This window comes from Eleutherodactylus coqui, chromosome 7 (assembly GCF_035609145.1).
Source record: "Eleutherodactylus coqui strain aEleCoq1 chromosome 7, aEleCoq1.hap1, whole genome shotgun sequence".
Taxonomy (NCBI): Eukaryota; Metazoa; Chordata; class Amphibia; order Anura; family Eleutherodactylidae; genus Eleutherodactylus; species Eleutherodactylus coqui.
The window spans coordinates 30,259,872-30,404,050 of record NC_089843.1 but is presented as its reverse complement, the minus strand read 5'-3'; the positions used below and the strand labels follow the sequence as shown (position 1 = coordinate 30,404,050).

Genomic DNA, 144,179 nt, shown 5'->3' with positions numbered 1-144,179 from the left:
GCCATTTGAAACAGTTAAAAGTAGACATCGCCCTACTGCAAGAAACACACTTAACTGAGGCCGATTACTATCACATGCACAGGTTATGGGTGGGGCAAGTTTATGGGTCACCTTTAATGCACTTAAAGGCAGGAGTGTTAATACTCATTAAAAGAGGATTGGGGTTGACGGTTTTGGAAAAATGGCATGACTCTAACAGGAGGATTCTTCACATACATATTAAAAATAGTCTGGAGGAATTTAGCATTTGTAACATTTATGGTCCTAATAGCCGTAATAAGAAATTTTTTACGGAATTGTCTGCTGGATACTGACAGACACTGGGGCACTGAAACTGGTGGGTGGAGATTTCAATTCTGTTCTAAACAACACTGAAGATAGCTGTAGTCAGGCAGTGAGTGGTAGCACTCCTAGATACCTAGACAGGACATTCCAAAACTTTTTTGACACACAACAACTTAGTGATGTATGGCGAGACCATAATCCAGAGGGACACACATGTAGCAAAATAGGTGGCAGCATATAATGATGCAAGATGAACTCCTTGTCCAAAGGAACATGCTTTACTGTTTCATAGTTTAAAATTTAGGCGACGTTTCGACCTACAAAAGGTCTTTTTTAAGCCTACAAAGACAATAACAAAAATGTGTAACACTGGATATAAATCTACACATACATATCTAAAATATTTACATAGAAATAAAACCACAGGAGACAGACTAAAAACAGAATGATATGCACCAAAAAACTGATGAAACACAGTGTGGGATCCATGTTCCGTATGCCCACTGGGTGCAGCAGCTAGCTCTTAAATAGCATAGTGGTGAAAAGGTAATGGACATAGCTCCACCCATATGATGTCATATCCGGTTTGCATTAAACAAGGAGTTGCTTAGTAACCAACAAACAAAGGGCACCACCCATATGATGTCCTATCCGGTTTGCATTAAATAAGGAGTTGCTTAGTATCCAACAAACAAAGAGCAAAGCCTAACCACAAAACTGTCAATGTATACAAAAATATTAATTCATACTACTGTGTCACATAATGCAATTATCGTTATTAACCAGACACTACCAAAGAGTGAATATATATATAGCTACCGAGGTGATCAGCACTGGATAGCGTGGAAGGGCCGGCATATATAGATAGGCATATATGAGTGTAAAAACAAAATGGAGGATGTTAATGCGCAAAGCAGTAAGGGGGCATGTCAACACATGACAAATCAAGCCTAGATCCGCTCAGCATAACAGCGCAAGTCGAGGAGTGACGTAAGCACGAGCGCCACATGGGGGCGTAATGCCACATAATAAAGGGCATTAGTGTGTGATGCCGCATGGGGCGTGTCACTAAGTGACAACTCACGTCTGGATACACCCAGCGCAACAGCGGACGTCAAGAAATGACGTCAACGCGTACGCTGGATGGGGGATACGTAGCGTCTAACATCACTGCGTTCCGCAAGGCAGCGAGCGTCAAGGAGTGACGTAAACGCGTCCAGCGCAAGGCCCATATGGATCCAGCATCAATACTAATGAAGCCTAACAATGGCATAGCCGTGCTGCGCATGTCAAGTGTCTGACATCACTGCGCTCAGCAAGGCAGCGAGCGTCAAGGTGTGACGTAAACATGTCCAGTGCAAGGCCCGTGTGGACTCAGCGTCAATACTAATGAAGCCTAACAGTGCCAAAGCCGTGCTGCGCATGTCAAACAAGAAAACTATTAATGGCATATCGCCGCAGTAAAGCGCTGAATATATTGCAGCTCCCACATATTAGAAGATAATATTAAACCACTATAGAAAGACACCTATGTATAGAGAGTAGTATAATGGAGTGAACAAATTGGAAATAAGATAAAACAATAACCATAAAAAGTGATATTTTATTATGTGGTTATAATATGAGAACAAAATCTTATCAGGTGCAAATGAATAATATTGGAAAAGTAAAAAGGGGAAAGAAAAAAGAAGAAAGAAAAACAAGAAGAACAAAAATAAGAAAAAAGGGAAAAAAGACAAAACTAGGGGAAAAAAATAAAAAATAAAAAAATAAAAACACGAAAAGAAGAGAAAAATGGGAAAAAAGGGGGAACAAAAGAGGGAAAGAAAAAGGAAAAAGGAAAAAAAGAAAGAAGAAAAGAAAAAAATAAAAACAAAAATAGGAAAAAAACGTATAAGAAAAAAATATTAGGAGAAACAAAAAGAAACATAAGTAAACTAATGAAAAACCGCGAAAAAAGGTGTGAAAAGTACATGGTGATCAAAAAAAATGTATCCAAAGTGCTGTATGATGGAAATATAGGTAGGCATAACCGGAACATGGAGGATGCGCATCATCTGAAAAAAGAAAAAACAAATTGACTTGTAGAAAAATAAATGGTTGTATATTGTCAATAATCACCTTCAACACATAAGATAAAAAAGAGAGAGAGCATATTAAATAAATGGCATAAAGTAATACTCAGCATTGAGGCCTTTAGGGGCCAATGTGTCAAGGTCGTGAATCCATTTTAGTTTCCTTTTTTTTAATAATGATTGACGATCTCCTCCTCTAGCCAAAGGTGCGATAGGTCAAAGACCTGAAAACGTAATTGGCTCACAGTATGTTTTTTGTCAGTGAAGTGTTTAGAGACTGGTAAATCCATACGTTTATTTAAATTTACGTCCTGTGTAAGGATAACGGAAGCTTGAACCCTTAACCAAGTTCCCGCAGCAAGAGCAGTTAAGACAAGGGAAATTGCCATTTTTTAGGGGTGCGAGTAGCGTTTGTGAGGTCAACGAGATTGGTTTAAACAGAGGTTTCATCAATTTGTCCCTTATATTAGGGGGACGTCTATACGCCATGAGTGGTCGTTTCTTGAATTCAACCACTTTCTCACACCCATTTGATAATAATGGCCAATGTTTGTTAATGATTCCAGATAATTTACGTGGACACAAAAGGAATTCTATTGATGTTCTTTTTGGTGGTGTTTGGAATCAATAGGCTACTGCGCTCAACATCCTGCACCCTTCATTTGGTTATGCCAATCAATGAGGCGGGATAACCTCTTGTGATGAATTTGCGACACATCTCACTGAGTCTCAAATCAAAGTGGGAGTCATCAGTCACACGGCGTACCCGTAGCATCTGACTGAGTGGTAACGAAAAGCTGTCAAAATGTAAAACACTGTTTCTGTCTGTTATTTTCATGAATAGATCAGTGGATAGTCTCAAAGAGTCCTTATACACTAATGTATCCAAAAATTGTATTTTTTCTGTTGACAATAGAACCGTGAATTGAAGTTTTGGATAAATTGAGTTTAGTAAGCTCTGAAATTCCAAGAAAGATATCGTTTATATATCTCAGCCATTTGCGAACATGGGACCAAAAATGGTATATATGCCGGCCCTTCCACGCTATTCCGCGCTGATCACCTCGGTAGCTATATATATTCACTCCTTGGTAGCGTCTGGTTAATAACGATAATTGCATTATGTGACACAGTAGTATGAATTAATATTTTTGTATACATTGACAGTTTTGTGGTTAAGCTTTGCTCTTCGTTTGTTGGTTACTAAGCAACTCCTTATTTAATGCAAACCGGATACGACATCATATGGGTGGTGCCCTTTGTTTGTTGGTTACCAAGCAACTCCTTGTTTAATGCAAACCGGATATGACATCATATGGGTCGTGCCCTTTGTTTGTTGGTTACTAAACAACTTCTTGTTTAATGCAAACCGGATATGACATCATATGGGTGGAGCTATGTCTATTACCTTTTCACCACTATGCTATTTAAGAGCTAGCTGCTGCACCCAGTGGGCATACGGAACATGGATCCCACACCGTGTTTCATCAATTTTTTGGTGCGTATCATTCTGTTTTTAGTCTGTCTCCTGTGGTTTTATTTCTATGTAAATATTTTAGATATGTATGTGTAGATTTATATCCAGTGTTATACATTTTTGTTATTGTCTTTGTAGGCTTGAAAAAGACCTTTTGTAGGTCGAAACGTCACCTAAATTTTAAACTATGAAACAATAAAGCATGTTCCTTTAGACAAGGAGTTCATCTTGCATCATTATATGCTGCCACCTTTTTTGCTACATGTGTTTCCCTAAGAGGCTTATGCCCATAGCCCTGTTGGTGGCTTTGCATCAATCCAAAAAAAAATTTTTTTTGCTACTGATAAGAAAATCCTTTATTCATTTTTTTTCTAAATTTGCCTCCCCCGGAATATCTTTTTCCAGTGGGTTTAGAGTCATTGCCGTGGTTTTCTGTTTACTATTTATAATCCAGAGGGACGAGAGTTCATCAACTTTTCCCATGCACGTAATTTCTGGTCCAGAATCAACTATATCTTGGTTTCACTTAACTTGCTCTCTAGAGTAGCCAAAGTTGAAATTGGTGATTTGGTGATTTCCAGTCATGCCCCAGTGGTGCTGTCAGTATGTGATAAGGTCCCCAGGGGCACAGATTACATATGGAGATTTCCTTCATACCTAGTAGAAGATGAAACCTTCCAATCACTGTTTCGGAAATGGTGGCTGGAATTTATGCCAGATAACGAGGCACACTCTGATAATCCCCAGCTTCTATGGAATACAGCCAAAGCAGTCCTTAGGGCAGACTTATTTCCTATGTATTCTCACTAAAAAGGAATATTAATGAAAAAATAGAACATTTTGGTACACTCTTATGGGAATCATATAACCAATTCCAATCAAAGCCAAATCTGCAAAGCAAGCAAAAATAGGTGGAAACAAAAGAAACGTACAAACACTGGCTACAAAAGGAGAACAATTGTTACACTTATGTAAGGAGGCACAGTTGTTCAAATTTGGGAATAAGGCTGGTAAACGTATGGCCCATTTGGCAAGAGGTACATAAAATATCTCAAGGCTGAAAAGACCAATGCGGTAAATTTCACTTACTTTAAAGAAGATAAATGATATATTCTTTGAATTTTACCCACAGCTATACACACAAAAGCCAATGCCATCTGAAACCCCAATAGAGATTCCTTCCGACATTTTGCTACCTTCTCTGTCCACAGAACAAGGCAAAGTTCTAAATTCCCCTATTTCTCAGTTAGAAATAAAAGAAGCCAATTCAAATTTAAAAAAACAGCAAGGCCCCGGGTCCAGGTGGATATATGGGAGAGTTTTTACAAATTCTTAAAGATCAGACAACCCCATTGTTGGAAACCTTATTTAAAGGGGTTGTCCCGCGCCGAAACGGTTTTTTTTTTTTCAACCCCCCCCCCCCCCGTTCGGCGCGAGACAACCCCGATGCAGGGACCTAAAGAAAAATCCGCACAGCGCTTACCTGAATCCCCACGCTCCGGTGACTTCTTACTTACCGGCTGAAGATGGCCGCCGGCATCTTTTCCCTCGGTGGACCGCAGGGCTTCTGTGCGGTCCATTGCCGATTCCAGCCTCCTGATTGGCTGGAATCGGCACGTGACGGGGCGGAGCTACACGGAGCTACACGGAGCCCCATTGAGAAGATAAGAAGACCCGGACTGCGCAAGCGCGTCTAATTTGGCCATTAGACGGCGAAAATTAGACGGCAACCATGGAGACGAGGACGCTAGCAACGGAACAGGTAAGTGAATAACTTTTGATAACTTCTGTATGGCTCATAATTAATGCACAATGTACATTACAAAGTGCATTAATATGGCCATACAGAAGTGTATAGACCCACTTGCTGCCGCGGGACAACCCCTTTAATGGATATATGCAAAATTCCCCCATATCAACTAAAACTAATATGGCCCACATCAAATTACTCCCTAAACCAAGGAAAGATCCCAGCAGTGCAAAGGCATATAGACCAATTTCCTTGACAAATATTGATCTGAAACTCATAGTGAAAATCATGGCAGATCGACTCGCTGTCATGTTGCCACAGTTGATCTCTGCTATCAGGATTTGTGAAGGGTAAATCGGCTATTACAAATATATGGAAAATTTTGACCCTCCTTGGTGAGATTAAAATTAACCCAACCGACCACTGCTCTGCGGCTCTGCTCACAATTGATGCAGAGAAAGCATTTGATAACGTTTCATGGAAATGGTTGGAGGCAGTGATGGATAGAATGGGGTTTAAAGGCCCTTTCTGTTCTTATCTATGGAACTTATATGCATCTCCACAGGCACAAATATACACACCAGGATTTATTTCCTTGAGATCCTGCACTGAGCAGGGGGTTGGACCAAATGACCCTGGAGGTCCCTTCCAACTCTACCATTCTAGGGTTCTATGAGATTTCCTCTGCAGAAAGGTACCAGGCAGGGGTGCCCCCTCTCCCCACTGTTATTCAATATCACTATTAAACCATTCGCTTGTATGCTGGAGGGGAGTAGAGAGATAGAAGGTATCAGGACTGTTAAAACTATGTTGTTTGTGGACAATATTTTATTAGCACTCGCACAACCACATAGGGGTTTGTCAAAGATATTTGATTTACTCAAGTCATGTGGGGACAATCAGGCTTCAGGGTTAACACCACAAAGTGCTAGGTACTGGACATTTCCCCCCGGGTTAAAATAAACATTTTAGACACTAAAAGAGTTCCTGTGACCGCAGCAAAGAACTCTATGAAATATTTAGGGATTAACATAGGTAAGAGCCCCGAAAGCTTATATAGTTTGAATTATCCTCCAATTATATGCAAAATTACAAGTGAACTCAATAGATGGAATAACCTCCCACTATCATTTTTGGGTTGCTGGCATTTGATCAAGATGATCAGTTTCCCAAAGCTTCTCTACCCGTTACAAACTATCACACTTTTGCTACATAGGCAAGATTTGGGAAAGATATACTCCAAATTCTCATCATTTATTTGGGGCCACAAACACCCACGTATCGCTTTGAAAAAGCTCATGCTTTCCAAAAATAGGAGGGGGCTTAGTTTCCCAGATATATGCACATACAATGTGGCGAGTCTTATGCGACACTCTTTAGACTGGCTGCAGAAGGCTGATAACTTTTCAAATTATGACCTTAAAACAGAATTATTGCATCTGTGGAGCCCAAACGCCCTCTTACATACGGGATTCTCTAGTCTCCCACCGGGGGTTAAACATTCTACTATGATAAAAAATACAATTGCTGCTTGGAAGATAGCTCATAAAGCCTATGGACTTTCACTTAAAGTGTCAAAACACATGGATCTATGGGGACATCCAGAGTTCAGGGAGGGGCAGGATAATAACATGTTTACAGTGTGGCACAGCAAAGGCATAGAGACGATCCAAAACCTTCTCCATTAAGTACAGCCTAGATATAGAACATTTAAAGAACTGTGCGACACATATGGCCTCCCTGCATCTCACTTGCTTCCTTACGCACAAATACGAAACTTTCTGCGTGCCAGACTTAGCAATATTTCCAAGGAGGCAATATTTAACCTCATGGATATAGTTATACGGGGCTCCCAGCAGATGCACTTAATTTCAGATATGTAATCTAGATTCAGGGATGGGTGGGTGCTACAGGATGATTCTATGCTGTTCAAGAGGTGGGAGTGTTACAGGACCAGGAGATATCTCAGGGGATAGTGGAAGGGTGGGCCTCTGTAAGAAAAGTTATGAGAGATGGCAGGACACATATTTTAAAATTATACATGGAGCAATCTATGGATTCAACATCCCTCAACATCCTAGGGGCCTGACAAGATTGCATGAGTGTCCTAGATGTTCCAAGCCCAAATCTGATTTTTTGCACGGTATCTAGCTCTGCCGCAGAATAAAACCAGGAGCAATATGATACAATGCTGTGACTTATGTTTGTGTTGTCAATATGGAAATGATATTAAAAAGAGTTTAAAATCTCTGCCATACTCAGCTACAGACCAGCTCATAACCTTCTCCACAGTGGAAAAATACAGTGTGTATCATGCAGCGCTTTACGCCTACAGTTGTGTGAGCCCGGCCTGAGGGTTCAGGATGATAAAACTAAAATCTGTTCTAATGGGAAAAAAATGCCTTTTAGATTCCATTGTCTCATTGGTCCTGTCATTTCCTTTGTGATAAAAAGTGTTTTCTATGTACAGTAAAATGTATGTTCTTTGTTTCTGTGTTTTTCAAATCAACTGAATTTCCAATCCCTCTTTATCTGATAGACTTCTCTATTCATATGTTTTTCAAATATTCCAAATAACCACATCCACAATATGGTAATCATCAAACTCTTGGAGGACTTTGGCAAAATTTGAGTTGCGATTTTAGCATTGGATGATGAAACTTGGGAGAATGAGCTGCAAATGCTAACAAAGTATATGACAGAGCACGGGATCTGTGCCGCCTTCACTGTAACAGTTATACAGCAGGGTTCTAATAATGAGCAGAAATTGCATATTGTAAACAAGTTAATATCATTTTAGTGTGTGGGGTATTTGGCTTTGATTTAACTTTTTTATGAATGAATTATCATTCTGTTTAATTGCACAAAGCTCTCATCCTTCCACCATCCTGTATCTCTGGTTCTATCATTATAGAGCACTCAATATTTAATGGAAGTCTAGCCATGGACTTCTCATCACAACTTATTCCTGGAATATTTTGTAAAAAACTCAAGAAAATGCCCAAATTCCTACCACGATATGCTTTTGTGGAAAAGCTCAGATTTCAAACCAGAAGATAGTGATAAAGATTCTTTCATTTCGTTCAATGCCATTGATGAAGAGAAGCAAATCAATATGTATCTTAAGCCAAATGTGAGATATTTCCTATTGTCAGGAGGCTCTCCAAGATTGTACTCTGCAGTTGAGGTTCTGGCGAAAGCTGTACATGAAATATTCCTTTTCACAAAAAAACAAATATCAGGTAAACTGGATTTATACACCACAGATGGACGTTACATACAAATGATGGAGTCCTCACTGAATCCAATGAGACCTTCATATTACTTTAGTGAGCAGGGGAAGCGATAGATCCATATAAGATAAAACATTTATATATAGATAAGGATGTACGTAAGGCTGAATTTTACTTCATAAGATGTCAGTGGTGCAAAGCTTTATATTGTTAGGGCAGTAAAAATGAATCCATCTTGCATTTTGTATGCTTCTGCCTATGTCATATGAGAGTCATTTTCCTTTAACAAGAATTTTGCAGATATGCACTAAACAGTAAAAAAACATTGATCAAACAGAATGTCCTAAATATTCCATACTGATTGTATTGTCTCAACACAACTTATTTGGTGGCTTGAAGCTATATCTTGTTGTTTATACATATTTGTACATTTTGTTTAGAGAAATCCATTACACATAGTTACAATCTGTTTGAGAGAAGGCTGCTAACAACTAAGATTTTATAATTCTTGTTTAAGTTTACTAACTATTAATCATAACTGAATAATAATATAAAAAATATAATTATTACAAGTGAAGCATGCTCTAGCCTTATAGCAAGTGTATTTTGTATATATACTGCTATTTGTTGTTGGAATAAATAGATGACTTCTAATCCCATCCAAGATGTGTGTGGTTTGCTTCAAGCTCGAATATAAACAATTAATTTGGAAACTACAGACATATTTTTTTAGCAATCTTTATGGCTACACTAAAGGCCCATTTACACTGGACAATGCAGCATAAAAGATGAGTTTTTGAAGATCATCGCTCATCGTGCAGTTTAAACAGCCGTCGTTTCATAGTGAACGACCACTGTGTATCTCAATGGAGAGAGGCGGGGCAGCGAGGAAGAGAAATCTCCTGCACTGCCCTGCCCCTCTGCTGGCTGCTGCATGTGCAAGCCAGCTGTGCTAGCTACCGTGCAGGAGCATGGGAGTGCAGAGACACAGGGATAAGTTTCGGGCATCGTTTGCCTGACACTCGTCCAGTATAAATAGGCCTTAATGTTTGGTGCCCAACTGGGGCAGATACTTACCTCAGATACCAGCAAAAATTGCAGTAATTTTCTCCTCTCCAGGAAAGATAGATAGAGAGCTGTATTAAAAAAAAAAATTAGGAACCTTATTTCTTACAACATTATCTGTATTCCCCAGAGGCTAAGATTATCCTCTTCTCTGGGGATGGAGGGCACTACTGTCATGCTTTGGTATCTGACAGATTGTATGTTTTGGGGTAAGAAATCTACTTATAAATCTACAAAATGGTTAACTTCTGCTGTCTGGAGTGTGTGTGTGTAGTGGAAGCCTGTGAATGTGTATGATTTTTACACCAAGGAAAAATTAAGAAACTTAGTTAGGAGAGTGTATGTACCCTTGTGTTAAAATATGTGTATACAGTGGTGCCTTGGGTAAATAGTTTAATTCATTCCATGATGGAGCTCTTAACCCAAAACACCCATAAGTCATATCAATTTTCCCCATTAAAATGAATCAAAAAGCCTTTAATCCATTCCAATTCGTGAGGCTCTCCCACTCATTTCAATAGGCATGGCATTGCCCCATTGAAAGCAATAGGACGCCGGCACCCCCACAGTGATTTTTGAGGAAGGGTTTTAAATATAAGCCCTTCCCTGCAAATCATCCCTAGCTGTAGTAAATAAATAAAAAATATATATACTCACCTGTCTGCTGGGGCTCAGGCGCATCTAGCCTCTGCTCGTTCTCCCTGCACTGCTCTAAAGCTTTTCAGCAGGAGGAAGTTGTGGTGGAAGCCCAGTATATATCTATATGGATCGGTGGGCCTTGGCAGTAGACAGTTGTCAATTTAACATTCTGTATACATATTTGCTTTCTGTCTTGCTACAAATATAACGTTCTTACAGTTATGCAGTAGGTACTTCCGCTTATATGAAATATCTGTTTTATAAACTCTGCTGGATGGAATTTAGCACGCAACCAAGATATAAATATATCTGTTTGTCCGGTTGCATGGGTGATTAAAGGAACTAGGAAGTAGACAATGAACCGAATCTGAGACAAGCTTCCGCTTTCAAGTTACCGCGAAAATTTCCCCAGCGACTTTACTGGAAACGTATGCAAATAACATGGGAGGTTTGTGCAATTTATAGTTCATGATGTAACATCCAATCATATCAAAGGAACCACACGTGGGTCCAAGACAACCCACTCATTTCATCCACCACCTGATGGCCAATCACAGATGATCGGAGGATGGAAGAATTGCAAGATGCTTATCCAATAATTAAACAATATGTTGTATCTATGTAATCTTTGACCTGCCCAGATGGGCGGAAATGTTAAACTCTTAAAATAGGCTACACGCCGATCATTAAAGTTAGAATTGAGGAAGCTATGCATGCTGAACCTTGTGTCAGTGTGAAAACTTCTTATGCGCATTATCAATTCAGAATTAATATGGAAGGGTGTAAACATTCCAAATTAAGTAAGCCGTGGTTCCGCAAAGGAAGGTTCCTCGACAAAGTTAGAAATGCAGGGAGAACAAACGGTGGCTAGACACGCCTGAGCCCTGGCGGCAGTGGAAAGGTGAGTATATGTTTTTTACTACAGCTAGGGATGATTTTCAGAGAAGGGTTTATATTTAAAGCCCTTCCCCGAAAATCACTGTAGGGGTTGCTGGCAGGCCATTGCTTTCAATGGGGCCACTGGCAGCAGTGGCGGCCCCATAGAGATCAAGACTCTTAACCCAAGATTTTGCTGTTAACTCAGAGCACAAATTCGGGAGAGAGCCTGCTGTCAAGTCAAAAAGCTTGTAAGATGAGTCATTCTTAACCCAAGGTATCACTGCATATTGTTATATATTGTACTGGGATAAAAAAATTAACGGTTGGTCTTAAAATTGTTAGAAACCCTGTTTTCTTTGGAATGCATGGGTATTTATTGATGTTTCACTGCCCTTTTTACTCATCTGACATTCCTGTTTTTAAAAGACATTGTGAATTGAATTTGGCAAACATAAATAATAGTAGAACATTAAATTATTTTGCTAATTATTAGAGATGAGCGAGCACCAAAATGCTCGGGTGCTCGTTGCTCGAGTCGAGCTTTCCGCGATGCTCGAGAGTTCGTTTCGAGTAATGAACCCCATTGAAGTCAATGGGCGACCCGAGCATTTTTGTATATGACCGATGCTCACTAAGGTTTTCATTTGTGAAAATCTGCAACACCTACGAAAGTGATGGAAACTACACAAAAAATGGATAGGGCAGGCGAGGAGCAACATGCATGGCTGCCTCTCAGGTTCCCAGATCTCACTATTAAGCCACAATAGTGGCAAGAGTGCCCCCCCCCCCCTAACAATTTTTACTTTGGACAAACCCTCATTAGCAAGGCACACCTTAACTAAGCACCACACTACCTCCAACCAAACACAATCACTGCCTGCGGGACACACCGCTGCCTCTTCTCCTGGATTACATGCTGCCCAACCCTTCCCCCCCCCCCCGCACGACCCTGCGTCCGCAGCGCACACAAAAGTGTCCATGCGCAGCCTTCAACTGCCCTCATGCCACACGCTGGCCTCATAGCTACACCACCCTTATGTTTATTTCCACGTGCGTCTGCGATGAGGAGGAACCAGAGACACACACTGCAAAGGGTTGACAGGGCCAGGTAGCGACCCTCTTTGAAGAGGGGGGGGGGCGATAGCCCACAATGATGTTGAGAATTGATAATAGATTGACGTTCGATCTTCATTCCAATCCTTTGACACCTCCGTCAGGAGCTGCAAATGTGGGCATAAAGGGGACTCTGCTGCCAGCCCAGCACTTCTACACATCTCCACAATGCAGCAATACTCGGTGTGGGAAGTATGTGAGCGGGCCCTGGGTAAGCCTCTATCCCAGCAAACACTTGGGTGGCCCAAGGTGCTGCAAATGACATAGCAATGGGGACTCCATGTGTCCACACACTACTCATTCTGTTTGGATGTTGGATACCTCATTGAAAACGCAAGGGGTAAACCATCTGCACCCTGCACCCTACTCAAGTCTGTCAGTGTTTTGGGGACAGACAGGTAAAACACCTCAATGGGTAGTCTGTGTGCACCCACAGCACGGCTGGCTAGCAGGAACCGACAGACGGTACATAAGAAAATCCTAACGCAGTGCCCCGGATAGCTGAGGTAACGTGAGAGGAAATACATGTTGGCTGCGGCCCACAGTCCATGCCCTAGACATTCATGTTTTTTTAAAAGTGCCAGGCAGGTACAACTTCGCTGTGGCAAGTTTGTGTGCACCCACAGCATAGGTGGCTAGCAGGAACACAGACGGTACATAAAGAAATCCCATTGCAGTACCCCGGATAGCTGAGGTTACGTGAGAGGAAATACATGTTGGCTGCGGCCCACAGCTATATCCTAGACATTTGTGTTTTTTTTTTAAAGTGCCAGGCAGGTACAACTCCACTGTGGCAAGTCTGTGTGCACCCACATCATGGGTGGCTAGCAGGAACCCATAGACGGTACATAAAGAAATCCCATTGCAGTGCCCCGGATAGCTGAGGTTACGTGAGAAAAAATACATGTTGGCTGCGGCCCACAATCCATGCCCTAGTCGGTCGGGTTTTTTGGGGGGGCCAGATAGGTAGAACACCGTGATGGGAAGACTTAGTGCACCCATAGTATAGACAGACCACTGTAATATTCCTGTAGCAAAGGTATAAGCTGACCCCAGTGACAGTTATTTTGCAGAAGTCTAGGGAGACCCCCATTAACAATTCTGTAGTAACAGTATAGACAGACCCAGTAACATTTCATTAGCAGAAGTATAGGCAGACCCCTGTAACATTTATTTTACAGCAGTATTGGCAGCCCCTTGTAACATTTGTGTAGCAGCGGTATATGCAGACCCCTGAAACATTTCAGTAGCAGCAGTACAGGCAGAGCCCAGTATTTGTAACATTTCAGTAGTATCAGTATAGACAGACCCCAGTAACATTTCTGTTGTAACAGTATAGACAGAGCTGAGTAACATTTCTGTAGTAACAGTATAGGCAAACCCCAGTAACATTTATGTAGCAGCAGTATAAGCAGACCCCTGAAACATTTTTGTTGCAGAAGCATAGGCAGACCCCTGTAACATGTCTGTAGTAGAAGTATAAGCAGACCCCTGTAACATTTACGTGGCAGAAGTATAGGCAGAGCCCAGTAACATTCTTGTATTAGAAGTATAGGCAGACTCCTGTAACATTTGTGTGGCAGAAGTATAGGCAGACCCCAGTAACAGTTATGTAGCCGCAGTATCGGCAGACCCCAGTAAAATTTCTGTAGTAATAGTATAGGCCAACCTATGAAACATTGGTGTACCATGAGCGTAGGCGAAGGCTGGAGAAATTAATTGGATAAGAGTGTAGGCGTGGGCCCCAAAAATAAGTGTACCAAGAGTACAAGTGTACCTCTGAAAAATGTATCAACCGAGAGGGCAGGTGAAACCCATAAACATTTTTTTAAAGATACAGCTCACTGTTGCCTAATTTGTAACAGAGCCTGGAGGCAGACATGTTGAAAAATTGGTTTATGTTACAGTCTCAATATTTTTGAAACTTAGAAAAATTGTAAAAACATTGGTAGATGTAGATGAGCCTTTTGGGCAGCAGAAAAATTGGCCGTTCAGCGCGATGACATGTTGTTTCTGGAGGAGGAGTAGCAGGAGAAGGACTAATGTCAGAGACAGATTGACAAAGATAAATGCTCCATTTTACCGGTTATAGAGAAGAGTGCTTTTATCTGCGGTTGCAGCGAAAAGAATCTTTAGGTCCCGCTGCTCTCCACCGGTGGAGAAGAGAAGTCTGGGGGAAATCCAGGCTTTGTTCAACTTTAAGTGTAAGCATGTCTGCACTGGCAGTTGACAGGCGGGTACGCTTGTCCGTGATGATTCCCCCAGCTGCACTAAACACCCCCTCTGACAAGACGCTAGCAGCAGGGCAAGCAAGCACCTCCAGGGCATACAGCACAAGTTTGTGCCACGTGTCCAGCTTTGACACCCAATAGTTGTATGGAGTAGAGGCATCACGGAGGACGGTGGTATGATCGGCTATGTACTCCCTCACCATCTTTTTTCAGTGCTCCCTCTGACTCAGCCTTGACAGGGGAGTGGTGACGCAGTCTTGCTGGGGAGCCATAAAGCTGGCAAAGTCCTTGGAGAGTGTTCCCCTGCCTGCGCTGAACATGCTGCCTGATCTCTGTGCCTCCCCTGCTACTTGGCCCTCGGAACTGTGCCTTCTGCCGCTAGCGCTGTCAGATGGGAAGTTTACCATCACTTTGTCTACCAGGGCCCTGTGGTATAGCATCACTCTCAAACCCCTTTCCTCTTCAAGAATGAGAGTGGAAAGGTTCTCCTTATACCGTGGGTCGAGAAGGGTGTACACCCAGTTATCCGTAGTGGCCAGAATGCGTCTAACGCGATGGGCACGAGAAAGGCAGCCTAACATGAAGTCGGCCCAGGGTGCCTGTACGCAAGACATGGCTGCCCTCACTAGGAAGATGACTTTCAGGCTCCTCCTCTACCTCCACAGGCCATACACGCTGAACAGATGAGAGGCAAGCAGCATGGAAACCCTCTGCAGTGTGCCCAGCTGTCTCTTCCCCCCCCCCCCCTCATCCTCCTGCTCCTTCCCCTCCTCCTCCTCCTCCAAAACGCGCTGAGATATAGACATGAGGGTGGTCTGGCTATCAAGCGACATACTGTCATCCCCCGTCTCCTGTTCTAACCGCAAAGCGTCAGCCTTTATGCCTTGCAGCGAACTCCTCAGCAGGCATAGCAGCGGGATGGTTACGCTAATGATTGCAGCATCGCCGCTCACCATCTGGGTAGACTCCTCAAAGCTTCCAAGGACCTGGCAGATGTCTGCCAACCAGGCCCACTCCTCGGTAAAGAATTGGGGAGGCTGACTACCACTACAACACCCATGTTGGAGTTGGTATTCCACTATTGCTCTACGCTGCTCATAGAGCCTGGCCAATATGTGCAGCGTAGAATTCCACCGTGTGGGCACATCGCACAGCAGTTGGTGCTCTTGCAGATTAAAGCGATGTTGCAGGGTCCTCAGGGTGGCAGCGTCCGTGGTGAACTGCAACAGTTTGGGGGCCGTGTGCCTCTTGTCACCTAGGCTGAGTAGTTTCAGCACGGCCTGCTGACGCTTGCCCACCGCTGTGCTGCCGCGCCACACTGACTGCTGGCGACGTGCTGCTCACATTTCTTAATTGAGAGGTAGAGGTTGCGTACGAGAAGGAGGAGGGGGAGGGTTTAGAGGAGGTGGCATAGACCGCCGCAGATACCAGAACAGAGGAAGGACCCGCTATTCTGGGTGCGAGTAGGACGTGTGTGGTCCCAGGCTCTGACTCGGTCCCAGCCTCCACCAAATTCACCGAATGTGCCATCAAGGAGATATAGTGGCCCTGCCCGCCAGTACTTTTCCATGTGTCCGTGGTTAAGTGGACCTTCCCAGTAACCACGTTGGTGAGGGCACGATTGATGTTGCAGGAGACGTGCTGGTGTAGGTCTGGGACGGCACACTTGGAAAAATAGTGGCGACTGGGGACCAAGTAGCGTGGGACTGCCGCCGCCATCATGTTTTTGAAAGCCTCCGTTTCCACAAGCCTGTACGGCAGCATCTCCAGGCTGATCAATTTGGCAATGTGCACGTTTAAAGTTTGAGCGTGCGTGTGCGTGGCGGCGTATTTGCGCTTTCGCTCCAACGTTTGCGCTAGCGACAGCTGGACGCTGCGCTGTGAGACATTGCTGGATAGGGTCGAGGACAGCCGAGGTGAGGGTGTGGGTGCTGATCGGGAGGCGCTCGTGCCTGTGTCCTGAGAGGGGGGTTGGATCTGAGTGGCAGGTTGGGGCACAGAGGGAGAGGCAGTGGTACGACCCGGCGGCGGTAAATGGCCTTCGTCCCACCTTGTGGGGTGCTTGGCCATCATATAACTGCGCATGCTGGTGGTGGTGAGGCTGGTAGTGGTGGCTCCCCGGCTGATCTTGGCGCGACACAGGTTGTACACCACTGTTCGTCGGTCGTCCGTGCTCTCATTGAAAAACATCCACACCTTTGAACACCTAGGCCTCTGCTTGGTGGCTTGCTGCGAGGGGGTGCTTTGGGAAACATTTGGGGGATTCTTCGCTCTGGTCCTGCCTCTACCCCTGCCCCCCCCCCCTCTGCCACTTCCAACCTGTCCTGCTGCTGCACTTGCCTCCCCCTCTGAAGACCTGTCTTCAGTTGGCTTAGCAAACCAGGTGGGGTCAGTCACCTCATCGTCCAGCAGCTCTTCCTCCGAATCCTCTGTGCGCTCCTCCCTCGGACTTACTGCCCTTACTACTACCTCACTGATACACAGCTGTGTCTCATCATCATCGTCCTTCTCACCCACTGAAAGCTCTTGAGACAGTTGCCGGAAGTCCCCAGCCTCATCACCCGGACCCTGGGAACTTTCCAAAGGTTGCGCATCGGTCACGACAAACTCCTCCGGTGAGAGAGGAACCATTTTTTCCCAATCAAGGCAGGGGCCCGAGAACAGTTCCTGGGAGTCTGTCTGCTCCTCAGAATGTGTCATTTTCATGGAGTGAGGAGGCTGGGGTGAAAGAGGAGCAGCAGCGAGAGGATTCAGAGTTGCAGCAGTGGATGGCGTAGAAGACTGGGTTGTCGATACATTGCTGGATACATTTTCTGCCATCCATGACAGGACCTGCTCACACTGCCCTGTTTGTAATAAAGGTCTACCTCGTGAACCCATAAATTGTAATATGAAGCTGGGGACCCCAGAAGCCTGCCTCTCTCCTAATCCCGCAGCAGCTGGCTGCGATTCACCTGGACCAGGAACTCGGGCTGTGCCCACACCCTCACTTGGACCTCCGCGTCCTCGCCCCCGTCCACATCCACATCCTCCTGCCCTACCCCTCAGCATGGTGGATTACGAATAGAGCAGACACAAAGCAGTGTAAATAATTATGGAACTATTTGCGTACAGTTGGAGGTTGACAGCATATTGTAACGTTAACTCCAGGCAGAAACAAAGAATACGGAAGGCTGCAAACAGGCCTAGCTGTGCAATACTGATGCACTACAACTCCCCCCAGACAACCTGTAAAATGCACACGGTCAGAGGTAGCCATAAGAAGGAGCTTTTTAAAAATTTTTTTTAAAAAGAATACCGGCTATATAGCGTGTATATGACTTTCCCTGTATCAGTGGCTGTGGCCGTACGCTGTGCTTGAAGTTCACGGCAGACACAAACTGGTGTAAGAAATTATGGAATTATTGGCGGACAGTTGGAGGCTGACAGCGGTAATGTAACGCAAACTGTAGCCAGAAAAAAATTATACAGAAGGCTGCAAAAAGGTCTGGCTCTGCAATAGTGATGCACTACAACTCCCACCAGACAACCTGTAAAATGCAGACGGACAGAGGTAGCTGTAAGAAGGAGCTCTTTTAGAAAACATTTTTGAAAAAGAATACAGGCTATATAGCGTGTATATGATTTTCCCTCTAGCAGTGGCTGTGGCTGTATGCTGTGTGTGAAGTTCACGGCAGACCCAGACCGGTGTAAAAAATTATGGAATTATTGGCGGACAGTTGGAGGCTGACAGCAGTAATCTAACGCAAGCTGCAGCCTGAAAAAATTTATACGGAAGGCTGCAAAAAGGTCTGGCTCTGCAATAGTGATGCACTACAACTCCCACCAGACAACCTGTAAAAAGCACACAGTCAGAGGTAGCCGTAAGAAGGACCGTTGGGTTTTTGTAGACAGGATTCTACACTACTACTGTCCCTGTCTCACCAGCACTGTCCCTATACTCTGTCTAATTGACTGCTGTAATAGCCTGCACAGCCCGAGATGAAAAAAAAATAATTTGGTGCAAAACTGCTCCCAGCAGCCACAACAGTAATGCACACGGTCAGATGTGGCCCTAAGAAGGACCATTGGAGTTCTTGAAGACAGGAACCTACAATACCACTTTCCCTATAGCAGCAGCAGCACTCTCCCTGATCTCTCCCGGTGTGTGTCTGAGGCGAGCCCGCTTTAAGTACTCAGAGGTCACTTGATCTTACCAGCCACTCACTGCAGGGGGGTGGGATAGGGCTGTAACGTCACAGGAGGAAGTTGTAATGCCTTCCCTGCATTTCTATTGGCCGGTAAATGGTGCTAAACATGCAGGGAAGGAAATGGAATTTGCCCGAGTACCATGTGGTTCTCGTCTCGAGTAACGAGCATCTCGAGTACCCTAATACTCGAATGAGCATCAAGCTCGGACAAGTATGCTCGCTCATCTCTAGAGGCCCGTTATCTGGGGTACGTTATAGGCAGAGGTGTCATAAAGCCTCAGGTGAATAAAGTGGAGGCCATCCAAAACTGCCCCTAGCCAGTGACCAAGAAGCAAGTGAGAGCGTTTCTGGGTATTGTGGGATACTACCGCAGATTCCTACTTAACTTTGCCACTATTGCAGCGCCCCTGACAGATCTAACCAAGGGAGGTAGATCCGTCATAGTAAAGTGGGATGAAGAGGCCGAATAGGCATTCCAGAAGCTGAAGTCAGTACTTTGCAGAGAGCCAGTCCTAATTACTCCTGACTTCACCAAACTGTTTGTAGTACAGACAGATGCTTCCAATGTGGGTTTAGGGGCTGTCCTTTCCCAAGAGGTTGGAGGTGAGGAGCACCCAGTCCTATGTGAGTAGGACGCTTACACCTGCAGAGAAAGAAACTACAGCATCGTGCAATATGAGTGACTGGCAGTAAAGCGGGCTCTTGAGTCACTGAGGTACTACCTGTGTGATCATCACTTCAGGTTAATGACGGACCACTCCCCTCTCACCTGGATGAGCCAGGCTAAGGAGTGAAATGCACGGGTAACAATGTGGTTTCTAACTCTACAGAACTACAAGTTCTCCATAGAGCACAGAGCTGGCAAGCTACAGGGGAATGGTGACATGTTGTCCAGAATCCACTATTTGGTGACTAAAAGTGTTCGCCCCCACAGGTTCGAACTGAGGGGGAGGGTATGTGAGACACTGAAGGGGTTAATTGTGGATGGTCGCTATATTTCACCGGGGTTCAGGTATTGCACCCATTAAGTCTCAGGTGTCAAACACAAGGCCCGCGGGCCGAATCCGGCCCGCCACCTCATTTTCTGTGGCCCGCCGGCTGTGCAGTGAGTTCCCTCACCTCCTTGCTGCTGTCAGTAGGCGATCTGCTATCGGCTTGTACTGTCTAGTGCAGACAGTTATAGAGGAGTGCGACCCAGACTGACAACGGCCGCGAGGAGAGAAAAAGACTGCAGAGAACATGAGAGTGACGCTGAGGAGGAGCAGCTGCAGAGTGAGAGCGCTCAACGCTGACCTCCCCTAACCGGCCCTTCCTCTGTTCATGGCTGCAGGCCTGGGAGACATCAGAGCCCCAAGAAGGACTGAGAGCAGCCAGTACACCTGCCATTGGGACCATATTGCATGCAGGTGAGTATAAAAATGCAGAAGTGTCCCTGTGTATATGTATAATATATATCTTTATATAATGTGTGCGTCTGTGTTATACGTGTGCGTGATGGTGTGCGTCTGTGTTATACGTGTGCGTCTGTGTTATACGTGTGCGTGACGGTGTGCGTCTGTGTTATACGTGTGCGTCTGTGTTATACGTGTGCATGACGGTGTGCGTCTGTGTTATACGTGTGCGTGACGGTGTGCGTCTGTGTTATACGTGTGCGTGACAGTGTGCATCTGTGTTATACGTGTGCATGACAGTGTGCATCTGTGTTATACGTGTGCGTGACGGTGTGCGTCTGTGTTATACGTGTGCGTGATGGTGTGCGTCTGTGTTATACGTGTGCGTGATGGTGTGCGTCTGTGTTATACGTGTGCGTGACGGTGTGCGTCTGTGTTGTGTGTCTGTGTGTGATAGCGTGTGTCTGTGTTATATGTGTGCGGCTGTGTTATGTGTGTGCGTGATAGTGTGCGTCTGTGTTATGTGTGTGCGTGATAGCGTGCGTCTGTGTTATGTGTGTGCGTGATAGCGTGCGTCTGTGTTATGTGTGTGCGTGATAGCGTGCGTCTGTGTTATGTGTGTGCGTGATAGCGTGCGTCTGTGTTATGTGTGTGCGTGATAGCGTGCGTCTGTGTTATGTGTGTGCGTGATAGCGTGCGTCTGTGTTATGTGTGTGCGTGATAGCGTGCGTCTGTGTTATGTGTGTGCGTGATAGCGTGCGTCTGTGTTATGTGTGTGCGTGATAGCGTGCGTCTGTATTATGTGTGTGCGTGATAGCGTGCGTCTGTGTTATGTGTTTGTGTGATAGCGTGCGTCTGTGTTATGTGTGTGTGTGATAGCGTGCGTCTGTGTTATGTGTGTGCGTGATAGCGTGTCATTAGCAATTTATAGTGATCAAGACATAGATATTAGATCTTGATCCTATAGAACTAGGACCTGTGCTTTTTAGGGACCTTGCTTCAGCTACCAGGGCTCAGCCACGTCTTCTACTGCTGTCCCCTGCACTGTAATGCTGATCTATCAGCCTGCTGAAAGAACTGAATGTGATTGGCTGAGGTGCTCAGCTAATCACAAGCAGCTCTACCCAAATAAATGATGGGTGAGAGCTGCCTGTGATTGGCTGAGCAGCTCAGCCAATCACATTCAGCTCTTTCAGCAAGCGGGGATTTTAAATCCCTGCTGCTAATAGATCAGCACCACAGTGCAGGGGACAGCAGGGGAAGACGCCCTGGCAGCTGAAGCAAGGTTAGGATCATTTTTTTTGTTTTTTAAACCACTATTACTTGATTTTCAGGGAAGAGATTATATATTTAAAGCCCTTCCCTGAAATCAATTGTTGGCAGCAGAATCCTCTACCGCAGCTGACATGTGTGACAGCTGCAGTGCAAAATTGAAGAATTCCTCTGCTGCACCTGTCACAGATGTAGCAGCAGAGCATTCTTTTAACTAGCGGGGATGAAGGAAACATATGCCGCATGCAGCAGATGTGTTCTTCATCCCAGCGGGGGTCACGGCAGCGACGGACAGGTAAGTATATATATATATATTTTTTTTTTTACACTAAAATTTTTCTATTTCAGGGAGGGGCTTATATGTAAAGCCCTTCTCTGAAAAAGAATGCAGGGGTGCCAGCAGACCATTGTTTTGAAAACAATGTGTGCATTCCCTATGGTGCACGCATGTCATATCTTTGCAGGCACACGCCTGTAAAGCACGGACATGTGAACACACCATAGGGAATGCATTGTTGCAAATAAAAGCTTGTTTTTGTGCGTGCGTATGCACGCAAAAAAAAAACACACTCGTGTGAAGCCACCCTTAATGAGAATTTTCTCGCAAATTCTGCATTAACTTGCTTCATGTCATAGATACATGAACAGACTGCAGACTGCATGAATGATAAAGTAGAAAGATTATCCCTCCCCTCTATGGAGCAGACAAAGTCCTCCAGATTTTTCCAGCAACAACCATATGTGCCAGCAATTTGGGCACAATGCTAGGCAAACGGCATGGGGTTGGTAATATAACAGGTCGTGGGGCAGATAGTCTGAGGTTAGGTTGGAATGAATGGATTCTGAATATTCCTCATCAATTTAGAGAAGGGACTCATCAATTGGTGCTGTTGTGCTGCCTACAGTGTGGATGTGTCAGACACTACTACTGGGGCAAGCATTGGAATGCCAGGTAAAAGTACATCTACGGGAGGTGAGAAACCAGACTGTGCTGACGAGCTAAAATGGCCACTATTGTTACAGCAGTTTCAAATAGGCCGCGGGGGGCATAGCATGACTGGGCGCTGGTAAGGATGGGGGTGTCTAGGAGCAATCCCCGATCCTCGCGGGGATGAAAGAAACTCCTGCCACAGCTGTCACAGCTGTGGCAGAAGTCCCCGGCATTTTCCATCTCTTTTCAATGGGGCTAGTGCTGCTGCCGCTGGCCCCATTGATAGGACTGGCGATATGTCGGCGTGATGCTGATTTTTTTTTTCTCACACTGCGATGCGAGACTTTAACCTTAAAATCGCATCACAGTGGAGAAAATATCGCCAGTGGGTGGGAGCCCTTAATCTCAACTCACTTTCCCTTTGTCACCTGCCTAGACATTCTCCACCAAGCCTCTGCAGATTTGAGCAGTCCTTCATTGGATAAAGTCCTTGTACTATCATCGGACACGTTTTTCCAAAACTGCTCATCTAAATGATTGGTGTGACATTATGTAATTTCCATCAGTCTTTTAATTTTCTTGCCTTCTACATACTTTTTGCCTTCTACATGTTGCCCTACCTCTAATGCTGTGAACATTCTATCTTCATCATGTGAGGGATTAGTGTTTAGGATTGGTAGCAACCTGGGCATCAGCAGTCAGAGACAGTGACACATAGGATAAAGTCTTTAGTCCAGGCTTTGCCTGGGTTTATTTCCAAGCAAACAAAGCAAAATACAGGCCTTTACATCAGGCAAACATAAAGTAAATCCTGCTCGTCTGAGCACTTACTATACATGGAGTGTCCCTGTCTACACTCTGGTAACCAAAAGGGCTCCTGCCCACAGCCAGCCAGGACTCTCAGACCTGCAGAGGTCTCAGCTCTTCCTGTCTGGCCCGGTAGGCCCAGGCTTTATAATGCCTGGTACCAGCCCCACCTGGTACGTGGGAGTGACCATCCCACCCTTCACTTTGGTCACTCCAGGAAAAGCCGGCCCGGATTAAGCGGCTTGGAGCCACCTACTCACAACAACGTGTTAGTAGCTTAATGCCACCAACACTAAACTGCCGGCTTCCTCCACCGAGCCCAGGCCGCTCGGTGGCACGCATCTGCCCAAGCGCTCCCCAACGCCTCATAGGAGAGCATCCTAGGCGAAATGTAACGGCCCTCCAGCACTTTGCCGGTCACTGTCTCACAATCATCATTCCTACTGTTGATACACAATTTGTAAATACCTATAAGCAGGCTTTTTCATCAATTATTTAGCAAGGACGTAAACCAATCCTTGAAATAGTTAATACAACATTGAGATCAGATGTCCATACAGACATTATGCCAGAAGCAAACTGTCTCTATTTCTCAAATATAACATTGAGAGGACAAGTCTCTATTTCTCAAATATCCATAAAGTCCCTGTTGCAACTTGGAACCAGGGCACATTACTGATGATGATAAAAGCTATTTGATGTCTAACAACAATTTAAAAGCACATAGCAACACAGTACAGTGAAATCCCAGACAGGGTTCTACAATAGACAAGAAGATCAATAAAAAAAAACCTGAACCCTTTTAGGGGAACTTACCCAACGCTTGGCACAATGTGGGAGAAAATGTGTATAGCTGGGTAAAAAACTGGCTCGTGGATAGAAAGCAGAGGGTGGCAATTAATGGTTCATACTCTGATTGGGCCACCGTTGCTTATACTCTTATAACCCGCCCCCAAAGTTTTCCTATGTACCACAGACCTTGCTTAACATGTAGGTTCACGGCATAAATGCGTCTGTACTTTCTAGTCTGTTGTCGACCTGATGGATTTGTGGCAACTGGCTCATTAATTTGCTTTAAAGAGTAGTAACCATACAATCCTCTACTGATCACCACACTACACACACAATATCCACAGTGCGGCATTCAAGCTCACTCAATTACAACTACCTCACTCATCTGCCACTTCTAGTTCTGAAGAATAAAACAGACTCTAACACAAACTATCACACAGTTCTCCGACAACCACCTGCTTTTGAATTATTTTAATCCTTGAGGAAAGTGAAGAATCATTAACCCTCTCTAGTAATAGAACCACTCAACAGGTTTTACTGTCCAAACATTAAAGGGGTTGTCCCGCGCCGAAACGGGTTTTTTTTTTTTCAACCCCCCCACCCCCCCCCCCGTTCGGCGCGAGACAACCCCGATGCAGGGGTTAAAAAAGAACACCGCACAGCGCTTACCTGAATCCCCGCGCTCCGGTGACTTCTTACTTACCGGCTGAAGATGGCCGCCGGAATCTTCTCCCTCGGTGGACCGCAGGGCTTCTGTGCGGTCCATTGCCGATTCCAGCCTCCTGATTGGCTGGAATTGGCACGTGACGGGGCGGAGCTACACGGAGCCGGCATCCTGCACGAGCGGCCCCATTGAGAAAAGAAGAAGAGCCGGACTGCGCAAGCCCGTCTAATTTGGCCATTAGACGCCGAAAATTAGACGGGCTCCATGGAAACGAGGACGCTAGCAACGGAGCAGGTAAGTGAAAAACTTCTTATAACTTCTGTATGGCTCATAATTAATGCACAATGTACATTACAAAGTGCATTAATATGGCCATACAGAAGTGTATAGACCCACTTGCTGCCGTGGGACAACCCCTTTAACTTATTTATAGAGATGAGCGAGCACCAAAATGCTCGGGTGCTCGTTACTCGGGACGAAATTATCGCGATGCTCGAGGGTTCGTTTCGAGTAACGAACCCCATTGAAGTCATTGGGCGACTCGAGCATTTTTGTATATCGCCGATGCTCGCTAAGGTTTCCATTTGTGAAAATCGGGGTAATTCAAGAAAGTTACGGGAACGACACAGCAACGGATAGGGCAGGCGAGGGGCTACATGTTGGGCTGCATCTCAAGTTCCCAGGTCCCACTATTAAGCCACAATAGCGGCAAGAGTGGGCCCCCCCCCAACAACTTTTACTTCTGAAAAGCCCTCCTTAGCAATGCATACCTTAGCTAAGCACTACACTACCTCCAACAAAGCACAATCACTGCCTGCATGACACTCCGCTGCCACTTCTCCTGGGTTACATGCTGCCCAACCCCTCCCCCGCACGACCCAGTGTCCACAGTGCACACCAAACTGTCCCTGCACAGCCTTCAGCTGCCCTCATGCCACGCCACACTCATGTCTATTTATAAGTGCGTCTGCCATGAGGAGGAACCACAGGCACACACTGCAGAGGGTTGGCATAGCTAGGCAGCGACCCTCTTTAAAAGGGGTGGGGCGATAGCCCACAATGCTGTACAGAAGCAATGAGAAATATAATCCTGTGCCACCGCCATCAGGAGCTGCACACGTGGGCATAACAATTGGGAACCTATGTGCCACACACTATTCATTCTGTCAAGGTGTCTGCATGCCCCAGTCAGACCGCGGTTTTTTATAAATAGTCACAGGCAGGTAAAACTCCGCAATGGGAATTCCGTGTGGACCCACGGCATGGGTGGCTCCCCGGAACCCACCGGCGGTACATAAATATATCCCATTGCAGTGCCCAACACAGCTGATGTAACGTCAGCTTTTATGCAGGTGGGCAAAAAATTTATTGGATTACACTGTAGGCGAGGGCCCCAAAAAATTGGTGTACCAACAGTACTAATGTACGTCAGAAAAATTGCCCATGCCCAATCAAGAGGGCAGGTGAAACCCATTAATCACTTTGGTTAATGTGGCTTAATTTGTAACTAGGCCTGGAGGCAGCCCAGTTAAAATAAAAATTGGTTCAGGTGAAAGCTTTAATGAGCATTGAAACGTATAAAAATTGTTTACAAAAATTATATGACTGAGCCTTGTGGACCTAAGAAAAATTGCCCGTTCAGCGAGATTTCGTCAGGTTTCAGGAGGAGGAGCAGGAGGAGGAGGATGAATATTATACACAGATTGATGAAGCTAAAAGGTCCACGTTTTTGATGGTGATAGAGAACAATGCTTCCATCCGCGGGTGCAGCCTACGTATTGTTTAGGTATCGCTGCTGTCCGCTGGTGGAGAAGAGAAGTCTGGGGAAATCCAGGCTTTGTTCATCTTGATGAGTGTAAGCCTGTCGGCACTGTCGGTTGACAGGCGGGTACGCTTATCTGTGATGATTCCCCCAGCCGCACTAAACACCCTCTCCGACAAGACGCTAGCCGCAGGACAAGCAAGCACCTCCAGGGCATACAGCGCGAGTTCAGGCCACGTGTCCAGCTTCGACACCCAGTAGTTGTAGGGGGCAGAGGCGTCACGGAGGACGGTCGTGCGATCGGCTACATACTCCCTCACCATCCTTTTACAGTGCTCCCGTCGACTCAGCCTTGACTGGGGAGCCGTGACACAGTCTTGCTGGGGAGCCAGAAAGCTGTCAAAGGCCTTAGAGAGTGTTCCCCTGCCTGTGCTGTACATGCTGCCTGATCTCTGCGCCTCCCCTGCTACCTGGCCCTCGGAACTGCGCCTTCGGCCACTAGCACTGTCGGATGGGAATTTTACCATCAACTTGTCCGCCAGGGTCCTGTGGTATAGCATCACCCTCGAACCCCTTTCCTCTTCGGGTATGAGAGTGGAAAGGTTCTCCTTATACCGTGGGTCGAGCAGTGTGTACACCCAGTAATCCGTAGTGGCCAGAATGCGTGTAACGCGAGGGTCACGAGAAAGGCATCCTAACATGAAGTCAGCCATGTGTGCCAGGGTACCTGTACGCAACACATGGCTGTCCTCACTAGGAAGATCACTTTCAGGATCCTCCTCCTCCACCTCCTCCTCCTCAGGCCGTACACGCTGAAAGGATGACAGGCAAGCAGCATGGGTACCCTCAGCAGTGGGCCAAGCTGTCTCTTCCCACTCCTCCTCCTCCTCCTCCTCCTCAACGCGCTGAGATATAGACAGGAGGGTGCTCTGACTATCCAGCGACATACTGTCTTACCCCGGCTCTGTTTCCGAGCGCAAAGCGTCTGCCTTTATGCTTTGCAGGGAACTTCTCAAGAGGCATAGCAGAGGAATTGTGACGCTAATGATTGCAGCATCCCCGCTCACCATCTGGGTAGACTCCTTAAAGTTTCCAAGGACCTGGCAGATGTCTGCCAACTAGGCCCACTCTTCTGTAAAGAATTGAGGAGGCTGACTCCCACTGCGCCGCTCATGTTGGAGTTGGTATTCCACTATAGCTCTACGCTGCTCATAGAGCCTGGCCAACATGTGGAGCGTAGAGTTCCACCGTGTGGGCACGTCGCACAGCAGTCGGTGCACTGGCAGATGAAACCGATGTTGCAGGGTGCGCAGGGTGGCAGCGTCTGTGTGGGACATGCGGAAATGTGCGCTTACCCGGCGCACCTTTCCGAGCAGGTCTGACAAGCGTGGGTAGCTTTTCAGAAAGCGCTGAACCACCAAATTAAAGACGTGGGCCAGGCATGGCACGTGCGTAAGGCTGCCGAGCTGCAGTGCCGCCACCAGGTTACGGCCGTTGTCACACACGACCATGCCCGGTTGGAGGCTCAGCGGCGCAAGCCAGCGGTCGATCTGCTCTGTCAGACTCTGCAGCAGTCCGTGGGCCATGTGCCTCTTCTCTCCTAAGCTGAGTAGTTTCAGCACGGCCTGCTGACGCTTGCCCACCGCTGTGCTGCCACGACGCGCGACACCGACTGCTGCCGATGTGCTGCTGCTGACACATCTTGATTGCGAGACAGAGGTTGCGGAGGAGGAGGAGGAGGGTGGTTTAGTGGAGGAAGCATACACCACCGCAGATACCACCACCGAGCTGGGGCCCGCAATTCTGGGGGTGGGTAGGACATGTGCGGTCCCAGGCTCTGACTCTGTCCCAGCCTCCACTAAATTGACCCAGTGTGCCATCAGGGAGATATAGTAGCCCTGCGTGCCTGTGCTTGTCCACGTTTCCGTTGTTAAGTGGACCTTGGCAGTAACCGCGTTGGTGAGGGAGTGTACAATGTTGCGGGAGACGTGGTCGTGCAGGGCTGGGACGGCACATCGGGAAAAGTAGTCGCGACTGGGAACTGAGTAGCGCGGGGCCGCCGCCGCCATCATACCTTTGAAAGCCTCCGTTTCCACAACCCTATACGGCAGCATCTCCAGGCTGATAAATTTGGCTATGTGCACGTTTAACGCTTGAGCGTGCGGGTGCGTGGCGTCGTACTTGCGCTTGCGCTCCAACACTTGCGCTAGCGACGGCTGGACGGTGCACTGAGAGACATTGGTGGATGGGGCCGAGCACAGCGGAGGTGAGGGTGTGGGTGCAGGCCAGGAGACGGTAGTGCCTGTGTCCTGAGAGGGGGGTTGGATCTCAGTGGCAGGTTGGGGCACAGGGGGAGAGGCAGCGGTGCAAACCGGAGGCGGTGAACGGCCTTCGTCCCACCTTGTGGGGTGCTTGGCCATCATATGTCTGCGCATGCTGGTGGTGGTGGCTCCCCGGCTGATCTTGGCGCGACACAGGTTGCACACCACTGTCCGTCGGTCGTCTGCACTCTCAGTGAAAAACTGCCAGACCTTTGAGCACCTCGGCCTCTGCAGGGTGGCATGGCGCGAGGGGGCGCTTTGGGAAACAGTTGGTGGATTATTCGGTCTGGCCCTGCCTCTACCCCTGGCCACCGCACTGCCTCTTGCAACCTGCCCTGCTGCTGCCCTTGCCTCCCCCTCTGAAGACCTGTCCTCAGGAGACGTAGCAAACCAGGTGGGGTCAGTCACCTCATCGTCCTGCTGCTCTTCCTCTGAATCCTCTGTGCGCTCCTCCCTCGGACTTACTGCCCTTACTACTACCTCACTGATAGACAACTGTGTCTCATTGTCATTGTCCTCCTCACCCACTGAAAGGTCTTGAGACAGTTGCCGGAAGTCCCCAGCCTCATCCCCGGACCCCGGGAACTTTCCAAAGGTTGGGCATCGGTCACGACAAACTCCTCCAGTGAGAGAGGATTCTGAACCATTGCTGCCCATTCTGGGCAGGGGCCCGGGAACAGTCCCTGGGAGTCTGCCTGCTCCTCAGAATGTGTCATTGTAGTGGAGTGAGGAGGCTGGGAGGAAGGAGGAGCAGCAGCCAGAGGATTCAGAGTTGCAGCAGTGGACGGCGCAGAACTCTGGGTGTTCGATAGATTGCTGGATGCACTTTCTGCCATCCACGACAGGACCTGCTCACACTGCTCATTTTCTAATAAAGGTCTACCGCGTGGACCCATTAATTGTGAGATGAATGTGGGGACGCTAGAAACGTGCCTCTCTCCTAATCCCGCAGCAGTCGGCTGCGATACACCTGGATCAGGAGCTCGGCCTGTGCCCACACCCTGACTTGGGCCTCCGTGTCCTCGCCCGCGTCCACGTCCTCTAGGCCTACCCCTACCCCTCAGCATGGTGTATTACCAGTAGTGCAGAAACAGAACGCTGTAATTAAATGTGCCGCTTATTGGCCTGTGGTTGGAGGCTGACTTCGCTTACGGAACGCCAGGAAATAATTTTGCGCAAGCCTGCTGTAACACCTAGCTGGCTGCATATGAATTAGGAGGACAACTACACCCAGCACAGACCCAGTACACTGAGGACAGTCACAGGCAGCCCAAATAGATTTTTTTCCCAAATGTTTTTGGAAAGGCCCACTGCCTATATACAATAAATATATGTCTTCTGTCCCTGCCTCACCGCTACTAGCCCTGGAGTATGTAAAATAACTGCAGACTGTTGCACTGTGGACAGGAATACAGCGGTGATGTAACAGCCAACACAGAGCCAGGAAATAATTTTGCGCAAGCCTGCTGTAACACTTAGCTGGCTGCGTATGAATTAGGAGGACAACTACACCCAGCACAGACCCAGTACACTGAGGACAGTCACAGGCAGCCCAAATAGATTTTTTTCCCCAAATGTTTTTGGAAAGGCCCACTGCCTATATACACTGTATATGTCTTCTCTCTCTGCGTCACTGTCTTACTCGCTCAAGTTTTGGCGATTCTTTAACCTCATTAGCATACCAACTAAGCATACTTGTCTGAGACAGTTTTCAAGGCAAGACAAATATAAAACACGAGTTTATTTACTCTTTAGTATATGTAAGTGAAATAGTTAATTAACATATAGGGATTGAGATCACATGGGTAACAAAGATAAGCATCAATACGTCACCGGATATTGTAGCATCACTCCGCAATCGGGGGATCTCCAGGTACGATTGGTAGGAGGAATCCGGGAATACGCCGATACGTCTACCGGCCACAACAACGAGTCCCAAAGCTCTGCTAAGGATTGTGTTCTTTTATACTACTTTTACATTACGTGGCATATCTGCTTCTGCGCAGTTATGGGTATATACGTCATTCTAATATGGCTAATCAGGTTCTAGGCATGCTCGGATAGATGCTTGGCAACAAAATATATTAAATATTTTGTCCATGAAGTTATCGACATCTGCATTCTATTAGTTAGTCATTCTTGCTGTACCATACCATATATGTCCAAAATATTCTGCTTTTGAACAAATGTTAGCAGAACATTCGGACGGGTCATTAGTTCATTGAAGTTCTGGTTAACTCATACGGCAACTAGTTATTTGATTACCTTAATTTCCCTGGCTCTGACACAATCATCCAGTTCAATCGTATCCCATACGTGTCACAATCGGTCCTTAATCATTCACTATTTGCCGTATGATACCATTAAAACTTTTGGTCTTCTACAGAATACCTTATATGCCATGAAACAATTCCATAGCGATAAAAGTATTACAACTATGGCCAATACCAAAACAGGATGTATTAGCCAATTAAGGGTGGTTTGTGCAGATGATGAATAACCCATAAAGATGTCATACCAATGGTGTGACGTGGCATCAGCAATAGCCGATCCCATCTTAACAATTTTGCCAGCTATTACAGTTGTACTTACAATATGCGTTGCCAAAGATCTATTAAGCAATTTAATATGTTGTTGTACTTCTTCTGTGTCTTCTAACAACTTTTTGAATTTAGTCAAATTTAGATCCCAATTTGACACATTTAAAGGCAGTGGTTGCCAATTGACAGCCACTGTCTTGTCTTGTTCAGGTAATAACACAAAGGTCTCATTTTCCCAAACAAGTGCCGATACGTTTCGCAAGCATCCTGAAAATGGGACAACCATCCCAGGTACAACAGGATAATTACTTGCCAAACATACCTCCTGTGGGGCTATTTCAACCATCATCTTAAAAGTGAGTGGCAGCACAGTCCATTCACATACATTGATTGTATTTTGTAATAAGCATGGTTCATAAACAGCCGATTGGACCTTGCATATGGTCCCTTCTAATGTATCATCACACAATGATAAATCATGAGTTCTATTTTGGTCATCAATGTAAATCCCGTTAAATCTAGGTACCCAGAAATGCATATCTTCTGGAACACCTATAAGTAAGGGGAGAACTACAAACTTACACATCACATTCTTTTTAGTAACATTGTATATGAATATGGTCCCTTTACATAATATATCATTGCAAACCATTTTCTGCGCCTCCAACTGTATCCAATCAGTCTCAGTTATAGTCTGATTGAACACGGTCCTCCACACCTGCTCATTGCCAGTCATGAGCATAGTTTGAAGTGTGTTCTTTTGTTGTTGCTGATAAATGGTCTGCAAGGTACATATTGACCAATTAACATAGTTAGATATGTTAGAATTTATTTCATATGAAAACCTATTAGATGCATCTTGCAAATCAAGCATTATTGTGTCCACATCCGTTTGCATACTAAAAGGCTGCCATATAGTGGGCATCCAGTTAGCCTGCAATGTGAGCACATCTTTAATACCACTTCCCGCGTTATGCATTCGATTAGCTAAAGTCTCTATATCAAAACCATTAATAGTCCCAGAAAGCGCTCCGTAGCCTCCGAGTAAGGTATCATACCAAGCTCGACGGGAACGCTTGGTAGGACAAGTCCTTGAGGGTGGAAACTGCACAGAGACTTGTATAACAATCTTTTGAGCATCTCGTCCCACCTGGCGACAGGTGGATGGAACCCTTTTTATATGTCCAGGATCTATTTTAGAAGCATTAATGTTCACGAATACCAGGAACTGGCCCCACATGGCCCGATTCTCGATCTCCGTTGCATTCCCACATGTAATTACTTCTGTCTCATTTAAAGGAAATGAAAACTGCACTCCCGTATTTGTACAATTCTGAACATATTGTATCACCAGGGAGTAATTGAGATATGGCAACTCTTTTGGTTTCTGACAGCAAGACACTTTCACAAGTGACGTAATGTTTATTTGTCCCGTTGCCTTATGCAGTGCATATGAAGGACGGTAGGTCGAACTTATATGCGATAATGGATTTCCACTCCAGATAGTCCCATCAAGGGTAATATTCACGATATGACATTTCTGGTTGGCTTCACAAGTGAAGTTGTCTTGCTTCCTGGTACGGGTTGAACTCCTCCAGCCCCACAAATAGTCATTCCTTCCGGTGTCATTGACGCGGATCCCTGGCGTCCACGCATCACCTACTGCGAACACCGAACACATGACGCCAAGGATTCCAAAAATGATTATGTGATTCTAGAGAAGGCAAGGAAACAAGCATTATTCCCGCAAATAGCACTTTTCTTGTGGGACATATTCCCATTTCTCTACTCCGGGTCGCATAATGAGCAAAGTTCGATCTTTCCCCACAGCAATAACCTCTGCCAGGGAGGGCGGTCCTTGGTGATTCTGAACCCATATTTTGGCCCCTACATTAGTAACATCAGTTGAGCCAAAGGCTTTATCTCCTCTTACTGTAAGTTCAGTGGGAGCCGCCCCTTCTTTCACTTGTGTCAGATACACTGGTATTAATAGCAGCTGTGCCATGCACTCCTTTTTCCCTATTATCAGAGGATCTGTTCCTAAATTTATCATGATTACTTTAATTTCCCCCTGATAATCCGCATCTATGACTCCCCCTAGGATCACCGCACCTCTCAGAGCAAAACTTGATCTAGTAGCTATCTGCCCGAAGTGATTCTCCGGGATCTTGCATCCTATGCCTGTGGGAATAGTACTCACCTTTCCTGGGGCTATCACCACCGTATCAAGAGCGTATAGATCCAACCCTGCAGCGGCAGGAGTGGCTCTATAAGGTGCCTGCGCATCTGGATTTATTTTCCAGTATAAGATTGTCTCTACCTTAGCTACATCTATACTGAGATTGGGTGTTAGCATGCGCATTAAGGGTGTCATGGAATCAGTGATGGGCCTGTTGTTGATAATCTGTAAAGCACCAGTGAGATTATCTCTCCATTGACCATATTTGTCAGTCTCGGTAAGCTTCTTCAGGGTAGATTGTGGATAGTAGGGCATATGATATACCCATTCTATGTTGTTTTTACTGGCATACTCTTTTACCTGATTACCGGTAAAATGTGAACCATTGTCTGTCTGGATCTGCAGGGGAGTCCCATAATACTGGGTAATAATTTCCAGAGTACGTAAAGTACTCCATTGTGTTGCTGTTTTACACGGGAATCCCACCATCAGACCTGAGAATGTATCTACTGCTGTACAAATATACTTACATCCTCTGCTCTCAGGGAGGGGCCCTACAAAATCCATCTGCCAAATCTGTGCTGGCAACTGGCCTCTCCCTATGTGTCCCATTACTGTATGAGGCACTTCTCGTTTTTGAACATGTTGACATACTGGACATTGCGCGATTACTTGTTTGATCATGTCCACCGTCAATGGGATACCTCTTTCTTGTGCCCACCTGTAAGTGGCCTTCTCTCCCAAGTGTCCACTTTTTTGGTGAGCCCAAACAGCTGTACCTTGAAGCCATGCTTCCTTTCCCTTGTCAGGTTCTTGTACGGCAACAGAGATCGATGCTGCCGCATCTGCTTGAGAATTAAATAAACGTTCCAATGAATCAAGAGGGACATGAGCATCAACATGAAACACAGTACTTTTAGTACTCCTAATGAATTCCTCTATGTCTTGCCAAAGCTCTTTCCCCCACAATTCCTTACCATGAATGTTCCAGTCGTTCTTCTTCCATCCCATCATCCAAGTGGCCAAACCATTGGCAACTGACCATGAGTCCGTATACAAATGACATTCTTGCCCTTGTTCCTGCTTCAGAGCTAAGAATACTGCACAAAGTTCTGCATATTGACTACTCTTACCTTCTCCTTCCATGACCAACGTCTTGTCTAATTTTGGATTAAAGGCTACACTTTTCCATCTACGTCTTCCACTGATATACTTGGCCGAACCATCTGTGAACCAAGCATGCTCTTTTTGGGAGTCTGTCAACTCAGAGTAAGGTATTCCCCACTTTACTGGGGATTCCTCCATTTGTGCTACTGGTGTAACCTGACCATCTGGAGAGATATCAGCTATCTTTTCATGCAGGGCAGCTATCCCCCCTTCGCCTTTTTTCGCTCTTTCTGAGATGTACCATTTCCACTTAATGATACTCTGCTCCTGGGCATGTCCTATCCGATTGGACTTTGGATTAGATAATACCCAGCTCATGATGGGTATTTGCGGCCTTAGAAGGACTATGTGTCCTGTTGTCAATTGTTCAGTATCCACCAGGGCCCAATAACATGCCAACAGCTGTTGCTCCAGTGGAGTGTATTTTTCTCCCGCATCTGGTAATTTTCGATTCCAGAAGCCCAGTGGCACTCTTTTGCCCCCTTGCTTCTGCCACAATGACCAGTTTGCATACATATGCTGAACTGATACATGAAGTTCTATCTCACCATCTTGTAAAGGCCATAAATCTATGGCCTGTTGTATGGCTTCTTTTACTGCCTCAAACGCAACCTGTTGCTCCTCTCCCCATGTGAACTCGTACTTCTTGCGAGTCACCTTGTAAAGAGGAGCAAGAAGCTGCCCCAGATGCGGAATGTGTTGTCTCCAGAATCCAAACAATCCTATGTAGGATTGTGTTTCCTTCTTGTCTTTCGGAGTGAGAAAATTTAAAATTTTCTGCCTTGCCTTAGGGAGAATCTCCCTATGGCCCTTATTCCATTGAATTCCTAAGAATTTCACCGTCTGAGAGGGGCCCTGCACCTTGCTATCATTTATTTCCCATCCTTTTTCTCGCAGATGATGTAACAATCTGTCCAATTGTTTCTTTACAGATTGTTCATCCGGTCACTGAATCATTATATCATCGATATAATGTGAAAACTGCATTTCTGATGGTAAATCAAACTCATCCAAATGTTCTGCCACCGTCCGGTGACAGATGGTTGGACTATGTATCCAACCTTGTGGCAATCGAGTGAACGTATATTGACGTCCTTGCCACGTAAAGGCAAACTGATCTTGTGCCTTTTCTTCTATTGGAATTGTGAAGAACGCTTGTACGATATCAATCACAGCGTACCATTGTCCACTGTGACTTTGGATCTGCTCCACAATTGTAATGGTGTCTGGGACAGCTGCCGTCAAGGGAGGTGTTTGTTTATTCAACTCCCTGTAATCGACAGTCATCCTCCAAGACCCATCACTTTTCTTCATAGGCCATACCGGATTGTTCCATGCTGTGGTTGCAGGCCTCACAACCCCAGCATCGACCAAATCCTTAATGGTTTCTCCTATTTCCTTATGACCTCCAGGAATTCTGTATTGCTTCATAGCAACCAGTTTTCCTGCAGGAGGGATATGTACGGGTGGCATTTTGACCTTTCCCACCGTAACTGGACAAGCTTTTATCCCTATTTTCCTTACGCCAAAGGCAAACTTACCATCTTCAAGGTGTAGTGTCAATCCTTTCAGAATATCTATGCCAATGATATATTCCGGAATAGGTACTACTAACACCGTGTATTTACGTAAAGGCAAATTGCCCAATTTCAAAGTTACCTGTGTCTGTACTCCTTCAGTAACTTTTCCTCCCAATCCTGAAATATTAACTTTTGGACCTTTTTTTTTTTTTTTTCAAATAGTTTTTATTGGGTTTTACAAAATACAGTTGTGTTACAGGTCAAATCTTTTCTTTGAATTATACATTGTTAAGGATCCATATATCTTAAAATGCAAGGTGTAAATTAGTTGTTTTTCCAGCAACAATGTAAATAGCAGGTAGTATGAGCATCAGATTCCATTGACTTTACATAAGTAGTGTTTATAACGCCGAACAAAATTATGAGGAAAAACTTTGAAACAGTTTTACATTTATCTCAAAACATTAAAACATTAAACGGTCTTGTACATCACGTCCTCAGTTAACATCAGTAAGGTTTCTTATATATATTCAATTAGTCAAGGGTTTTTTTTTTTGCATATATCTAATCCAGGGGTTCCAAGTGCTAAGGAAATTGGGCATAGAGTCCCCTGCCAAAGCGAGTATCTTTTCATATGAGCAGTGATCTGCCATAATATCTAGTACTTCAGATATTGTTGGAGGGGTTGTAGATTTCCATTTCCTGGTTATGGCCAATTTCGCCACCATCAGCAAGTGACACACCAACTTTCGGTTATGAGGAGGTATATTGCTGCAGTTCAGTAATAGTAGCGCAAGTTCCGGAGATTTAGGAATCATATGGCCCGAAACTCTCCAAACAATTTGGAAAATCTCTCTCCAGAAGGATTGTATAAATGTACAGTCCCAAAATAAGTGTATAAGGGAGCCCACTTGGCTGCAACCCCTCCAACAGTTTTTGTCGATGTTTGGAATGTATCTTGCTAATTTAGAGGGTGTATAATACCATCTGGTTAGGATTTTGTAATATACCTGGAGAAGATCTGCAGACAGGGTAGATTTGTTTGCCCAGGTAAAGGCTGTCAACCATTGGTCAATAGAAAATGATTTTCCCAGGTCTAATTCCCAGTTCAATAGATGCATCTTCTTTTTTGGGCCTAGATCTCCTGCAAGGACATTGTAGAGTCTTCCTGTCAGTGAAGACTTTAGTTGCTTTTGTCCGGAAAATAAAGAAATTAGTTTGATAGGTAGTGAACATTTTTCCAGATGAGATGCTGTTAAGCAAGACCGTATCCGATAATATGTGTATAGCTCATTGGAAGGAATATTATATTTGTCTTTTACTGTTTGGAAGGAGAGAATCCTTCCCTCGGAATGTAGGTCTGAGATACATGTTATTCCTGCTTTCGACCAAGCTAAAGTTGAAAGCCCTGGGATGAAATATGTAAGGGTCTCTATTGGAAGTTTGATTTCTTTTTTACTTAAGCTCGCTTTTAATTTAAGGTTGCAGATGTTCCATGCTTGTAAAGTGGCTAACATTGGAGGGGATAGGCCTTGTAGGTTCAGATCTAAGGGAGAATGAGAAATAGTTGCGGCTGATGTTGCTGCGAATAGAAGGGAGTTTAGCCCTCTGTTTTTATTGAATTGTTTTTCAATATAGAACCATGGGGGGGAGGGGTGCATCTCATCAAACCAGGACTTGGATATGTTTAGGTTTATGGCCTGGCAGTATGCCCATAGATCCGGTACTCCCAGGCCCCCCTGCCTGCGTTTGAGAGATAGAATCGTGGACGCAACTCTGGGTCTTTTGTTATTCCATATGAATTTAGATAGTTGCTTTTGGAATTCCATCACTTTGGTGTGTGGTATTGGGAGAGCCATTGTGCGATAGATGTACAAAAGTTTAGGTAATATTATCATTTTGTAAAGCGTGATTCTCCCAATCCACGAATATTCAAATTTGCTCAGAGAATTCAATTCCTCCTGAACTGAGAGGCATAGGGGGTCTAGGTTAGCCGAGATCATTTCTGAAAGTGGGTAGGATATGGTTATCCCTAAATATGGGATCGTGGTTTTCCATGTATACCTGAATTCGGATTGGATGGCTTGTTTCAACAAGGAGGGGATGTGTATTCCCAGGATTTGGGACTTATTTATGTTTAGCTTATAATAGGATGTGTTACTGAAATCTGCTATGATGTTTTGTGCTGCTCTTAAAGATTCTAGTGGGTTAGACAGCGTTAGAATTACATCGTCGGCATATAATCCGATCTTGTGTTGTCTGCCTCCACTAGGGAAGCCACTGATGAAAGGTGAGGTTCTGATGAGCTCTGCCATCGGTTCCATTACCATTATAAATAGCAATGGCGATAGGGGGCAGCCCTGTCTTGAGCCGTTCGTTATCAGGATGGGCTTGGACAAGGTCCCGTCTATTAATACTCTGGCAGATGGGGAGGAGTATAGAGCCTTGATTGCCCTCAGAAAACTACCTCCCACACCGAACTTCTCCAGAGTGGCGAACATGAAGTCCCAATGAAGTCTATCAAACGCCTTCTCTGCATCCAGGGCAAGGAGGAGAGAAGGCGCCCGACTCGACCCCACCCCGGCTAGGAGGTTAATAGGCCTCCTTGTGCCATCAGATGACTGTCTGCCCTTAACAAAGCCCACCTGATCGCTATGTATTAAATTTGGGAGTATTTGGAGTAGCCTTAACGCTAAGATTTTTGATAGTAGTTTTGTGTCAGAGTTGAGGAGGGAAATGGGTCTAAAGTTTGCGGGTGTATCTGCTGGCTTTCCGGGCTTAGGGATTGTGACAATAGTAGCTTGAAGCATCTCCGAGGGCATACCTCCTGAGTGCATGGCTTCATTAAAAATAGAGGCAAGGTAAGAAGATAGTGTTTGAGCATACGTTTTATAATATTCATTTGTAAAGCCATCAGGTCCGGGCGATTTATAGTTTTTTAGTAGATTTATCGCGGAGATGACTTCTTTTGTTGAAATGGGATCGTCTAGTGTATAGCACGAGGGGTCAATTTTGGGGAGGGACATTTTTTGTAGAAAGTTGTTGATAGTGTCTGAGTTCGGTTGGGGTGTTGCTATGTCATTTTTTAGGTTATATAAGTTGGCGTAGAATGAGCTAAATTCGTTAGCTATGTCTTGTGGATGAGTAAGTTTAGTTTTGGAGTTGTTTGATTTGATTAGAAAGGGGATTTTTGCTTTGATGTGCTTTGGCTTTACTTTATTTGGCATCAGTTTGGACGGCTTATTATGATGAGAGTAGTAGTTGGCTTTCATAAACATATGGTTTTTATTGTGTTCTTCTATAAGAATAGCCCGTAATTTTCTTCTAAGATTGCTCAATTCTATTTGATCTGTATTCAAAGGGGATGTTTGTAATCTCTTTTCAATTATTTGTATTTGACTTAGGAGTTCATCTATTGACTTTTGTTTATTTCTTCTGTGTTGGGAGTTTAGTTTGATTAGTATGCCCCGGATAAACGCTTTATGGGCGTTCCATAAGGTGAAGGGGCTTATCTCTGGGTCCTCATTTAAACTAAAGTATTCCTCTAAAGCTTTGGTTATTGTGTTTTTGTTCTTTGGAGATTTAATTAGAGGGACATTGATGCGCCAAATTTTTGTGTTTATTTTGGGGTGTCCTAAATTTATTTTTAATGTTATTGGGGCGTGGTCCGACCATGTGGCTGTACCTATTTCTGAGGAGGTGACTAATGGGAGGGTCCATCTATCTACTAGGAACAGGTCGATACGTGAGAATGATTTGTGTCTGTGGGAGAAATGGGTAAATTCTCTAGATGAGGAGTTTAGGCATCTGAATGAGTCATATAATGCCTCTTTGTGTAGCCAAGGAAAGAGTGTGGGGGAGGTCCTATGTTTGTTTGTTGAATCTAGATTTCTATCCGGGATGCTATTAAAATCGCCACAAATTATCAACTTTCCCATTTGTATTCTTTTTATTTTCTTTATTGTCCTGTTTAAAAAGAAGATTTGCGATTTGTTTGGAGCGTAGATATTAGCGATCGTGATGGGACACTCATTTATAGTGCCAGCCACAGCAAGGTATCTGCCCTTTGGGTCTACAAGGCTCGTTTTGTGAATAAAATTAATATTTGATTTGAAAGCAATCAGAACTCCCGCTTGCTTTTTAGGGGCACAGGACATATATATTAGAGGGAAGTTTTTGTTGGTGAATTTTGGACATGCTGAGAAAGAGAAGTGAGTTTCTTGTACGCATATCACTTCTGCCCCTGATTGTCTGGCATCTTTCCATATTGACGCTCTTTTAAAAGGTGAGTTTAACCCCCTTGCATTTTGGGATGTAAGTTTAAGTGACATGGCTATTAATTAAGTGACCGGTACTACACTGAGAATAGTAAAAGACCGTGTAAACAATAACAACAACAACATTAATGCTTATACATACTGCTGGAAAGGCATCATGTTCTTTAAGTCGAAGAGTTGTAGCACTTAAAGGGGTTGTCCCGCGGCAGCAAGTGGGTCTATACACTTCTGTATGGCCATATTAATGCACTTTGTAATATACATTGTGCATTAATTATGAGCCATACAGAAGTTATAAAAAGTTTTTTACTTACCTGCTCCGTTGCTGGCGTCCTCGTCTCCATGGTGCCGACTAATTTTCGCCCTCCGATGGCCAAATTAGCCGCGCTTGCGCAGTCCAGGTCTTCTCCTGTTCTCTATGGGGCTCCGTGTAGCTCCGTGTAGCTCCGCCCCGTCACGTGCCGATTCCAGCCAATCAGGAGGCTGGAATCGGCAATGGACCGCACAGAAGAGCTGCGGTCCACGGAGGCAGAGGATCCCGGCGGCCATCTTCACAGGTAAGTATAGAAGTCACCGGAGCGCGGGGATTAAGGTAAGCGCTCCGGTAAGCTTTCTGTACGTCCCTGCATCGGGGTTGTCTCGCGCCGAACGGGGGGGGGGGGGGGGGTTGAAAAAAAAAAAACCCGTTTCGGCGCGGGACAACCCCTTTAAATCTTGATTCCTGCAAAGATAAGGTAAGAGAGCAAAGCAGAAACATAGAACAGTGTGGAAAGCAGGGATTATTGCCTGCATACTTGTGGGGAACGGGTAAAAGTTCACCTAAAGTCAATCTCTTCCACTTGGAGTACTTTGGGAAAATTTACTCAGGGTAAGGAGAGTCGAGAGATGTGAGAGTATGGGATCCAACCGGGATTGGTTTTCAAGTGGTTGTTGCTCGGGCCCAGGAATTGGGGATTTTGTTTGATCTTGCAGCTGTGGTGTTTTGTGCATCCTTTGGTATGGAGATATTCCATGATGTTAGGACTGTGTTGCCTTCTTGAGGAGATGAAATCACATGGAGGGACCCCTCTTTGTGGATTAATAATTTCGTAGGAAAACCCCACTTGTATAGGATCTTATTCGCGCGTAGGGCTGCGGTAATCGGAGCGAAGGATTTCCTTGCTTGAATTGTTGCTTGAGATAAATCAGCAAACATCTGAATTTTTGTGAAAGGTTCTGGGAGAGTGCCCATTTTTCTGGATGCCTGCATCATAGCTTCTTTTACATGAAAGAAATGAATACGTGCTATGACATCTCTTGGGGTTTCAGCAGGGAGAAAGTTTGGTTTGGGGAGTCTGTGGGCTCTATCAATGATGCGTTCAGACTCTGGTATATCTGGGAGAATGGCGTTAATGAGCTGGGAAAGGTGTTTATTCAAGTTGGATTGGTTAATGTTCTCTGGTATCCCACGGAACTTTATGTTGTTACGCCTGTTCCTATCTTCTAAATCCGCTAGCTTATTTTTAATGGCGGTAACTTCGTCTTCTAAGGAATAATGAGAGTCAATCAAATTGTTATGAGAGGTGGTTAACTCCTCCATCTTGTTTTCTATATGCTCCGTACGCTCGCCCAGATCTTTGAGGGATGCGTTTACAGCAGATGATAGCAGATTAAAATCATTGTGCATTGATTTTCTCAGCGCAACCATTATATTTTTAATAAAGAGTTCTGAAGCAGGTTGGTCTGAGGAAGGGAGGGTTAGCATCGGATCTTCAGATAGGCACAGGTTAGGGGTTGAGGGGGATGGTGAGGTTATTCTTGGCCTTTGTTTTTCTGGGCTTGAGGAGGGGGAAGGGTTTCCCTCTCTCTGAGATTTAGCTGTGGGCGCCATTTTATCTGCTTTCCCGCCTGAATTATGGGGGAAGGTTTCTCCACTCACCCTTCTCTGACGCTGTTCTCGGGGTGCCTGTGGTAGTCTGCGCTGTGCAGAGCCTCCAGCGCTTCCTCCTGTCTCAGTGTCGGCAGTGTTAGCTTCTTCAGAGCAAGCAGCAGCAGCTGCAGGGCTCACATCTTCTCCCTCAGTGTTAGGAGGAGGGAGGGGGGGGGGCTATCAGTGACTGCTGCTCCGTCTCTGCCGGCAGTGCGGGCTGTGAAGAAATCCGACACTCTGTGTGGAGGGTGTTTGGATGTCCTCCTTTTAGACATCTCCGCTGTGTCTCTTATCTTTGCTGATGCTGATAAGCTGATTATTTCCTCTTTCTGTCGCTTGTGAGTCGCTAGGGAAGAGATTAAGCCGGGAGAGCTCAGTAAGGTGTGACTGGCTCGGTCGGCATTCAGGCCACGCCCCCAACTTTTGGACCTTTAAACCTTTTGGGGATTTCCATAAATCAGAGTAGCCTCCGCCCCTGTATCTACTAAAGCTGGGACCCTTTGGACATTACTCACTTACCAATGTATGGCTAGCGGGACGTAGGGTCTGTCATCCCGCCTAACCCAAACAGGGGCTTGGCTTGCTACCTATGCGGAATCAGAATCTGATTCCTCCAGGAGCGGAGCAGATGGCTTCATATGGTCCTGCACTTGGCTAGCTACCATTGCAGCCATCTCCTTCCATGGATAGATCTTTTGAAAGTCCTCCCATTCTAATTTCTTAGGTTCTGAATTAGTGACCTGCTTCTCTTTCTTTTTAGAAGTTTTTGGGGCCACTGAATCTTCCCTTTTATCCACCTTTTTGTTGGATAGTACCTTCTGTTTATAAAGACGCCACAAATCACCTGTATCTTTTCCATCAATGGCGTCCTTGGAGACTCCAGCTTTCAGGAGAGCCTGAAACATATCTCTACGAGATACCCTTGGCACTCCTGAATCACCAGTCCCCTGGGAACTAGGATTCCTAGATCTATCATGATCTGTTCGCTTTTCCTCTCTATCCCAGTTTCCCATATCTTGCAATTCCCGCATTCTAGCCACGACCGCAGATATTGGCTCATTAGTCATGGATAGAAGTAGGGTCATCTACACGGCTTTATAAGACGGAGGTGCAGTTTTAATTAAACGATTTCTAATTCCTGCTGTCAGCCGAGTCTCCAAATAATCTTCCATATGCTCGATGATAATTAGTGAGACCCTCATAGCTTCCTCCTTCAACCTTTCAATGCCATCCCTGATAGTGTACCAAGGTTTGTCATTGATTGGAATGTCTGCCTCTGTTGGGAATTTATTAAGAAACCCATTGGTTACTATATTAAACAGGGAAATAGCACTTTCTCCTTGATGATTAGGAAAATATTCTCTAAAATTTCTACTGATTACTGGATCTCTGGTTAGAGTAACAAATCTCATTGCATCTTTTGGATCCAACATTACCCCAGTCGCCCCGTGCTCAAATAGACGGACCAACCATGGTATGTCAGATTCCCCAGGCTTTTGCCTAAATCTACTCAGTATATCATCAACTTCTGACTGAGAAAAATCCTCTAGGGTAAGCCTGGTGCGCCTATGTGGCACCAATTCTTCTTGCACCAACAGTCTCCCATCGGCATCGTACATATAGTTTCCCTGATCGTCATACCTGGGCAACCTTTGCCCATCATGACCTAGGATAGGCTGGGTATCGGGTCCATATTCAGTAGTTTCCTTCCTTCTGCTAATGGGCTGGGCACGTTTTAAAGCGGGTGGATCAATTATTGGATTGGGTGGGTCCTCCCAATCCCACTTATGCCAATCCTCCTCCCCCGAAGAAGATGAGGAATCCCATAAGTCTCCATCCCACTTATTTGGGTCCCAGTTCACAGAAGCAGAAGCTATAACTTTCGATACCTTTCGTTTATCAACTTTACCTTTTACGTCCCTTATATTTATTCTGAGCAACTTTTACAACAGCCTTCTCTGCAATATTCTGATAATGTTCTATTTTTTCCTTTATCAGACTTTGGTAACATTCCAACACCATTCTCTTTCCTTCAGATTCTTTTAACTTTTGTTCCGCCTGATTAAGTTTTCTTATTAGTTGGGACTTCTTTTTATGGATATTCCTATAGGCTGAGGCCAATACCCAATTCCTCCTACCCAACTGAACTGCGTCACCTGCCTTGGCAGGGGTCTCCTCGAGTACCTTAACGACATCGAGGGGCTCTGAATCTTTTAGCTTACTATCCCATGATTCTGCAAGCCCACTATGCATCAACTCCTGAGCTAAAATATCATAGGGACCCTCGGACCAGCCGGGGATGTCTACTTTCTGAACGATTTTAGTTTTATCTTTCTTGGTTCTTTTTCTAAACCTATTGTTGTCTTATTGGCAAAATGCCAATTGGTGAATTTTTTTGCGCAGAGTTCCCCCTTACAGAACTCACAAAATTTTGGTGAAATTTTGCACAGAGGTCCCCCTTACTGCGAGACACCACTCTGCAAACTGGCACCGATTTCCTGAGTCCTGTCTCAAAGTTACAGAACTCCGAAAATTTTGGCAACGTGCCAATTGATGAAATTTTGCACAGAGGTCCCGCTTACTGCTAGACATTACCGTGCAAACTGGCACCAATCTCCTGAGTCCTGTCCCAAAGTTACAGAACTTATAAAATTTTGGCAGTATGCCAATGGGTTCAACAGGGACTAGTTACTGCGACTATCAATGTGTATTTACTATTTTTACTCTATCACTTATCAAAGCAAAGTTATAACCATTTGAACCCCTTGGCAATGGGCCAAAAATTCAATATGGCGACAGCAACACCCCCGTGCACTGAGAAGCACTGTCACAATACCAAATTATACAGTAATATAACCTTACCAAAGACAACAATATATATCCTGCCAGACTACGCCAATTTATGTCTTACCCGCTCAAGTTTTGGCGATTCTTTAACCTCATTAGCATACCAACTAAGCATACTTGTCTGAGACAGTTTTCAAGGCAAGACAAATATAAAACACGAGTTTATTTACTCTTTAGTATATGTAAGTGAAATAGTTAATTAACATATAGGCATTGAGATCACATGGGTAACAAAGATAAGCATCAATACGTCACCGGATATTGTAGCATCACTCCGCAATCGGGGGGATCTCCAGGTACGATTGGTAGGAGGAATCCGGGAATACGCCGATATGTCTACCGGCCACAACAACAAGTCCCAAAGCTCTGCTAAGGATTGTGTTATTTTATACTACTTTTACATTACGTGGCATATCTGCTTCTGCGCAGTTATGGGTATATACGTCATTCTAATATGGCTAATCAGGTTCTAGGCATGCTCGGATAGATGCTTTGCAACAAAATATATTAAATATTTTGTCCATGAAGTTATCGACATCTGCATTCTATTAGTTAGTCATTCTTGCTGTACCATACCATATATGTCAAAAATATTCTGCTTTTGAACAAATGTTAGCAAAACATTCGGACGGGTCATTAGTTCATTGAAGTTCTGGTTAACTCCTACGGCAACTAGTTATTTGATTACCTTAATTTCCCTGGCTCTGACACAATCATCCAGTTCAATCGTATCCCATACGTGTCACAGTCACCACTACTGGCCCTGGAGTATGTAAAATAACTGCAGACTGTTGCACTGTGGACAGGAATACAGCGGTGATATAACAGCCAACACAGAGCCAGGAAATAATTTTGTGCAAGCCTGCTGTAACACTTAGCTGGCTGCGTATGAATTGGGACAACTACCCCCAGCAGAGACCCAGTACACTGAGGACAGTCACAGGCAGCCCAAATAGATTTGTTTTCCCCAAATGTTTTTGGAAAGGCCCACTGCCTATATTCAATAAATATATGTCTTCTGTCCCTGCCTCACCAACCCTACTGGCCCTGGAGTATGTATAATTACTGCAGGGCGCAATGCTCTGCACGGCCGATATACAAAAAAAAAAAAAAGTGCAACACTGCAAAAAGCAGCCTCCACACTACTGCACACGGTTAGATGTGGCCCTAAGAAGGACCGTTGGGGTTCTTGAAGCCTAAAATACTCCTAACACTCTCCCTATAGCAGCTCCGGCACCAACAGCACTTTCCCTCCTCTATGTCAGAATGCATCTGTGGCGAGCCGCGGGAGGGGCCGATTTTTATACTCGGGTGACACCTGATCTCGCCAGCCACTCACTGCAGGGGGGTGGTATAGGGCTTGAACGTCACAGGGGGAAGTTGTAATGCCTTCCCTGTCTTTCTATTGGCCAGAAAAGCGCGCTAACGTCTCAGAGATGAAAGTGAAAGTAACTCGAACATCGCGTGGTGCTCGCCTCTAGTAACGAGCATCTCGAACACGCTAATACTCGAACGAGTATCAAGCTCGGATGAGTACGTTCGCTCATCTCTACTTATTTCCCTTTTTTGACACTATCACACGGTAAACAAAACAGTAACACTAATCCACAAATGACAATATGCACTCCAAACCAACTATAGAACTTACATTTACACAAAAGTAAAACAATAATATACCTCTGTCTGGTACTTTGGGCAAAGGCACAAAAACGCCGGTAGTGTCTTTCCCTGCCCACTGTCACTGACTAAGTAGGACAGATATAAGTTAATGGAATTAATGGAATGGAATTAATCTGTCAGTCTTGATGCAGTAGTGTGGATTCGAGATGAGCGAACGTACTCGTCCGAGCTTGATACTCGTTCGAGTATTAGCGTGTTCGAGATGCTTGTTACTCGTAACGAGTATCACGCGATGTTCGGGTTACTTTCACTTTAATCTCTGAGACGTTAGCGCGCTTTTCTGGCCAATTGAAAGACAGGGAAGGCATTACAACTTCCCCCTGTGACGTTCAAGCCCTAAACCACCCCCCTGCAGTGAGTGGCTGGTGAGATCAGGTGTCACCCGAGTATAAAAATCGGCCCCTCCCGCGGCTCGCCACAGATGCGTTCTGACATAGCTGAGGGAAAGTGCTATCGTGTTGGAGCTGCTATAGGGAGAGTGTTAGGAGTTATTGTAGGCTTCAAGAACCCCAACGGTCCTTCTTAGGGCCACATCTAACCGTGTGCAGTACTGTGGAGGCTGCTTTTTGCAGTGTTGCACATTTTTTTTTTTTTTTGGTATATCGGCTGTGCAGAGCATTGCGCCCTGCAGTACTACTCCAGGGACAGAAGTGCTTAGGCAGGGAGAGCGTTAGGAGTATTTTAGGCTTCAAGAACCCCAACGGTCCTTCTTAGGGCCACATCTAACCGTGTGCAGTACTGTGGAGGCTGCTTTTTGCAGTGTTGCGTATTTTTTTTTTTTGGTATATCGGCCATGCAGAGCATTGCGCCCTGCAGTAATACTCCAGGGACAGAAGTGTGGAGGCAGGGACAGAAGACATATTATTGATTGAATATAGGCAGTGGGCCTTTTCTAAAAAATATTGGGCAAAAATCTATTTGGCCTGCCTGTCAGTGTGCTCAGTGTTCTGGGTCTGTGTGTGCTGGGTGTAGTAGTTCTACAAAATCATACGCAGCCAGCTAAGTGTTACAGCAGGCTTGCGCCAAATTATTTCCTGGCGTTCCGTAAGCGAAGTCAGCCTCCAACCACAGGCCAATAAGCGGCACATTTAATTACAGCGTTCTGTTTCTGCATTACTGGTAATACAGCATGCTGAGGGGTAGGGGTAGGCCTAGAGGACGTGGACGCGGCCGAGGACGCGGAGGCCCAAGTCAGGGTGTGGGCACAGGCCGAGCCAGTGCGGTGGCCAGGGGTAGAGGCAGGGCCAGACTGAATAATCCACCAACTGTTTCCCAAAGCGCCCCCTCGCGCCATGCCACCCTGCAGAGGTCAAGGTGCTCTACAGTGTGGCAGTTTTTCACAGAGACGCCTGACGACCGACGAACAGTGGTGTGCAACCTTTGTCGCGCCAAGATCAGCTGGGGAACCACCACCACCAGCATGCGCAGGCATATGATGGCCAAGCACCCCACAAGGTGGGACGAAGGCCGTTCACTGCCTCCGGTTTGCACCACTGCCTCTCCCCCTGTGCCCCAACCTGCCACTGACATCCAACCCCCCTCTCAGGGCACAGGCACTACCGTCTCCTGGCCTGCACCCACACCCTCACCTCCGCTGTCCTCGGCCCCATCCAGCAATGTCTCTCAGCGCAGCGTCCAGACATCGCTAGCGCCACTGTTTAAGCGCGAGCGCAAGTACGCCGCCACGCACCCGCACGCTCAAGCGTTAAACGTGCACATTGCCAAATTGATCAGCCTGGAGATGCTGCCGTATAGGCTTGTGGAAACGGAGGCTTTCAAAAGCATGATGGCGGCGCCGGCCCCGCGCTACTCGGTTCCCAGTCGCCACTACTTTTCCCGATGTGCCGTCCCAGGCCTGCACGACCACGTCTCCAGCAACATTGTACGCGCCCTCACCAACGCGGTTACTGCCAAGGTCCACTTAACAACCGACACGTGGACAAGCACAGGCGGGCAGGGCCACTATATCTCCCTGACGGCACATTGGGTGAATTTAGTGGAGGCTGGGACAGAGTCAGAGCCTAGGACCGCTCACGTCCTACCCACCCCCCGAATTGCGTGCCCCAGGTCGGTGGTGGTATCTGTGGCGGTGTATGCTTCCTCCACTAAACCACCCTCCTCCTCCTCCTCCGCAACCTCTGTCTCGCAATCAAGATGTGTCAGCAGCAGCACGTCGCCAGCAGTCGCTGTCACGCGGCGTGGCAGCACAGCGGTGGGCAAGCGTCAGCAGGCCGTGCTGGAACTACTCAGCTTAGGAGAGAAGAGTCAGACGGCCCACGAACTGCTGCAGGGTGTGACAGAGCAGACCGACCGCTGGCTTGCGCCGCTGAGCCTCCAACCGGGCATGGTCGTGTGTGACAACGGCCGTAACCTGGTGGCGGCTCTGCAGCTCAGCAGACTCACGCACGTGCCATGCCTGGCCCATGTCTTTAATTTGGTGGTTCAGCGCTTTCTGAAAAGCTACCCACACTTGTCATACCTGCTCGGAAAGGTGCGCCAGCTCTGCGCACATTTTCGCAAGTCCCACACGCACGCTGCCACCCTGCGGACAATGCAACATCGGTTTCATCTGCCACTGCACCGATTGCTGTGCGACGTGCCCACACAGTGGAACTCTATGCTCCACATGTTGGCCAGGCTCTATGAGCAGCGTAGAGCTATTGTGGAATACCAACTCCAACATGGGCAGCGTAGTGGGAGTCTGCCTCCTCAATTATTTACAGAAGAGTGGGCCTGGTTGGCAGACATCTGCCATGTCCTTGGAAACTTTGAGGAGTCTACCCAGATGGTGAGCGGGGATGCTGCAATCATTAGCGTCACCATTCCTCTGCTGTGCCTCTTGAGAAGTTCCCTGCAAAGCATAAAGGCAGACGCTTTGGAATCGGAAACGGAGGCGGGGGAAGACAGTATGTCGCTGGATAGTCAGAGCAACCTCATGTCTATATCTCAGCGCGTTGACGAGGAGGGGGAGGAGCATGAGGAGGAGGGGGAAGAGACAGCTTGGCCCACTGCTGAGGGGACAGATGCTGCTTGCATGTCATCCTTTCAGCGTGTATGGCCAGAGGAGGAGGAGGGGGAGGAGCATGAGGAGGAGGGGGAAGAGACAGCTTGGCCCACTGCTGAGGGTACAGATGCAGCTTGCCTGTCATCCTTTCAGCGTGTATGGCCAGAGGAGGAGGAGGAGGAACCTGAAAGTGATCTTCCGAGTGAGGACAGCCATGTGTTGCGTACAGGTACCCTGGCACACATGTCTGACTTCATGTTAGGATGCCTTTCTCGTGACCCTCGCGTTACACGCATTCTGGCCACTACGAATTACTGGGTGTACACACTGCTCGACCCACGGTATAAGGAGAGCCTTTCCACTCTCATTCCCGAAGAGGAAAGGGGTTCGAGAATGATGCTATACCACAGGGCGCTGGTGGACAAACTGATGGTAAACTTCCCATCCGACAGCGCTAGTGGCAGAAGGCGCATTTCCGCGGCCAGGTAGCAGGGGAGGCGCAGAGATCAGGCAGCATGTACAGCGCAGGCAGGGGAACACTCTCTAAGGCCTTTGACAGCTTTATGGCTCCCCAGCATGACTGTGTCACCGGTCCCCAGTCAAGGCTGAGTTGGCGGGAGCACTATAAAAGGATGGTGAGGGAGTACGTAGCCGATCGCACGACCATCCTCGGTGACGCCTCTGCCCCCTACAACTACTGGGTGTCGAAGCTGGACACGTGGCCTGAACTCGCGCTGTATGCCCTGGAGGTGCTTGCTTGTCCTGCGGCTAGAGTCTTGTCAGAGAGTGTGTTTAGTGTGGCTGGGGGAATCATCACGGATAAGCGTACCCACCTGTCAACCGACAGTGCCGACAGGCTTACACTCATCAAGATGAACAAAGCCTGGATTTCCCCAGACTTCTCTTCTCCACCAGCGGACAGCAGCGATACCTAAACAATACGTAGGCTGCACCCGCGGATGGAAGCATCGTTCTTTATCACCATCCAAAACGGGGACCTTTTTGCTTCATCTATCTGTGTATAATATTCCTCCTCCTCCGCCTGCTCCTCCTCCTGAAACCTCACATAATCACGCCGAACGGGGAATTTTTCTTAGGCCCACAAGGCTCAGTCATATAATTTTTCTAAACAATTTTTATACGTTACAATGCTCATTAAAGCGTTGAAACATTCACCTCAACCAATTTTTATTTTAACTGGGCTGCCTCCAGGCTTAGTTACCAATTAAGCCACATTAACCAAAGGGATTAATGGGTTTCACCTGCCCTCTTGGTTGGGCATGGGCAATTTTTCTCAGGTACATTAGTACTGTTGGTACAACAATTTTTTGGGGCCCTCGCCTACAGTGTAATCAAATTAATTTTTTGCCCACCTGCATTACAGCTCACGTAACATCAGCTGTGTTGGGCACTGCGATGGGATATATTTATCTACCGCCGGTGGGTTCCAGGGAGCCACCCATGCTGTGGGTGCACAGGGAGTTGTAACTGCATGTGTCCACTTCTAAAGAACCCCAGTCTGACTGGGGCATGCAGTGTGGGCCGAAGCCCACCTGCATTAAACATGAATTTATTACCTCAGCTGTGATGGGCAATGCGATGGGATATATTTATCTACCGCCGGTGGGTTCCAGGGAGCCACCTATGCTGTGGGTGCATACGGAATTCCCATTGCGGAGTTTTACCTGCCTGTGACTATTTATAAAAAACCGCGGTCTGACTGGGGCATGCAGACACCTTGACAGAATGAATAGTGTGTGGCACATAGGTTCCCCATTGCTATGCCCACGTGTGCAGCTCCAGATGGAGGTGGCACAGGATTGCATTTCTCATTGCTTCTGTACAGCATTGTGGACTATCGCCCCACCCCTTTTAAAGAGGGTCGCTGCCTAGCCGTGCCAACCCTTTGCAGTGTGTGCCTGCTTTTCCTCTGGCAGACGCACTTATAAATAGACATGAGGGTGGCGTGGCATGAGGGCAGCTGAAGGCTGGGCAGGGACAGTTTGGTGTGCGCTGTGGACACTGGGTCGTGGGGGGGGGGGGGGCGTTTGGTCAGCATGTAACCCAGGAGAAGTGGCAGCGGAGTGTCATGTAGGCAGTGATTGTGCTTTGTTGGAGGTAGTGTGGTGCTTAGCTAAGGTATGCATTGCTATTAAGGGCTTTTCAGAAGTAAAAGTTGTTGGGAGGGGGGGGCACTCTTGCCGCTATTGTGGCTTAATAGTGGGACCTGGGAACTTGAGATGCAGCCCAACATGTAGCCCCTCGCCTGCCCTATCCGTTGCTGTGTCGTTCCCATCACTTTCTTGAATTGCCCAGATTTTCACAAACCAAAACCTTAGCGAGCATCGGCGATTTACAAAAATGCTCGGGTCGCCCATTGACTTCCTTTGGGGTTCGTTACTCGAAACGAACCCTCGAGCATCACGAAAAGTTCGTCTCGAGTAACGAGCACCCGAGCATTTTGGTGCTCGCTCATCTCTAGTGTGGATTAAGTGTCAGGTGAGTAGAAAAATGATCCTGCCCTCGCCCCATATTTGGGTGCCAAGTTTGTTAGTGCAATTGAGCGCTCCATGTATAGTATTGTGCTCTAACTTCAAAATGGATAAAGGGGTTTTCCATGGAAATACTATTCATGATCTATCCCCAGGATAGGTCATCAATAGTTGATTGGCCATAGTACGCCGATCAGCTGTGCAGGCGCATTCTGTCAGTCCCGCAATAACAGAAGTCGGAGCTGAAGCGTCTGCGCTGACCTTCCACTTGTTGGTTGGTGCTTATAACTGCAGGCAGGTCTCTCCTTGAAAAAAGCACCAGCCACTACATTGAAAGTCGGAAGCGGAGGCTTACCCTCCGGCATCTGTTATTGTGGAGCTGATAGCATGCGCTCGAACAGCTGATCGGTCAGGGTCCTGAGCAGCAGACCCTGGTTGATCAACAATCGATGACCTATCCTGAGGATAGGTCATAAAGAGTATTTCCACAGAAAATTCCTTTAAGTTTGAACTGCTCAAAGAATCAAAGACTGTTTACACGGCATTTTTGTAATAAAGAGATTCTCTTTTTTAAAAAAAAAAAAGTTGTAGTATTTAAGCGGTTTTTAGATAAAGTCATTGAAAAGGAGACTTATGCGATGCCTTACTTATACATATGGATTGTTTATTATAATTAATTTCTTACCACTGGTTATTAAAACTTAGCAAGTGCAGTGATGTAATTCTCTAGGTTGAACTCTCCTCAGGCCCCTCAAGCTTAACTATTTCTACGCTTGTTCCCTAATGTATACATTTTTTTTCTGAGTAAATGCTATTTCTTGTCACATACTACATAGTTGTTATCTATCTCTAAAATCTTTTGTTGGTCAGTCCATAGGCATTGTTGTCAATCTTTACCAGGCGTTAATTAGTCAAGACTTACAAGGTTAAATTCATATGTATAAGTACATTGATCTTAAGAACCATATGGGGATAGTATCAAACTACTAATGACAACCTGTCCATCCATATGTGAGTGAGTGGGTTTGCAAGTGACTTAAATGCTCCGCCCCTGTTCACATGATGGTGCCATCAACACAGGTCCTTTGTCCTCTGTGAGCGAGTTACATGCTCCGCCTCCGATCACACGACAGTGACATCACAGGTCCTGAATGCACACAGCTGCTGTCTGGCAAGGAGTTTGTTAGTATTCCATAGCAACTGATGCCACAGGAGGTTTGTAGTCCACCTGTGATATGCACAAGGATGCAGGATCTTTGATGATGTCACCATCAAGTGAAAAGGGGCAGAGCACTTAACTCTCTCACTGGCAATGAAGGACCTTTGATTACATCATTACCATATGCTATGGAGTGGAGCAAGTAAGTCATTCATTCGGGATGAGCATCACTGTCATGTGAGCAGGGCAGAGGATGATAGTAATGTCATCATATGCCCTTCATCTCCAGTGCTGTGCTGCTTCTGATTCCTATTGTATGGGATGAACAAAGTATGCAGCAGTGCTGTATGTGTGGCGTGCATAGTAGAGCTTTTTGGCACATTGCACCACCAGAAACACTGGTACTAAATTTCATAATAATTACTAGTGAAATTACTAACTACAACCTGTCCATCAGTCCATGCGTAAGTGAGTTTGTGTGTTTGTGTTTGACTTACATACTCCACCTTGGATCACATGACGGTGACATCTTCAAAGGTCTTTCATCCCTAGTGAGGGAATTATATACTCCGCCTCTAATCAAATGATGGTGACATAATCACAGGTCCTGCATGAACACAGCTGCTGTACAACTGTGTGTTCGTTAGTATTCAACAGCAACTAAGACTACATAGGGTTTGTAGTTTATCCATAATCTGCAGAAAGATGAAGGACATTTGATAACACCACCGTCATGTGATCAGGGGCAGAGCATGATGGTGACGTCATCATAGGTCCTTAATCTCTATTGCTGTACTCCTTCTGATCCCTGTTGTATGGGATGAACAATGCATGTAGTAGTGCTGTGTGTGACGCGTGCATGTTGAACAGCTCTGCGTGTGTGTGTGACGTGTGCATATAGCAGAGCTGTGTGTGCTGTGTGACTTGCGCATGAAGCAGAGCTGTGTGTACATGTGTGAAGTGCGCATGTAGCAGAGCTTTGTGTGTGATGCGCACATGTAGCAGAGCTGTGTGTATGTGTGAAAAACACGCATGTAGCAGAGCTGCGTGTGAGGCGCAAGCATGCAGCAGAGCTGTGTGCATGTGATGCACGCATGTAGCAGAGCTGTGTGTTTGTGTGACACGAGTATGTAGCAGAGCTGTGTGTATGATGCACACATGTAGCAGATCTGTGTGTGATGCATGCACTTAGCAGAGCTGTGTGTATGATGTGTGAAGGGCACATGTAGCAGAGCTCTGTGTTTCTGATTCGTGCAGATAGAGCTGTGTGTGTGTTTGGGATGCATGCATGTAGCAGAGCTCTGTGTATGTTATGTGCATGTAGTAGAGCTGTCTATTATCTATTAAACACCCTAGAAACGCAATGACGGTGACATCATCACAGGTCCTAAACCAGCAGATCCCAAAACAGCAGCCATGTGCCTACAACTCTAATACCATTCACTATATTAGATCATGGATGGACTATATTGTGCCACCAGAAACACTAGTCCTATAATTTCTTTATAATAAAGCAAGTCAAAATACTAACGACCACCTGTCTGTCCATCTGGGCGTACGTGAGTGAGTTACATACCCTGCCTCTGATCACATGATGTTGACATCTGTTAGGGATTTAATGTTTATCCGCTGTGTCACCCAACCAGTAGATGGATTAGACCAGCAGGGCAGACAGCCGACTCTGAAAAATCGGATGCTTACCACTGGAGGCGTGGCTTGGAATGCAAAGGGGACCAGGGTATCTAGCCCTATGCTGGAAGCAGGACATTGAAAGTCCCTGCCTGTCAACAGCAGAGAACTCACCCTGACATGGGCAGCCTTGTGTGGGAACCACTGCGCTGATTAACCCTGTCAGGACTGATCACCAGAAAGCCAGGAAGTTGGATAACACCACGCTGTTTGCATAACCAAGGAGTGAGCAAGTTCAGGACCAAGCAAAAAGTACTGAACAAACTGTAGACCGAGCACCAACTTCAGACACAGGAACAACAGGAGCAGCTGCGATAAGTGCATACATGAGAGGACTCATACAACAACACTGCAGCACAGGCTGTCAGGTCTGAGGCTTCTTATGTAGTGGTGAAGAGATGACAAACAATCTGCAGCTGGGTAGAAGAGACAAAACCAATTTAACCATGAATATGCTAGAAAAAAGGCAATCACAGATTCAGAGAATGATGCCCATGTCTGCCAGACCTAACAATGTCATCAAAGGTCTTGCAAGCACACACCTGCTGTAGTTGTTTGTTAGTATTCCATAACATCTGAGGCCACGTAGGTTTGTAGGGGATGGAATACTAATGAGCACCTAAAGCAGCGGCGTGCTTACAGGACCTGTGATGAAGTCACCATCATGTGATCCGTCACCTGTATGGGAGAAGTCCAGAGTCATTTGACCAGGAGTTGATCAGTGTGTGCAGAACGCCACTGTGCTGCTTTTGATCCTGGTTTTATGAATAATGTATGTAGCAGAGCTGTATGTGTTGAAAATTCAGCACTGCTGTGTGGCACATTATACCAGCAGAGGCACTGGTACTAAATAATTTCCTAATAAATACTAGTCTACATGTATAAAGTTCAGAGTTAATCACTGTTAATAGGAGACACACTATTTTGGTGTGAGTCATTCCTTTTCCCTAGCAGATTAGTTTTTCTATTCATTTCAGAATTAAACAGAATGATAAAACATTTTGGGAAAAACACACAACCTAAAAGTCCAGCGCTGGATGCCATTACTGCAAATATCTCCACCGCCACCATGTATTTCCCTTTGGTGCTCAGATAAGCTGGGATCATGGAGATCCAGACACTGCAAAACAGCAGCATGCTGAAGGTAATGTACTTGGCTTCATTAAAACTGTCCGGTAATGTCCTTACCATAAAAGCCAGAACAAAGCTCACCGCTGCCAGGAGCCCCATATAACCCAACATGGAGTAGAAGCAGATATCTGAGCCTTCATTACACTGGATGATGATTTTCCCAGGATAAGACTGAGTGTCCAGGTCCTGGAATGGGGGAGAAACAGACAACCAGATAACACAGATGACAACTTGTATAGATGAGCACAACAGCACTATGGTATAGGGCAGCTTCACATTTAGCCATTTTCTCCAAGGGCTTCCAGGCTTGGTGGACTTAAAAGCAACACAAACCATAACAGTCTTGGCAAGAAGTGAAGAGATGGCTACTGAGAAAAAAATTCCAAAACTAGTTTCACGTAAACTACAAGTAATATCACTGGGATAACCGAGAAACAAGAAAACGGAGAGGAAGCTGAGGATGATGGAGACCAGGAGGAGATAACTCAGGTTCCGGTTATTAGCTTTAACAATAGGAGTGTCCCGGTAGGAGATAAATATTCCAAAGATGAAGCCAGTTACAAGACATCCGAAGACCGAGACAGTGGAAAATACAGCAGCTATTGTGTCATTCTGGTAAGAGATGAATTCCAGGCCTTTGGGCAGGCATCGGTCTCTCTTCTCATTTGGCCATTCATCACTTTGGCATTTTAAACAGTTATCAGCATCTGTAGAGATATTTCATAACATATTAAATGTTACTATCTATCTATCTATCTATCTATCTATCTATCTATCTATCTATCTATCTATCTATCTATCTATCTATCTATCTATCTATCTATCTTTCTGTGTTCTCTACCTCTAACTGGACATGCAGTTACTTTTCAGGCAGTTATGGAGCTGATTAGAGTTGTGGCATGATTAGATGAAAGGTTTTGCTACTTGAGGCGCTAAAAGTGGTTCTAGCTTTGGCCTATAAAAAGGCTCTCAAAGGCTACTTGTGTGTAGTGACCCCTTTGTCTACTTGTGTAGAGCTTGTTGACCATTTGAAGAGAATTCACTGAGTTAACAGAGTTGGAGAGAGGGTGCATTGCTGGAATACGAGAAAATGGGTGGTCATATCGACAAATTGCCCACCAACTGGGCCTTTCTTACAAAACTGTTTGGAGCTGTTGGGAACAGTGAATGCCTGAGAGCACGCACCCAAGGCAACCAGGCTCAGGCCAGTGTTGACATGCCACCAGTAGTGAGGAGCATTTGATCATCTGACAGGCATGAACAGCTCCAATTGTTTTGTTGTCTGCAATCCAGAGGCAGGTGGAACCATTGTTACAGTCTCCTGTGTCTGTCGAAACTATTTCCAGGGGGGCGTGGCCTAACTCCGGAGCAAGATGGCCGCTTGAGACCGGAGCTCCCTCAGCGAGGCGCCCATGGAGGACCCACAGCACCGATAGCAGCATCAAAATGCCCAAACCTGTAAGGGACAAAGGTGGAGAACAAGCCTGCACACCCAGGACCTCCATAAGCCAGACGGGGATGCAGCGCTTTCTGAAGGAGCGCAGCTCCCGCTCCCCCCACCCTTCCATCAAGATAGTGCCGGGCTCGGAGGCTGCATCTGCCTACAGTAAGGAGGGGGAGGGAGAGTTCTCCTCTGATGAAGAGGATTCCAGCCCTGTGTCCCGGGGATTTATGAAGGAGCTTATCTCAAAGGCTCTGTCCCCCCTCATAAACGAGCTAACAGAGATAAAAGCTGACATAAGGCAGATGGGTGGCAGAGTTGAGGAGCTGGAGTCTGCCTCTGCCTCTGCTACATCTCATGCCTTGGCCATGGCTAAAGTCTTAAAGGAACAGCACGACAATTTAAATAAAACTCTCATTCTCCAGGAGGACCTGGAGAATCGTAACCGGAGGTGCAATATCCGTTTCAAGGGAATCTCTGAATCCTGGGCAGCGGAGGCCCTGTCTAAAGTTGCCATTGAAATATTTGGCCAGCTACTTGGGCAAGAGAGAGCGGCGACAATTTCTGTGGAACGCATCCACCGCGCTCTTAGACCCCTTCCCCGGCCTGCAGAGCCCCCCAGGGATGTTATCTGCAGGCTCCTCACCTTCCAGGACACGTCTGCCATCCTGAAAGCTGCCAGACAACACATAAATTTAACATACGGGGACTCTTCAATCCAAATTTTCCAGGATCTATCCCCTGCTACTCTTACAAAGAGGCAAATTATGCGACCTTTTCTGGAAGCCCTCAGAGCAAGAGACATTCGCTACGCGTGGCTCTTCCCTTTCGGCATTAATATATCATACAACGGCCGCAGATTATTGATTCGTACTCCAGACGACCTCAGTAATTGCTGGGAGCACCTTGAGATGGACCCAATAGAGCTGCCAAACTGGCTACCCCTCCCGGAGTTCCCTAAGCTTCCAAAGCTTTCCCTCCCAGAATCCTGGCAGGTGGCGAGTAACCTTAAGTCGCCCAGAAACAAAAAGAAGAAGGCCAAAGACCCTCCTGTTGCCCCTGACGACTGAAGAAGTGATGTCATCTAGAACTCTCACTTTGCCTCCCACCGGACGCCGACCTGGCTTCACACTTATCCAGTTCGGACCCTCTGGGTGATTGCGACTTTTTGTGATGTGTCTCCAAGTTGACATTCACTTCTCGTTATTGAAGATCTTGGGCTATCGCCTATTTTGATCACATTGTTCGTTGTTGCTGTTTTAAGCAGATTATTTGCACTAACGCTGTTTTTCCTCCTTTAGTAGCGATTATATGCTCCCTATTTCTACCTGCTGGTGTCGGGGCCTCTCTGGGCACCTATCTGGTTATGCCGATACCAAAGTAGTTGTTGGACCTCCTTTGTAGGGCCCAAACAACTCGCCCCACACCTCAGCGGACTCCTTAATTTTAGGAACCGCTGACCTTAACCCTCTATTTTAGGTTGTGGTTTGCAACCTACCCCCTACCCGCTCTTTCCTCTTGTGTCTACCTCCTATTTTGCTCCATCCCCTTTCCCCCTTCTATCCCCACTCCTTACCTCTAACCCGGTGCTTGCCCAGGGGACCCCCCCCTGGATTTGATATTTAGGCCTACACCTGTGTAATTTGCTTGCTCTTTTCCTCTCCTAGTTAGGAAATCGTCTGCCCGCCCACGAGATCGAGATGACAAGACCTCTCCAGTTCTCGACCTTTAACGTCAACGGCTTGAATTCCCCAAACAAGAGACACCACGTGGCCCTTCTTCTGAAAAGGTATGGCTCAGGGGTAGTGTTCCTACAGGAGACCCATTTTAAAGGGGACAGATGCTTATCCCTCCCTGGAGGTCAGTTCCCGATGGCTTTTCATAGCTCCCACCCCTCCTCCGCTTCTAAAGGTGTGTCAACGTTAATACACAAATCTCTTAATTTTTTTTGTGAGGCTCGCTACGCAGATGAGGAGGGCAGGGTTCTCTTTCTGAGAGGACGCCTTAACGAAAATAAAGTGACCCTTGCGAATCTCTATGCCCCCAATAAAGACCAGATAGTATGGCTTACAACTCAATTAGAAATACTCAAACACTTCGCTAGTGGCCAGGTCATTTTAGGAGGGGACTTTAACCTCACTCTATCCCCTGATATGGACTCCTCGTCAGGGAAATCCCAAATCTCGCAGAAAAAGTTGAGCAAACTCATTAGGTGCATTTCACAGCTAAACATAGTTGATGCCTGGAGATGTCTTAACCCATCCACCAAGCATTATACTTTTTTCTCGCAGGTCCACTCCTCCTTCCAGCGTTTAGACTACATTTTCGTCTCCTCCTCCCTGTTGCAACACTCAAAAAAAGCTATGATAGACGCCATGGCCATATCGGACCACGCCCCAGTCCACCTGACTCTCCACCTTCCAAATTCCCTCCCGCATGAGTGGAGGTGGAGGCTTAACCCATCTCTCCTTGATTCAGCGGAGGACAGATCCCAGTTAAGCAAAGCTCTAGAGGAATTCTTCCAACTTAACACCTCAGAGGACTTGTCAGTCCCGACAGTGTGGGAGGCTCATAAGGCCTTTATGAGAGGACTTCTGATTGCCGCTGGCTCCAGGGCAAAGAAGAAGCAGCAAAAGGACATTGACGACCTACTTTCTCAAATTGCCAAGTTAGAGCGCCTGACTAAACTCTCCCAGTGTAAAGCATCTGCTGAAAAACTTGGTTTCCTTCGCACAGAACTTAAACTTCTCCTAGAAGCTAAATTTAATAAAAAAATATCTCTACCTCAAACACATTTCATACGCGCAAGGAAACAAAGGTAGTAAGTTTACGTCGTCCCTCATTAAAAAAGCCCAAACAAGAAATCTCATAAAGGCCATTAAATCCCCCTCAGGTCAGCGTGTCACCTCCACCCCCGAAATTGCCAAAGAATTTCAAGCTTTCTATTCTTGCCTCTATAACCTACGGGACCCCCTCTCCGCTGAAAACATTCCCATCGTTAAAAAACAAATTGACCATTTTCTCATAGACTTAAATCTCCCCAAAATCCAAGAGGATGAAGCTGCATCCTTTCTGTCTCCGATCACTCCACAAGAGGTGGGTGACCTTCTAAATTCGTCTCCACCCGGCAAGAGCCCGGGCCCGGACGGCCTCCCCCTTATATACTACAAATCCCTTGGTGCTTCCCTTATCCCCAAACTAACTGAGCTTTATAATTCTCTCCTGAGTGGGACCCCCCTGCCTAGACAAGCGCAGGAAGCGCACATTACCCTGGTGCATAAAGATAACAAGGACCCTGAGTCCTGTGGGAGCTACCGTCCCATCTCCCTGATTAATTTCGACATGAAATTATGGGCCAAAATCTTAACAAAACGCCTAGAGAAACATGTTACTTCCCTAGTCAGCCCAGAACAAACGGGCTTTGTAGGGGGTAGAGAGGGACGAGATAATTACTTAAGGCTCCTATATGCAGCTAGATTCTCTCAAACCCATAACATACCACTCGCCTTAGTAGGCACGGACGCCGAAAAGGCGTTTGACCGCGTGAATTGGCTGTACATGGAACAAGTCTTGCTCCATTTTAACATTCCCCCCAAATTTGTATCGGCAATTTTTTCTCTTTACGCAATGCCCCACGCAAGGCTTAAGATTAATAATTCTCTCTCCCCACCATTTGATATAAAAAACGGTACTAGGCAGGGGTGTCCCCTCTCCCCCACCCTCTTTATACTCGCTCTGGAGCCACTCCTCCAAAAGATCAGACTAGACCCGCTTGTACAGGGTTTGAGAATCGAGAACGAGGTCCTGTCGACGGCAGCATATGCCGACGATATCGTCTTTCTTATTACTAACCCGGAGGAGGGGCTTCCTCGCCTTACCTCCCTACTGGAGACCTTCGGAGACCTTTCTAATTTTAAAATTAATTTTACTAAATCCGTGGCCCTAAACGTTTCAATTCCCATTTCCCGATTCAAGGCTATCAAGAAAATATCCCCCTTTTCGTGGTCCGACTCGGCCATTGACTTCTTGGGTATAAAATTAACGAAGAAGGCGGAGGACCTGTTTGCGATAAATTTCCTCCCCACCCTAACGAAGATCAAGAAGCTATTACGTTCTTACGATCTCCCCTTTATTTCTTGGTTAGACCGTAAGAACATCTTGAAGACCTATATTATCCCCATTATCCTCTATAAGATGAGGCTCCTCCCTATATATCTCCCACCCAGCTTCTTTAAGGCGCTCCGCTCACTTTTTTCCAGATATCTCTGGATGGGAAAAAAACCCAGACTGGCCTACAGCCTTCTGACTAGGAGGCACATGGAGGGAGGAGTGGACCTACCCTGTCCGCGTGAATTCTATCTAGCTAACCTATTGAATCACTGGATAGAACTCACACATCCAAATAGAGACCCATTGATTCAGCGCTTAGCAAAAGGGTCCTATGGCCCTACCTTGGTGGAAGACCTCTGGTTCCCAGAGAACAGGAGGTGTAAGGTTCGCAGAAAAAAAACCCTTTTGGAGGGGGCGATGGAATCATGGGACGCCCTAGGGAAAACTCTGGCGCCTCCCCCTTCCCCACGCACTCCACTATCTGCCCTTTACAAATATATGAATCTTCCTTTGGACTCATGCTCGACACGGGCTTGGAGGATGCTTTCTGAAAAACACTTTCAAGATGTATTCGCCCTCACCCAGGAAGCACCCCTCACTACCCTAAATGAGCTCCTACCTAATCGCCCCCTCCCCTTCCTGACTCTGACCCATATGGTGAGAACCCTAAATGATTTCAGGAAAACCTGCATCTCCTCCAGGCCACTTACCCCTTTTGAAACCGCGATTAGTAACCTCTCCACTCCCTCCCTGAGAAAAATAGCTCACATTCGCAAGAACTACGTATCTCGCCCTTCCCAGACGAAACCTGCCTTCCTCATCTCCTGGGAGATAGAACTTCGCATCACCCTATCCGTTAGTGAGACCAGATCGATTTTAAAAACAGCATTTGGGCTCTCCGCTTGTGTTACTGCCCAGGAGTCCCATTATAAACTCCTGGCGCGGTGGTACAGGACCCCGCAATGGCTACACGATCACAAGCTGGTGGCAGGGAATGAGTGTTGGAGGTTTGGGAGCTCCACGGGTTCTTATCTCCACATATGGTGAGACTGTCCGATTATAGCTCCCTTCTGGAGCAGCGTGGCGGGTGAGATGAAAAAGATCTCCCCCGATCTAGTGCTCTCCCCTGATGTGGTCTTCCTGTGGAGACCTACCCCTACCTTTCGCCCGACCAAGCATAGACTGATCGCTCTCCTGGTGGATACAGCTAGATCCCTTATTCCAGCGATGTGGAAGCAGAAGGACCCTCCCACGTTAACTCTTTGGAGGGCCAGAGTCGATATGCTAGCAAACCTAGAAGAACTTTCAAGCTGGTCCAATGGAACGCATGACAGGTTCCTAGAGATCTGGGGGCCCTGGCGGGCCTTGAGGAGAGCGATTCAGGGTTGAGCCATAGAGGAAGAGTAAGGGTTACGGCGGACAGGCACCCCATCCATACCACGGATGCCTCTCTTGAAACCTCCCCCCTCCCCCCCCCCTGTCGCCCATGTTGCTCCCGAGTTGATCTTCTCGGCACCTGATGGTGTCGGGTGAAAAACCCTTTGGGCAGCATTTCAAACTGACATTCCGGGACTGGCCTATCCTGGAGAGCACCATCTTCCTCCTCCCTCTCCCCCACCTCCCCTCCCCCCCCCCCCTCCACCCCCAACTTATCCTATTTGTACCGTTATTCGTCCTGTGCGTCAGAAAACAGCAGGTGGTTGTTTATATATTCAGGGCTATCAGCACGGTTGCCACAGCCTCCCTTTTCGTTCTCTTCTTTTTCATAGAAGAGGTTCATAGTGTTTGATTCTAGTAAAGTTCCTTTCCCTCTGAATCGTTTTTAGCCACTTTGGTTGTCTCCAACTGGGATAACCAAGGTGACACGAAAAGTATATTGGAATGCTGTTTGTACCTCTTATTATTTCTGACTGTTTTTGTTTCTGTAATTCTCACAAAACCAATAAACATTGATTTATAAAAAAAAGAAAAAAGGAACTATTTCCAGGTTTTTGGTTGAAAAAAAATTTATCTCACCGCACCCAGTGCGTATACTGCCTTTGACACCCACTCACCATCACCTTTGTTTGCAGTGGTGTAGTGAATGAAGAAACTGAGTCGCTTTTAGATTGGAACTGGATTGCCTTCAATCAAAGTTTAGTTTGAGCACTGACCATGGCCAGCTTCATGTCTGGAGGCTTAGAGGTGATCGCTTTAGTCCTGTCTTTGCTGTGGAGCACCACACTTCCCCCTCTATTGGTGTGATGGTTTGGGGGCCATTGCATATGACAGTCTGTCACCCTTAGTAGTGGTATGAAGGACAATTATAGTTTAGCGATATCTTCAAGATAACCTGCAGCTATTAATTTTGCCTCTGATGGCAGGGCATTCAAGAGGCATTTTCCTGCAGGATATTGTTCAACCAAACACAGCAAGGGTGTCATAGGAATACCTCTACAACATTGTTATTCTTTCAATGCCTGTTTTTCAGCAGATGGGACAGTTAGACTAGTCAGGGTTGATGGAAAGCTGAATGGAGAGAAGGACAGAGATTTTCTTAATAAAAACCTGATTCAGAACGCAAGGGACTTTCGGACTGTGCAGAAGATTTACCTTCCAACAAGACTAGCACACAGCTCATACTGGAGGTTGTAGTTGCTGCCAGAGCTGCTTTAACTAACTACTGAGACGAGGGTGTGAATGCATATGTGAATGCAAAATGGTGGTTTTCCATTAAAAAAAAAAATACGAGATTTGTAACATTCTGTTTACACATTGTCCTTATGGAGTATCGAGGGCAGAATGATTTTTTTTCTTTTTTTATTTGCACAAGTCCACTACATAATAAAATATAAAAAAGAGAAAAAGTCAGAAGACCTTCTGGACCAACTGTATCTATATAATGGAGTCCCCCAACCAAATCCTGGCTTATCTCCATCTATGTGTTCTTCGTGACTTCTGCATCTCTGATAGACAAATATATGATGTTACGAAAACAGAATAGAATAACCATTTTGGTGTATCTATTTCCATTTGCTGGTGGCTGCAACATTGGTACAGCTAATCCCATCTCACCCATGATTGCTTGATAAATTCTGTTTTTAAACCCAGCCAAACCCTCACTCAGTGCTGAGTTTCTGCTCTTTCTCCTAGGTGCACAGCATCCCTTGCTATTGACTATTGCTCAATCGTGATACTAACATAAGCTTTATTTATAGACCACCAGTAAAATTGATTCTGCGGCCCTACTGTACAGCTACATAGAAATATTATCTGACCCCCGATGGCAAATTTCCAGCTGCCATATACTCTAAATGCTTCAAAGACAAGTTAATTGTGTATGCATGCAGTCACAACTACACTTAAGAGCGTTGTCCATCTTCATTTATTTTTTTAAATTGGTTGCTCTTGATAGAAAATAATAAACTGTCATATACCCATCTATCCATGCCGCAGCTCCATCCCTGACACCGGGCTTATGTTTACAGGCTGCTGTGTGATATTTAGCCAATCAGCAGCTGTGTCTGGGTCCTGAAATTAATGGTCCCAGAGTTGACATGACACTTCGTGAGTCTAAGAGGAAACTTACCAATGCAGCTCCTCACACTATCACTCCTATAACCCACTGAATCACCACAGATTTTACTAACATCTTGTCCTCTTCCATTCTTCAGGCCCTGGCAATCGCCCAACATATTATAGTGTAATAAATGTACTTCATTGTACTCTAACAATGCATCTGCCTCAGGGGACCATCCAGAGATTCACCATCTCATTGGTAGGCCAATCCATGCCTGGCCATGTTCCTGATCATTCTTAAACCTCATCCTCTGAACATCTGCCTAGTATCTATAGCTCTACTTCTGGTTTGGTGCAGACCTTGGTCTTCCCCCTGACCACACTCCATTCGCATCTTCTGGTTTGTCTGCCTAATGACTGTAGTTTCACTCCCAGTAATGATCCTTTACTACATTCTAGTTTATTTTAATGTTCTGTATTCTCTATAGTGACTGGCTTACAAATGGTGATAAATGGTAATTGTTATCATGCGGCGGTTGCTGGTTCTCCCGGGGCGGCGGTGTGCGGGGTCCCGCGGTTGGGGCGCGTCCCCCGGCTTGTTTTCATGATGTATTTTCCAAGAAACTGTCTGAGACATTGCCTCCCCATAGTGAGTGGGACCGTGGTATTGATTTGATCCCCGACAGTTCCATCCCTAAGTGAGGCATTTTCAATTTGTCTGGGTGTGAGCACAAAGCCCTTGAGTCCTATATCTCAGAGTCTCTGGCCAAACGACATATCAGGCCATCCAGGTCCCCTGCCGGGGCAGCTCTCTTCTTTGTAGAGAAGACGGATGAGACATTGAGGCCTTGTGTGGATTATCCGGCTTTGAATAAAATTACAGTGAAGAACCAGTGCTCCTTGCCCTTCATTTTTTGAATTAGGTGGTAGGGGCCCACTGGTTTTCCAAATTGGACTTACGGGGGGCTTACAATTTTATTCGCACAGGAAAGGGAGATGAGTGGAAGACCGCATTCAACACCTCGTTCGGACGTTTTGAATGTCTAGTCATGCCCTTCGGACTTTGTAATGCCCCCGCTGTGTTCCAGGGATTTATGAACGCGGTCTTCCACGACTTCCTGGGGGTATTTTTGGTCATATATCTCGATGACATTCTAGTGTATTCCCCAGACTGGGATTCACATGTGCGGCACCTGAGGCTGGTTCTGACCCGTTTGCGTGAGTACCAACTTTTTGTCAAGTTGCAGAAATGCATTTTTGGTACTAAACAAGTGTCTTTCCTGGGTTATGTGATTTCACCCACGGAGATTCAGATGGACTCTACTAAAGTGGCAGCAATCTCCCAATGGGTCAGACCAGATAACCTGAAAGCTCTCCAGCGGTTTTTAGGTTTCGCAAATTTTTACCGTAAATTCATTAACAATGATTCTGTTATTGCTCAACCCCTGACCGATCTTACCGAGAAGAGTGCCAAGTCAGCGGGAGATCCGGGTATAGTCCATGTGCTTTCTTCTCGCGGAAGTTCAGTTCAGCGGAACATAACTATGACATGGGTAATCGTGAGTTATTGGAGATTAAGTGGTCTCTAGAAGAGTGCCGTCACCATCTTGAGGGGGCAAGGCATCTCATTACCGTGTATACTGATCATAAAAACTTAGTATATCTTGCCAATGCTAAGAGACTCCCAGCTCGTCAGGCCAGGTGGGCATTGTTTTTTGCCAGGTTTAACCTTGTAGTTACATATATTCCAGGGGAGAAGAACGTGAAGGCAGACGCCCTCTCGCAGAGTTTCGGTTTGCCGGAAAGTGAGACAGTGGCCTCCAAGAATATCTTGGCACCTGGGGTGGTGGTGGCAGCCTTCCTAAAGTTCACAAAGGGGTCCCCCCCCTTCACCCTATAGTTGCCGGGATCGGTTCACCTTGCAAGCGCCTTAGTGCGTGTGATCCCTGCAACCTTTGGTGAAGAGGACACCAGGCTATCTCATAGACAGTAAACATACTACAAGACTTATGGATAAGGTGGTCTGGAAAAGAGGGTACAGATGGGTCCTATGCGACGTTCAGAGTCTGTATTCATGTATTCCACACCATCTGGCCATGGAGGCTATTTAATATAATTTACAGAAACAAAGTCAATATTATTCTAATTTAATTTCTTTCAGTTTGGATAGCACATATTTTTATTAAAACATAATTTTTTTTTCTTTTGATGGCAGATATTATTTACAGATAACTGGAGCCCCCATGCGTTCCAGATTTTCCCCCACCATTTTAGATTTATTTAAGAGTTGGTGGGAGGAATTTTTCATTTTCTATATCTAATCCATTCCATGGCCGTATGGTGCCGTATCACAGATATATTGATGACATTGTCATCATTTGGAAAGATACAGACTGTGACGTCGCGGAAAATACAGTGGATTCATTAATGAAAATTGTAAACCGTAGATTACAACTGTGAGTACAGACAAAAGTAGTGTGCCCTTTTTGGACCTCAAATTAACTGGTGATGTCGGGTCAGGAAAGGAAATAGTAGACATGTATAGAAAACCTATTGCTCGTAATCTAATACTGCACGCCTCTAGTGCTAACTCAAGACACACCATAGAGGTGGTTCCAATAGGTGAAATGACAAGGGCAAAGAGAATTTGCTCTAAAGAAGAAAGTTATGGATCACATAAAAGTTAAATTTTTCATGGGTTGTCCAAACAAGGATATAACAATCAGATCCTAAAAAGAGCTATATCTAAGGTTGATGCAAAAAGTCGTGATTCCTTGCTAAATGTTAAATCTAAAAGTTAACAAACCCAATATGATGACAAAATAATTTTCTCTACGGAGTATAGTAAAGATTTTTATTCACTTAAAAGGATAGTTTTGAGAAACCTCCCAATATTACAACAGGATATTTCAATGGACACCATCTTAAGCAAAGGTGTACACTTTGTAGCTCCTAAGAGCAGGTGTCTTGGCAATTAGAGGTGAGCGAGCACCAAAATGCTCGTGTGCTCGGTACTTGAGTCGAACTTTTCGTAACGCTCGAGAGCTCGTTTTGAGTAACGAACCCCATTAAAGTCAATGGGTGACTCGAGCATTTTTGTATGGGACCGATGCACCGCATAGCTGATGACTTCTCAAACTCCAGAAAACATCTGAAAGTCATGGAAACACTACAGAAACGGATTAGGAAGGGCAGGGGCAGCATGCATAGCTGCATCTGAGGCACTCGGGTCCCACTATTAAGCCAAAATGGGGGCAAGAGTCTGGCGTCACCTCCCTAACAATTTACTTTGGCCAAACTCTCATTAGCAAGGCACACGCGCTGGCACATCTTAGTCAAAGCACAACGCTACTTGCAACCAAGGACAAACACTGCTTGCGGGTGACACCGCTGCCTCTTCTCCTGGGGTACATGCTGGCATTGCTATCCAACCCCCAGCACGACCCTGCATCCACAGCGCACACAAAAGTTTCCCCACGCAGCGTTCAGCTGCCGTCATGCCACACGCTCGCTTCATAGCCACACCCCCCTCATGTCTTGTTATAAGTGCGTACTGGATGAGGAGAAACCGGAGGCACACACTGCAGAGGGTTGGTAGGGCTAGGCAGCGACCCTCTTTGAAAGTGTGGGCGATGACCCACAATGGTGTTGAAAATTGATGATAGATTGACGTACTAGCCTCCACCTTGTGTGACCCAAGGTGCCGTGAGTTATCTAGCAATGGTAAATCCATGTGTCCCCACACAATCCATCCTGTATAGGTGTCAGATTGCTGAATGATGCGCTAGGAAAGCCATCTGTGCCCTACCCAAGTCATGTAGTGTATTTGTGCCAGACAGGTAAAACACCGCTATTGGAAGTCTTTGTGCACCGACAGCATAGGTGACCCAAAGGAACCCAGGGAAAGTAATAAACATGAAGAAATTACAGTGCCCAAACATGGCAGACTTTCACTCTGCCGAGGACCTCGACCTCTGCACACACCCTCAGCAATCGTGGGCATAAAGCGGACTTCGATGGTAGTACAGCAGTGAAGTCTCATTAATGCAGTAACGCTCCTCTTGCTTGGCACAAACCAGTGTCTCAGATAACTGTGCTAACAAGAGAGAAAATACATGTTGCCCAGTCCTGATCCCCTGACTCCAAGCAGGAGGAGGAGGTGGCATTGCAAGACCAAGAAACCAGGATCCGCTATAGTCTGTGTGGGAAGTATGTGAGCGGGTCCTGGGTCAGGCTCGGTTCCAGCAAACACCTTGTGTGACCCAAGGTGCCGCGAGTTACATTTGTAACAGGGCCTGGAGGCAGCACTGTGAAAAAAATTGGTTTCTGTTAAAGTATCAATACTCTTGAAACTTTGAAAAAATTGTAAAAAAAATTATAAGCAGAGCCTTTTGGGCTGCAGAAAAATTGGCAGTTCAGCCTGATGACATGCTGTTTTAGGAGTAGGAGGAATAATAATATCCGAGAGTGATTGACAAAGCTAATCCCCCCTTTTTTTCCGGTGATAGAGAAAGCTTTTTTTCTGCGGTTGCAGTGAAAAGAATCTTTAGGTTCCTCTGCTGGTGGAGAACAGAAGTCTGGGAAATCCAGCCTTTGTTCATCTTTGAGTGTAAGCATGTCGGCACTGGCAGTTGACAGGCGGGTACGCTTATCTGTGATGATTCCCCCAGCTGCACTAAACACCCTCTCTGACAAGATGCTAGCAGCAGGTCAAGCCAGTACCTCCAGGGCGTACCACGCAGGTTCGTGCCACGTGTACAGATTTGAAACCCAATAGTTGTATGGAGCAAAGACATCACTGAGGACGGTGGTGCGATCAGCTACGTGCTCCCTCCGACTCAGCCTTGACTGGGGAGTGGTGAGACAGTCTTGCTGGGGAGCCATAAAGCTGGCAAAGGCCTTGGAGAGTGTTCCCCCGCCTGCGCTTGACATGCTGCCTGATCCCCGCGCCTACCCTGCTAGTTGGCCCTTGTCTGCGTCTTCTTCCACTAGCGCTGTCAGATGGGAAGTTTAGCATCACTTTTTCCACCCGGGCCCTGTAGTATTGCATCACTCTCATACCCCTTTCCTCTTCGGGAATGAGAGTGGAAAGGTTCTCCTTTTACCGTAGGTCGAGAAGGGTGTACATCCAGTAATCTGTGTTTTTGAAAGCCTCCATTTCCACAAGCCTGTACAGCAGCATCTCCTGGCTGATTAATTTGGCAATGTGCAGGTTTAAAGCTCGTGCACGCTTTCACTGCAACGCTTCTGTTAGTGACAGCTGAACGCTGTGCTGAGAGACATTGCTGGATGTAGTGGAGGACAGTGGAGGTGAGGGTGTGGGTGCAGACCGGGAGGCGCTTGTGCCTGTGTCCTGGGAGGGGGATTGGATCTGTGTGGCAGGTTGAGGCACAGTGGAAGAGGCAGTGGTGTGACTCGGAGGCGGTGAACGGCCTTCGTCTCACCTTGTGGGGTGCTTGGCCATCATATGCCTGTGGATGCTGGTGGTGGTGAGGCTGGTAGTGGTGGCTCCCTGGCTGATCTTGGCCTCTGCATGGAGGCTTGCCGCGAGGGGGTGCTTTGAGAAACAGTTGGGGGATTATTTGCTCTGGCCCTGCCTCTCCCCCTGGCCACCCCACTGCCTCTTCCAACCTGTCCTGCGGCTACACTTGCCTCCCCCTCTGAAGCCCTGTCCTCAGTAGGCTTAGAAAACCAGGTGGGGTTAGTCACCTCATTGTCCAAGTGCTCTTCCTCCGAATCCTTTGTGCGCTTCTCCCTCGGACTTAGTGCCCTCACTACTACCTCACTGACAGACAACTGTGTCTCATCATCATCCTCCTCATGCACAAAAAGCTTTTGATACAGTTGCCGGAAGTCCCCAGCCTCATCACCCAGACTCGGGGAACTTTCCAAAGGTTGGGCATCGGTCATGACAAACTCCTCAGGTGAGAGAGGAACCATTTTTTCCCACTCATGGCAGGGACCTGAGAACAGTTCCTGGGAGTCTGTCTGCTCAGAATATGTCATTTTCATGGAGTGAGGGGGCTGGGAGGAAGGAGGAGCAGCAGTCAGATGATTCAGAGGTGCAGTCCCTAGTCCAGGAGTAGAGGACTGCGTAGAAGACTGGGTGGTCTCTGCATTGCTGGATGCATTTTCTGTCATCCACGACAGGACCTGCTCACACTGCTCTGTTTGTAATGAAGGTCTACCACACAGATCCATAAATTGGTATATGAAGATGGGAACCCCAGGAACTTGCCTCTCTAATACTGCAGCAGCCGGCTGTGATTCACCTGGACCAGGAACTCGGCCTGTGCCCACACCCTCGCTCGGTCATCCGCGTCCTCGTCCGCGTTCACGTCCACGTCCTCGACCCTTACCCCTACCCCTCATCTTGGCGGATTAAGATTAGGCAAATTAATTACCCCACTGTACAGCACTGACAACTGTGGCTTAATTTACCGCACACAGAGACTTGTAGATAGCGGAGGCTCTATGCTGTGACTTGAAAAATGTAACCTGCTGTCTTGCGCTGATACCTAGTGGTAATTTACTGCTCGCAGAGACTTGTAGATAATAGAGGCTGTGTGGAGTGGGAAAAGACTCTAAAGGCAGTGGATAGTGCTGGTAACTGCAGCTATCTCAACCTCACCAAGGAAAGGGTATTGTGAGATGCTCTGCACAGCGGCAGAGCTGAAATACTTTGCAGTGGCCCTGGTAATATTACAGTACTGTTTAGCGGTGAGACCTCTGTCTAATGCACTGCAGACACAGAACGGTATAAATGAGGTAATTCGCAGCAGGCTAGGAATTATCTGAGTGCACTTTCACGGTGAGAGCAGGATTGTACGGCACTGCAGCCTGAAAAAACTATTACTAAGAGGCTGCAAACAGGCCTAGCTGCGTAATACACAAAAGGAAGCACTACAACTTCCAGCAGGCCCCAACTAAAATGCACACGGTCAGATGTCGCCCAACGAAGGAGCTTTGGGGTTTTTGAAGACAGGATCCTACTCTAACACTTTCCCTATATCAGCAACAGCACTTTCCCTATACTTTGTGTAATACACTGCAGACTGAGAAGTGGCCTGCACAGCCCGAGATGAAAAAAAAAATGGTGCACTACTGCTCCCAGCCAGCCATAACACTAATGCACACGGTCAGATGTAGCCCTAAGAAGGACCGTTGGGGTTCTTGAAGACAGGACCTACGCTAACACTTTCCCTATATCAGCAGCCGCACTTTCCCTAACCTCTGCCAGCGTGTGCCTGAGGCGAGCCGCGGGCGGGACCGCTTTAAGTTCTCGGCTGTCACTTGATCTCGCCAGCCACTTACTGCTGGGGGGTGGGATAGGGCTTGCACGTCACAGGAGGAAGTGTTAATGCCTTCCCCGTATGTCTATTGGCTAGAAAATGGCGCTAAACATGCGGTGAAGGAAATGGAATTGACTCGAGTACCGCGTTGTGTTCGACTCGAGTAATGAGCATCTCGAGTATCCTAATGCTCAAACGAGCATCAAGCTCGGACGAGTGTGCTCGCTCATCTCTATTGGCAATATATTCTCTACAAGTATGTTTAAATCCAATGCTATGCCAACATCAAATTGGTTAGAGCCAAAAGAGTTTTTTTTTCGGTGCGGAAAGCCCAAATGTGGAATCTGCACCAAAGTTAAAAACAAACAGGAATCTCTGACTATACTGGAACAGTGAAATTCCCCAGAGAACAATATATTAATTGTGACAGTATTAACGTCATATACATCATTGAGTGTGTCAGTTGCAATGTGAAATACATTGGTTGCATCGGGAGGAAATTTAAATCCAAGAACACCTGGGAAATGTTAAGAACAAGGAAAAATGTTCAGGTGTAGCCAAACATTTTATGGAGGTACATAACCAGAATATTGATACACTGATTTGTTACGGTATTGAGGTGGTGAAGAGAGGCAGAAAACTCAAAGTAGATCATAACACATTACTGAAAAGAGAGGCACATTGGATGCTTAAATTGGGCACCAGGCACCCTAATGGTCTCAATTTTAGATCTGATATATTATATATTTATTAAAATAGAAAGAGAAGAAGGGAAAGGAATGAGATAAGGAGAAAAGAAGGAAGAAAAAAAGGAGGTTGGTTCTTTAAAAAGTTTTTTTTTTGTTATATCATTACTTGGATCATTCTAAGACATCTATTTAAAATTATTTATATATTATGCAATTTTGCAATATTGAAAATAATTTTTCATTTGCAGGATATTTAATTGATAATTCACTGATGCAACTTCCTAAGATCAGGTGCTCAAGACTCCTTTATGGAGTAGAAACGTGTTCTGTCTAGCGTCTGACGGACTGGTTGTTATATAACACTTTTTAAGAATAAAGGCTTGTGGAACACTAAGGACAGCATTACCTTTACTCACCCTATTCTGTGAGAATAGTCTTATACATTCCATCAGCACTGCAGGATTGAATCCTCCCCAATGTTGCATGTTTTCCATCAGCACATTGCACGAGTAAACCCAAATGTTTTCACCTAGCTGCAGGGTGTTGGCCATTAGCTCCCTATTTAGCTGCACTGTGGTTCCTTACCCCTTGCTCAACTATTGCTGTTGTTTGTTTCTTGTTCCCAGCTAGCTATTCTGCTCTTGAGCAACTATATATAGACCCTTGGACCTGTTTACTAAAGTGGCCTTAACTCTACATGACTTGATCCTTGGCATTGTGACCTAGACTTGCTAGAACTCTGCCTGACTTGACTTTCGGACTTCTGACCCAGATTTCGTGTATATCTGTCCTGCTCCGATATAAGGTCCATATCCAGACAGTATGCTTTGGCATGTCTCATGGGGCATTACACCAGTGTTGCCGACCATTGGGTCAGCCGCCAACTACACCAGGACTACTCCTGGAGGTAGCAGTCTGGTTGGTTCCTCGTAGCAAATGCCAGATTCCGGTACAGGAGTAAAGGGGTTAAAGGGTGCATATGGGGAAGGCTAACGCCCTCAGGTTTAGCCCAAAGCCAAACCGGTGCCTTACAAACATGAAATTTGGCATAACCATTCTTTAGGCCATAAATAGTAAAAGTAAAGGGGTCATAACTTGATTATTCAATGCTAACTGCAAAAGTAAGTGCACCCCTATGTAATGTAACTTCTCGATGTCGTACAAGCGTGAAATTTGGCACAACTATTCTTTAGGTCCTAAATAGGAAAAGTCAAGTGGCCACAATACGATTATTCAATGCTAAGTGCAAAAGTATTGGCACCCCCATGTAATGTGCCTAATGGAATTCTCTAACTTCCTGGTGTTGTACAAATATGAAATTAAGCACAACCATTCTTTAGGTCCCAAATAGGAAAATTATAGGGGTCACAACTCAATTATTCAATATTAATTGCAAGAGTAAGTGCACCTCTATGTAATGTAACTTCTTGGTGTCACAAAAGCGTAAAATTTGGCACAAGCATTCCTTAGGTCCTAAATAGAAAAAAGAAAAGTGGCCATAACACTATTATTCAATGCTATGATCAAAAGTATTGGCACACCCATGTGATGTACCTAATCTAATTCTCTAACTTCCTGGTGTTGTACATGTATGAGATTTAGCACCACCATTCTTTATGTACTAAATAGGAAAAGTAAAGGAGTTGCAACTCGATTATTCAATGATAATTGAAAAAGTAAATTCATTTCTATGTAATTTAACTTCCTGGTGTCATACACGTATGAAATTTCGCACAAGCATTCTTTAGGTCCAAAGTAGGAAAAGTAAGGTCCTAAATAGGAAAAGTAAGGAGGTCACAACTCGATTATTTAATGCTAATTTCAAAAGTAAGTGCACCCCTATGTAATGTAAGTGTCGTACAAGCGTCACATTTTGCGCCAGCATTTTTCAGTTCCTAAATGAGGAGAGTGGGATGGGCTGCACATACTGCAGAGGGACATCAGTACATGCAGCCTGAGGAGAATGTAATGGTCTTCTATATGTATACATTGACGTCATAACATTTTCTTTGCAATCAACACGCAAACACGTGTATCAAATTAACTCAGGCGGAGCTGGTTATATTAGTTGGTCAATCTATGTATAGAAAATTAATATCAGCCAGAAGGATTATATAAATAGAGACAATGGACAATGGAAAATCTTCATTAACATCAGTAGGACTCATGGATTTCAACCTTACTATGAACTAGGTTAGTCATGTCTGAGATCTAAATTATCACCATGCAATCCCATTCAAATGTGACTGAGGCCTATGAATCTCAGGTAATTGAGGTCACCACCATAAATTATATTAACATGTTGAGCCACTGATTTATCTTTTTAGTCTGGATAGTACAAAGATGTTCTGACATTCTTTTCCTCATTTCTTGGATAGTTTTTTCAACGTAACTTTTTGGGCAGCTACAGTAGACACTATAAATAATGCCCTTGCTACAATATTTTATGGACTGTTTAATATGAAATATTTTGCTATCAATCGGGTTCACAAAGATTTGGGTCAAATCAGCATGAGGCAAAAGATGCATTTTCCACAAAGTGAATATCCAGTCTGCTCATTACATTGTATGCCATTTATGTCAGAATACTCAGACACAAAGTTGCTCTTGACTAAAAAATCTCAAACACCCCTTCTGAATGTAATGCTAGGATGTTCAGGTAATACGTCCTTCAAGTGAGTTCAGCGAGTAACATAGGTCAATAATTACAGAGGATTTTGGTAATCTGTGTGATGCATCCATCACATGCACCAATATATCTGATTTGTTTAGATTCCATTTGTGTATTTGAAAAAGAGAGACAATTTTGAGACCTATCATCCAAGCAAGCATGCTTATATGCTTTCTTCAGAATTTTAGTAGAATATCCTCTAGCTTTAAATCTAGCACATAGAGAATCGCATTCAGCTTGAAAAGAAACCAAATCCAAGTAATTTCTCAAAGTTTTCAAATATTTGCCAACAGGTATCCCTTTCTGCAAAGCTATTTGTTGATGTTGGTTTATGATAGATATTAGTATGAATAGACCCTTTATCTTTAAGTTTGATAGCAAGGTAAAAAAAAATTAACATGACGACCACCAATCTCATAGGTAAACTTCATACCGATCACGATATTATGAAATCTCTACAAAAAGGAAATGAGATCAGCACATTCACCCTCCCAAATTAAAAGCATATCTTCAATGTAATGACCCAAGAAAAGAATGTGTTTGTCAATTTCTTCCATATAATCTGAAAAGATATGCATGGGCTCCCAGCAAGCTAAATAGAGATTTGCATAAGTTGGGGCACAGATCACCCCCATAGCAGTCCCTTGTAATTGTAAATAAAAAGCATTATCAAATAAAAAGTAATTATGTAAGAGAAGATATCTAAGCAAACGAATGACAAAATTCATTATGGGCAGAAAAATGACTACCTCTTGATGACAGAAAATACGTTACAGCCTGAATGCCAAAGTTGTGATCAACTGCTATACCTGCTATATCTTTTCTATTCAATGGTTTGAGAGGTTCGCCTATACTCTTGCTACGGAAATGTTACTGGGGTCCACCTACAATCTGCTACAGAAATGTAACTGGGGTAGGCCTATACTCTTGCTACGAAAATGTTACAGAGGTTCGTCTATACTTTTGCTATGGATATGTTACTAGGGTCCACCTATACTCTTGCTACAGAAATATAATTGAGGTCTGCCTATACTCTTGCTACAGAAAATTTACTGGGGTCCGCCTATACTCTTGCTACAGAAAATGTTACAGAGGTTCGTCTATAGTTATGCTACAGAAATGTTACTGGGGTCCGCCTATACTCTTGCTGCAGAAATGATACTGGGGTCTGCCTATACCTTATCTACTGAATGGTTTGAGGGGTTCGCCTATACTTTTGCTACGGAAATGTTACAGGGGTTCGCCTATACTTTTGCTGCAGAAAGTTACTGGGGTCTGCCTATACTCTTGCTAGAGAAATGTTACTGGGGTCCGCCTATACTCTTGCTGCAGAAATGATACTGGGGTCCACCCATACCTTATCTACTGAATAGTTTGAGGGGTTTGCCAATACTTTTGCTACGGAAATGTTTCAGGGGTTCGCCTATACTTTTGCTACAGAAATGTTACTGGGGTCCGCTTGTAATCTTGCTAGTGAAATGTTACTGGGGTCCGCCTGTGCAGTTTCTACTGAATGGTTTGAGGGGTACGCCTATACTTTTGCTAAAGATATGTTACTGGGGTCCGTCTATACTCTTGCTACAGAAATGTTACTGGGTTCCGCCCATACTCTTGCTACAGAAATGTTACAGGGGTCCGCTTATACTCTTGCTACAGAAATGTTACAGAGGTTCGCCTATATCTTTGCTAGAGAAATGTTACTGGAGTCCGCCTATACTCTTGCCATGGAAATGTTACTGGGGTCCGCCTGTGCAGTTTCTACTGAATGGTTTGAGGGGTTCGGCCTAACTCTTGCTACAGAAATGTTACAGGTGTTCGTTTATACTTTTGCTATAGAAATGTTACTGGGGTCTGCCTATGCAGTTTCTACTGAATGGTTTGAGGGGTTCACCTATACTTTTATTACAGATATGTTACTGGGGTCCGCCTATACTCTTGCTACAGAAATGTTACTGGGGTCTGCCAATACTCTTGCTACAGAAATGTTACAGGGATCTGCCTAGACCTTTTCTACTAAATGGTTTGAGGGTTTCGCCTATACTTTTGCTACAGAAATGTTACTGGGGTCTGCTTATACCTTTTTCTACTGAATGGTTTGAGGGGTTTGCCTATACTCTTGCTACGGAAATGTTACTGGGGTCCGCTTATACTCTTGCTACGGAAATGTTACTGGAGTCCGCCTATACTCTTGCTACGGAAATGTTACAGGGGTTCGTCTATACTTTTGCTACAGAAATATTACTGGGGTCCGCCTATACTCTTGTTACCGAAATGTTACTGGGGTCTGCCTATACTCTTGCTATAGAAATGTTACTGTGGTCTGCCTTTACCTTTTCTACTGAATAGTTTGAGGGTTCTTCCAATACTTTTGCTACAAAAATGTTACTGGGGTCTGCCTATACTCTTGCTTAGAGAAATATTACTGGGGGCCGCCTATACGCTTGGAACAGAAATGCTACTGGGGTCTGCCTATACCTTTTCTACTGAATGTTCTGAGTGGTTTGCCTATACTTTTGCTTTGGAAATATTACTGGGGTATGCCTATAATCTTGCTATAGAAATGTTTCTGTGGTCTGCCTATGCAGTTTCTAATGAATGGTTTGAGGGGTTCACCTATACTCTTGCAACGGAATGGTTACTGTGGTCCGTCAATACTCTTGCTAGAGAAATGTTACTGTCGTCTGCCTATACCTTTTCTACTGAATGGTTTGAGGGGTTCGCCTATACTCTTGCTACGAAAATGTTACAGGGGTTTGTCTATATTTTTGCTACAGAATTGTTACTGGGGTCCACCTATACTCTTGCTATAGAAATGTTACTGGGGTCCGCCTATGCAGTTTCTACTGAATGGTTTGAGGGGTTCACCTATACTTTTGCTATAGAAATGTTACTGGGGTCCGCCTATACCTTTTCTACTGAATGGTTTGAGGGGTCTGCCTATACTCTTGCTACGGAAATGTTACAGGGGTTCGTCTTTACTTTTGTTACAGAAATGTTACTGGGGTGCGCCTAATCTCTTGCTATAGAAATGTTACTGGGGTCCAATTATGCAGTTTCTACTGAATGGTTTGAGGGGTTCACCTATACTCTTGCTACGGAAACGTTACTGGGGTTCACCTATACTCTTGCTACGGAAATATTACTGGGGTCTGCCTATACCTTTTCTACTGAATAGTTTGAGGGGTTCGCTCTTGCTACAGAAATGTTACTGGGGTCTGCCTATACTCTTGCTACAGAAATGTTACAGGGGTCTGCCTATACTCTTGCTACAGAAATGTTACTGGGGTCCGCCTATACTCTTGCTACAGAAATGTTACTGGGATCTGCCTATACCTTTTCTACTGAATGGTTTGAGATGTCTGCCTATTCTCTTGCTACAGAAATGTTACTGGGATCTGCCTATACTCTTGCTGCAGAAATGTTACTGGGATCTGCCTAGACCTTTTCTACTGAATGGTTTGAGATGTCTGCCTATACTCTTGCTACACAAATGTTACTGGGGTCCGCCTATACTCTTGCTTTAAATAAAGTTACATGGGTCCGCTTATACTCTTGCTACAGTAATGTTACTGGGGTCTGCTTATGCTGTGGGTGCACAAAGACTTCCCATCGCGGTGTTTTACCTATCTGGCACAAATACACTGACTGACTTGGGCAGAAATGTAAGCCAAGGCTGTGGTCCTTGGCAGGGTGAAACACTGCTATGTTGGGCACTTTGATTTCTTCCTGTGTAATGCCATCTTTGTGCACCGACAGCATAGGCGAGCCCAAGGAACTCAAAGACTTCCCATTGTGGTGTTGTTTTATCTGACACTTACACAGAATGAAGTGTGTGGGGACCCATGGATTTCCCATAGCTATTTAGCTCACGGCACCTTGGGTCACACAAGGTGGAGGCTGGGACTGAGCCTAACCCAGGGCCCACTCACGTACTTCTCACACAGACTATTGCGGGTCCTACCTTGGTCATGGTTTCTCCACCTTACTATGCCACCTCCTGCTTGGGGTCTGGGGATCAGAGCTGGGCAACATGTATTTTCTCTCATGTTACCACAGTTATCTGAGACACTGGTTTGGGCCAAACAAAAGGAGCGTTACTGCATTAATTAGACGTTCACAGCTGCACTAGCATCCGAGTCTGCTTTATGCCCACCATTAATGCGGGTGTGAGCCGAGGCTGAGGTCCTTGGCAGGGTGAAACTGCCATGTTTGGGCGCTCTGATTTCCTTATGTGTAATACTTTCCTCGGGCACTAGGGGCTCGCCTATGCTGTGGGTGCACAAAGACTTCCCATTGCGGTGTTTTACCTGTCTGGCACAAATACACTGACTGACTAGGGTAGAAATGTGGCCCGAGGTCCTTGGCAGGGTGAAAATCGGCCATGTTTGGGCACTCTGTTTTCCTCATGTGCAATACCATCCTAAAGTTCCTTGAGCTCGCCTATGTTGTGGCTGCACAAAGACTTCCCATTGCATGTGTAATACCATCTTTTTGCACCGTCAGCATAGGCGAGCCCAAGGAACTCAAAGACTTCCCATTGCAGTGTTAAGCTATCTGACACCTATACAGAATGAGGCAGTGGTGTCACCCGCAGGCAGTGATTGTCAATGGTTGCAGGTAGTGTGGTGTTTAGCTAAGATGTGCCAGAGTAATGTAAATTGTTAGGAGTGTGAAACCTGACTCTTGCCCCCATTTTTGCCTAATAGTGGGACCTGGGTGCCTCAGATGCAGCCATGCATGCTGCCCCTGCCCTTCCCTATCCACTTCTGTGGTGTTTCCATGACTTTCTGATGTTTTCTGGTGTTTGACAAGTCATCACCTATGCGGCGCATCGGTCCCATACAAAAATGCTTGAGTTGCCTGTTGACTTCAATGGGGTTCGTTACTCGAAACAAGCTCTCGAGCGTTACAAAATGTTCGACTCGAGCAACGAGCACCCGAGCATTTTGGTGCGCACTCATTTCTAAAGGCAACCTTGGAAGCCCCGTGTAGACTCTTAACCCCTTAGTGACGGCCCCATTGACTTTTTACGTCCTGCCTAAGTGGGCTTTAATCCTGGAGGACGTAGAAATTTGCATCCTCTTTGGATTAAAGCCCCTCAGGCTCTGGACGTGACAGCTCCATACTGTCGGGGCCAGCAGGTAGCTGTCATCCTGGGCTGCAGGCAGTCCCCCCCGGCAATGCGATCGGTGCTATCTAATGGATAGAGCCGATCGCAATAAAGTAAATAAAAAGTTAAAGAAGGAGTTTCAGCTCCCCTCATGGATCACAACCATGAGGGGCACTGAAACTACTCACCTAGGTCCCCGACGGTCCCCAGCTGTCCCCAGTGGACCCTATGTCATATTCTGCGCATGCCCGCCAGGAGAAAAATGGCTGCTCATGCACAGAAGCCATCATCACGCGGGAAATTTAAAATTACCCATCTCCCGGCTACCTGCAGGTAGCCAAGAGACGGGCGATGCCACCGGGGACCGCAGTGACCGGTCCCCGGACCCGTGATCACCGTTTACCGGTGGTAAACGGCGATCACGAAAATGTTTTTAAAAGTTCAGAAAAGTAAAAGTTTCACCCCCGTCCTCCAAGATGTCCCGCGGCGATCTACCCTTGCCGCGAGCTTCTGCGCATACGCGCCAAGGAAAAATGGCGGCGCATGCACAGAAGCCCGGGTCGCCCGGGAGACTTAAAATCTCCTGGCTCCCGACTATCTACAGATAGCCGGGCACCAGTAGATGTCAGCGGGGACCGCAGTGAGCTGTCCCCGCTTCGGGGATCGCCGCTATCCATGGGATCACGAAAAAGTTTTAAAAAAGAGCAAAGTTGTAAATTTTTATCTCCCCTCATGGATCGGCTTCACGAGGGGAGATGAAAATAGTCCCTAAAAGTCCCCAAAGTCCCCCAAAGTGCCGATAATAACGGTCGAACTGCGCATGCTCCCCCAAAATGGTGGCGCATGAGCAGTAGAATCTAATGCCAAAGTTGCCTTTGGCATAGTAAATTGCAGGGACCAAAGTGATTGGTCTCTGCTGACATGGGTGGCTGTGATACACCTATCAAAGCCATTCATGTCATTTGTTTAATAAATATTGGACACAGTTTATTTTTTTGGGGGGGGGGATTATATCTCATCACCCCGTCTTCGCCGCCCCTCACACCCTAATTACCCCACTATACCTACGTCCGTTTTTTTTTCGGGGTTACATTATTTTTTCATTTTGTCTACCTCCATTAAAAAAAAATTCTAAAATTGAGCGTAGAAGCTACAGCGCTGAACAAGCGTACGCACTGCTCTTTGCTTCCACTTCTGGTAGTGATACCACAACTGAGGCAGACCAGGAGGTTTTTTCTAATAGCGACGACTCAGCCTCTAGCGTCATGGAGGTTGAGGAAGGGGTTGGGGCAGCAGGGCCAAGTAATGCGGCGCCTGCCACTGCGTGGCGTTCCGTAGATTTATTTTTGCCCCACATCCCTCAATTTACCGCCACGCCTGGCATCAATGCAGACGTCGCAAATTTTACCCCTTTTCATTTTTTTTATTTATTTATCACTGATGCCATCCTGGAGCTTATTGTCCAGCAGACTAACACATACGCCGGACAGTATATAACTGCGCACCCCACGTCGGTGTATTCTAGGACATGGACCCCCATAAATATCCCATGACTAAAAAAATTCCTGGAAATTGTCCTTTTAATGGGACTTGCTAAAAAATCGTCCATACGGTCCTACTGGTCCGCTAGCGCCGTTCACGAGATACCTGTGTTTGTGTCTGTAATGCCCCGCCAGCAATTCGAAAATATCATGAGATTTTTCCTCCTCCCTGATAACGCACAAGTTCCCCCCAGAAATGACCCAGCATACGATTGATTGTGCAAGTTGAGGCCCCTTATTATTTTAATAAAATATTCTTATAAAAACATTTATACCCCAGACAAAAATTTGGCGGTGGACTAGTCGCTCATGAGCTTTAGGGGCCGTCTATCCTTTCGCCAATTTATTACCTCCAAACGCTCTAGATATGGTGTCAAGCTTTATAAAATTTGTGAGAGCGTGACAGGAAATACATCAGATTTTTTTATTTATGAGGGCAGAGACCGACATCTAAATCCCCCCAACTGTCCCGAAAATATCGGCATAAGTGGAAAAATCGTGTGGGAGCTTGTGGGCCAATTTTTAAATAAAGGGTACCACATTTACACAGATAATTACTACACCAGCATCCCCCTTTATAAGGCATTACATGTCGCAGACACAGGTAAAAATTGGGTGGGATTCCCACAATCCCTGGTGTCTAGACGCGTAGACAAAGGAGAGTCTTACGTGCTGGCCAACGACCCCTTACTTGCCATAAAGTGGCATGACAAAAAAGACGTATACATGTTGTCAACTGTGCACACAGACACCTGCGTTGCAGTAAGAGAGAGGGGGGCTGCAACGCAGAAAAGAAAACCGGTCTGTGTCACGGACTACAATAAATTTATGGGGGGGCGTTGATTTGTCCCACCAGGCTCTACAGCCATATCTCGTCAAGCGCAAGACGAGAGCCTGGTATAAAAAGTTAGCTCTCTACGTAATACAGATCGCTACCTATAACGCGCACGTAATTCATAAATCATCTGCGGGCACGCTGAGCTTCCTCCAGTTCCAGGAGGAGCTTATTGAATATCTTTTATTTGAGACCACCGCACCTCAGGATGCATTACAATCCGAGGAGGTGCAAAGGTTCACAGAGTGCCATTTTCTGCATCCCATCCCTGAAACTCCTGGTAAAAAATACCCTAAAAAAAGTGTCGCGTCTGCACCAAACAAGGGAGGAGGAGGGATACACGATTTTATTGCCCCATGTGCCCATCCCACCCAGGCCTTTGTAATTACCCCTGCTTCGAAACATACCATACCGTTTTAAATTATTAATTGTATAGGGGGCGTGGCCAAGCCTGCAGCGTGTGAGGACGCACTGAAACGTGGCTCCGGAGCCATAGAGGCTTTTAAGGCATCTTTTGGCGTTTTTCAGCCAGCAAGTGCTTCCCACACCAACAGAAATAACCTTCCTGCAGTGTGAGGATCATTTTGAGCGGTCTCCCCACGAAATCGGGGCATCGGAGTCGGAGCGCAGAGCCGGTACAGAGCCCTGCACGGGAGCGGGGGAGAGGAGAGAGAGCGGTGTGCACAGAGGAGCCTCAAAGGAACTGTTTCCTTGAAGCGGAGGATCCCCGGTGAGCTTCTACCAGCAGTGCCAGCGGAGAGGAGCTGAGGAGAGCTCGGGGAACAAGAACAGCTCACAGGACGCTTCCCCAGACAGCCCCGCGAGCGGGAGCCGCGGCAAATGGCAGGAAGGAGAGAAACAACGATCACAAAAGCTGTGAGTACCGGAGACCCTGATAAGCCTTCCCACATACTAGGCAATCTCTCCAGAGCTAAGGGAACGTTCATTTCAACCAGAACCCCAGCTCCCCTCCAGCAGGCCCGTTTCCCGCCCGAATCTCCCGCCATCCCGCCCCCCCTCCCTCTTCCCCCACCGTGCCTGCGGCCATTAGAGAGAGCAGAGGCTCTATCCTAAAGGAGCTGTCAGCCCAAACGGCACAAGTTAAAGCAAGACAAAGTCTTATTAAAGGGTGCTGCCCTAATTTTTCCGGAGCTGGTTTACCCAGCTCCATAACTCCTTCAATTTTTGTAGTCTTCAGACACACTTGGGCTAGCACTGCAACCCGCTAAACAATTTTTCATTACCAACAAGCAAATAGCTTACTGGCTCACAGAAAAGAAGATACCCTCCCAAAAGCATAGATTAAATTCTCTACGGAACTGTAACACACAGAACTGCGACACAATTTTTCAGGACTATAGATATAAGTCTGCCAAAACCGCAAAATTTAATTTTTCCTCTGTCATCTTGCAACACCATCTTTTCATGGGCTGAAGCTTGCCTACAAAAGATGACAGGCTGAATTCTAACTAGTGTGGAGGAAGTTGCACCTCGACCTGACCCATAACGCCGGGCACAACAAAATACGGCTGATTTCCAGGGCCCTTCTGACCGTAAGACAAACTCCTACGAACCTCTTACAATCGCACAAAATGGTGAAGGGTAGCAGAGATCCCAGCTGCGATCCACCAAGTACACCAAGAGGACAAAAAAATCAAGTTGACATGCAGAAATTTCTAAAAAAGAAAAGCTTACAATCTCCAAGCACCACTGCAAAATCGCTCCCCTCACAAAACACTTCTGACCAAGCAACCCCAGATTCAGAGCTAGATAGCGATATGGAAGAAGAGTGTGACCTCAGTGCCCAAATATCCAAATCTTTCCTTCAAAAAGCACTCCTGAAAGTCACCCAACCAATAATGTCAGAACTGGCGGACATCAAAACCGAGTTACAACAAATAGGCCACAGAGTGGAGGACCTGGAAGGTTCATTGCTCAGCTATCATAGAACACGCAAAAGCCACCACGCAAGTAGTGGGGGTCCACCGCTCATACCTTGACCGAGCGCTTACCTTAATCGAGGATCAAGAAAACCGCAGCAGGCGCTGCAATATCCGGATAAAAGGTCTCCCGGAATCCTGGGCAGCAGAATCCTTACGCAAAGTGGCTGAAGAAATTTTCACAGACTTACTGGGAGAAGAGAGAGTCACACATATCCAAATCGAGAGAATACACAGAGCAATCAGACCCAAACCAAAAAACGGAGACCCGCCAAGAGATGTAATTTGCGGCCTGCTTTCCTTCACAGACACAAGTGCCATTTTAAATGCCGCAAGAACTCGTCAGATATTTAAATATAACGACGCAACATTACTCTTCTTCCAAGACATCGCGCCATCCACTCTGGTAAAAAGGCGGATACTGCGACCGCTTCTAGAAGCTCTGAAATCAAAAGGAATTCAATACTCCTGGCTGTTTCCATTTGGCCTAGCAATCAATGATGCAGGACACAGATTGACGGTCAGAACCCCGGAAGATCTCGAAGCGATCTGGCAACAACTGAAAATAGATCCAATAGATATACCTTCCTGGATGCCGACACAATATGATCTAACTATACCTCCGCTTCCGGAGGGAGAGCCTTGGAAGTCAACAACAAAGTTCAAATCACCCAGAAGCAAAAAACATGGCGCAAAAACCTCATCTTAGGACACTTTAAGAGACTTCTTTTTGTTGTTGGAGTGGTGACGACCTCCCAGAGGAGTGGCGCTGTGGACCAATGAGAGTGAGACTCAGACACGAGACTTTTGCTTTCTGAGAATTAAACGGCCTTCTTCACACTGCCTACTTCACCAGTAACGTTATTACAAAAGAGACGTTGGTGGGCTTCCCCTCGCATGACCCAAGTGTGCATGAAAGAGTTCTCGTGCTTTCCTCCTCTCGCGCTTCCGGACTAGCATAAGAAGAGGGTGTGAGCACCGGACGTTAAAGCAAAGTATCTTAAGTGAAATCTGTTTTGATGGAGGTGTACTAGCTCTAAATGATTGGGATTGTGCATGAGGAGGGATCGGATTGGGGGAGTGGGTCCTGGAGCTGGGTGGGGCCTGGGGGTCGTACAGGGGTTGGCCCACCGGGTTCCTCCCCGCCCGGGGATCACAGCGCGAGAGCTGTTTGATCAGGCAGGCTCACCTGCGTACTCTAGTTATAAGAAGTTTCTAGGCAGAATGTGTCATGTTGGCAAGGAAGGAAACAGTTGCACTTATTATTGTTTTAAGTTAACGTGCCTTTCTTTTCCTTCTACCTCTCATCTCGTCTACTTTCTGCTGCTCCGACTAGTCTTTCTCCATACCCAGGTTAAGTCAAAACACCAGGACTCTGCCAATGGAGGGAGGTGCCCGTCCAGAGGGCGGAGAGAAATACCCCGGACGGCACAGGCGGAACTGAGAATAACACCCGACCGCGCGCCACCAGGGGAGGCCGCACACGTGAGTGAACCTATTACACACAGAACTCCAACATTCGCCCTTATTCAGGGGCAGTACCGAGATGAGAAAGACACCGACAACAGAGACCCGCAAGGGGAGGTTGTCGGGGTGCTTCTGATCCACACAAAACAACCACAGACCATACAACAGTAGACTGGACACCTATTCCCCCAGTCAAGATCCCAACGTTAACTGCAGTCCCTCTGCTAACAGTTGAACCCGTTCTCCCCTCCACCTCCACTCTCCGCGCAAATTTATATGTATACAGAACCCAGAAAGATGTCTGCGAGACATCTTGATAACGCTGAAAAACGCAAAACCAAAATCGCATTCCTCCAAGAGACCCATTTTAAAAGTAACAAGATCCCAACCCTCCCAAAAAACTATTTTAAACAATGGTTCCACAGCTGCAACCCCTCCTCAGCCTCTAAGGGAATTACTATTGCAATTCACAAAGATCTCCCCTTTCAGTGTGAAAAACAACTAACGGATACAGAGGGACGCTTTATGTTCGTTAAAGGTAAAATAGGTGGAGTCCCGTACACCCTAGCTAACATCTATGTACCCAATATGAACCAAACCAAGTGGCTCACGGACACTCTGTATACACTGAGAGCCTTTGCGGTGGGCCATGTGATTCTGGGCGGGGATCTAAATGTGACATTAAACCCGTTGCTAGACACTTCAAGGGGCAAGTCCCAGGTTTCGCAGAGGGCGCTAAAAAAAATTCATTTAGCTTTGCAGGAACTAAATATAACTGACTCTTGGAGATATAGACACCCAGGAGAAAAAGACTTCACATTTTACTCGCACATTCACACCTCACATCAGAGACTCGATTACATTTTCGTGTCAAACAATCTACTAAAAGCAATACACAGTTCCCAAATAGACTGCATAACAATTTCAGATCACGCACCAATGCACACGAGTCTAATTATATTTTTGAACAACCTAGGGGAATGGAGATGGTCTTTGAACGAGTCGATACTAAGAGAAGAGGAATATAACAAGAGCTGATAAAAAATCTCTCTGAATTTTTTTAAATTAATTCAAAAGACAACACAAATGCTCCCTTGATATGGGAAACGCACAAGGCTTTCGTGAGAGGCTTATTCATCTCCCTAGGTTCGAAACTTAAGAAACAGAAACAAAAGAAAATAGATGACCTATTAACAAAAATTGCATCCCTAGAGCAAAAAAGAAAACTTGCACTAGTAGAAAAGGCACAAACCGAACTAAATTCCCTCAGAGATCAATTAAGGTCAATTCTTGATAAAAAGTTCACTAAATCCTCTATAAATTACAAACAAAAGATCCATGCTCACGGAGATAAGGGAGGCAAGCTGATGTCAACCCTCATTAAAAAAGCGAGAGAAGAAAAAAAATCATATTACAGAAATTAAAAAAGCCTCGGGGGGGGGGGGGGGGGGGAGCTACATCATCCAAAGATATAGCGACAGAATTCCATAACTACTACACAAATCTATACAACATTGAAGGTAAACTCACACAAACAGATCTTGAAAGAAAACACAAGAACATGGAGATATTCCTTAAAAAGCTCACTCTCCCCAAAATTAACACAGAAGAAGCCACAGATCTACTGACCCCTGTGAGTCAAGAAGAACTGAAGTAATAAATAGCTTTCCTAACGGTAAGAGTCCGGGTCCCGAAGGCCTCACTACAGGCTACTATAAAACACTACTACAAAGTCTGGAACCCCATCTTAGAACTACGTTAAACGCAATTATGAACAGAGCCACATTCCCTACACAAACGCAGGAAGCCCACATCACCTTATTACATAAAGAAGGCAAAGGCCCAACCCTATGCAACAACTACCGCCCAATCTCTCTACTGAACGTAGATATAAAAATCTGGGCAAAAATAATTGCTAATCGCCTGTGCAGAATTATACCCAAACTAGTTTCTGATGAACAGTCAGGTTTTGTTAAAGGTAGAGAGGGAAAGGACAACGCCGCCATACTTCTACACTCGATACAATATGCTAAGAAAAAGAACATCCCCCTAATTTTCCTGGGGATCGATGCTGAAAAAGCTTTCGATAGAGTAAATTGGTCATTCATGAGAGCGACTCTAGACAAATTTAATTTCCCTCGCCAACTTACCGACGCTATCTTCTCCCTCTACGCAAAACCCTACGCCAGAATAAAAATTAACGATACCCTATCCCAACCATTCAACATAACAAATGGCACGTGCCAGGGATGCCCACTTTCCCCCACACTATTCATCCTTACATTGGAAATTCTCCTCCAGGCGGTTAGACAATCCCCAGAAATTCGAGGCTTAGAGGTTGGAGGGGATTGTATACAATCTGCTGCATTCGCAGATGATGTGCTATTCCTGATCACAAATCCGGCACAGGGTCTCAATAGCTTAAATCACCTGCTAGATGAATATGGCAGTTTTTCCAACCTAAAAGTGAATATAAACAAATTGGTAATACTTAATATTTTGCTGCCCCCCCCACAGGGCAGAAGAAGTGAAGAGATCATCCCCATTCACATGGGCAGATCATTCATTAGATTATCTAGGTATCAAAATTACAAATAACCTTTCCAAACTTTATGAGAACAACTTGGGACCGTTAATAACAGAAATCACATCACTCCTTACGGCATATAACTTACCCATAATTTCCTGGTTTGGGAGGAAAAATCTCATTAAAACATACATTTTACCCAAAATCCTATACAAATTACAAATGTTACCAATACACATACCCAAATCCTTCTGCAAGAAAATCAATTCACAATTTTCACGTTTCTTCTGGAAATACAAACGCCCGCGCCTGGCATACTCTTTAATGTCTAGAAGAAGACAACACGGAGGAGTGGGCCTCCCTAACATATTGGAATACTACAAGGCAATAAACCTTAACAGATGGCTGGGAATGGTAGCCCCGACCAAAAACCATAAATTGAGAAAAATCGCACAACAAACCTATGGTAACAACCTTATAAGAGATCTGTGGCTTCCCTGCCCAAAACATACCGGGCCAAAGATTTTAGTATCCTGCTGAGGGGCATCTGCGAGACCTGGGACGCCCTATCCCACAAGTTGGCTCCCTCGCCATCACCATGCGCACCTTTAAGCCTTCTCCCCAACACCATCAAACATCCTAAGACCTGGATTCCAGAGAATCTCTGGAACATCTTTGAAGAAAACACAATTCATGACCTTCAAAACATTATGCATGAGGAACCCACCACTATCATTAACTCTCTAGGCTTACAAAAGAAACTACAAAACCTCCACATTACGCACATTGCGAACACAATCGCTACATTTAAAAAAGATCACCCCTCCACAAGACCAACAACGGAATTTGAAAGGTTATTAAAATCCCAAAATACAGAATTCAGGAAAATTTCCTCTCCAGCCAAAAATTTCACAACGCCTCACACATTAGGCAGACCAACTTATATCTCCTCGTGGGAGAAGGAGCTTGACATTAAGTTATCTGATGCAGAAATTAAAATGATATTTAAAGCTTCTTATGGCCTCTCTCCATGCGTTCGCCTCCAAGAAAACAACTAGAAACTACTGTCCAGATGGTATAAAACCCCTGAGTGGTTGTATAACTACAAACTTGCAGAATCAAACAGGTGCTGGAGATGCCAGGAGGAGCTGGGATCTTACTTACACATTTGGTGGAACTGCAAGATAATTAAACCCTTTTGGTCAGAGATTGAAAGTGAAATGCATAGAATCCTGGGAAAAGCAATTCTCTTAACCCCAGACACGATAATATTAAATAGACCAAACAAGTCATTCAATCCCCTAAAGGACAAACTAGCCGCATTTATGGTGGCGGCAGCTAAAGCGTTAATCCCCCTCCACTGGAAAAGCACAGCACCCACCCCCCCATTAAGATGTGGAAAACAAAGATCAACCAGATATACCAGTTTGAGGAGACCCTTAGCTGGACAAACTCAACATACCCAGCATTCTTGACCATATGGTCGCCATGGGTAAACTTTTGCTCTAGCACCACATCACAAGGCTGATTTACCGGAGCCGACTCCTCTAAACTCGAGGTGAGTAGCTCCACCGGAGTCTTTATAATATTCTTTCCAGTTGATACCACTTGAGAGGAGACCAGACTGCGCTGAAACAGAGACAAACCCAAGTAGCGAACAAGAAAAGACACTAGCTGGAAATAATCCACCTCACACAACAAACTCAACCCTTAAATGCCATACACTGGAACAACTTTCTCACACTAGCTCTTAGCCATATCATCTCACCAGACTTGAGACATGACTGATCGACCCCCTCCCGCCTGCAGAACCACAGAGCTCCAGGGTGTCTAGAGAGTTACCAATTAGGAGATATCGGGAGGACGCCGCTCGGGTGCTCGCGTCCCCGCAACCCCTCGGTGGGGACGAGACCACCCGCACACAGGCAACTAAACCTGAAAATTGCCTCAGGGACCTAAGAGATATGGGGAAATAACATTGTTATCCACAAATGGATTGAAGTAGGTGCCGCGTGGGAGGCACCGGTTTATGCACCACGACCACCTAAGTGGCGTCAAGCGCAGAACCAAAGTTTGAAGTCGGAATACAGAGATTTGAGACCACCCCCTCCCCCCTCCCCCTCTCCCTCTCCTCCCCCCCCTCCCCCTCCGTCCCCCCCCTCCCTCTTCATACCCCCCATCCTAGCCATCAAGCCTTACCCTACTGATAAGTTGTAAAGGTTTTATAAGTATAGGTACTTGAATGTGATGACCTATGCCCACTCTGGCCAGATAAATAAAGCCTCTGAGCCAGGTGTCTGACCAGGCTGGGCAGCTCAGATACATGTCCGTTTGATAAGGATACACAGTTATGATGGTAACACTCGCATACAATTTTGTAAGAAACTCCTTGTACTTCATGTTATTGAATTTTGGACAAACAGTTTGTACTTATGTAAGGTTGAATACCCTGTATGAAAAACTCTTTCAATAAAAAGTGAATTAATAAAAAAAAAAATTATTAATTGTATTTTTTAAATTTATTTATCACTGATGCCGTCCTATAACTTATTGTCCAGAAACACGAAAAGGAGGGGGGTGGGGGGAAGTATTCTTTTTAGGGAGTCATTTTTATTTTTGCTGCACCCTGAAATCCAATAGGTGGTCCCTCAATTATAGGCCTAGCAATGTGTCCTTTATGCAGATTGGGGCTATAATGGGGGTATTGCTGAACACAGAAGAACTATTGCTATAAAATTTTGGGTGTGTCTCCCCAGTTTTGCCTGCTTAAAACAAAGAAAACTGTCATGAAAATGACAAATTTATGAAAAAAATGAAATTGTATTTATTTTTCACTTGCATTATAATAATTTTTGCAAAAAAATGTGAAGTCAGAAAACTCAGTACACTCCTAGATGAATTTGTTAAGGGGTATAAAATAGGGTCATTTGTGGGGTTCCTCTATGTTTTTGGCTGCTCAAGGGCTCTACTAGTGTGCTATAGGGCCTAAAAGGCCTTCAAGGAAAATTTCTGTTCTGAAAGCCACCGACTACTTCTTTCATTTTGGGCCCTGTTGTGTATCCAGACCTCAGACTAGGGCCACTTTGGCTATGTTTCTGAACACAGAACAAATGGGGGTATCGATTTTGGGGTGCAAGTCGTCATTCATATGTTCGCTGTACAAAAAACCTTTCTATTAAAATGACACAATTAGCTAAAAAATGAAAATTGTAATTTTTTTTCCTTCTGCTTTACTCAAATTCATTCAAAAATTGTGGAGTCAAAATACAAAGTACACCCCTAGATGAATTCATTAAGGGGTCTAGTTTTTAAAATGGGGTCATTTGTGGGGTTCTTCTATGGTTTTAGCCGCTCAAGGGCTCTACCGGTGTGCTATAGGACCTAAAAAGCCTTCAAGTAAAATTTCTGTTCTGAAAGCCACCGACTACTCCTTTCATTTTGGGCCCCGTTGTGTATCCAGACTAGGGCCACTTAGGCTATGTTTCTGAACACAGAACAAACAGGGGTATCAATTTTGGGGTGCAAGTCGTCATTCATATGTGCACTGTACAAAAAACCTTTCTATTAAAATGATACAATTAGCTAAAAAATGAAAATTGTGATTTTTTTTTTTTCCTTCTGCTTTTCTCAAATTCATTCAAAAATTGTGGAGTCAAAATACACAGTACACTCCTAGATAAATTCGTTAAGGGGTCTAGTTTTCAAAATGGGGTCATTTGTGGGGTCCCTCTATGGTTTTGTGTACTATGGGGCCTAAAAGGCCTTCAAGAAAAATTTCTCCTCTGTAAGCCACAGACTACTCCTTTCAATTTGGGCCCCTTTGTGCATCGAGACATAAGATTAGGGCCACAATGGGTATGTTTATGAACATGCAAGAAACAGGGGTATCTATTTTGGGGTGCAAGTCTTCATTCATATGTGTGCTGAAGAAAAAAAAGCTGTTTTTAAAATGACAGAATTGCCTAAAAAACGAAAATCACGATTTATTCCTTCTGCTTTGCTTGAATTAATTCAAAAACTGTGGGGTCAAAATGGTGAGTACACCCCTAGATAAATTCATTAAGCGGTCTAGTTTTCAAAATGGGGTCATTTGTAGGGGTCCTCAATGGTTTTGGCTGCTCAAGAGCTCTACAAGTGTGCTATGGGGCCTAAAAGGCCTTCAAGGAAAATTTCTGCTCTAGAAGTCAGACTACTGCTTTCATTTTAGGCCCCGTTGTGCATACAAACATAATATTAGGGCCACAATGGGTATGTTTCTGAAAACAGGACAAATAGGGGTATCCATTTTGGGGTGTCACTCCTTATTCTCATGTGCACTGTAGAAAAAAATATGTCTTTAAAATGACATATTTGCAAAAATGTAAATTTTTATTTTTTCTCTTCTAAATTGCATTAACTCCTGAAAAAAATTGTGCAGTCAAAATACTCCTGATCCACCTCAGTGAATACATTAAGGAGTGTAGTTTTTAAAATGGGGTCATTTGTGGTGGTATCTATCATTCTAATACCTATGAGCCTTTGCAATCTTGGCTTGGTGCAGGAAAACAAAGTGTTTCTCAAAATGCTGAAAAGTAATATTAAATTTGTATGTCTCCTAAATGGTTAAAAAAACACGAAAGGTTTTCAAATCTGCATCCAGAATAAAGTAAACTGATGGAAATATATGCCTTAGCAAAAATTTGTACAGTATGTTTGCACATATTTGTGTAATTACAGTTGAAAATGTGAAAAAAATGACAATTTTTTCAAAATTTTACCAATATTGGCACTTTTAACAAACATTCATAAATTCTATCAGTCTATTTTTTCCACCTATATGAAGTACAACATGTAGCGAAAAAAACAATGTCAGAATCACTTGGATATGTAAAGCCTTTACAGAGTTATGCTATGTTAAGTGACACATGTCAGATTTTCAAAATTTGGCTCAGTCACTAAGGCGCAAACAGGCTTTGTCACTAAGGGGTTAAAGTCCTCAGATGCCAAGGTATCTTGCCAACTAAATCATATCCCCATGAAGACGTTGGAAATTTTTACTCAAGTCATACAAATTAAATCCTGGGTCAAATCAAGAGTAAAATTTGTAGAGGATCTTTTTGAGGGAGATACCCTTCAGCTCTCTGGGTCTTCGATGAGGGAATTTGGACTTCCAAAAGTGGAGCTTTTCAAATAAGGTAGTTTCTTCAAAAGACTCCTATTCACACAATTATTCTCCCAAAATCTATCTTTGCAATTTTTAAAACACCCAAACAAAATGTTTAAAATAAGGAAATTGTATGATATAACAGCAGGAGATCTGAAGTAAGGGAAAAAGTGTCATCTTTTGAATTGGAATAGAGATTTAGGCTTGAAATTTTCGCTGGAAGCCTGGCTAAAATCGTTCCGATGCGCAAAACAAGCCTTGAGATCCGCAAATCTCATAGAAGTACAGATGAAAGTGTTATTAAGATGGTACTTTACTCCCTTACAACTAAAAATTAGACACCTAATCCCAGAAGCCATTTGTTGGAGAAACTGAGGTTAAGAAGGTTTGCTTACACATATTTTCTGGATTTGCCCACGGACTTTAAGCTTCTGGCCAGAGGTCTATAATATACAAAATAAACTGGTAGGTCAACCACTTCCAAAAAAAACAGCTGTGGCATTGCTACTTCTTGACTTGGAGAAAATAAACCCCAGAATTAGGAGACTGATCAAACATATTTTGATGGGGGCAAAAGATAGCTAGGAAATAGAGAACTGTTGAATCCCCCGCAATAAAAAATCTTAAACAGATGATCTCGGAGCACAGCATCTTTTAAAAAATATTTTTGCTCTTAGAAATAATGCTATAGTCAACTATGAGAATATGTGGAATCATTGGAATACATTGTTCCCATCATAATGTCAAATTTTTGATTTTATCTGTGTTAAATTTTAAGTTCAATTTCTACTCTCCACAACATTCTCCTTCTTTTCTTCTCTCCCCCCACCTTTCCCCCCTTGTTTTGATATAATACAGAAAAATTAACATAATATTATAATTCTGTTGTGCAACTTAAAAGCTGTAATTGTATATTAGTGTTATTTTATCACTAAGATGTAAATGTTGAATACATATATTTTATGACTCCCGTTACAATAAAAATTTATTGAAGGAAAAATATTTAATTATAAGCATTAAGATATTGTATGCTTGAAAAGGGCCCATATGAAGGGCTGAAACGTGTTGCAAATACATTTTCACAATAACTTCTGAGTGGATTTGGCTCTCTCCCGGGTAGCGCTTGGATCATTTTTTACTGAGGAGAACCTACCTCACCTTTATGTGTATATACTGAAAAGAATATAACGTTCCTGCATATGCTGTGGCAAGGGTTTTTTTGACCTATGGATAGCCAGCCTCTCCATCAGGAAATGGTGCAGCTCATGTGTAAGCAGGCTCCAGGAGACTTGAATTTCTTTTAAAAACTGTCACCTGCCAGCATTTGTTCCACAAGAACAAAACTTGTACAACATAAAATATAGTTCATATATAATCCTGGGTTCACAACTTAATGGGTCACTGTCACCAAACCTGCCCAGGGTGTCTGGAGGTAGCCTTCATCCGTTAGACGCTTGACAGACAAACAGATCTGCACAGGTTCTTGCACTAGCAACCCTCTCAGCTCCACTAAACTATCACTTATCCTTCTTGAGTGTGGCAGGAACTGACCTTTGTCTAATTCCTGCTACACCCATGGTGTTAACACTCTGGTTTCTTTTTATTTAAGGTATTAGAATGCCTGTCTAGCGCCCTCTGCAGGCCATTCTGATATTGCACTCCCACATATCCCCTCCCTGATGAAGGCCGTAGGCCTAATTACAGATTTTCCCCTCTGGGATCTCTGTTTGGGGATATCACTGACACTTTCTTCATGTTCTATACCAGTGATGGTGAACCTTTTAGAGACCAAGTGCCCAGACTGCAACCCAAAACCCACATATTTATGCAAAGTGCCAACATGTCAGGTGAGCGGGGCTTATCACAGCGTATGATTTTACGCCCGTCGTTCTAAAAAGGACAGGGCCGCTTCAAAATAGACAGCATGCAGATTTTGACTGCTTTTTGGATGCGTAAATACTGCAGAATGTCTTCAGCAGAAATTCCTGTGGAAAATTCTACAGCATTTCCGCATCCAAAAAGCAGTCAAAATCTGTACCCTGTCTATTTTGAAACAGCCCAGCCCATTTCTGCCACATGTAAGCATACCGCAGCAGTAACAGTGACACCCCCCTCCAGGAGTAACAGTGACCCTCACAGCAGCCCCAGCAATAATAGTACCTCCCCACAGTGGCTCCAGTGATAATAGTGACCCTCCCCACAGCGACCCCCAGTATAATAGCGACTCTCCTTACAGCAGCCCCCAGTATAATAGCGACATCCCACAGCGGACCCTAGCATTATAGCGACACCCCACAGCAGCCCCCAGTATTATAGTGACACCCCACAGCGGCCCCCAGTATGATAGCGACACCCCACAGCAGCCCCCAGTGTAATAGCGACACCCCACAGCAGCCCTCAGTGTAATAGCGACACCCCACAGCGTCCCCCAGTGTAATAGCGACATCCCACAGCGGCCCCCAATGTAATAGTGACACCCCACAGTGGCTCCCAGTGTAATAGTGACACCCCACCGCGGCCCCCAGTGTAATAGTGACACCCCACCGTGGCCCCCAGTGTAATAGTGACACCCCCCAGTGTAATAGTGACACCCCACAGCGGCCCCCAGTGTAATAGCGACACCCCACAGCGTCCCCCAGTGTAATAGCGACATCCCACAGCGGCCCCCAGTGTAATAGTGACACCCCACAGCAGCTCCCAGTGTAATAGTGACACCCCACAGCGGCCCCCAGTGTAATAGTGACACCCCACAGCGGCCCACAGTATTAATGACACCCCACAGCGGCCCCCTGTAGTAATGACACCCCACATCACCCCCCTGTATCATAGTGACACCTTCACCCCCCTTCCCTGAGATGCATATACTTACCCCCTCCTCCTTGTGGAAACTCCGCTCCTCCTCTGCACTGCGTTGCTGCTGGCACTGATCCCGGTGCACACTGTGACGTCAATGTGCTGTCGAACGCCTTCTCCCCTTGCTCTCGTGGAACACAGTAGTAGTAGACGTCGGGGGAGGGGGGATCCTGGCTGCACACTGACGCCACAGTGTGCGCCAGGATCAGCGCTGCTAGCAGCAGTGCTGAGTGAATGCCGTCAGGGGACAGCATGTGCCAGCAGCGAGAGCCCTGCGTACCGCCTCTGGCACGCGTGCCATAGGTTCACCACCACTGTTCTATACCATTAATAACCTTTGAAATCACCTTTGCAATTAATTTCTTAGCAAACTTTTGAAACACAGCCCCTTTCTCTGATATCACTTTTAGGGTGCTTGTCAACATTAGTGCTTCAGTCTCTTTCTTAAAATTCTCCAACAGGGTTTCCATTCCTTCTACCAGTTGTTGGAACATGCTTTTGATCTTTTCTCATACCAGAGTTCTCTTTTCATCAACCAATTTGGTGCTAATCCAGTCCTGTATTACTGTGAGTACCTGCTTGTTAAGCAATTCAGACAATGACTTTTCTCCTTAGAAAGCCACCGTTCACACTTATCCTGCTTCCTCTCTGTATCTGACACCTGAGCCTGCAGTGGTGAAATATGCTTTACCAGGTTTCTCAATGTTTCTGCATCTTTCTCTAACTGCTTGAGGAACACATTTCTCTCATCTCCCATGCTCTTCAGGTGTGTACTAAGGCCAAGCTAGTGCTTCTGGTGCATCTTATCTTATACCAGCTTCTGAGACTTTTCAATATGAGCTACCAACTCTGCAGACAGCTCTGCCTGAACTCCGTTACTTTCAGTGATTTGTACTGATATGTCTTGAAGCTGCATTTCTCTTGCATTTAGACTCACGTATTCTAATAATACCTTCTCCTCAGGAGTCAGCTCACTATACTCCTCCTCCAAAGCCCTCTTGACCTTTTCCAGGGTTAATTTCTCCATTTCAGTTTGCTCTAACAGTTTGGACAGTTCCCCATAACTAGCGCATGATTCTGTTTAAGCTTCTGGATTTGAGCTTCATATTCTGCTTCTCATCCAAACTCATCTGTAGCTGGGATACCAGTCACTCACGGAGTGCTTCCTGGTTTTCCTTGTAACTCAGTATGTCTTTCAAGAGAAAGAAAAATAGAAGTGGAGAGGAGCTGCTACCGTTAAAAAAATTTCATTCGTTATTAAATAAAAAGCATACAGCTCACAGCTCCGCGCTTAACGCGTTTCGGCTACAATAGCCTTTGTCAACAGCTATGAGGTATGAGATACACAAGACATTTATAGACAAAATACAAATTAAAATCAAAGAAGCAATACCTGTGTGTGCTAGCTTGTCAGGAGGAGAAATGACTGAGGAATGGTGTGGTGGGTGTGTTCAGGAGTTAATTGCACCACATGTTGTAACTAACATGTTACAAAAAGGTTTAAAACAGACAGAAAGAGGGGCAAATAATTACAAAAGAATTTGTAAATATTTGGAAAATGGTAATGAAATACATATGCACAATGATAAATAGGTGAGGATTTAGGGAGAAAGGAATCTGGAAGCCAAAAATTCCAATGGAGTAAAATTCATGCGAAAGAGAAAAAAAAACACACCTAATTGAAGAATACTTCTAGGCCTCATAGATATATAATGGTATACATTGTCTCTGCATAGCAATAGACAGATTGCAGGATATATGAGTTCATCAAAATATACAAAACAGAAGTAAAAAAAAAAAAACTTTTTATATGAATACATACTTCTAGACCTCATATATATATAATGGTATAATTTGTCTCTACATAGCAATAGACAGATTGCAGGATATATTAGTTCACCAAAATATATAAAACAGAAATCACACAAAAAGTAAACAAAAAACAAAGAAAAAAACTTCTTTATGAATACATCCTCCTAGACCTCATAGATATATAATTACTAGAGATGAGCGAACATACTCGTCCGAGTTGATACTCGTTCGAGTATTAGCGTGTTCGAGATGCTCGTTATTCGAAACGAGCACCACGCGATGCTCAAGTTATTTTCCCTTTCATCTCTGAGACGTTAGCGCGCTTTTCTGGCCAATAGAAAGACAGGGAAGACATTAAAACTTCCCCCTGCAACGTTCAAGCCCTATACCACCCCCCTGCAGTGAGTGGCTGGCGAGATCAGGTGTCACCCGAGTATATAAATCGGCCCCTCCCGCGGCTCGCCACAGATGCATTCTGACATTGTTCAGGGAAAGTGCTGTCTTGCTGGAGTTGCTATAGGGAGAGTGTTAGGAGTTATTTTAGGCTTCAAGAACCCCAACGGTCCTTCTTAGGGCCACAACTGACCGTGTGCAGTACTGTTGAGGCTGCTTTTTGCAGTGTTGCACTTTTTTTTTTTTTGTATATCGGCCGTGCAGAGCATTGCGTCCTGCAGTAATTTTACATAGTCCAGGGCTAGTACTGGTGAGGGAGGGACAGAAGACATATACAGTCTATATAGGCAGTCTGCTTTTCCAAAAAAAATTTGGGGAAAAAAATCTATTTGGGCTGCCTGTGACCGTCCTCAGTGTACTGCGTCTCTGCTGGGGGTAGTTGTCCTAATTCATACGCAGCCAGCTAAGTGTTACAGCAGGCTTGCGCAAAATTCTTTCCTGGCTCTGCGTTGCCCGTCACATCACCGCTGTATTCCTGTCCAGAGTGAAACAGTCTGCAGTAATTTTACATAGTCCAGGGCCAGTAGTGGTGGTGAGGCAGGGACAGAAGACATATACGGTCTATATAGGCAGTGGGCTTTTCCAAAAAAATTTGGGAAAAAAAATCTATTTGGGCTGCCTGTGACCGTCCTCAGTGTACTGCGTCTCTGCTGGGGGTAGTTGTCCTAATTCATACGCAGCCAGCTAAGTGTTACAGCAGGCTTGCGCAAAATTCTTTCCTGGCTCTGCGTTGCCCGTCACATCACCGCTGTATTCTTGTCCAGAGTGAAACAGTCTGCAGTAATTTTACATAGTCCAGGGCCAGTAGTGGTGGTGAGGCAGGGACAGAAGACATATACAGTCTATATAGGCAGTGGGCTTTTCCGAAAAAATTTGGGGAAAAAAATCTATTTGGGCTGCCTGTGACCGTCCTCAGTGTACTGCGTCTCTGCTGGGGGTAGTTGTCCTAATTCATACGCAGCCAGCTAAGTGTTACAGCAGGCTTGCGCAAAATTCTTTCCTGGCTCTGCTGTGCATTCCGTAAGCGAAGTCAGCCTCCAACCACAGGCCAATAAGCGGCACATTTAATTACAGCGTTCTGTTTCTGCACTACTAGTAATACACCATGCTGAGGGGTAGGGGTGGGCCTAGAGGACGTGGACGCGGGCGAGGACGCGGAGGCCCAAGTCAGGGTGTGGGCACAGGCCGAGCTCCTGATCCAGGTGTATCGCAGCCGACTGCTGCGGGATTAGGAGAGAGGCACATTTCTGGCGTCCCCACATTCATCTCACAATTAATGGGTCCACGCGGTAGACCTTTATTAGAAAATGAGCAGTGTGAGCAGGTCCTGTCGTGGATGGCAGAAAGTGCATCCAGCAATCTATCGACCACCCAGAGTTCTGCGCCGTCCACTGCAGCAACTATGAATCCTCTGGCTGCTGCTTCTCCTTCCTCCCAGCCTCCTCACTCCATTACAATGACACATTCTGAGGAGCAGGCAGACTCCCAGGAACTGTTCTCGGGCACCTGCCCAGAATGGGCAGCAATGGTTCTGAATCCTCTCCCACTGGAGGAGTTTATCGTGACTGATGCCCAACCTTTGGAAAGTTCCCGGGGTCCGGGGGATGAGGCTGGGGACTTCCGGCAACTGTCTCAAGAGCTTTCAGTGGGTGAGGAGGACGATGACAATGAGACACAGTTGTCTATCACTCAGGTAGTAGTAATTGGAGTAAGTCCAAGGGAGGAGCGCACAGAGGATTCGGAGCAAGAGCAGCAGGACGATGAGGTGACTGACCCCACCTGGTTTGCTACGCCTACTGAGGACAGGTCTTCAGAGGGGGAGGCAAGGGCAGCAGCAGGGCAGGTTGGAAGAGGCAGTGCGGTGGCCAGGGGTAGAGGCAGGGCCAGACCGAATAATCCACCAACTGTTTCCCAAAGCGCCCCCTCGCGCCATGCCACCCTGCAGAGGCCGAGGTGCTCAAAGGTCTGGCAGTTTTTCAATGAGAGTGCAGACGACCGACGAATAGTGGTGTGCAACCTGTGTCGCACCAAGATCAGCCGGGGAGCCACCACCACCAGCCTCACCACCACCAGCATGCGCAGACATATGATGGCCAAGCACCCCACAAGGTGGGACGAAGGCCGTTCACCGCCTCCGGTTTGCACCGCTGCCTCTCCCCCTGTTCCCCAACCTGCCACTGAGATCCAACCCCCCTCTCAGGACACAGGCACTACCGTCTCCCGGCCTGCACCCACACCCTCACCTCCGCTGTCCTCGGCCCCATCCACCAATGTCTCTCAGCGCACCGTCCAGCCGTAGCTAGTGCAAGTGTTGAAGCGCAAGCGCAAGTACTCCGCCACGCACCCGCACGCTCAAGCGTTAAACGTGCACATAGCTAAATTTATCAGCCTGGAGATGCTGCCGTATAGGGTTGTGGAAACGGAGGCTTTCAAAGGTATGATGGTGGCGGCGGCCCCGCGCTGCTCAGTTCCCAGTCGCCACTACTTTTCCCGATGTGCCGTCCCAGCCCTGCACGACCACGTCTCCCGCAACATTGTACTCGCCCTCACCAACGCGGTTAGTGCCAAGGTCCACTTAACAACGGACACGTGGACAAGCACAGGCGGGCAGGGCCACTATATCTCCCTGACGGCACATTGGGTGAATTTAGTGGAGGCTGGGACAGAGTCAGAGCCTGGGACCGCTCACGTCCTACCCACCCCCAGAATTGCGGGCCCCAGCTCGGTGGTGGTATCTGCGGCGGTGTATGCTTCCTCCACTAAACCACCCTCCTCCTCCTCCGCAACCTCTGTCTCGCAATCAAGATGTGTCAGCAGCACGTCGGCAGCAGTCGGTGTCGCGTGGCAGCACAGCGGTGGGCAAGCGTCAGCAGGCCGTGCTGAAACTTCTCAGCTTAGGAGATAAGAGGCCCACGGCCCACGAACTGCTGCAGGGTCTGACAGAGCAGACCGACCGCTGGCTTGCGCCGCTGAGCCTCCAACCGGGCATGGTCTTGTGTGACAACGGCCGTAACCTGGTGGCGGCTCTGCAGCTCGGCAGCCTCACACACGTGCCATGTCTGGCCCACGTCTTTAATTTGGTGGTTCAGCGCTTTCTAAAAAGCTACCCACGCTTGTCAGACCTGCTCGGAAAGGTGCGCCGGCTCTGCGCACATTTCCGCAAGTCCCACACGGACGCTGCCACCCTGCGCACCCTGCAACATTGGTTTCATCTGCCAGTGCACCGACTGCTGTGCGACGTGCCCACACGGTGGAGCTCTACGCTCCACATGTTGGCCCGGCTCTATGAGCAACGTAGAGCTATAGTGGAATACCAACTCCAACATGGGCGGCGGGAGTCAGCCTCCTCAATTCTTTACAGAAGAGTGGGCTTGGTTGGCAGACATCTGCCAGGTCCTTGGAAACTTTGAGGAGTCTACCCAGATGGTGAGCGGCGATGCTGCAATCATTAGCGTCACCATTCCTCTGCTATGCCTCTTGAGAAGTTCCCTGCAAAGCATAAAGGCAGACGCTTTGCGCTCGGAAACAGAGCCGGTGGAAGACAGTATGTCGCTGGATAGTCAGAGCACCCTCCTGTCTATATCTCAGCGCGTTGAGGAGGAGGAGGAGGAGCATGAGGAGGATGAGGAGGGGGAAGAGACAGCTTGGCCCACTGCTGAGGGTACCCATGCTGCTTGCCTGTCATCCTTTCAGCGTGTATGGCCTGAGGAGGAGGAGGATGATCCTGAAAGTGATCTTCCTAGTGAGGACAGCCATGTGTTGCGTACAGGTACACACTGCTCGACCCACGCTTTAAGGAGAACCTTTCCACTCATACCCGAAGAGGAGAGGGGTTCGAGAGTGATGCTATACCACAGGACCCTGGCGGACAAGCTGATGGTAAAATTCCCATCCGACAGCGCTAGTGGCAGAAGGCGCAGTTCCGAGGGCCAGGTAGCAGGGGAGGCGCGGAGATCAGGCAGCATGTACAGCACAGGCAGGGGAACACTCTCTAAGGCCTTTGACAGCTTTCTGGCTCCCCAGCAAGACTGTGTCACTGCTCCCCAGTCAAGGCTGAGTCGGCGGGAGCACTGTAAAAGGATGGTGAGGGAGTACGTAGCCGATCGCACGACCGTCCTCGGTGACGCCTCTGCCCCCTACAACTACTGGGTGTCGAAGCTGGACACGTGGCCGGAACTTGCGCTGTATGCCCTGGAGGTGCTTGCTTGTCCTGCGGCTAGCATCTTGTCAGAGAGGGTGTTTAGTGCAGCTGGGGGAATCATCGCAGATAAGCGTACCCGCCTGTCAACCGACAGTCCCAACAGGCTAACACTCATCAAGATGAACAAAGCCTGGATTTCCCCAGACTTCTCTTCTCCACCAGCGGACAGCAGCCATACCTAAACAATACGTAGGCTGCACCTGTGGATGGAAGCATTGTTCTCTATCACCATCAAAAACGTGGACCTTTTAGCTTCATCAATCTGTGTATAATATTCATCCTCCTCCTCCTGCTCCTCCTCCTGAAACCTCACGTAATCACGCCGAAAGGGCAATTTTTCTTAGGCCCACAAGGCTCAGTCATATAATTTTTGTAAACAATTTTTATACGTTTCAATGCTCATTAAAGCGTTGAAACTTGCACCTGAACCAATTTTTATTTTAACTGGGCTGCCTCCAGGCCTAGTTACAAATTAAGCCAAATTAACCAAAGCGATTAATGGGTTTCACCTGCCTTCTTGGTTGGGCATGGGAAATTTTTCTGACGTACATTAGTACTGTTGGTACACCAATTTTTTTGGGCCCTCGCCTACAGTGTAATCCAATTAATTTTTTGCCTACCTGCATTAAAGCTGACGTTACATCAGCTCTGCTGGGCACTGCAATGGGATATATTTATGTACCGCCGGTGGGTTCCAGGGAGCCACCCATGCTGTCGGTCCACACGGAGTTGTAACTGCATGTGTCCACTTCTAAAGAACCCCAGTCTGACTGGGGCATGCAGTGTGGGCCGAAGCCCACCTGTATTAAACATGACATTACCTCAGCTGTGCTGGGCACTGCAATGGGATATATTTATGTACCGCCGGTGGTTCCTGGCACCCACCCATGCTGTCGGTCCACACGGAGTTGTAACTGCATGTGTCCACTTCTAAAGAACCCCAGTCTGACTGGGGCATGCAGTGTGGGCCGAAGCCCACCTGCATTAAACATGACATTACCTCAGCTATGCTGGGCACTGCAATGGGATATATTTATGTACCGCCGGTGGCTTCCTGGCACCCACCCATGCTGTCGGTCCACACAGATTTGTAACTGCATGTGTCCACTTCTAAAGAACCCCAGTCTGACTGGGGCATGCAGTGTGGGCCGAAGCCCACCTGCATTAAACATGACATTACCTCAGCTGTGATGGGCAATGCAATGGGATATATTTATGTACCGCCGGTGGCTTCCTGGCACCCACCCATGCTGTCGATCCACAGGGACTTCACAATAGGGAGTTGTACCTGCCTGTGTCTATGAATTAAAAACCCTGGTCAGGTTGGGGCATGCAGTGTGGGCCGAAGCCCACCTGCATTTAATCTGACGTTAGCTCTGCTGTCCAGGGCACTACAATGGGATACATTTATGTACAGCCGGTGGGTTCCAGGGAGCCACCCATGCTGTGGGTGCACACGGAATTCCCATTGCGGAGTTGTACCTGCCTGTGACTATTTATAAAAAAACGCGGTCTGAATGGGGCATGCAGACACCTTGACAGAATGAATAGTTTGTGGCACATAGGTTCCCCATTGCTATGCCCACGTGTGCAGCTCCTGATGGCGGTGGCACAGGATTATATTTCCCATTGCTTCTGTACAGCATTGTGGGCTAGCGCCCCACCCCTTTTAAAGAGGGTCGCTGCCTAGCCGTGCCAACCCTCTGCAGTGTGTGCCTGCGGTTCCTCCTCATGGCAGACGCACTTATAAATAGACATGAGGGTGGTGTGGCATGAGTGCAGCTGATGGCTGCGCAGGGACACTTTGGTGTGCGCTGTGGACACTGGGTCGTGCGGGGGGGGGGGGGGGTTGGGCAGCATGTAACCCAGGAGAAGTGGCAGCGGAGTGTCATGCAGGCAGTGATTGTGCTTTGTTGGAGGTAGTGTGGTGCTTAGCTAAGGTATGCATTGCTAATGAGGGCTTTTCAGAAGTAAAAGTTGTTGGGAGGGGGGGGGCCCACTCTTGCCGCTATTGTGGCTTAATAGTGGGACCTGGGAACTTGAGATGCAGCCCAACATGTAGCCCCTCGCCTGCCCTATCCGTTGCTGTGTCGTTCCCATCACTTTCTTGAATTTCCCAGATTTTCACAAATGGAAACCTTAGCGAGCATCGGCGATATACAAAAATGCTCGGGTCGCCCATTGACTTCAATGGGGTTCGTTATTCGAAACGAACCCTCGAGCATCGCGAAAATTTCCTCCCGAGTAACGAGCACCCGAGCATTTTGGTACTCGCTCATCTCTAATAATTACATAAATTGTCTCTCCATAGCAATAGACAGATTGCAGGATATACGAGTTCACCAAAATATACAAAACAGAAATCAAAAGAAAAAAAAAGGATGATTATATATTTTATTTTAATAAACACAGAATAAATCCGTTCTGTAATTTATACCAAACGGAAATCTAGTATTTAGTTCCAAGATCCAATAAGCTTCCCTACGGAGAATATCCTTCATTTCCACTTTTTGTTTCCTATTTTTCAAAACTCACGACCATGTTTTAGAACAAAATGATTTGCAACCCCTGATTTACCTAATAATTTTTTATGGATGTCCCTCAGATGTTCTGCTATTCTGGAATGTAGTCTTCTGGAGGTACATCCTACATACAGTAGATTACATAGGGTGCATACTATTATATAGATAATTCCACTAGTTTTACAGTTAATAAAACTGTTAATTTTGTATTTTTTGTTGTTTTGTGGGTTAATGAATTCCCTAGATTTATTAAGGGTGTACTGACAACAACCACATCGTGGGTCAGCACATTTGAAAAATCCATTAATATTAATCCAATATTATTTTTGGGTTTCTGGAATATAAAATTCTTAGATACTCTATCTCCAATAGTACGATTTCTGGTCTTTTCCAAGGTTAATTTCTCCATTTCAGTTTGCTCTAACAGTTTGGACAGTTCCCCATAACTAGCGCATGATTCTGTTTAAGTTCCTGGATTTGAGCTTCATATTCTGCTTCCTCATTTAAACTCATCTGTAGCTGGGATACCAGCCACTCACGGAGTGCTTCCTGGTTTTCCTTGTAATTCAGCATGTCTTTCAAGAGCTCTGCTTGCTTTTCTGCCGTACTCCATTTCCAGTCTTTCCCTTAGCTCAGTTATTTGCAACTCCCATTCACCATTCCTCTTTGCTAGCTCTATTTTCAACTCTGGAATTTTAATTATGCAAACCTGTAGTTTGATTCTGTGCATCTGCAGAAGCACTTTCTAACTTGCAGCATGTCATCTGCCAGTCTTGGGTTCTCATTTGCAGTTTTCTTACTGTAATGCTCATACTGCTCAGCTATTGCTTCCAGATATACTTTGCGATCAGCTTAAAGGAGATGTCTCGAGGAAGCAGTGAATTTTTTTTTTTGCCCAGTCCCCCCCATTAAGTACACATTACTAAGCCCCCCTGTAAATGACATTTCTAGCTGGTTTGTACTTACCGTTCCAGCGTTTCAGCAACTTATAAAAGTTTCCCCAAGATGGCCGCCGGCTCTTTTCCCGTCGCTCGCTGCAGCCCGACGTGCGCGCTCCCGAGACGCTGCCAGCTGTGTCTCCATGACAACACGACGCCCCGCAGCCGCCGACCGGACCCCTGGAGTGAACACGGCCGACCAGTCACCCACCGCCAGGCAGAAGGTAACCGGCGCAGCCCCCCCTCGGCCCAGCGCAGGTTCCCCCGGCGCAGCGACAGCCCCCCCCCCGGCCCAGCGCTAGTTCCCCCGGCCCAGCGCTAGTTCCCCTGGCCCAGCGACAGCCCCCCCCCGGCCCAGCGCTAGTTCCCCCGGCGCAGCGACAGCCCCCCCCCATCGCAGCGACAGCCCCCCCCGGCGCAGCGGCAGCCCCCCCCGGCCCATCACTTACCAGGACAGCTGGACGGCGGGACAGCTGGACGGCTTGACAGCTGGGCGGCTTCTCCGGACAGCTCGGCAGCTCTGCACCTTCCTCTAACAGAGGAAGGTACAGAATGGCCGCTCCAGCGCGCTCCCGAGCAGTGACAGCTCGTCTGCGCATGCGCAGAAGAGCTGTAGCGGGGAGCACACTGAAGCGGCTCGTGCTGAAAGGAGAAGACCGGACTGCGCAAGCGCGTCTAAAAAAGCAAGCTGCCAGCGAATTTAGACGGAACCATGGAGACGAGGACGCTAGCAACGGAGCAGGTAAGTGGAATAACTTCTGTATGGCTCATATTTAATGCACAATGTATATTACAAAGTGCATTAATATGGCCATACAGAAGTGTATAACCCCACTTGGTTTCGCGAGACCACCCCTTTAATCTCTGGCTACATTTCTGAGGTTTTATACTTTTTCATGGGCTTTTGAAAGATATCCCTCATATTTTGTATTCTCACTTCTCATTTCTTTCATAACTTGTTCACAATGCATAGTTTTCTCTTCCAACAACAACCTGTGATCAGATTTCTCTTAAGCTAATCTCCTAAAGCGCTCTTCTCGTTTAAGAGTGTTACATTTTCTGCTTTCACCTGAGCAGCTGCATTGAGAGCATTCTCTCTTTCTCTCTGAATTATCTCTGTCCTGCTCCTCTATCAGTAGCATTTTCCTCTTGACCTCTTGTCTAAGCAGACACAAGTTAGCCCTTTCTTTTTCTAACTGTGCATCACATTTCTTATTTGCCGCTTGAATTTGGGCTGCTTTGCTACTCAGGGAATGGACACCTTGTAATCATTAAGGGAACAATGAATTTTACATTAGATAAAAAAAATCTTACAGGAAAATGCAGTCCATGACATGAGTGTATGAGTCATCTCAGAAATATTAATGTATTCAAATACATTTACAGGTTCTAGATCAATGATGTCTAAATCTTATTTGCACCTCCAAGACATGTTTAGTGGTGATTTGCTGTTGAAGAAGGATCTATATATTATTAATGGGAAGCTGTTACTGCCCTACAACACTATGCAGTAGGTTATTGTGCTGTTAGGTGAGGTAGCAGGGAACCAGGTGATGTATTTTTTTATACACACTTACTCTCTGGTTCTCATTTCTGGAGTCAACGCACCACATAATAATATGACTTTTTTTTATTGTCATGCTGTTCTCTGCCATAGATTTTAGTAGGAGAATGCGCACAACGCTATCTGAAAAAAGGCAGATTTCAGTGGATCACATGGACTTCAGTGGTGAGCATTGAAGGGACCAGGAAGCGCATGAGTAAAACAATATATATCGAACGGCACCATGTCACCACCCCTAAAAAGACCATGACTTAGTTTATGGTGCTATATAGAAGTAACAGGCTCTCTTTAACCCTTGAATGCTGCAGGGCATACATTTACATCTTGGAGGTTCAGGATTTATATGAATTAGGATTGGGGATTGATCCCACTCCATACAATGTGGATGCTGGCTGTTTCTCACATCTGACAACCACCAATAACCACAATCAGTACTCACGCTGCCCGAGACTGTTAACAATTTAAATGCTGTGGCCAACCAAAATGTTACCATGCGGCGGCTGCCGGGGCCGTGGGTGGTTGGTCGGCACGGTGTGCGCGCTTGTGGGTCCGGGTGGCAGCGTGCGCGTGGGCGTCTGCGAGTGCAGCTCTATGCACAAGTCCCTGTTATGGGATTCTGCTGGGAAGTGTCGCCTCCCCCTCTCCGCCCCTGGGCGGAGGCTTCTGTTTATAAGGCTGGCAGTGAGGTCCATTCACTGCCAGTTATTGGTTTCTGTTCAGTGTGCTAGCTTCCTGCCTCTGTCAATCCCCTGGTTTCAGCTTGTTTGCTTTATCTGCCAGGTTATCCCATCTGCCTTGGTCTGCTTGTATTTTCTGTTGGTTTATTCATCTGCCCTTCCTGTCGGTATTCTACCCTGTTCCATCTTGGTACACCGGCGTCCCTCTCCCTCCTCAGTCCCTAGCGAGTGTAGGGACCGCCGCCCAATTGCCCACCTGGGGTTAGCCAGGAGTGGAGGCAAGTAGGCAGGGACAGGGGTTGTGGGTAAGTTCTAGGGCAACCCGGGCTGGCGTATTATCAGGTAGGATACCTTAACATAATAACTGGCCCTTAAAATTACCCTGCGGGTTTTTGGTTGCTCTCCAATGGAGACTATAAGCGTCCTTGCTAATCAGTTGCAGGAGCTAGTGGGCGTGATCCGAGACCTGTCCGGTCGTATGGTGGCCAAGGAGCAGCAGATGTTGGCGCAGGTTCCTGCCACCCCATCTATACTTGAGCCTACGTTTCCTATCCCTGAGGTGTTTTCTGGGGAGAGAAGCAAGTTTTTTGTTTTTCAGCAGGCATGTAGACTATATTTCCGGATGCGGACAGGATCCTCCGGCTCTGAGTCCCAGAAGGTGGGATTGATTCTGTCCTTGCTGCAGGGTCCCCCCCCCCCCAGACATGGGCCTACTCCTTACCCGAGAGTTCTGCTTGCCTGCAGTCTGTTGATTCCTTTTTTCAGGAACTAGGAGGTATTTTTGATGAGCCGGACCGGGCGGGGTTAGCCATATCTCACCTCATGGCTTTGCGTCAGGAGTCAGCAGTGTGCTGAAGACTATTGCTCTAGGTTTAGACAGTATGCCGGTGAAACCTCCTGGAATGATGGCGCCCTCAAAGATGTGTTTTTGTTGGGTCTTTCTGATGCTGTCAAGGATCTAATTATTTCCCATCCTGCTCCCATAACACTTAATGAGGCAATTGTATTGGCAGTAAAGGCTGACAGGAGACTAAGATCTAGAGAAAAGGAACGTCAGGCCTGTAAAACTAGGGAGTCCTGTAGATCCATTCCCATTTCTCCCATGCCAGCTCCTGGGGCCGAACCTATGAAAGTGGACCAGCTATGTCCCGGGGAACGGCGACGGTTCCGGATGACTCATCATCTTTGCCTCTACTGTGGGGAAGCCAGACATCGAGTAGTAACCTGTCCACAGAAGCAATGGCAACATCAGTCTGAAGTGGCAGAAAAACTACCGATCCTAGGCGATTCTCGCCTAGGATCACAGGTACTCCCTAGGTTGTTGGTGGCTTGTCAACCTTAAGGCTCTCCAGCGGTTCTTGGGTGTCGCAAATTTTTACCGCAAATTCATTAAGAATTACTCGGTTATTGCTCAACCCTTGACCAATCTGACTAAGAAGGGGTCCGACTTGGTAAAATGGTCGCCTGCAGCCCTAGAGGCCTTTAGTCATCTAAAAAGGGCATTTACGACTGCCCCGGTGCTAATACAGCCGGACACGCGACTACCCTTTTTCATTGAGGTAGATGCGTCTGAGGTGGGGGCAGGAGCAGTATTGTCGCAGGAAGTTAGTGGAGGATCTGGGTATAGCCCATGTGCGTTCTTTTCGCAGAAGTTTAGTTCAGCAGAACGCAACTACAACGTGCCTAACTGTGAGTTACTAGCGACCAAATGGGCTTTAGAAGAGTGGCGACACCATCTTGAGGGTGCTAGACACCCTATTACCGTGTATACTGATCACAAGAATTTGGTATATCTCGCCAATGCTAAAAGACTCACAGCTCGTCAAGCCAGGTGGGCATTGTTATTCGCCAGGTTTAATTTCGTCGTGACATATATCCCAGGAGAGAAGAACGTGAAGGCAGACGCCCTGTCACGGAGTTTCGGGGCGCCGGAAAATAAGACTATGACTCCTGAGAATATCTTGGCACCTGGCGTGGTGGTGGCAGCTATAGAATCTAACTTCGTCCCTCAACTACAGAATGCTCAGCAGGAGGCTCCTTCAGGGGTGCCGGAGGGCAGATGGTTTGTTCCAGAGACCTTACGTCTCAGAGTCATGGATGAATCTCACTCATCGGTTCTCGCAGGTCATCCGGGGTTTCAGGGAACCCTGGATCTTTGTTCTAGACACTTCTGGTGGCCAGGCATGTCTCAGGAGATCCGCGACTTTATTAAGGGATGCTCTGTCTGTGCACGCAATAAGAGTCAGCGGCATCCTCCGGAGGGTCCTCTGAGACTGTTACCGGTATCTTCTAGTCTGTGGTCGCAGTTATCGGTAGATTTTATCACTGATCTACCGGAATCCCAGAAGTGCACCACTATCTTAGTGGTTGTCGACTGGTCTCAAAGATGGCACTTTTTGTGGCGTTAAAGAAGCTACCTTCGGCAAAAGAATTTGCCAAGATTTTTGTAAAATAAATCATTCGCCTACATGGGGTTCCCTAAAACATTGTATCTGATCGCAGGGTTCAGTTTGTGTTGCAGTTTTGGCGTGCCTTCTGCAGAAACCTGGGAACGTCGCTTTCCTTTTCCTCAGCATTCCACCCACAAACTAATGGTCAGACTGAGCGGAAGAACCAAGATTTAGTGCAATATTTATGGTTGTTTGCTGGCGAAAAGGCTCATCAGTGGCAGAGTTCCTGCCGTTGGCAGAGTTTGCACTAAACAACCGCACTTGTTCTTCCACTGGGGTGTCTCCATTCCTTTGCATATATGCTCAGCATCCTCACTTCCTTACAGCGATCCCTACTCCATCTGTCTGTCCTGCAGCTGACGTCGCCACAGATACGCTTCAGGGAGTATGGAAAGAGGTACAGAAAAACTTGGAAGCAACGGGGGCTTGTATGCAGTTGCGTAGTGGGAAGAGTCTCTCTGTATCTGAACCTTACAGGGTGGGACAGAAGGTATACCTGTCTTCTAAAAATCTCAAATTAAGGGTCCCATCCTTGAAGCTGGCGCCGCGTTACGTGGGTCCCTTTGTCATCACACGTGTGGTGAACCCTCTCGCCTACGAACTGGGTTTGCCAGCTACATGGAGGGTTCACAGGGTGTTCCATAAGTCTTTATTGAAACTGTTAGCGCAAAATTCGCTATCTCGATATACTGTGCGTTTCCAAATTAAGATAATATGTGTACAGGCCTGGAGAGCCTTTCAAAGACCACACGGCCTACATCATGTGTTCCCAAAAGAGTCTGTCTTTATTCTGCGCGCGTTGAAACTTAAATAAGTTTCCCCCCAGGAAGTATACAGTTACAATTATTTAGCGTGCTGATTGGTTGTCCTCAGAGGGAGGTATTTGTGAGGTAGCTTGTGATGTCATCCATCTGGGAGGAACTTCAGTGAGCACGCTCAGTTCATTCTTGAATATGTCCTCGTGAGAAGAACATCCTGTGTTTCTCCTCTCTGCTGTCCAAGACAAAGCACTCCTAAAAAGGTTTGGCCAGTTAGAACTGGTTTTACCAGTTCTTGAGCACACAGCACTAGCTGTGGAGGTGGGGGGGAGGTGATGTTCCCTTCCTCCAGAAGTTCAGACCATTATAGACAAAAATACAGTATATTCACAGTTGATAACAGAAAATACATACAAAATGGTGAACATATAGGATATCTCCCACAAAACCTTTTGTCCCTTCGGTGAACGTCAGCAGATAAAAAAAAAAACATAAGCACCACCATAAGTATGCTTCATCCTATCTCGAAGAAAAAAAATGTAACAAAAGGCGATTAAAAATTCATATATACAAAAAAATTGGTACCAATAAAAACTACAGGAAGTCTTACAAAAACGAGCCCTTGCACTACTATATTTGACATAAAAATAAAAATGTTATGGTAGTCAAAAGATGGTGGCAGAAAACAACTTTAAAGAATAAAAAAATATATATATTTTTGTTCTGAGAACTATGTCTTCAGGACGGGATACTGCTCTCTTCGCTTGGCTGGTTAATTCTACTTTGAAAATTGAAAATAGTATAAACTGCTTTTAAAAAAAGCAAAAAAACAAAACAAAAAAACAATAAACAAAAACACTTTCTTATTGAGGAAGAGTGCAGAACAAGTGAAGGTTGCAGACAATAGGTTGCATGGGTGTGTTGCTTGTTGAATTCATGAATGGGTGAGTGAGAGCTGCCTCTGATTGGTGAGGGCTGTGACCAATCAGAGGCAGCCCATTCAGCAGGTGGGGATTTTAAATCCCCGCCTGCTGAATACTACACAGAGCAGTTCAGGAGAGCTGCCGGCCGGCCGCGGCTGAACTCCGGCTGCAGGGGAAAGGTGAGTATACTTCTTTTTTTTTTTTTTTTTTACACATTTCAGGATGATTTTCAGGGAAGGGCTTATATTTTTAAGCCCTTCCCGAAAATTCATCCCGCGCTCGCCGGCAGCCCATTGCTTTCAATGGAGCCGGCTGCTAGGTGCAGATTTTTCAGCGAATCATCGGCCCCGGTCACGCGATTTGCGGATGCGCATCCGTTATGCGATACGCAAATCGCGCGAAAAAACACCCGTCTGACCGAGGCCTAAGGGTGTCCACGGAATCCGCAATTCAAATACGGTCAAGTGAGTCCGGTCTTAGGGGTTAAATAGGATCACATTCTTTTCCCCTGCATTCTGGATGATTATTTAAAGTGTTCAATAAAATATTTGAATGGTAGAACTTCTTTTTTTTTTAGTTCAGTTTGACTATGTTTGTTTATAATTATGATTTACCGAACACATGTTATTAGTAATGTATGTATTAATACAGGTAATTCCAAGGGTTCACATATTTTTGTTTCATTTGTAGACCCTTTAGTAAATCATTGTCATTATCACCACTGATAACTCAGTCCTACTGATCATACTACCATATACCAGTTATATTGGATATCTCCCCTTCTGAACACAGGACGCAGTCATAGCAGCAGGCATGGATTATCTCTCTTGTCTTTTTCCTGCTTCCAGGTGAACATTGGTCGGAGCAGCGGGATACTGGGATCTGTAGGAAAAGACAAGAACCTTTACTACAAGGATAAAACACACAAGTATGATAAGAGCATGTAAACCATATAATGATGTTATAGAGCGGACAAGATTTACATAATCACCTACATAATATAACTCTTCTCACCCCCTTTGTGTGTTTCCATGTTATAGACTGACGATTTATGTGAAGCTTTTCACCACTGACAGCCCACGGAGTAAAATTTCCTACTTCAACCTCCTGTATGGCCTCTTCTATAAATAACCAGTTTATTATCTCATATGGATGTACGGCTTCCCCCTGTTCATTAAAGTAATATGAAGGTCTCATTGGATCCGGTGAGGACTTCATCATTTGTATGTAGCGCTGTAACTTCTGTCCATAGTGTACAATTCCAGTTAGTGAGTTGTCTTTATATTTGTCCTTTATGAATAAGAACATTTCATGTAGAGCTTTTGCCAGAACTTCTACTGCAGCATATAGTTTTGTGGTGACCCCCGATGAGAGGACATTCCTGAGATTTGGTGCAGTATCGTTGGGCATGTAGTTGTGCTCTTTATTGATTCTATAGTCTGATAGGAAGAAAACTATATCATTATTCGTGTATATATAATCTAACAATATCCAATAGGTTGGTTTTTCAGAGATATCATTATGTTTCCTGTATATTTTTACAAAATTCTCAAGACCTGGAAAAGGGGATGAAAACTGCACTGCTAGACTTCCATTAAATACTGAGCGCTCTTTTTTTAGATAGTCAGATTTAGAGATCCAGGATGGTGTAAGGATGAGGGTTTTGTCTAAAAATTTTAATTCATATGACATTATTAACTTATATATATCAAAAAAGTAGGTCCCGCACATTATAATGATGGTGACTTGTGGATTGCTTATAGTTTTTAAAATCCTGTTATAATTTTCCTCTCTAAGTGTTTCGGTGAATGCCGCACAGATCCCGCGCTCTCTCATGTACTTTGTTAGTATTTGCAGCTCATTCTCTCCAGTTTCATCATCCAATACTAAAATCCCAACCCAGGTCCAGCCAAAGTGCTCCAACAGTTCGGTGATCACCATATTTTGGATGTGGTTATTTTGGACCATTCTGAAAACATGAGGATAGAGGAGTCTATCAGATAATGAGGGGTCGGTGGCTCCATAGCTGATCTGCAAAACACAGAAGAAAACTAAAATCATTTTGTATAGACTGTTCTTAGTTAATCAGTTAATAGGACGTCCTCGGTAATCTATCATATCACATGAAAAAACAATTCTGTTAGGCTGCTTTCACACAGCCGATGCATTTTCATGCTGGCCAAAAAACATGGGAAAAGTAAAAGGTAAAATATATGCCACAGTGTGGAAGTCCCTTGGTTGGCTTAATTCCTCTGAGTAACTTCTGATGGCTAAATAGAGGCACCTGTAAACTTTTGCAGCGTTGGACATGGCTAAACTTTCTTCTCCATTTTTTACAGCTCCCATAGAAGTATCCTTCAGCGTATCTCGGCCAAAAGATAGGGCAAGACCTATATTTTCTGGACACGTATAAAATCGGTCGTCATTTTTGGCCACTAATGTCCTATTATTCCCAACACAATGTTTTTGCATGGCTAAAAGTCGCTCATCCGAATGAATACATTGGAACCCAATGCTCAGATGGTCGTGATTTTTTATTGCTGCTAAATTAGCCATGTAAAAATGCTTGTGTGAAGGATGCCTTAGGCTGTATTAAGATGTGCTACAGAAGGTTGTGCCTGAGAATCATGGAGGTAGCTTGCATCGCACAAAACATGGACACTCTGTGTGCTGAGCGAGATGATGGAAACCTCACATTACATGTCCCATTGTCTAGCGAGATTCACATGAAAATATGGCATGCAGCGATTTTTTTCGAACACGGACTCTTGGTCTAAGTGAAACATTGCTCATGTCAATGAGCTTAGTCAAATGAATAGGTTCCTTTTCTGTAAGAGATCAGTCCATGAGGGAGACTGGCAGATCTTGTCTGAGAGTATTGGCCTTGCGAATTAGGCCTTATTTAGAAAATCACAGAACAATAAGAGACAACGAAAATTACAGGGTATTTTTTATCATAACAGAATTTAGTTTTGATATTCTGATCTTCAATGAGAACTTCACTAAACAAAGCAACAGAAAATGTGTCCCTTCTTGTTTTATCTTATGATTGGTACGCTGTAGGGGGATCTTCACATATAGTGTATTAATTGCAAAATTCTGCAGCAGAAAAACCAAATTAAATATATAAAAACTCCACATTGGGCAAATCTACTCCTAAATGGCGCTGATTTTGCATAATATTTTCTTGCAGGTCATCTGTGAGTTGTAATTAGGGATGAGCGAGTATACTCGCTAAAGCACTACTCGTCCGAGTAATGTGCTTTAGACGAGTATCTCCCTGCTCGTCCCTGAAGATTCGGGGAGCGCCGCGGAGCGGGGAGCGGCGGGTGAGAGCGGGGAGGAACGGAGGGGAGATCTCTCTCTCCCTCTCTCCCGCCCGCTCTCCCCTGCTCCCCGCCGCAACTCACCTGTCAGCTGCGGCGCCTCCCGAATCTTCAGGGACGAGCAGGGAGATACTCGTCTAAGGCACATTACTCGGACGAGTAGTGCTTTAGCGAGTATACTCGCTCATCCCTAGTTGTAATCATTGTATTTCAAGAGTTGAAATCTGATTTTTGCCACCGTAAGTGGATATTGTCTACTCCTCGGGTTGTTCAACATTTTTTATAAATGATTTTTATAATGATCTGGAGCAAGGAATTGAGGGGACACTGATGAAATTTACAAGACAGAAAGAGAATTTAAAAACAACTAGATAAGCTTGAACAGTGGGCGTCAACTAAAATAATGGTACTTAACAAGGAGAATGCAAAGTCCTACATCTGGGCAAGAAAAATGAAAAAACACATACAGAATTGGAGGAATTGGGCTAAGCAGCAGCACATGTGAAAAAGACGTGGGTGTACTAATAGATCATAGACTGAATATGAGTTAACAATGTGATGCAGCAGCCAAAAAGGCAAACACAAGCATAGAGTCTAGATCATGTGAGGTAATTATCACCCTCTACTATTCCTTAATAAGACCTCATCTGGAATACTGTGTCCAGTTCTGGGCAACCCAATTTAAAAAAGACATAGACAAACTGGAGCAAGTTCAAAGAAGAGTTACCAAGATGGTGAGCGGTCTGCAAATTTAGTCTTTCATTTTTTTTTCACTGCGAAATTCGCAGCGTTTTTTTTCTGCAGGGGTCTATGGGACTTGTAATGTTAAAAATCGAGATTTTGCGCGAGCGCGATTTTAGCATTACAAGTCCCATAGACCCCTGCAGAAAAAAACTGTTTAGTGGGTAGTCACCCTTAATAAGGAATGATTAAAGTATCTGGCAATATTTAGCTTGCAAAAAAAGAAGACTAAGAGGAAACTTAAGGCACTGTGCAACAGACAGACCTATGAGCAGGGACTAGTGCTAAGATACACACAATGCAATCTACGACAGATGACATCAACCTTTAAATATAAGATGGGAAAACTCACCCTAGGCTAAATAGAAAATGAGAAAAAATCTGACTAGAAGCGAGCTAGTTGTCCTGACAAGAATGGCTCAATTGTCTTCATCTCAGGACTAACTCTCCCTATCAGGATACAGAAGACAAAGACCCACTAAAATATGGAGAAAAAGTATAGATATGTAAAAGTTCTGCGCTGCTTACACAGTCAAATATAATTGAATAAACAATAGACAATCTGGTCCACAGTCAATTCAAATACATCATTTTAGTTTTCCTTGTGAAAATGTTTAATTAATAAAGAAACACAAACTGAACAAGAAACAGTCAAAAAGGCACAAAGTCAGGATAGGACTGTTTTTTCGTTCTGTTTTTTTATTTATTTATCAAAAATTCCACTTCGAAAAGTAAGTTGGGTTAATTGTGGACCAGATTGTCTTACCAGATTGCACCAAATACCATCTGCATTTGGTCTGCACTTTTGTTGGGGGGGGGGGGGGTGGGTCTCTTATCCATGAGATCCCCACCAAAGTAAATGATCTCACGTTATTTATTCAATTACCATATATACTTGAGTATAAGCCTAGTTTTTCAGTATATTTTTTTATGCTGAAAAAGCCCCCCTCGGCTTATACTCGAGTGAGGTAAAAAAAACAACAACAAAAAATCCGCAATACTCACCTTCCAGCCTGCGTCATTGTCCCCGACGCGATGGTCTCCCCGGCGGTACAGCAAGCTGCTAGAGAATTCTCCCCGCTGTCATCTCCCTGCTCAGCTTTGAATTCCCCTGCCGTCAGCGCAGTCAATAACAGCCAATGCTCAATCATTCACAGCCATTCAGTGGATGACATCACTGAATGGCTGTGATTGGTTTATCGAGCGTCGGCTGTTATTGGCTGGTGCTCAATCCAATCACAGCACTTACTTCCACAGCGCTGACGGCGGGGGAATTCAAAGCTGAACAGAGAGATGACAGCGGGGAGAATTATCAAGCAGCTTACCGCAGCGCCGGGGAGACCATCCCGCCAGAGACACAGACGCCGGCTGGGAGGTGAGTATTGCATTTTTTCTTTATCTTGTATATACTCGAGTATACCTCGGCTTATACTCGAGTCAATACGTTTTACTATTTTTTTGTGGTAAAATTTATTGACTCGGCTTATACTCGGGTCGGCTAATACTCGAGTACATACGGTACATTTGATATTGGTGTAAGCAGCGCAGACCTTTTACATGTATTTGTCATCTATCTCCCGGATCACTGTATGGTTTATGCTCCCCACTGCTGCTCTCCAACCTCTATTCTAGGTTCTTATTATAATTGATTTTTTGACACCATTTGACTTTTGCATGCGCAAACCGCTTAACTTTGTTCTTTGCAATTTTTTTCGGTCTTTTGTGTTAATACTTCTACCAAAGCACTCTCCTTCTCTTTATCAGGACACTAGAGAGGTGTACTGAACACAGGACACACCCCAGTACACACTAAACACAGAACAGGACTGACTTACCACAAAGATGGTAATGATGCAAGGACTGAAAGGAACTGAACAAACACACACAGGCAAAAGCACAAGGCGAGGAACATGCAGTACTATCGGAAACAGAGACCAAGTTGGGTGACTGACACAACACACACCAACACTGAGGCAAAGAGGGAGGATTCTCAGCTTAGCGATATAGGGAGGTAATTCCCCATGCCCTACAACTGAGCTGGGAGCATTGTGGAAAGTAACCCCTGCGTGGATGGTGAGAAGCGTGCAGTAGTGCATTGCAAAGAAAACAGGACAATGCCTGCATCTGCCAGAAATTGCAGGAGGCAGGCAAGTCTGAGAAGCAAACCTAATACTTATTTGCTGTCTACAATATCTGAAGGATGCTCATAGTCTACAGGAATCAGCCATAATCTCATTTGCACAAGGAAAGGCTAGAAACAATGGGATGAAACTGAGAGGGAGGAGATATAAATTAGAAATGAGAAAAAAAAACTTTATGACAGTAAGGGTGGCTGCACACGGGCGGATTTCTGTATTACGCAGCGGAAATCTGCGGCGTTGGCCCGCAGCTATTAGGTTCTATTGAACTTAATACTGGAATGCTCACAGTGCGGAATTCCACCGTGGAATTCCGCACCGTGAATTCTCCCGTCCTCACCCATGGCATGCTCTATTTGCTGTGGGGGTGTACGCGTGGACGGCTTCCATTGCAGTCAATGGAAGCCGTCCGACACGCTATCTTCCGCTGTAGCACAGCGGAAGATAGAGTGAAACCGCTTCCCCGTCATGTGACGCTGTGGGCGTGTCATATGACGCTGCCGGCACGTCACTCGCTCTATTGCACATGCGGGCCAAAGCGTCATGTGGGACGTCGGGCGGCGGATCCGGAGGTAAGTATGGAGTCTCTGGGGAGATGCCGCGATCGGCTCCGCTGTGGAATTCTGCTTGCTGAGCCCATCACGGCCATGTGCAGCCAGCCTAAGGGTGATCAATGAGTGGAATAGGTTGCCATGGGAGGTGGTGAGTTCTCCTTCAATGTAAGTGTGCAAAAAGTGGCTGGACAGACTTCTTTCTGGGATGATTTAGTGAATCATGCATTAACCAGGGGGCTGGACCAGATGATCCTGGAGGTCCCTTTCATCTCTAACATTCTATGATTCTATAAGCCAGAGATGGTACAACAGGGTACTAGGGCTTCCATGCCTGTCTGTGTCATATCTCGTACCTAAGCTAGAGGCAGTACAATATGATACTAAAGCCTCCTTTCAAGTGTTCAGTTTTGCACTTTAAATTATTTTTTGGCTCTGATAATAACTTGCCTATTATCAACTAGAGATGAGCGAACGTACTCGTTTAGAGCGATTTCGCAATCGAGCATCCCTTTTTTCAAGTAACTGACTACTCGGGCGAAAAGATTCGGTGGGCGCCGGGGGTGAGCGGGGGGTTGCAGAGGGGAGTGTGGGGGGGGGGAGAGAGAGCTCCCTCCTGTTCCCCACTGATACCCCTGCTCCACTACGCCGCCCCCGCCCCCCGAATCTTTTCGCCCGAGTAGTCAGTTACTCGAAAAAAGCAATGCTCGATTGCGAAATCACCCTAAACTAGTACGTTCGCTCATCTCTATTATCAACATTACAATCACACGTATAAAGTTTAATTCCATTCCAAAGTGCTTGATCTTTTTTCGAATTAATGAATATCTATATTGGTACACTAAGGGGGTGGGGGGGGGGTAATGTATGTCATTGCTATCTGCATATGAAGATCTCATGTAAAAGACACATGTGCTCCTTTACTATATAATGTACTAGCTGATATACCCGGCTTCGCCCGAGTTAATTTGGTACTGGTGTTTATCTGGTGTTCACACGGAAAATCATATAAAGTCGTGGTTACTTTAGAGATACCGGGAAAAAAATATGTTCACCATTTTGCATGGTTCTTTGCGTTACCCAGGAAACACCATGTGGAGGTAACCATGTGACGTTTCCTTTATATAAAATGACATTGGGAAGTGAGAGAATAAGATTACGTACGTTAAATTTGAACGCTAATTCTTTTACTCTTAGAATTGAATAATCGAGTTGGGACCCATTACCTTTTCCTATTTATGACATAATCAATGCCTGTGCCAAATTTCAAGTTTCTATGACACCGGGAAGTGAAAGAATTAGAGTCCGTACGTAAAATTTGGACGCTAATTGTTTTGCGCTTAGAATTGAATAATCGAGTTGGGACCAATTAGCTTTTCCTATTTATGACATAATCAATGTCCGTGCCAAATTTCAAGTTTCTATGACACCGGAAAGTGAGAGAATTAGATTCCGCACGTAAAAGTTGGACGCTAATTATTTTGCACTTAGAATTGAATAATCGAGTTGGGACCCATTAACTTTTCTTATTTATGATATAATGAATGCCCGTGCAAAATTTCACGTTTCTATGACATCGGGAAGTGAGAGAATTAGATTCCGTACATAAAATTTGAACACTAATTCTTTTGCGCATAGAATTGAATAATCGAGTTGGGACCCATTAGCTTTTCATATTTATGACACAATCAATGCCCGTGCCAAATCTCAAGTTTCTATTACACCAAGAAGTGAGAGAATTAGATTTCGTACGTAAAATGTGGGCGCTAAATGTTTTGCGCATAGAATTGAATAATCGAGTTGGGACCCATTACTTTTTCCTATGTATGACATTATAATCAATGCTCGTGCCAAATTTCAAGTGAGAGAATTAGATTACGTATGTAAAATTTGGACGCTAATTCTTTTGCGCATAGAATTGAATAATCGAGTTGGGACCCAATAACTTTTCCTATTTATGACACAATCAATGCTCGTGCCAAATTTAAAGTTTCTATGACACTGGGAAGTGGGAGAATTATATTCCGTACGTAAAATTTGGACGCTAATTCTTTTGCACTTAGAATTGAATAATCGAGTTGGGACCCATTAACTTTTCCTATTTATGATATAATCAATGCCCGTGCAAAATTTCACGTTTCTATGACATTGGGAAGTGAGAGAATTAGATTCCGTACATAAAATTTGAACGCTAATTCTTTTGCACTTAGCATCGAATAATCGAGTTGGGACCCATTAGCTTTTCATATTTATGACACAATCAATGCCCGTGCCAAATCTCAAGTTTCTATTACACCAAGAAGTGAGAGAATTAGATTTTGTACGTAAAATGTGGACGCTAATTGTTTTGCTCTTAGAATCGAATAATCGAGTTGGGACCCATTAACTTTTTCTATTTATGACATAATCAATGCTCGTGCCAAATTTCAAGTTTTTATGACATCCGGAAGTGAGAGAATTAGATTACGTACGTAAGATGTGGACGCTAAATGTTTTGCGCATAGAATTGAATAATCGAGTTGGGACCCATTAACTTTTTCTATGTATGACATTATAATTAGAGATGAGCGAACGTACTCGTCCGAGCTTGATATTCGTGCGAATATTAGGGTGTTCGGGATGCTCGTTACTCGTAACGAGTACCACGCGGTGTTCCGGTTACTTTCAGTTTCCTCTCTGAGACGTTAGCGCGCTTTTCTGGCCAATTGAAAGACAGGGAAGGCATTACAACTTCCCCCTGTGACGTTCAAGCCCTATACCACCCCCCTGCTGTGAGTGGCTGGGGCGATCAGATGTCACTCGAGTATAAAATTCGGCCCCTCCCGCGGCTCGCCAGACATGCCTTGTGACTTAGCTGAGGGAAAGTGCTGCTGCTGGTGCTGCTGTAGGGAGAGCGTTAGGAGTCAGTGTAGGCTTCAAGAACCCCAACGGCCCTTCTCAGGGCCACATCTACTAGTGTGCAGTACTGTGTTAGCACAGTATTTTTTTTGTCCAAAATTGGATCTGCAGAGCATTGCGCCCTGCAATAGGGACAGAAGTGGGGGTTAGGCAGGGAGAGTGTTAGGAGTTAGTGTAGGCTTCAAGAACCCCAACGGTCCTTTTTAGGGCCACTTCTATCCGTGTGCAGTACTGTCCAGGCTGCTGTTAGCAGTGTTGCATATTTTTTTTTTTTTCTCAAAACCGGCTGTGCAGAGCATTGCACCCGGCATTAATACTACAGGGATAGAATTGTGTAGGCAGGGCCAGAAGACATTTATTATTCATTGAATACACGCAGTGGGGTCTTCCCTTTGCTAAAAAGGAAAAAAATTATATTTGGCCTGCCTGTGTCAGTCCTAAGGTCTCCGTGTACGTGTGTGCTGCGTGTACAACGTACAAAAATCAGACGCAACCAGCTACGCTTTACTGCAGCCTAGCGCCATTGTCTTTCCTGACTGGCAAATACCTGCTCTGCTAGAGTTAATAACTCTGCTACACTATAGTTGTGTGACACTTTTTGAGGGCCACACCACAGATATTAAACTTCTTGTTCATTGAATATACGCAGTGGGGTCTTCCCTAAGCTAAAAAGGAAAAAAATTATATTTGGCCTGCCTGTGTCAGTCCTAAGGTCTCCGTGTACGTGTGTGCTGCGTGTACAACGTACAAAAATCAGACGCAACCAGCTACGCTTTACTGCAGCCTAGCGCCATTGTCTTTCCTGACTGGCAAATACCTGCTCTGCTAGAGTTAATAACTCTGCTACACTATAGTTGTGTGACACTTTTTGAGGGCCACACCACAGATATTAAACTTCTTGTTCATTGAATATACGCAGTGGGTGCTTCCCTAAGCTAAAAAGGAAAAAAATTATTTTTGGCCTGCCTGTGTCAGTCCTAAGGTCTCCGTGTACGTGTGTGCTGCGTGTACTACGTACAAAAATCAGACGCAACCAGCTACGCTTTACTGCAGCCTAGCGCCATTGTCTTTCCTGACTGGCAAATACCTGCTCTGCTAGAGTTAATAACTCTGCTACACTATAGTTGTGTGACACTTTTTGAGGGCCACACCACAGATATTAAACTTCTTGTTCATTGAATATACGCAGTGGGGTCTTCCCTAAGCTAAAAAGGAAAAAAATTATATTTGGCCTGCCTGTGTCAGTCCTAAGGTCTCCGTGTACGTGTGTGCTGCGTGTACAACGTACAAAAATCAGACGCAACCAGCTACGCTTTACTGCAGCCTAGCGCCATTGTCTTTCCTGACTGGCAAATACCTGCTCTGCTAGAGTTAATAACTCTGCTACACTATAGTTGTGTGACACTTTTTGAGGGCCACACCACAGATATTAAACTTCTTGTTCATTGAATATACGCAGTGGGGTCTTCCCTAAGCTAAAAAGGAAAAAAATTATTTTTGGCCTGCCTGTGTCAGTCCTAAGGTCTCCGTGTACGTGTGTGCTGCGTGTACTACGTACAAAAATCAGACGCAACCAGCTACGCTTTACTGCAGCCTAGCGCCATGGTCTTTCCTGACTGGCAAATACCTGCTCTGCTAGAGTTAATAACTCTGCTACACTATAGTTGTGTGACACTTTTTGAGGGCCACACCACAGATATTAAACTTCTTGTTCATTGAATATACGCAGTGGGGTCTTCCCTAAGCTAAAAAGGAAAAAAATTATATTTGGCCTGCCTGTGTCAGTCCTAAGGTCTCCGTGTACGTGTGTGCTGCGTGTACAACGTACAAAAATCAGACGCAACCAGCTACGGTTAAGTGCAGCCTTGCGCCAATTTCTTTCCTGCCTGGGAAATCAAATCACTGGTAATACAGCATGCTGAGGGGTAGGAGTAGGCCTAGAGGATGTGGACGCGGCCGAGGACGCGGAGGGCCAAGTGAGGGTGTGGGCACAGGCCGAGCCAGTGCGGTGGCCAGGGGTAGAGGCAGGGCCAGACCGTATAATCCACCAACTGTTTCCCAAAGCTCCCCCTCGCGCCATGCCACCCTGCAGAGGTCAAGGTGCTCTACGGTGTGGCAGTTTTTCACAGAGACGCCTGACGACCGACGAACAGTGGTGTGCAACCTTTGTCGCGCCAAGATCAGCTGGGGAGGCACCACCAACAGCATGCGCAGGCATATGATGGCCAAGCACCCCATAAGGTGGGACGATGCCCGTTCACCGCCTCTGGTTTGCACCACTGCCTCTCCCCCTGTGCCCCAACCTGCCACTGAGATCCAACCCCCCACTGAGGACACAGGCACTACCGTCTCCTGGCCTGCACCCACACCCTCACCTCCGCTGTCCTCGGCCCAATCCAGCAATGTCTCTCAGCGCAGCGTCCAGACGTCGCTAGTGCCACAGTTTGAGCGCAAGCGCAACTACGACGCCACGCACCCGCACGCTCAAGCGTTAAACGTGCACATAGCAAAATTGATCAGCCTAGAGATGCTGCCGTATAGGCTTGTGGAAACAGAGGCTTTCAAAAGCATGATGGCGGCGGCTGCCCCGCGCTACTCGGTTCCCAGTCGCCACTACTTTTCCGGATGTGCCGTCCCAGCCCTGCACGACCACGTCTCCCGCAACATTGTACGCGCCCTCACCAACGCGGTTACTGCCAAGGTCCACTTAACAACGGACACGTGGACAAGCACAGGCGGGCAGGGCCACTATATCTCCCTGACGGCACATTGGGTGAATGTAGTGGAGGCTGGGACAGAGTCAGAGCCTGGGACCGCTCACGTCCTACCCACCCCCAGAATTGCGGGCCACAGCTCGGTGGTGGTATCTGCGGCGGTGTATGCTTTCTCCACTAAAGCACCTTCCTCCTCCTCCTCCTCTTCCAACGCAACCTCTGTCTCGCAATCAAGATGTGTCAGCAGCACGTCGCCAGCAGTCGGTGTCACGCGGTGTGGCAGCACAGCGGTGGGCAAGCGTCAGCAGGCCGTGCTGAAACTACTCAGCTTCGGAGAGAAGAGGCACACGGCCCACGAACTGCTGCAGGGTCTGACAGAGCAGACCGACCACTGGCTTGCGCCGCTGAGCCTCCAACCGGGCATGGTCGTGTGTGACAACGGCCGTAAGCTGGTGGCGGCTCTGCAGCTCGGCAGCCTCACGCACGTGCCATGCCTGGCCCATGTCTTTAATTTGGTGGTTCAGCGCTTTCTGAAAAGCTATCCCCACTTGTCATACCTGCTCGGAAAGGTGCGCCAGCTCTGCGCACATTTCCGCAAATCCCACACGCACGCTGCCACCCTGCGGACACTGCAACATAGGTTTAATCTGCCAGTGCACCGACTGCTGTGCGACGTGCCCACACAGTGGAACTCTACGCTCCACATGTTGGCCAGACTCTATGAGCAGCGTAGAGCTATAGTGGAATACCAACTCCAACTTGCGCGGCGCAGTGGGAGTCAGCCTCCTCAATTATTTACAGAAGAGTGGCCCTGGTTGGCAGCCATCTGCCAGGTCCTTGGAAAATTTGAGGAGTCTACCCAGGTGGTGAGCGGCGATGCTGCAATCATTAGCGTCACCATTCCTCTGCTATGCATCTTGAGAAGTTCCCTGCAAAGCATAAAGGCAGACGCTTTGCGCTCGGAAACAGAGCCGGGGGAAGACAGTATGTCGCTGGATAGTCAGAGCACCCGCCTGTCTATATCTCAGCGCGTTGAGGAGGAGGAGGAGGAGCATGAGGAGGATGAGGAGGAAGGGGAAGAGACAGCTTGGCCCACTGGTGAGGGTACACATGCTGCTGGGCTGTCATCCTTTCAGTGTGTATGGCCTGAGGAGGAGGAAGAGGAGGAGGAGGAGGATCCTGAAAGTGATCTTCCTAGTGAAGACAGCCATGTGTTGCGTACAGGTACCCTGGCACACATGGCTGACTTCATGTTAGGATGCCTTTCTCGTGACCCTCGCGTTACACGCATTCTGGCCACTACGGATTACTGGGTGTACACACTGCTCGACCCACGGTATAAGGAGAACCTTCCCACTCTCATTCCCGAAGAGGAAAGGGGTTCGAGAGTGTTGCTATACCACAGGGCGCTGGTGGACAAACTGATGGTAAACTTCCCATCCGACAGCGCTAGTGGCAGAAGGTGCAGTTCCGAGGGCCAGGTAGCAGGGGAGGCGCAGAGATCAGGCAGCATGTACAGCGCAGGCAGGGGAACATTCTCCAAGGCCTTTGCCAGCTTTATGGCTCCCCAGCAAGACTGTGTCACCGCTCCCCAGTCAAGGCTGAGTCGGCGGGAGCACTGTAAAAGGATGGTGAGGGAGTACGTAGCCGATCGCACGACCATCCTCCGTGACGCCTCTGCCCCCTACAACTACTGGGTGTCGAAGCTGGACACGTGGCCTGAACTCGCGCTGTATGCCCTGGAGGTGCTTGCTTGTCCTGCGGCTAGCGTCTTGTCAGAGAGTGTGTTTAGTGTGGCTGGGGGAATCATCACGGATAAGCGTACCCACCTGTCAAACGACAGTGCCGACAGGCTTACACTCATCAAGATGAACAAAGCCTGGATTTCCCCAGACTTCTCTTCTCCACCAGCGGACAGCAGCGATACGTAAGCAATACGTAGGCTGCACCCGCGGATGGAAGCTACGTTCTCTCTCACCATCCAAAACGGTGACATTTCTGCTTCATCAATCTGTGTCTAATATTCCTCCTCCTCCTCCTGCTCCTCCTCCTGAAACCTCACGTAATCACGCTGAACGGGCAATTTTTCTTAGGGCCACAAGGCTCACTCATAATTTTTCTAAACAATTTTTATATGTTTCAATGCTCTTAAAAGCGTTGAAACTTTAACTTGAACCAATTTTTCGTTAAACTGGGCTGCCTCCAGGCCTAGTTACCACTTAAGCCACATTAACCAAAGCGATTAATGGGTTTCACCTGCCATCTTGGCTGGGCATGGCCAATTTTTTGGATGTACATTAGTACTGTTGATACAGCAATTTTTGTGGGCCCTCGCCTACAGTGTAATCAAATGAATTTTTAGCCCACCTGCATTACAGCTGACGTTACATCCGCTGTGTTGGGCAATGCAATGGGATATATTTGTGTATCGACGGTGGGTTCCAGGGAGCCACCCATGCTGTAGGTGCACACGGAGTTTAACCTACATCTGTTTCCACTTGTAAAGAACCCCAGTCTGACTGGGGCATGCAGTGTGGGCCAAAGCCCACCTGCATTAAGCACGACATTACTACCTCAGCTGTGTTGGGCAATGCAATGGGATATTTTTATGTACCGCCGGTGGGTTCCAGGGAGCCACCCATGCTGTAGGTGCACACGGAGTTTAACCTACATCTGTCCACTTGTAAAGAACCCCAGTCTGACTGGGGCATGCAGTGTGGGCCGAAGCCCACCTGTATTAAGCACGACATTACTACCTCAGCTGTGTTGGGCAATGCAATGGGATATTTCTATGTACCGCCGGTGGCTTCCTGGCACCCACCCATGCTGTGGGTCCACAGGGAATTATAAATGCATCTGTTTCCACTTGTAAAGAACCCCAGTCTGACTGGGGCATGCAGTGTGGGCCGAAGCCCACCTGTATTAAGCACGACATTACTACCTCAGCTGTGTTGGGCAATGCAATGGCATATTTCTATGTACCGCCGGTGGCTTCCTGGCACCCACCCATGCTGTGGGTCCACAGGGAATTATAAATGCATCTGTTTCCACTTGTAAAGAACCCCAGTCTGACTGGGGCATGCAGTGTGGGCCGAAGCCCACCTGCATTAAGCACGACATTACTACCTCAGCTGTGTTGGGCAATGCAATGGGATATTTTTATGTACCGCCGGTGGGTTCCAGGGAGCCACCCATGCTGTGGGTCCACAGGGACTTCACAATAGGGAGTTGTACCTGCCTGTGTCTATGAATTAAAAACCGCGGTCTGACTGGGGCATGCAGACACCTTGACAGAATGAATAGTGTGTGGCACATAGGTTCCCCATTCCTATGCCCACGTGTGCAGCTCCTGATGGCGGTGGCACAGGATTCTATTTCTCATTGCTTCTGTACAGCATTGTGGGCTATCGCCCCGCCCCTTTTAAAGAGGGTCGCTGCCTAGCCGTGCCAACCCTCTGCAGTGTGTGCCTGCGGTTCCTCGTCATGGCAGATGCACTTATAAATAGACATGAGGGTGGTGTGGCATGAGGGCAGCTGAAGGCTGCGCAGGGACACTTTGGTGTGCGCTGTGGGGGGGGAGGTTGGGCAGCATGTAACCCAGGAGAAGTGGCAGTGGAGTGTCATGCAGGCAGTGATTGTGCTTTGTTGGAGGTAGTGTGGTGCTTAGCTAAGGTATGCCATGCTAATGAGGGCCTTTCAGAAGTAAAAGTTTTTGGGAGGGGGGGGGGCCCACTCTTGCCGCTATTGTGGCTTAATAGTGGGACCTGTGAACTTGAGATGCAGCCCAACATGTAGCCCCTCGCCTGCCCTGTCCGTTGCTGTGTCGTTCCCATCACTTTCTTGAATTGCCCAGATTTTCACACAAGGAAACCTTAGCGAGCACCAGCGAAATACAAAAATGCTCGGGTCGCCCATTGACTTCAATGGGGTTCGTTACTCGAAATGAACCCTTGAGCATCGCGATAATTTCGTCCCGAGTAATGAGCACCCGAGCATTTTGGTGCTCGCTCATCTCTAATTATAATCAATGCTCGTGCCAAATTTTAAGTGAGAGAATTAGATTACGTATGTAAAATTTGGACGCTAATTCTTTTGCGCATAGAATTGAATAATCGAGTTAGGACCCATTAACTTTTCCTATTTATGACATAATCAATGCCCTTCCAAATTTCACGTTTCTATGACACGGGAAAGTGAGAGAATTACATTCCGTACGTAAAATTTGGACGCTAGTTCTTTTGCGCTAGAATTGAATAATCGAGTTGGGACCCATTAACTTTTCTTATTTATGACAATCAATGCTCGTGCCAAATTTTAAATTTCTATGACACTGGAAAGTTGGAGAATTAGATTCCGTACGTAAAATTTAGACGCTAATTCTTTGGCGCTTAGAATTAAATAATCGAGTTGGGACCCATTAGCTTTTCCTATTTATGACACAATCAATGCTTGTGCCAAATTTCAACTTTCTATTACACCAAGAAGTGAAAAAATTAGATTCCGTACGTAAAATTTGGACGCTGGTTCTTTTGCGCTAGAATTGAATAATCGAGTTGGGACCCATTAACTTTTCCTATATATGACATATTCAATGCTCTTGCCAAATTTTAAGTTTCTATGACATTGGGAAGTGAGAGATTTAGATTATGTACGTAAAATCTCAACGCTAATTCTTTTGCGCTGGAATTCAACAATCGAGTTGGGACCTCTTTACTCTTCCTATTTTGTACATAATCTATGCTCTTACCAAATTTCATGTTTCTACGACATCGGGAAGTTGGAGAATTAGTGGCAAGTCAATCAGTGAATCAGTGAGTGAGTGAGTGAGGGCTTTCGTCTATATATATATATATATATATATATATATATATATATATATATATATATATATATATATATATTTGAACATTTGTTGGAGGATCCCTTGGTGGGTTTTGTGGTTTGTGTAACACACACACGACAATGACACTGAACTGGAAACTTCTATTTTGACTGCTTTTACGAGTCAGTCATGAACCATAATAACCCTGAAATACAACAGTATTACAATTGTGTTCCTCTTACAAGGGGAATTGTGCAATTCAAGCCTATCCTTCTTTAAGCAGAAGTTTATTTACAAGCTAACTTTAAAATGAGATCCAAATGCGTTGAAGCAATAAAACAAACCAAACATGCCTGTCCTAAGCCCTGGAAATCCATTCACAGTCCTCCAAAGCTGTGTTAACAGCAGAAATCAGGTGACCACTGCTTACCAATGAGGGGTTGCAGTGTCACTGCCCATTCTTCTGGCATCAGTAGTCTTACATACTGGCTGCCATGATGCTAGGAGTTCCGATTGATGAGTCTGCGGCATACAGCAGTCATCTGACGTCTGCTGTTAACACCAACTGGGAAGAACACAGGTTTTTATTGTTTTAACTCATTTGAAGCTGATTTTAATTAGTCAATTTGCAACTGGACAACCATTTTAAGAGGCTTATTCTTTATTTATCTGAACTAAAATTGGTATCTTGTGCAGAATCATCTGTTGCAACTGCTTTCACCTTATTTATGTATTGGCTGCTCTGCATTTATATTGATTGATGACCTTAGGCGTCTTCCTTCTTATGATTTTAGTGTTTGTTTAAACCCTTTCAAGCATCCACTGTACATGTACAGTACTGTGCAGTAGGCTGGTAGTTCCCACATCTCTTTTTTTTTGTTAAATCTCTTTTTTATTGAAGTTTCAGATCAATTTTATAAAGCTTACATTTACAACACTGTTGATGGCATACAATATCAAAGATTGTAACTTCCTGAATTTTTCCACATGACACATCTTATATTATCCTCTCTAAGGCCTTAGTCAGACGGGCGTTTCTTCGCGCGATTTGCACATGCGCATGCGTCCGGCGATTTTTTAAAACCATTGCTTTGCAATGGTATCGGACACATGAGCGCTTTTTATGCGCTCGTCCGATAAATTATAGAACAGAAATCGCAGATCGCACCTATCTGCGATTCCTGTTCTCTTCTCTATATGCGCTCAATGGGGCCGGCGGCAGCAGCGCCGACCCCATTGAGAACATATAGAAGACAAATCATTCTTCTCTGCCACAGCTGTAGCAGCTGTGGAAGAGAAGAACGATGTTTGCCCATTGAATTCAATGGAGCTGGCAATACAGCCGGCTCCATTGAAAGCAATGGGCTGCTGGCGTGCGCGGGATGAATTGTCGGGAAAGGCTTAAATATATAAGCCCTTCCCTGCAATTCATCCAGAAATGTGTTAAAATAAAAAAAATATATATACTCACCTTGTCCCGGGAGACGGAGTTCAGCACGGCCGGCCTGCAGTGGGTGTGAAGGGGGTGTGAGTCAGAGCTGCCCCTGATTGGTCCCTGAGCCAATCAGAGGCAGCTCTCAATCACACCCATTCATGAATTCATGAATGGGTGTGATTGAGAGCTGCCTCTGATTGGCTCAGCGCTGAGCCAATCAGGGGCAGCTCTGACTCACACCCCCTTCACACCCATTGCAGGTCGGCCGTGCTGAACTCCGTCGGCCGGGACAAGGTGAGTATATATATTTTTTTTATTTTAACACATTTCTGGATGAATTGCAGGGAAGGGCTTATATATTTAAGCCCTTCCCGACAATTCATCCCGCGCTCGCCCGCAGCGCATTGCTTTCAATGGAGCCGGCTGTCTTGCCGGCTCCATTGAATGCAATGCGCTGGACAGCTCCGACCCGTTTCTAATGAAACGCGGCTAGGAGCAGATTTTCGGGCGATTTTTTTGGGCCCCGGTCACGCGATTTGCGGATGCGCATCCGTCATGCGATCCGCAAATCGCGGGAAAAAACGCCCGTGTGACTAAGGCCTCAGAATTCCATGTTAAAACATTCCCAATCCGCATGCTGAAACTCAAACAAAGTCAATGTAAATATTTAGTTAGCAAACTCTTACCCTCAAATTAGTGAAGGCTTGATAAATAATATGTAAGGGAAAAGCTGCAAAGGGAAGAAGGTAAAGGGAGGGGGATGGGGGCACATTCCACTGTCTCTTGCTTTGCTGGTTCTTACAGGTTCTCCAATGCTATTGACTCATAATTCAGTGGTTCTACCACCACTTGTTGTCTGTATACAATGCTTCATGTGTAAGTGATATTTGCCTACCTTACTTTATTTTGTTAGGTTGAAAGGACAACAGTGTTATACTACTTGAACTGAATGTTTCTGCCATGGTGACCATATTTTACTAAATGATACCAGAGATTGGTTAGAGCAACTTATGATTTCTTCGAATCTATAGATTTGTTTAACCTTATCTGTCCAGTGAGCAACCACAGGAGGTTCTGGGTTTCCCCAAAGGAGAGGAATCAAAGGTTTCTCTGTCTCAATTAAATATGAGGCTAACTTATCTTTTAGAGAGTTAAAGAACTCTTGCACACTTGCGTTGTTCTTTTACGTCTTTTTTACGAGATATTGCTGCATTTTTTTTAACGCAAATGTCAATGGGACTTTCCAATGTTAAAAATGCAACGCACAAATATTGCAAAACACAAACTTGTGATTTTTGTGCGATGCGATTTTAACATTAGAAAGTCCCATAAACATTTTGTCAAAAAATGCAGCATATTGCGTGAAAAAAACGTGCAAGAAAAATGCAAGTGTACAAGAGCCCTGACTCTCACTCTTGCATGTGGCTGTGTACACAATGAAAAAACTGCTTCAATTAAGCGCTGGGGGAAATTACATTTTTTAAGAACTGCCTTCATAAACAAACAGTCTACCCTATCAAAGGCTTTTTTAGCATCTGCGCCAAGAGAGTTTAGGTGTGTTTGTTTTTTGTGTGTATTGTATTGCATGAAGTAGTGTGGCAGCATTGTCTTTCCCTTCTCTACCTTTAACAAACCCCATTTGCTCCTCTGCGTTTCGATCGAGCATAAGCTTACTAATCTTTATGGCTAGTAATTTGGCCAAGTTTTTGATATCTAAATTCAATAAAGATATTGGCCTATAGCTGTTACATTTTGCTGGGTTTTTGCTTTCCTTGTCGATCAGAGTTATATGAGCTTCCTGTGACTGTTTTGGAAAGGGTGTTCTCCTAAAGGGCTCAGTCACATGGGTGCATCGGCGCCCATGTGACTGCAGCCAGCAGACTGCCGTACCTTAAGACGGACGTCTCTCTGCAGCGCTAGGAGGAAGAACATGTGACTGGCTTCATTGCCGGTCATGTGTTCTTTCATCAGCGCTGGAGAGAGACGGCCGTCTTCAGGTACGGCCGTCTTCTAACTGTCAGTCACACGGGCGCATCGGCGCTGTGCACGGGTGACGATGCGCCCGTGTGACTGAGCCCTCAGATTGCATTTAGTGTAAGTAATTGTTGTAATTGATGAAATACCTTTATAGTAGTTCAAAATTAGTCCACCAGGACCTGGGCTCTTACCCTTAGGAAAGCTATTAATTACATTGCAGAGCTCTTCCTGGCAGATGGATGCCACAAGGGACTCCGCTGCCTCTGCGTCCAGTGAGGGCAAGTTTAGATTTTCTGGGAAGCGATTCATCTCTCTAATTTTGTGTTCAGAGGTCTATTGGGTTGTGTTCTTGCTTAGGTTATATAAATTAGTGTAATAGTTTTAAAGAGGAGGGCTATTTCTGGTAAAGAAGTGGCTATCTCTCCTGATTCTTTTTTATTGCCCTTAATATAGATTTTCTGTTAAGCCTTTTTAATGTGTAAAGTCATTAGCGTTCCTCCTTTGTCCCCATGAGCATAGATCTTGTGTTTATAAAAAGGTGGGTTCTTGTATTTTGTAATATTGAGCAATTCCTTGAGTCAAATTCTTAATGAGTTTAACCCCTTAACGACCGGGCCATAGTGTTTTTACGTCCTCAGCAAGTGGGCTTTATTCTCTGAGGACGTAAAAACAAGCGTCTTGCAGAGAATAGAGCCTCGTGGGCTGAGGACGTGACAGCTCCATGCTGTCGGTCCCCGCAGGTAGCCGACAGCATGGAGCTGTAATCCCGGGCTGCGGGGACCCCCCCCCCCCCCGGCATTGTGATCGGCGCTATCCAATGGATAGCGCGGATCGCAAAAAAGTAAATAAAAGTGCCCCAAAAGTTAGATATTCAGCTCCCCTGATGGATTGGAACCATCAGGGGAGCTGAAAATTCTCACCTGTCTTGTCGGCGGTGTCCCCCAGAGATCTGGTCCTCCCGGACCCGCGGGCGGCCTTCTGTGCATGCGCGCCCGACGATTACGTCACGCGCATGCGCAGAAGCCCGGGAGCCCCCGGCAAATTCAAAACCTCCTGGCTCCCGACTCCTGAAGGTAGCCGGGAACCAGGAGGTGTTACCGGGGACCATGGTGAGCGGTCCCCGGGCCCGCGATCGCCGCTATCCATCGGATAGCGACGATCGTGAAAAAGTTTGAAAAGTTAAAAAAAAGTGCTAGTTTCACCTCCCCTCATGGATCGGATCCATGAGGAGAGGTGAAAATACTCACCTAAGTCATCCCCGATGTCCCGGGTGCCTGAATCCCTGTCTGCGCATGCGTGCACAGAGGGGCTCGAGCCCCAGGAAATTTAAAATTTCTCTGCTCCAGGCTGCCATGTGTAGCCTGGAACAGAGGGATGTCACTGGAGACATGATCACTGTCATCCAATGGATGACAGTGATCACGTATAGTAAAAAAAAAGTGTGAAAAAGTAAAAAAAAAAAAAAGTTAAAAAAGTTTTAAAAAAGTTTAAAAAGTGTACGTTTCATCTCCCCTCTCGGATCATATCCGTGAGGGTGGATCAAAGTACGCACATAAGGCCCCCAGATTTATCCGCGGACCTTACCCCAGCTTCTGCGCACACGCCCGTCGTCAAAATGGCGGACGCATGCGCAAAAGCTGTGGATTGCCAGGATAATTGAAAATCTCCCTGCTCCTGGCTACAAAACTTAGCCAAGAGCCTGGAGATTTCACAGGGGGCCGCGGTGAGCGGTTCCTGATCACGTGTTTGCCATTATCCAATGGATAATGGCGATCACGTAAACGTTTAAAAAAAAAAATTGAAGTTTCATCTCCCCTCACCGATGCGATTGGTGAGAGGAGATGAAACTTTTTACCGGAGGCCTCCGTATTTGAACCCCGATGCAATCCTCATCCGTGAACTTACCCGGATTCTGCACATGCGACCGCCGGCAAAACACCGGACTCCCAGCGACCAACGGTTGCCGAGAGCCTGGAGCACTGACGGGTGGCCTCGTTGAGCTGTCCCCGGTCACGTGATAAAAAGGTAGCGATCTACCTTTGGCTGGTCTCACATGACCGGATAGGAATTACGGATTCCGCATGCGTCTGATCCGCGGTAATACGCAGATCAATCGCATTGGATTACCCAATTCCGCTCACATTAGCGGGTCGGAATTGTGTAATCCACTCGCAGAAAAGAGAACGCAGCAGGTTCTATTTACCGCCGCTATCCGCAACATAGAGCCTATTGTGCTCCATGGTCGCGGATATACCCGCTGCCCATACGCAACTACGTTGTGTAAGGGCTGCGGGTACCCGCGTTATTGCTAAGCGACAGTGCGGGAAATACAAACAAAAAAAAGGTACTGCGCATGACCGCCTGTGTGAGTGGGCAGTTATGCACAGTACATTACGCGGCCGTACGCAAGGTCACAGCCATGCTCACAGCTGGGATCCGCTGCGGGCCTCCACTAGCGGATTCCACCCACGGCTATGTGAGCCCGGCGTTATTCAGACCGCTACCTGTGATACGTATTTTACAAGAAGCCCCGGGAACGTTCGCCTTCCTGCAGTTCCAGGAGCAGCTTGTTGAGCGCCTTCTATGTGAGACCGCCGCACCTCATCAAGCTTACAGAGACTCACGGAACGCCACTTTTTACACCCCATACCAGCTACTGAGGTCAAGAAATGACCCCCAAAAAGCATGAGAGGAGGGGGGATACCGGTTTTATTGCCCCATAGGCCCATTCCAACCAGCCTCCGTAATTACCCCTGTCTTCGGAAATACCACACAGTTCACATTATTACTTTTATCTAAGATTTGCGAACGCCAAAAAGGGCGCGGGGGGGGGGGAATTTTAGGGAGTCAATTTTTATTCCGTTCAAATAAGCAATGGGGCCTGGGATTTATTCAGTTGTGCCCTGAAATCCAACCGGTGTTCCCTCCTTTATAGGCCTTGCCATGCGTCCTGTAAGTAGATGAGGGCCACAATGGGTATCTTTCTGAACACGGGACAAACAGGGGTATCCATTTTGGGGTGAACGTCTTCATTCCTATGTACACTGTAAAAAAAAAACTGTTTTTAAATTTAAAAAATTGCCAAAAAAATTGAAAATCGTAACTTTTTCCTTCTGCTTTGCTTAGATTCATTCAAATACTGTGGGGTCAAAATACGCAGTACACCCCTAGATGAATTTGTTAAGGGGTCTAGTTTTCAAAATGGGGTCATTTGTGGGGGTTCTTTATCGTTTTGGCTGCTCAATGGCTCTATAAGTGGGCAATGGGGCCTGGAATTTATTCAGTTGTACCCTGAAATCTAACGGGTATTCCTTTTATTGTAGGCCTAGCCATGTGTCCTGTAAGTCTATTAGGGCCACAATGGGTATGTTTCTGAACACGGGACAAACAGGGGTTTCCGTTTTGGGGTAAAAGTCGTCATTTATATGTGTGCTGTACAAAAAAACCTGTTTTTAAATTGACGCAATAGCCCCAAAAATGAAAATGGTAATTTTTTTCTTACTGCTTTGCTTAGATCTATTCAAAAATTGTAGGGTTAAAATACACAGTACACCTCTAGATAACTTCATTAAGGGGTCTAGTTTTCAAAATGGGGTAATTTGTGGGGGTTCTCTATGGTTTTGGGCGCTCAAGAACTCTACAAGTGGGCAATGGGGCCTAAAAGGACTTCAAGCAAAATGTATGTTCTGAAAGCCACCGATTACTCCTTTCCTTTTGGGCCCCGTTGTGCATGCGGACATAAGATTAGGGCCACAATGGGTATATTACTGAAAACAGCACAAACAGGGGTATCCATTTTGGGGGGCAAGTCTTCCTTCATATGTGTGCTGTACAAAAAAAGCTGTTTTTAAAATGACAGAATTGCTAAAAAAACAAAAATTCTAATTTTTTCCTTTTGCTTGGCTTAAATTAATTCAATAACTGTGGGGTCAAAATATGCAGTACACCCCTAGATAAATTCCTTAAGGGGTCTAGTTTTCAAAATGGGGTCATTTGTGGGGGTTTTCTATGGTTTTGGGTGCTCAAGAACTCTACATGTGTGCTATGGGGTCTAAAAGGACTTCAAGCAAAATTTCTGTTCTGAAAGACACTGACTACTCCTTTCGTTTTGGGCCCCGTTGTGGACTCAGATATAATATTAGGGCCACAATGGGTATATTTCTGAACACGGGAGGAACAGGGGTATCCACTTTGGGGTGTAAATCCTCGTTTTCATGTAAACTATAGGAAAAAAATATGTCTTTAAAATGATAGATTTGCAAAAATATGAAATTTTACTTTTACTTTCTCCTCTAAATTGAATTAATTCCTGAAAAAAAAAACTGTGGGGTCAAAATACTCATGACACCCCTCAGTGAATAAACTAAGGGGTGTAGTTTTTAAAATGGGGTCATTTGTGGGGGTATCTTTTATTTTGACACTCCCGAGCCTTTCCAATCTTGGCTTGGTGTAGGAAAACAAAGTGTTTCTCAAAATGCTAAAAAGTAATGTTAAATTTGTACGTCTCCTAAATGGTTAAAAAAAACGAAAGTTTTTCCAATGTGCACCCAAAATAAAGTAAACGGGTGGAAATATAAATCTTAGCAAAAATTTCTATATTATGTTTGCACATATTTAAGATATTGCAGTTGGAAATGTGAAAAAATGACGATTTTTTCTAAATTTTCCCAATTTTGGCGCTTTTAATAAATAAACACAAATTCTATCGGTCTATTTTTTCCTCCTAAATGAAGTACAACATGTGGCGAAAAAACAATGTCAGAATCGCTTGGATATGCAAAACCTTTCTGCTGTTTTTCCATGTTAAAGTGATACATGTCAGATTTGCAAAATTTGGCCTGGTCATTAAGGCGCAAACAGGCTTGGTCACTAAGGGGTTAACTACCGCTGCACACTTCCCAGGACTGAAAGCTCACCTTTCCGTTCCAATTCTGCTATTTGTGTGAGAACGCTATCTATTTCTTTTCATTCATGTTTTCTTAGCCTTGTGCCAATAGATATTAGCACTCCCCTCACATACACTTTATGAGCCTCCCATATAATAAGAAAAATATTGCTTTCTTTGGAGTTTAGCTCAAATAATTCCATCATTTTGGAATTAATCTCTGAACATATTTCTGCATAGTTCAGGATTGCTTTATTTACACTCCATGTCCATTCACTAGTAGATTTAGGTAAGATATTTAATATAGCGTGTACTGGAGTGTTGTAAGAAATTGTCATAGTGTTGATTTTTGTTTGTGTTAGGCTGCATTCAGACGACCGTATATCGGCCGCCGGCCGATATACGGCGTCTCTCTCTGCAGAGGGAGGAGGCTGAAAGAGTCGGGAGCAGTGCTCTGAGCTCCCGCCCCCTCTCCGCCCCTCTGCACTATTTGCAATGAGAGGAGGCAGGACGGGGGCAGGGCTAAGTTTCAGAGATGTAGCTCCGCCCTGTCCCGCCTCTCCTCATTGAAAATAGTGCAGGGGGTGGAGAGGAGGCAGAGAGGGGGCGGGAGCTCAGAGCACTGCTCCCGGCTCTTCCAGCCTCCTTCCTCTGCAGAGAGAGACGCCGTATATCGGCCGGCGGCCGATATACGATCGTCTGAATGCACCCTAACTGAAACAGATTTGTATATCTAAGGAGATAGTCTAGCCTTTGGAAAGAGGTATGCACAGGTGAGTAAAAGGTATAGTCTCTTGTTGTAGGATTAGTACAGTGCCACAGATCTACCCTGTTTCCCTGAAAATAAAACTTTCTCCAAAAATGAGATGGCAGCTGTAGAACCATTGTGCAAAGTAATTTTTTAGAAAAGTGGGTGTTTCTTGAAGAAAAGCTACTTATGTGCCACATGTTTTAAGGAGCCAGATAGCATGATGGTGTTTGCTTGGCGAGTTTACCTAATTTTATTTTATTCGAATTTAGCCTAACATGGATACAGTGGAGGTGTAGGAATGTACTGGGTTTTATATTTATATCTATATTTCCAAAACAATTTTTTTCCTTACTATAAGGTTTCTATGTGCTATACAAGTTTTTTTTTCTTCCAACCCCTTTATGTTTCTTTTTCAATTTATCGTAGGACATGCTGTTATTAAATATAAATATTTATGAAGTTTTTACACAGATTTTGTATTAATACTAGAGATGAGCGAACGTGCTCGGCCACGCCCCTTTTTCGCCCGAATACCGCGAATTCCGAGTACTTCCGTACTCGGGCGAAAAAATTCGGGGGGCGCCGTGGCGGCACGGGGGGTAGCAGTGGGGAGTGGGGGGGAGAGGGAGAGAGAGAGGGCTCCCCCCTGTTCCCCGCTGCTACCCCCCGCACCGCCACGCCTCTCCCCGCCCCCCGGCGCCCCCCGAATCTTTGCGCGCGAGTACTGAAGTACTCGAAAATGGCGGTACTCGGGTGCGTAAGTACTCGTAACGAGTACGTTCGCTCATCTCTAATTAATACCCAATTCATGTGGGGTTTTATATATTTTTTAATCACATACTAATATATAATGCACCATTTCTACACTTTTATTTATTTAACCCTTTCCAATCCATTTACTTTTTCTCACCCATTCTCCCCAGCTCCAAATAAATTGGAGCTGGGGAGAATGGGTGAGAAAAAATACATTTTCCCTGAACCCTCCTGATCTGACAGAGTTCAGGATGGTGCAGGGAGGGACCTGCTTACCTGTCCGGCGTCTTCCGTATTCTCCTTCTGCCTCCCGGCTCGGCGATCATGTGACCGCTGGGGTCAGGTGACACCTGGCGGTCACATGATCGCCGGGCCAGGAGACAGAAGGAGAATGCACAAGACGCCGGTCAGGTAAGCAGGTCCTTCCACGGTGCAGGCTCCCGGCTCGGCGTTCATGTGACCGCCAGGGGTCAGGTAACACCGGCGGTCACATGATCGCCGGCCGGAATCTCTGCATTACATAGCGCTAATTGAGCGCTATGTAATGTGTAAAGGAGAAGGCAGAAAGGGTTAAAAACCCTTTCTGCCTTCTCCTCGGGGGTCCTCGATGAGGACCAGTGCAGGAGTGCATCTGCACCCGATGTGCCAGACGATCGGGTGCAGATCCACTCCTGCACTGCAGTGTCGGGCTTGCCCCGACATCGGAGCTGTGGAGGGAAATTATGATGTTGGGGCAGGCCCGACATTGGACTGGAAAGGGTTAATAGTGTATTCAACACGTATTAAAATTGTATAAGCTCATATGTTTTTTATTACCACTATGTATATCATGATAGGCAGGATGATATTACTAATTCAAGATCAATTTATGGGTTGGTATTCATTGGATTAAATACTACTCAGTTTAACAAATGAAAAAATTTTAATTATTGCCGAAAGTGCCACCGTGTCAAACAGCTATGTGATGTTGTGATACGTGTGGGACACGATTGAGTGAGAGATTGTGTCAAAGGTATAGGTAGATAGTAATCATTAACTAATTGTTTGTGATTACCCATTTGTGTTCTACGTTCAATGAACTAGTATGAACTTATATGAACTGATACTAAGATCTGCACAAAAGCAGAATATTCCAGAGAAAACCGGCTAGAATGACTCATAGTCATCAGATATTGCAAGTAATAGAGTGCAGATGTGGATAACTTCATAGAGAAAATATCATATGTTGCCAAAGTAGTATGGAGCATGCGTAAAGCTTGATTAGTTGTATAAGAATGACATATATACTCATAACTGCACAGAAGCGGATATGTCACGTAATGAAAAAGTAGTATATATATGGGGGGATTTTCAGGGGGGTTTTGGGACTCGATTTGTTGCCTAGCAGACGTGCTGGCGTTTTCCCGGATTCCTCCTACCAATCGTACCTGGAGATCCCCCGATTGCGGAGTGATGCTACAATATCCAGTGATGTATTAATGCTTATTAGAGATGAGCGAATGTACTCGGCCACGCCCCTTTTTCACTCCAGTACCGCGATTTTCGAGTACTTCTCTACTCAGGTGAAAAGATTCGGGGGGCGCCGTGGGTGAGCGGGGGGTTGCAGAGGGGAGTGGGGGGGAGTGTTAGAGAGAGAGAGCTCCCTCCTGTTCCCCACTGCTACCGCCCGCTCCACCACGCCATCCCCCGCTCCCCAGCGCCCCCTGAATCTTTGCACCCGAGTAGCCAGCTACTCGAAAATAGCGATGCTCGATCGAGTAATTACTTGAAACGAGTACGTTCGCTCATCTCTAATGCTTATCTTTGTTACCCATGTGATCTGTATGCTCTATATGTTAATTAACTGTTTCACTTACATTTATATACTAAACAGTAAATAAACTCATGTTTTATATTTGTTTTACCTCAACACTGTCTCAGTTTGCTTAGTTCGTATGCTAATGAGGTTGTAGAATTGCCAAATCTTGAGCAGGTAAGACATTAGTTGGCGTAGTCTGGCAGGATATTGTTGTCTTTGGTAAGGTTATATTACTGTATAATTTGGTATTGTGACAGTGGTTCTCAGTGCACGGGGGGTTGCTGTCAGCCATATTAGATTTTTGGCCCATTGCCAAGGGGTTCAAATGGTTATAACTTTGCTTTGGTAAGTGATAGAGTAATTATAGTTAATACACATTGATAGTCGCAGTAAGGGGACCTCTGTGCAAAATTTCACCAATTGGCACGTTGCCAAAAATTTTGTGAGTTCTGTAACTTTGAGACAGGACTTGGGAAATTGGTGCCAGTTTGCAGGGTAGTGTCTCGCAGTAAGGGGGACCTCTGTGCAAAAATTTCACCAATTGGCATTTTGCCAGTAAGACAACAATATGTTTACAAAAAAAAACAAAAAAGTTAAATCTGAACAGAAAATAGGCATCCCCAGCTGGTCCGAGGGTCCCTATGATATATTAGCTCAGGAGTAGAGATGAGCGAGCGTACTCGTCCGATGCTCGTTCAAGTATTAGGGTGTTCGAGATGCTCGTTACTCGAGACGAGCACCACGCGATGTTCGAGTTACTTTCACTTTCATCTCTGAGACATTTGCGTGCTTTTCTGGCCAATAGAAAGACATGGAAGGCATTACAACTTCCTCCTGTGATGTTCCAGCCCTATACCACCCCCCTGCAGTGAGTGGCTGGGGAGATCAGGTGTCACCCGAGTATTTAAATCTGCCCCGACCGCGGCTCGCCACATATGCATTCTGACATAGATCAGGGAAAGTGCTGGTGATGCTGCTGCTGCTATAGGGAGAGTGTTAGGTGTTATTTTATGCTTCAAGAAGCCCAACGGTCCTTCTTAGGGCCACATCTGATTGTGTGCAGTACTGTTGAGGCTGCTTTTAGCAGTGTTGCACAATTTATTTATTTTTTTTTGTATATCGGGCGTGCAGAGTATTGCGTCCTCAGTCTGCAGTAATTTTACATAGTATAGGGCCAGTACTGGTGAGGCAGGGACAGTGGGAAAGGTAAAAGAGATATACTGGCTATATAGGCAGTGGGCTTTTTCAAACAAATTGGGGAAAAATACTATATTTGGGCTGCCTGTGACCGTCTTCAGTGTACTGCGTGTCTGCTGGGGGTAGTAGTCCTAATTAATGCGCAGCTAAGCGTTACAGCAGGCTTGCACAAAATTGTTTCCTGGCTCTGCTGTCTCCGTTACATCACTGCCGTCATACCGCCAGAGGGAAACAGTATACATAATATACGCTGCCTACAGTATCTGTCTGCTGTATCAGCTCAGCATTTAAAAAAATAGAAGCAAAA

At 45.7% G+C, this 144,179-nt stretch overlaps 1 protein-coding gene across 1 annotated transcript; it reads right to left on the bottom strand.

Moving 5' to 3' along the window:
* Nucleotides 1–56,234: 56,234 nt before the first annotated feature.
* LOC136573468 (vomeronasal type-2 receptor 26-like) lies at nt 56,235–118,975 on the bottom strand. Its single transcript, XM_066574759.1, has 4 exons — nt 118,959–118,975; nt 115,825–115,917; nt 114,638–114,793; nt 56,235–57,168 (listed from the first exon to the last, which is right to left on the bottom strand). The coding sequence occupies exons 1-4, from the start codon at nt 118,973–118,975 to the stop codon at nt 56,235–56,237; spliced, it is 1,200 nt and encodes a 399-aa protein (XP_066430856.1).
* Nucleotides 118,976–144,179: the final 25,204 nt, after the last annotated feature.

What these genes read in the sequence shown, in the direction of transcription:
- LOC136573468 (XM_066574759.1), bottom strand. An exon ending in ATAACCACATCCAAAATATG is followed by an intron (nt 114,794 to 115,824) that starts GTGATCACCGAA and finishes TTATCCTTGTAG; the next exon opens with TAAAGGTTCTTGTCTTTTCC. An exon ending in TCCAATATAACTGGTATATG is followed by an intron (nt 57,169 to 114,637) that starts GTAGTATGATCA and finishes AGATGCTGATAA; the next exon opens with CTGTTTAAAATGCCAAAGTG.